Consider the following 101,586-nt stretch of genomic DNA (forward strand, 5'->3'; position numbering starts at 1 on the left):
CAACCCCACAGACAGGTCCTAAAGCTAGTGGAGGGAAAGCTCAGGGGAGAATGTTCTGGCCTGCATCCATCACCAGGTTAGGTGTTGCCCTGGCAAAAAAGTGACAACTCGCTCCCACTCCCAGGTGTCAAAGAAAATGATTATGCAAATAAGAGGCTGGGCGCAGGGACCTGTCTCTGGCTGTACCGGAGCTGGTTGCCTGGCGTGCTTTCTGGGTGAACGGGGACGGTGGGATACATGGAGCGACTCCGAATCCACATTCTCTGCTTCCAGTGGTGAGTTTGGCGCAGGTTGTAAGTGACAGGAATCCAGCTGGAAGTAACTTGGTCAAAAAGAGTGATTCATTACAGATAACTGGAGTGATGAACAACTGTTACCGCTAAGGTTCTCTGGTTACAAGCAACAGAAACTGACCTGGGCGGCACACCCAGCTGAGTGTCTGACTCTTGGTTTCGGCTCAGGTCGTGATCTCAGGATCATGAGATCGAGCCCAGTGCTGGGCTCCGAGCTCAGTGACGAGTCTCCTGAGGTTTCTCTCTCCCTCTCCCTCCCCCTCGCCACGCTTACACCTGCGCTCTGTCTCTAAAGTGAATAAATAAATCTTAAAAAAAAAATCTTAAAAAAAGAAACTATCTTATGGGAAAAGAATTTACTGGAAGGCATATTAGTTTCCTGTGGCTGCCATAATGAAATGCCACAAACCTGACGGCTTAAGACAATAGAAGTTTATTCTCTGACAGTTCTGGAGGTCAGAAATCCAAAATCAAGGTGTCAGCAGGGCCAGACTCCCTCCGGAGGCTCCAGGCATGAGTCTTCTTGCCTCTTCTAGCTTTTGGTGGCTGCCAGTGTCCTTGGCTTATGGCCGTGTCCCTCCATTCTCTGCCTCGGTCATGACATCACCTTGTCCTCTGTGCGTGCCAGTCTCCCTGCGCTTCTCTCGCAGAAGGACCCAACTGATGGACTGATGGCACAAAGGCCCATCCAGCTGACCCAAGCTGATCTCATCTCAAGACCCTTAATGTCATCACATCTACAAAAAGACTTTTTTTCCAAATAAGGTTACATTTATGGGTTCCAGAGACTAGGATGTGGACATACATATCTTTGGGACCACCATTCAGCCCACTACAGAAGGGTATCAGTGAAATTCACCCAGTCGAAGGAAAAGCTGACTGACCAGGCTTCAAGACATGTAGGAATGAGGGGAGCTCTGGGGCCCTCAGTGGTGAGACTCACGAATCTTCTGTTAAGGACATTGCCAGCTAAATGCTCAGCCCTCCATCACCTTCCTCCCCTGTGTCATTCCGCTCACCGTTCCAGTCCCAGCGGAGAGGTTGATTTGCCTAGCTCTGGTCCCGTGCCTCTCCCTTGCTGGAGATGGAGGACAGGGCACCTGGATTAACATTTGCTGGGATGAAGAATGGTAGTTACCCAAAGAAAAGGTCATGCGGCGTCACCAACATAAAGAGGAATGTTGTCAGGCAAACTAGCAGATGTCCACTGCATTCTGGCTCTTTGCCCCCCAGCACACTTTACACTAACTCCTTCCCACACACACAGTTTTAAAAAATGTTTCTAACATCAGGAACCTATCCTATATGTAACCCAAAGCACACTTTGTGCTCTCCAGGCCCTATTAATGTGATTTAATCAACGTAGTGGGTCGGTCTGATATCTTGTGGAATAGGACAATTAAAGTCTTTCCGGTGCAGATCTGCGAACGAAGCTATCCTTGAGTCGAATAGTAAAGGAAAACTGTTATCCCTTACAACTAAGAGCAGAATGTTTCCAGTGGTTTCTGGAATAGAAAATGAAACCAATAGATGCATATGAGCTCCAGGGACTGTACCGAGGACCGCATATCTAATGCAGCAGCTGTAATGGGCATTGCCACTTGATTAAAATAGCTCACTGACATTTTCCAAGACCCAGCTAATTTTGCACCAGCCAAAGAGGGGAAACTAACGGTGTTTGGATGGGAGTCATCACCCTCCAGGGTCTTCGGTCGTCTCCACAGCCTCCCCGAAGGTGTGGTACTGATCTTTTGGAGAAGGCAGGAGAAACGTTCACATTACACTTGGGTGGGAGTATGGCAGAGACCTTCCCCGAGGGCAAGTAGTGTATCCTCTATTCAAGGGGCTTTAGATCAATAAAGGAACTCAAGCCTAGGCCTTAGGTGATGATCGGTTTTTGGTTTTTTTGCTTTGCTTTGTTTTGCTTTGTTTCTTATGTTTTATTGGTGGTGCAGTTAAGTCAGACTGGTGGTCAGCTCTATCTTTTCCGGGCCCTCCAGCAGAGGTCCTGCCTCATTCGGAACCTCCTGAATATTAGGGTGACCATTTTCGCTTAATTTCTGAGGCACCTAAATGCCAATGCCTGGCCTCCCACGCCTCCGCTTTCTTCCTTTCCCGGGGAGATCAGGGAGCCCTTCACCAAGCACGCCTGATTCAGACTTTCCTCAAAAGCAAAGGTGAAGTTTCTGGGTTCAGTGAGGGCCGTAGAGATATTTATGGGAAGGAGGCACAAAATAAATGCAATCCAGCGTTCCTGTCTTCAGAAATCCTTGAATCCCTTCCTCTATATGATGCCAAGGGATTTAGGGCCTTTAAATTTCATTTCACGTGGGCCAACATTTGGTCCAGGTTTGCTTTAGCCAATCCATCAATGGTCAGAACCCAGGCAGCTGCTGGAGCTGGCACAGAGAACGCAGGATCCCTGATCCACTCATCCACATCGAGGAGATCAGTCTGGTCCAATGGTCCATGCCCCTTCCTTCACCAAGCCCCGCAAAAATCCATCCCCACAGATACCCCCCAGATTTCTGCTGGTACCAATGAACAGTTTCCGTAGTTCTGTATGGGTCCAAGATTCTTTCCCACTCAGTCTGTTTTTCACCCTCCAGGCCAAAACCCATCCCCACCCTCCAGCTAGCGGCCTTGAGGGGTGGCCGGAGCAGGCAGGACCTTGGGAGCCTTCTCTATCGGGAAGATGGTGACTGCTTCCACCCAGTGTTGGAGACAGCCTCGGGTGTCTCCCACATCCCCTTGCGCAGCCGTTCCACTGGCCAGAAGCCGCACAGGAGCGTAGCAGGCCTGTCGGCTCAGCAACCTGCACAATGAGCTGTCAACTTTGGGTTTTGGAGATCTCAGCCCCGCAGCAAGTCGTGAGGTTCTTTCACGGTGGTCACAGAAACGCTCTACATTTCATTCTGTGTCTCCCCCCAGCACACGCGTGCACACACACACACACGATCACAGTGGGGCTTGCTTTGTTGACTTTCCCTTTACATTACTCTACGCAGCTGGAACACAACATTCCGTCCCCCAGCCTGGGCATTCCTCATCGCCTTAAAACCGAACTGTGTCAGAAGCTGCCCTTTCTCTGACAGCCACATTCTCGGGGGTCAGGCGATACCAGGTAATACAGGAACCGGCCCTCTGCTGCTGCACCCCGTGGGCTGCTGTCCAGGGCCACGCACGACAGCAACCTCACTGGCCCCAGGAAAGCCCAATCGTTTTTACTACCCCACACCTCCTGCAGGATGTGCAGTAGAACTCCATTCCACTTCCAATTTCTCTCTGAGTTAGGAGCCTTTGGTTACAAACCAGAGAATCCAACTCTGGAAAACTTCAGCAAAAAATGGCTGCATGGGATAGATACTAGATTGGATCAAAGTCAATTACACAACCAGGTTTTGAGAAAGATAGGAATGAGGATGGAGGTACTTAGAGCCCCTGCATCACCTTGCGAGGGGCCTGCCATTCAAATGCCTGAGTGACAACAGTCTGCTCTAGCTAGACATTCCCAGAGAACTGAGTCAGCTGGACTAGTTTGGGTCATGTGCCCACTCCATGGCTGGGGGCAGGATGGAGGAACTCCCAGACGGTCTCCCCAGGACACAGACGGTGGCATAATTTCCTGAAGAGAAAGTGGGTGCTTTCATCAAAATGAGGGAAAGGGATCCTGGATGGGCAAAACCAACAAATATCTATCATAATACCACCGAGGGGGAAGGGTAGCTAGGCGGCTTGGCTTTGGCAACAACAGAAACCAGGAATCAGACAGACAGACAGACATTGGCTGAATCTGCATCCCATGGCAGACAACATCTACCTATCTTGTGGCGCCTCCACCAGAGAACTCCTTCCCAGTTCCAGGCTGACAAATGCATCAGGGGAGCTGACTGGCCCAGTTCCAGATGAGGTTGCTGGATCACTCCACTGTGGCCAAGGGTTGGGTCTATGAGAACATGGCAGCCACCATGTGAACTCCTGGCTGGCGTGGTGTAGAAACCAAGCAGTTTCTAGAAGAGGAAGGGAGTGCTGAACAGTTCCCATAGTCATCTCCCTTGCAGCCTTGCTCTCTTGGGCCTCAGTTTCATCTTCTGTAAAATGGAGAGATGATGTCCAGAGGTGTTCAGGGGTAACTGGGGCACTGGGCCTGGAGGGTACATGGGACAGCTCCGGTCATTCGGGGCTCTGGGATGTGATGTCCGTGGTGGTTTCTCCCTGTTGGCAGTGACCTTGGGGTGCAGACTTCCCTGGTGAGACATCATGGTCCTCAGGGAGGATCCAAATTTAAGATCTCCCCCCTTCCCAGCCCCACAATATAGACCAAAAAATGGAGACCCAGGGAGGTCCAAGGTCATACCTGAGTTTCTCTGTGAAGAGAAGAGCTTTTTCGCTTAAATAAGACTAAGTAGAGTGTTCATATTGGAGAATGGGGGTGGAAGGGAATCTGGTTGCCTCCTGAGCTACGTCTTGAGGCTCCCAAGAGTGAAGATGACCTATCAACTAATAATAGCAACACCCTTTTTTTTTTTTAAAAAGATTTTATTTATTTATTTGAGAGAGAGAGACAGTGAGAGAGGGAACACAAGCAAGGGGAGTGTGAGAGGGAGAAGCAGGCTTCCTGCCGAGCAGGGAGCCTGATGTGGGGCTCGATCCCAGGACCCTGGGATCATTTAACCACCACCGTTTACACGGCTGTGGCACTCCACAGTTTGCAGTGTGATTTCACGCCCATTTCCTCACATACTTCTCACAGTAGCAATGATGAAATAGAATGATCATTTTTTGGACAGCTGAGGAAACTGTGGCCCACAGCGGGATGACCAGAAAGCAGCGCTTCAGGGATTCAAGCTCAAGCCTCCTACTACAGGGCCGTACTCACGGGACACCGCATCCGCTGTTCCCACTCTGTTTGGCAAACTGAACTCCCCAGGCGCCACTGAAGGCAGTGGCTTTGAAGTGGGGGTCCTATTATGAAATTCCCCTCATGCTCTGGACATGGCCTCAGGTGCTGGCTCCTTGGGATGGTCCTTGATGGCTACCAGACCTCCTATTCCAGGCCAGCCAGGCCCTGAGCCTGAGTGTGGAAAGAATTCTCCAGGAAATTTAGTTGAGAAGCTAACCTTGTAAGGCAGGAGCTTTTGAGATGAAAGGGACAGTGTCTTTCAGAATCTTTTCTGCTAGAAAAGAAGAGAAGGACAAGGGCAGATGCAGACTGGTGATTAACCTATTCAAAAGGAGTGGGTTCAGATCCTTCAGGAAATTCATGAGTTCAAGAGTGGGAACTGCACACACCTTGCTCCCAGAGTCAGGCCTGGATTCCAACATTGGCCCTGCCACTTGTCAGGTGCCCGACCCTGGACTGGATCTTAGAGCTCCAAGAAGCATGTCTCAGGGTCGACCTCCGTCCTCCACTCGGGCTGGTATCCAAAGCCCTCCCCTGCCCCCATCCTGTCCTACCTTCTCGGACGGGTAAGGAAACCTTCAGTCACAAGAGACAGAAACCCAACACTGGATCCAGAGGTTCAACTCAGGTCCCCAGGTCTCCTTCCCCTGTTGCCCTCTCGGCTGTACATTCCTGTGTTCCCTTCGTTCTCAGGCAGGGAGTAACTACAATTATTTGAATCAAATGGGAGAACATGAGTGATACGACATGGCATGTGGGGTCAAGGAAAGACTAGGGGCCCTGAGGCCAGATGGACTTGTGCTCGAATCCCTGCTACTTACAAGCTGTGTGATCTTGGTTGGGTTTGCGTCTCTGAGCCCATTTCTTCACTTGTCTTGATATAAAGACACCTACGCCTCAGAGTGCTGATGCCAAGTTCAAGTGAAGTAACGTACGTGAAAGTGCCTGGCATCGTAAACGCTAGAAGGAAAACTGGAAATGCACAGGAAGGAAAGAGAAACCAGCAGAGCTGGCTTGGGAATGGTAAAGCAACTCTGAGCAGAGGAGAGGAAGTAGTCCGCATGTGCAGATCACAAACCAGATTCACGCCTGCACTTGAGGCCACAGTTGGGGTCTCAGCATGAATAGCAGGGTCGACAAGTCTGTGTTGGAGTCCAGACTGGACACGGCCCGGCCTCGGGCCTCTGCTGCGCTGTGTGCAAGGCAGCATGCTGGCTCAGAGCGCGCACCCCTTACGTGGCCCCGGGCAGGGTGGTTTCCCTCTGATGCTCCTGTCTCATCAGGAATGACGGCTGGACCCCTTCCCGTAGACCACAGGGCTCCGTGCTCATCTTCACTCACCCCTCCCATCTCACGGCCACCTACTCTCTCCTTCGTGTGCTGTGTTCCAGGCACGGAGGCCGTCCTTCTGACAGATCAAACTTCTGTCCTCGCCTCAGGGCCTTTGCTCCTGCTGTGCCTTCAGCCTGGAATGTACACCGTCCACTTGTCCCGCCTGGCTAGCTCCTTCGTGTCATTCAGGTCTCACCTCCAAAGCCAGCTCTTCGGAGTCCTGCCTGGATCGCTATATAAAGCTGCGTCTCCCTGCGCATGTGTGCACGCATGTGTGTGCCCCCAAACACGCACGCGCACACACACACATGGTGCACGCGTACATATTGCTCACGATCTCACTCCTGGATTGTGACAGCGACAAATCTAAACCGACTGCTGTGTGTTGTCTCGCACCAGTGACTCAAATGTTGCCGGCGCCGCTGCCGCGGAGGGTTGGCAACCGCTGGGAAAGCTCCACACAAAGGAAACCTCGAGTCTCTTCACTCCGCATAGCTCACGCTTGGAAAGTGAACAGTGAAACCTTGTACAAAGTACTTCGTGTTTGGATGTAGATGAGCTTTGGCTCAGCATCAGGTGTTAATAAACAAGTTTCTCACCAACAGAAACGTCCAGTGGCGTTTGAATGCGGCGCCGAGCTGTCCCAGGATGCACTGCGGGCCGACTGGCACCCCTGCCTCTGCCCATGAAATGCCGACCGGACCCCGCGATCACGGTCACCACACAACCACTCTGACACACTTCCAGAACTCTCCCCAGCGGGCCGTACTGCACACTATTAGAACCACGTGTCTCCGGAAAGGGTGTAGTGCCAGATACTTCAGAGTCCATGCAAAAAGACGGAACCACCTAAAAGGCTCTGCCGCGTATCTGGCATGTCGTAAGGGCTTAGGAAACGTGCATTTACTTCATCTCCCCTGCCCGCCCTCTGAGCAGCAGGGGACACCTGCCATCGACGCGGGCACAGGGGAGGAAGACACGCTATTTCAGGGAGTGGGGTCAGTAAATGAGACCACAAGAGACACACATCACCCCCACTCCCCAAAAGGCTGACAGAACAGCATGACAGTTATGCAAATAGCCTGTGGGACTATTACATTAAACACTGAAGAGCAGTTTGACTCGAGAGACTCACACTTAATTGTTGGTGTAACTCTATTCCTTCCCTGCTCTGGAGTAAGCTTTGAGAGAACCCAGGGTCGGGCAAGGGAAGTCTTTCTGGGTAAGGACGGGCCATACGAGGGCAGCTTCCCTCTGAACGCTGGGCTGCACCTGGCCCGGCTTCCTGCAACGACAGACCCGGATGAAGGATGCCGAGACGACCCTGCCTGCGCCCAGACTCTCACACCAGACCCTCTGCCTAGGCTGGTCACTCTCTCACTTCTTGCCCTTTCTTGACCCGGCCATGTCTTGCTCATTTTTAAGTTCAGGATGTATTACGTCCTCCAGAAGAGCTTTGTGGGACGCCCCGGCAGAACTGACGGTCGCCCCCTCCTCCTGCATCCACACTCGCTGTACTTCCGTCTACTGTGGTATGTCCACGTGCGTGCGGCTGCTCGACCGACTCCCCATCAGGTCTGCAAGAACTGCGTCTGGTTCATCTTTATACCCCTGACAACAGCTCAGCACCTGGCACACAGCAGGCGTCCAACGAGTCTTCTCCCTACCCTACCCCCTTCTCCCCCAGCTTTGGATTCTAGAGTACACACACCGTAAAGTCAACATCACAGAGGTTCACAATACCCTTATCCAGGCTACAGATGGAGGATCTCATTTTTAAAAAGAAGAGTCTTGTGTTCCAAAGGACAGTTTATTTAAGACAAAGGTGGCAATGTGTAGGAAGTAGGGAGAACAACAATTCTAACATAAAAGCACACAGGAAGCACCTCAAATTAAAAAAGGGGGGAATGCAGGGAGGAAGCTAGGTCTCATACATATACAAACTGCTGACCTCGACTGATTATTTACATCCAAACTTTATAAAATAGCATTTCAAGTCAGCACTTAAGCCAGTGTTATTAGTTTTTATTACAAAAAGTTAAAGCTACAAACTTCACATTTTTAAGTTGTACATCAGCAACAGCATTTAAGCTTTTTCCAAGTTGGTTCGAGTGCAAGCTGGTGGAAGAGATTTTGTTTTCTCCAAACACAGAAAAGAACATGGAGTCTCAATATAATGAATACAATGCCGATGAAAACACAGTGTATGAGAAAGGGATGGGGTGGGGGCCGAGGAGCAGCGATCTGCAGAGGCAACGTGGTATGCTGGGAAGGGCACTGGAATCAGAATCAGAAGCCCTGCATTTGAATCCGAGCTCTGCCGTATTTTAGCTGCATGACCTTGAGCAACAGACTTCACCTCTCTGAGCCTCGGTTTCCTTATGTGTAAAATGAGGACCATAATACCTAGATCGCCCAGATTTAATAGATATAGGGCTGCTCGGATGATCTATGGAGTGAGCTTTGGTGTTTTGTATCTTTCAGGGAATTTGTCCATTTTATTTACGTGGTTGAATATATTAGCATAAAGTTGTTCATGACATTGTTCTTAGCCTTTTAATATCTGTAGGAGCTATAACGATGTCTCTTCTCTCATTTCTGATATGGGTAAGAGCTACTGAAATTTAAGTGGTATAATAAATCTCTGGCATCTGGCAGGTGCTAAATAATTGTTTCCTGGATCAGAATAGGAGGTTCGAGGAGCCCAGGAGTCAAGGCTATTGCTCTTAAGTTGCTTCAGGGTATTGGTCCTAACTACCTACCTACCTACCGACCTAGCCAGCCAGCCTGTCCAACATTCATTCATCCATCTATCCTTCCAGTTGGTGGTTGGGAGAAGGGACAAAGGAAAAAGAAAAATAGAAATCTGCTTCAAAATTACTCATGAGAAAGCAATCAAGGTATCCTCAGAGAATTTGAGATTTTTTAAAGATACAATTAGGTGTGGGTCATTGTTTCTTAAAAAGAGGGAAGAGGTGAGGGCCACAGAGTTCCCCGGGAGCTCAAGCCACAGATGCTGAAGCTCAGGGCTCAAGGAAAGCACGCTGACCTATCCTGTAGTGCTCACGGGGAACAACTAGGACTTGCCCCTCTGCCTGTCCAGCACTAGGAAACAAACACACTGTGTCAGGAGATGGACCTGGTCCAAAAACACTGACTTCTGGCCAGAGGCTCTGTCCAGCTAGACTGGGGAGCAGTGTTCCGTGCTGGGCCAGCATGGTGGGTACACACATGCCTGGAACAGAATAGAATAAACTCAGGATCAAGATTCATGACCCAAGAATATTTATGGGGAAAAAGTGAAACCTTCTTTTACTTGGGTCTAGCTTAGGAAGGAAGAAATGGGCACTTCTCCTCCTGTCTGGCCAAGTGTGAAGTCCTTTCTAAAATGGAAGAGGCTGAGGCAGGCCTGTTCGCGGGCACAGCAGATGGTGAGGGGGAATGCACGCTCCACGCTGAGGTTGGTGAGACTAACTTGGCTGTCAGACTGGACTACTAACTCAGCCGTTTTCCAACCTAGAACTGCCAGTGGGAGTTATTCTGTGCAAGAAAAGGTAGTCACTTCATTTTAAAGACTTGTGATTTTCCTTTTCCCTGTAAATACTGGTCCCACATGGTGATGCCAGGAATCCTGATTCTGCACTTATTGGCCATATTGCCTTGGGAAATACATTGCCTTTTTCTCTCTGAACCTAACTCCTTCATCTATGAAGTGGAGATAATATACTTAACTTACGGAGTTACTGTGAAGTTTGGATCTGACATCTATAAAAAGCCCACCTACCTCAGTGCCTGGCATACACTAAGTGGTCAACAAATGCTAGCTGCCATTGATTCTTCTAGTAGGATCCTCTAAGTGTCCTCTGTTCTCTGTATCTGCCACATAACTGCCTAACTGGACAAACCCTGCAGACCAACCACTGCCTTACATTTTTAAAAACTGGCTTGAATTGCAAAGAACAGAATCTGGCCAGAGAAAAGGAACATTCCCTGCCATTCCATTGATTCCCAGGTTTGGGAAGCAAAAGCAATTATGGAGTCAAATTACACTATCTTTAGGTGCAACTTAGAGCTCCCCCACCTGAGGGGAAGACATTTGCCTTTCCTGTCTCCTCTTTGCTGTGTGACTACACACCATGTGGCCTCGAGCCAGTGCTGCAGAGGGATGGCTTAGTGCTGTGCTTTGTGAAGCCCTCTGATCTGCCTGAGGCCCGAGATCGCCTGCATGCTGCTGTCTGCTGTCCGGCAGGGGCTGCAGAGTCACGGACTGGCCAAGCCTGACCCACCTGGCTCCCCCTGCAGGTCCCATCCTAGCCAGTCATCCACTGACAAGACCAAGCACGAGCAAGTTTCCCTTGGTAGTGTTCCCTGGGACAACTTAACCCAAACGGACACAGGTTTCTCCCCTTGGGGAAGGGAACATTCAATCAGTGGCCCAGGAGCGAGGAGCTCTGGTCTCGTCCCAGCTCTTACTTCAATTTGCTTTGTGATTTGGTCACCCTGTCACTTCCCCTCTCCGGGCCTCAGTCAGGCCAGACGATGCCTGTGGTCCCTTCTAGCTCTGGGTTTCTGCAGGCCTGGACAGAGCCTCCTGGGGAACAGACCTCAGTCTGGTATTCATGTATCCTTTCCAGACCCCTCAGCAGTAAAATAAAAAAGAAAAGTCACATAATGGAATGTGGTCACAAAAGCAATGCCCTCTACCCCCGTCTGTAAGGAACGCGGAGCAAAACGCCCCTGTGCGATGTCCGCGTGAACAGTGAGAACTCCGAACACACTCTCCCTTCTGCGGACTGCACACAGCCCCGTGTGTGTGGAGATGTCCTGGCAAGCTCGTCCCCGCAATGGGTCGCGTCTCCTCTTAAGGCACTGGGCAGTATCTGTGCTGGGACTCTCGGCGGTTGGGAGAGTGCAGATGGATGGAAGGCATTGAAGCCACACGGGGCGGTTTGCAAAGAGGGTGCCAGGCTTCTCCTGGGACTCAAGAAGTAAACAAACTCTCAAGGCTTTCCCTCGGACGTGGTCCACAGCTCCAGAAGCCAGAGATGACCCACACAAGGCTGAAACCATGGGGAAGACCCGGCCCAAACCTCATTTTTAAATGCAGCCCTGCAGAAGGGTGAGGGTGGGTCGTGGGAGCTGAGGGAGCCCAATAGTCCCCTGGCGTGCCCTGCCCTCTGCCCTCCAGTACCGTAATCTTACAGAAAAGAGGCCAACTGTTTCCACCTGTACCTGTACAGAGATGCCACCACACTCGGTGGGGATCCAGTTATAATTTATATATATGTGCATATTTATATATCTTTAAAAAGTCTTCCAGAAAGAACAATCGAAAGCCATTGGGAGAAGAAAGACAAGACAACATGTAACACTTTCCCAGCTATCACTCACCCTGGAGTCTCTGTTCCTGGGGTTTAAAACTCTGAGTTTAAAAGCGCCGATACAAATCCTTTGAAATAATAAAACAGACCAATTTAAATACATACGCAAGACAGCACGCTGATGGCAGGCAGCCCTTCCCACTGGCGCACTTCCTGAGTTCACGAAGGTGAAGGTGCTGTGGAGAAACGACCGGGCTGAAGTGCCGGCGAGCAGCCCGAGTTCACCGAAGGCCTGGCGGGCGGGCGGGCGGGCGTGCGCTCGGGGCCGGGCCGCCCTCAAAAGTTTTGTTGCCGCCGCTTCTTAGCCTCAATGGCATCCAGGATTGGCTGCCTCTTGGACTGGTACTTCTGCCGGATCTCTTCAATCTCTTGCTCCATCATGGGGTCGAGGGCCAGGAGCCTTTTCTGAAGGTCCTCCACTGTCCAACTCTTAAGCTAGAAGAAGTGGAAAGTACGGTCATGACAAAGCCCAGGTCAGTGCAGAACTGCCAAGAAACCCAACCTGTTTGAGCACCCAGAAGGGAAGGGTCTTTCCAGAGTCTGGGGTGGCGGTGGTTGGAAAGTGACAATTCATCCATGAACGGCATGCCCCAAGCTCTTCGGAGATAATTTATCCCTGGACAAGTTCTAAGCGCTAATCTCTTTGATTGACTCTGCCTTGACCAAGAACTTAACCAATAACACTTTCATCTCTCCTACCTTTTCAGCGAATTACATATTGATGCATTGTTAGGGCATTAAAGTAACAGCCACTTGGTGTATGCAAAATAACGCTTGCCCCTAGTTCTTGTCCTACCCATGAGATGAGCCTCTGGATGGTGACCGTGTCTCTATCTGGATCCCACATCAGGGAAAGTGGATGCGAACTGGGGATCAGATGCTGCTCCCCCGCCCCGCAGTGTCTTAGGCACTGCCACAGTGGTCACCATTAACATGCACCGGGGCTAATCATACACCAGGCACCCCTCGGAGCGCTTCATACACAAGTGTCTCGAGAACAGAGACACAAGCCTTGGGCGGGGAGTGGGAGGGATAGTTGGAAACCTCTGCGATTAAGTTTGCATCATCCAGGGGGAACGAAAGGACTTGATGTATAAACTAATAATAAAAGCCAGCACTTATATAGTGCTTCCTATGCGCCAGACATTCCGTGCTCTATATACATCCATTCATTTCATCCTTGCAACCCTATGATTTGCATATATTATCCCCATGTTACAGATGAACAAGCCAAGGGAGAAGGCAGGCAAGTCCAGTGTCTCATGGCTAGTAAGTGGCAGAATCAATATTCAGACCCAGGCGGTGAGGCTCCAGAGTTCATGCTCTTAACTGGTATCACAGAAGAGCAGTCTAGCAAAGCCCAGGTTTGAGAACCCACTCCATCTGTAGTTAAAACACGGCTCTGCCTCTTACAAATGCTTGGAGACTCTGGCAAGTGGCCTGTCCCTCCAGGCTATGGAAATGGGACAGCCATGCCTCATTGTGCTTATCAAAGAATTAAGGAGATCACGGCTGTTGAGACGCTGGCACAGTGCCTGGTGCACCCTGTGCCTGGAGACGGCGGTGCGTGTCACAGCCTCTCTTCACCAGAGCCCAGGAGCGTGCTCACGCTTGCCTTGTGTCCGCAGCCGTGGGGCCAGAGGTTCCACTGCCGTGCATACGGAGTGTCACTGAACCCAAGCGAGGCCGGTCCTGGCTGGCAGGGGTGGGAATGAAAGCCCTCCGCCCCCCCCCCGCCCCCCGGTTGTCCACAGCAGGTGGTGATTAATTCAGTGAGCTTACAACCCATCTAAGAGGTGCAGTGTTCCAAGAACTCAAAGGCTCACTCTAGTCTTTGGAGAGATTTATGGAATCACCGTGTCCCCCAGCCCCTTCCTGAGGCCTCAACAGGGAAGTGGTGTAGGAAGGGAGTGAAGGAGCCTTTTTCTGTCTGCCCTTCCTTTCCAGGGTGGGGTGCGACTGAGTGGGAAGACCTACAGTGCCTCCCTGGAAATGGTTTAGTGCCCTGTCGCCCCAGGAATTTGCCTTGGCCTGCTGCAGGGCAGTGGTCTGAGAAGCAAGAAAAGCCTCACAGTTCAGGACGAAAGGCTCTTTGTGACATGGGGATGCAGAGCTGAGAGCGGGGGGGGGGGGGGGGGGNGGGGATGCTGGAAAGCCATGCTCGTAAAACCGCATTTCATTTCCAGCCTGTGGTTTCAGACCAGCTGGAGGGTGTTCTGGGCCCAGGGACTCTCCAAAGAGCAATGCTCACCTCATTTTTAGCCTTTTCAGTTCCTTCTCCAAAAAGAACCCGCCCCAAATCTAATACCCAGTGTTACTGGTAGTTGGGGTGTTAATCTTTAGGATCCCAGATGGTTCGTCTGTACTGGCTGTGCAACCCTGGACAAGTGACTTCACCTCTGAGCCTCAGTGTCCTCCTCTGGAGAAGAGACCCCAGTTCCGCCATTCTCGGGCTCTCATGAGGACCAGGTGGTTAATGCGGGTGACGTTCTCAGCACAGAGCGTCACACTGTACGCGTTTCACAGACAGTAAGCATTCCATAAATTGTAGTGTCACCACAGTTATTAATAACCACTATTGTTGCTGTTATTAATACTATTGTTGTTGTTATTTTGAAAAGTCTCTAATGAATCTCCCATAAACAAATTGTTCCTGTAATCTCTGATCTGAGCCAGAATCAAACAAGTAAAAAAGAAAATATTCCACTCTCTTTCGGGCTAACAATGCCTACGGGTCGGCATTTTCCCACATCTGTTAACTTATTTATAGTTTAACAGATATTTTTCACCCATCCATCCGTTAAATATGCACTGAACACCTCCCATGGGCCAGGCACTGCCCAAGGCACACAGGATAAAAAAAAACCCAAACCAAAAATCACCGCCCTTGTGAGGCTTACATTTTAGTGAGGCGAGACAGACACCTGAGAATGAACTCGATAAATCAGAAGATTACTCTTACATGAGAGGGTGACAGGGGAAAGGAAAGAAAAACCACAGTGAAGGAAGGGGGGCTGGGGATCGGAAGACTGGGCTTCATCGTCCATCAGGACAAAGCGTCAACTACAGGACGAAGACATCAAGGTGAGGGGAGCGGCCCTGGCTTTCTGGCTTGTTTGGCAGCTTCGGACAAGCCCCTCCCGCCCCCCAGGCCTCTGTTTCCCCATGTGTAAGACGGGGCTGCCGAGATGACCTCAGGTCTTGTTAGACTCAGCGTCTCTCTGTAGGACCCTCCGACGGTGAGCATCAGAATCACCGGTTAAAGGCTGAAAGTCCTGAGCAACTCGATCACACACTCGGGGAGATGAGGATTCTGCTGGCGAAAGAAGCTACTCGAGTGTTCCTGTAATTCCTCAAGTCTGATGAGCTTGATTCTACATCATCCTCCTTCTTGTTCTCCTCACAGCAAAACTCTCACGAAGTAATTCCTGCCTGTCTCCGGTCGAGGCTTCTAGGTATCCAGTTTCTATGCCGCCCTCTGCCCTTGATCTCATCTGGAGGGAACAAGCGCCCCTGCTTGATCTCCGCCACCTTCAGACTAATTTAGCTGCCCTGAGGCTCTGGGCTTAAGTTACACCTGCCCCATTAGAACACAGCCTGCCTGTCACCACTAATGCCTCAGTCACACTCCAGATATGGATTTTTCTGAAAACAAGCTCAGAGAACGGTTCCGTGGCGCCGAAAGCAGCATCTCACCTTCCTGGTCCTTGGTGACTTAAATAAATTTCGAACGGATGTCTTGCAGTGGAGTAACGGGTCCTCCGGCTTTGCTAGCAGCTCTCTGACGGAGCAAACTCTCCCTGGCCGCGCAGGGAGCTCGCGCTGCTCACAGCAGCTGCAGGGAGGACCTCATGTGCCCCCTGGCATTGACACATCCTCTCTGCGCTGTGACTCCCACACGCACGGCTCCAGAGCAGCGCTCTCCTCTCAACGCCAGGCTCGCACATCCCGGGGCAGATCTACCTCACATGTTGGCCCCAGGTCAGCCCATGGAAATCCGGCATCTTAACCCGACCAAAACAAAACTCTCGAGTCCCGCCCCTCCCTCACCCCCCAACTGTTCTCCTCATGTCCCGGTCTTCCCCATCTTAGGAGTGGTACCACCATCCTGCCAGGTGCACAGAATATTCCTGATTCTTCCTTCCCCTCCCCACCCCCGGCCCACATCCCGTCCTTCGATCTCATCTCTAAAACGCGGGTGTAACTCAAATCCAACCCCTCGGTCCAGGCCACTAGCATCTCACAGCGACAAGCATAATTAAAAATACAGAAATGAACACATCCCCCTATGTTTCCTGCTGCACTCAGACTAAAATCCAACAATGCACCAGGCCACAAAGGCCCTCCATCTCTGGACCAATGTCCCCTCGAACTTTTATCACCTACCACTCTCCCCTTGCTCAGGACCCTCTAGCCACCCTTTACTTCAAATCCTCAAACAAGCCACACTTTTTCTGGCCCCGAGGGCTACACGGTGACTGGCCTTCTGTCTGGATGGCTTGTTCCCAGTTTTTCCTTATCCTTTAGGCCTTAGCTCACAGGCCAAGTCCTCAGAGAATCTGAACAAGCCTTCCCTGAGCATCTTCTCTAGAAAGATTGCCTCCCCTCCATGCCTCGTTCTCTATCTCAGCCCCTAGTTTACTTCCTTCAAAATGATCGTGGCACCTTGTCATCAATCACTCTTATTTCTTTTCTTTTACTTGTTGTGTCTCTTAATAGAATGAAAGTTCTATGAGGGCAGTGACTTTGACTTGTTCACTACACTACACATTATACTGGTTGATGGAATGAATAAATTGCCTTTCATTTCCAGTCCAATAATAATGGAAGCCACTGGAACCAAGGAGCAAGCTTCCCGAGCGACACCACGTGCAACAGGGCTCTGGGTGAGGTGCTGAAAGGACCAGGGAGTGAGTCCTGCCCTCAAAGAGCTTCTATTCCTCTCAACATTCTTTTGAAATCGAAGGAAGTCTCTGCTCCCTTGATTCCCATTTCTGTGTTTGATACTGACTGATAAGAAGCAGGTCTCTAGCCCTGGCTTAGTCATCTCTTAAAAGCATGTCCACTTTAATTTTTTATTCTGACAAAAAAGAACTACTACTTTGGGAAGAAGGAGATGATCAAAAGACGACAACATGATCCTTCTGGACAAGACAAAATGCCAAGCCCAGAGCCACAGGCTCCTTCATGAAGGTGGGTTACGCTGAAGAGAAGAGATCAAGCACAGGGATTTTCTGCTCTCTTCCTGAGAGAGGTCACAGAAGGGAGGAGAAACTAAAATTAGCCTCTTAACCATGGTTATTTAGAATCCCCTGACCACTTGGATGCAAATCAACACACCAGGCTTGCGTAAATGGACTTGGATGGGCTCTGAATCGGACCGTGCTGGTGCCACGTGGCCATGCACACTCGCTACTGTCTAATGAACACCATCACCTTCTGCCCGTCTGCCATCTGGCCATGGATGGCTGAGGGTGCAGAGCCCCAACATCTGTGCAGGTAAGACTGCTCTTCAAGGATGTGCTCTCCGGAAATGTGCTGTATCCTCAGGCTGGACTTCAGCCTCACCCTGTTTCGGCCGGACACAATGCTGTCTTACTACTGGACTCTGCACTTAGACATGGAGGCAACATGGTCATTACTTGAGCATATCCCATGCGTTCAGCATGGAGCTAAGCAGGTGTCTGCACAAACTAATCCATCTGATATCATTCTTGTCCTCCTTTTACAAATGAGGTCAACGAGGATAAGAGTGGGCAAGCAATTTGCCCAAAGTGATACAGCAAGGAACTGGAAAAGACTGTTAACCACCACCCCCAAGGGTTTCTGGAAACTGGCCCGTGTTAGTGAAAAACATGGGAAGACCGGAAGAATTACAAATTTAGCTGACATTAAATACATCAGATGGCCCTCGATTTCAAAAATGCCACTGTGAACGATGATTGGTGACTTCAGGCAAGTCACCTGACCTCTCTGGGATTGGGTTTCATTATCTGTAAAATGGGGAGGACACGGTCTACTTCGCTGCCTTTCCTCAAGTAAAACTATGCGAGGGCCTACTATGTGCCGGGCACTGCTGCTGAGGGGCCAATTCAAGTCTGCCAAACATGACTCAAATTGAATCAACCAACTTTCCCGGCAGCTCTACTGGGCCAGGAACACAGTGGGCAACATGAATGTAAAAGGCAGCCTGTGCTGGAGAAGCGGCGAGGTTCCCAGGCAAGAGCGCAGGCTCCGGGTCACATGGACCTGGGTCCTGTGGGAGCTCGGCCCTTGGGAGTGACCGCCTTAAATCCTTTACTGGGAAATGGGGAAAATGTGTAAGTAACATAAACAGTAGCCCTGTTGCTGTAAGAACGGAGCCTGGTGAGTTCACAATATGGTTCAGGACACATACCACGCACACAGAGGGCCTCTACTGAACTCTGTGTGAGAAACCCCAAATGGATGAATCTGGCTTGTTTCCTCGGGGCCAGACCACAGCGAAATCTTCAGATCCCCAGCATTATGAACACATGAATATATGAATACAGAAGGCTGATGGAAACTGGTTTCTTCTCAAATAGCCTTAGCAACTCTGAATCACACTGTGTCAAGCAGCCCAGAGATCCAGCTGAAGTTTCATTACAAGTGATAACTCCCGGGAAGGAGAGTGACAATCAAGCTGTCTTGCAAGAGCAGAGTCAGGCTGACACATTAAATGTCTAACAGAGCTTCATGCTACGCCGGCAACAAGCTCCAGAGTGAACAAACGGGTCTGGCCCGTATCCAAGGTACAGGGTTCAAAGTTCTGCTCCTCTGCTAGAAGCTCTCACCTCAGAAGGCTATCATACAAATAGTGTCGTGCAATGTTCCCCAAATACCATCCGAGAGACTTGCCAAAGTGTTTAAGGACAAGCTTCGATTCTGTACCCACGACACTTGCACGCTCATAATTCTGCATCCAGAATTACAAGCAGGATTTCTCAAACACATCATCCCTTCTGGACAGGCGAGTCAGGCTGATGCCGTGTCACAAGTGATGTTTTTATGGTGGCCCAGAATGAGGAAAGAACACGCCTTTGGAATTTAGCAAGGCTACAAGGAAGCCTGAGAGAGTTGAATGACGCCACCAACATGCCATTCCATACCTTCAACGCCGGCCACTAGGTCAGCAAGAGTGCAATTGAGAAAATGTACCAGCGTCAGTCAGAAGCATCTAGGGCACTGATTTAGTTCTATCAGAGCTACTTACCTTTCTTGATGTGAATCTGTCTCTATCTAGGTGTGGATTCTAGACCGGGGAGAGGGGACTCCCATCAGATTCTCAGGGGATGCAGTTACCTCTGGGCAGATGAGTGAGAAGGTAGTCAAGCCAGCAGGCTGACAATCCTTAACAGCTTGTGTGGGTGAAGTCAGTACGAGGCAATTCAATTGCAACACATCTTGCTGCTTAAATCAATCTTGTGAAAATTTTAATGGGAAATTTCCTCTGATTCAAATTACAGTCATGCCAAATTACGCTTCCATCGGCCCCTTGTAAAATCTTCCTAATGCAAAAGCTAGTACTAATCATGACTTCAATCGCACTTTGAGTTTATGATTACTTCAGATCAATCCATGGAACTGTTCTCAGAATTCCAAACAAAGAAAACGGGGTTGCACGTTTCAGGTATTTACCTAGAAGACGGGAATGAAACACAGACCTTAAGCCTGAGTGAAACAAAGAAATTTGGCTCCAGGCAGCCTCCCGATGTAATGACACAAACTCTGAGGTGGGTGGGGGGAGGCTGCCTCCAGGAGCCCCCCTCCCCCAGCGGCGCAGTGCACACCACATGTGCACGTGTGGATGAGGGATGTGATCTGATAAATGGTATACACAAAAGGACAAAAAGCAAAACTGCTTTTTTTTAATAATGGGGTTTCACTACAATACAACGTTCATTACTTGCATATTGCTAGTTTTTCGTGATTTATCAAAAACCATCCTTCAATTTACAGGACAGAATTAATTTCTGAGGTAGGGCTTTTGCATGCTTAGAATTTACTCCAACTCTGTTCTGGCATGAACTTCCACGACTCACTCTGAAAACCACAATGCTCCTGGTTTTGTTGTTGTTTTGTTTTTGTTCTGTGAGTTTTATAACAGTCTTTGGCCAAAGGTAAAAAAAATTTTGGCCAGACCCAGATTTCTTCCCTACCATCATGCCTCTGGCTTTCCACAGCAAGAGCCCATAAGGAACCTTCATACCCGAACACTGAAGAATAATGGATCTTAAGAGGCACTGCATGGCTGCTACCTAGCAGGGTATCCTTAACTATAAAGAGGGGGGGAGCACCTGTTCGTTGTCAGACACGTGTGCCAGGCCTGGCTAGGGCAGGAGTAGGGATGGTAGACGTGGGGGTGAGTAAAGGTGTGTATGGGGCAGGAAGTATAGAGCAGGATCCCTGTACACTAGACGTGGAGCTAAACGAGGCAGGTAAGTCATGAAAACAAGCTAAGCCATGGCCTTACTACGTGACTCGTGACTGCTGTCATCAGAGCTACTTTTAATTGAGTGCTGTGTGCTCAGCACTTCACATGCAATATTTCATATAACCCTCAAAACAGCCCACAAAACAAGGAATAGTCTCCCCCTTTACTGAGGCAGGAACTGAGGCTTAGAGAAATACAGGAATTTGCTCATGGCCCCAAAGCCAGTAAGGTAAGTGGTGGGGTTAGGCTATGAGCCCTAGCACGTCTGACTGCAAAGCCCGAACCAACCTCGTGTCGAGGCGGCATGTGCTACAGGAGTTGAGAGAAGGAGAATCCTCACGGTCAGTCTCTGAGGGAAAGACCTTGCCCTTTTTAAATATACATTTATACATTTATAATGCAAAGAAGGAGCACTCACTCTAATTCAGAACAAAGTCTGAATTATAGACTATTTTTAAATGACAGCAAATCTTGTTATTTCAAGTATCTATTACACCTGAGATACAGGAGAGACTAATAAAATGAGGTTAAGTAAACGAGAGGACTTAGGAGTTCATCTGTCAATATTACCAATAGCTACTCAAAGTTCCTTCAGGCGCCCATATTGTTCACACCTCCATGCACCTGCTGAATATAATCCTGTCTTCAGTTTAGGGAATGCTATTCAACCTTCCAGTCCAGCCCAAGCTCTAACTCTTCCTTCTTTCCTTTCCCTGAAGTGGGAGCTATTTAAGAGCATGAACTACATCTAATATGTGTTCAGAGAGGCCAGCAGAAAAGACGTCTCAATAAATATCTAATAAAGAAACATATTCCTAATCTTTATTTGAAAATGATATTGACTTTTTATTCTGTTCCCTCAAGAAGCTTTGGAGATATGTAATCAATAAATAAACCTGAAAGTATAATATACATTTGTTAAATACAATTACATCAATCACTCCAAACTGACCCATGCACGTCAAAATCAAAACGAACAGCATATCCAGCGTCATGACTGCAATAAAGCTACAAGGAAAAATGGACATAAAAATTCACTCTGGTCCTGGTTGCTTATGATAGCTCTTTAAGAAAAACTCTGTTTTAAGAGCAGCTCTACACTGGCTTATAAATTTCACACTGAAGGAAGCTAAACTGTGAGAGGAAAACTTTCAGGAGGTTAGTGAACACCTAGTCTAGAATAACGACAGATGTCTAGAGAAGGTGGAGTAAGAGAACAGAGTGTGGTGCTGAGAGCACTACAGGGAGACAGCCAACCTGTCATCACTCTCGCGAGGATATTAATCTTTCAGAAGATACGAAAACCTAAAACACAAACTGCGCCAGGCTGCTGATTGAATGTAGCTTAATAATTCAGGAAAAGAGCTAGCTCCTCGCCTAAGAGTCCCTGCAAGCCGGGCCTCGGGACACTTTCTTGGGCTGGAAATTCCCAAGATAACAAACAGGCCAGGCCTTTTCCTCTCATCTTGCCAAATAGAGAAGCCCAAAGAATCCCAAGCAAAATGAAAGTTAAAATACAAATTGATCTCACTTCGTTTAATAAAGGCAGTCTCGAAAGGTATCTCAGACTAAAGAAGGTCCAATTTAAATACACCGAAAGAACAGAATGTTTACAGAAAACTGGTTGAGAGGCATCAAAGCTCTCTAAGATACTTTGCAGGCCTCGATTTTTACAATTTGGGCTTTCTGATGTGGGAAACCTTGTCAGTGAATAGCGCTTAACTTCTGGAAAGTATATAAAACCCCTGCAAGCCCTACTGCTGGGTACTCCCATGTAATGAAGTGTCAGAGATTTACAACCTAAATACTCAAGATGAAATATTCTCTCAATATTCTTAGAGAAAAAAAAGAATTCTGCAACAAGAGCAGACTAGTTCTACCTGCAAAGCATGTCCCAATCCTTCTGTAATGACCATTGAGTCTTGGGGACCTGAGCCCCCTGCAGTGTCAGAAACATAAATACGGTCAGAGCAGTAGCGTGTGTGTGTGTGTGCGCATGCGCGCACACACAAGACTTTCAATTCTGCCAAACCACACAACTGCTAAATAGGAATTTGTATCATTTTTTCTTTTATTTTTCTGATTTAAGACTGTCTACAAAAGATGGCTTTATTCCTTATTCTATAAAAGCATTAATATGTATATGTTCTTGGTATTTTGAGATGGCCCTTTATTCTTTTCAACAAGTATTTAATTGGGTGTGGCTAATCAAATGTGCTTTAATTTATGCCACGATAATACTTTCCGCATGTGTAAAAATTCACAAACCAGAAAAAATTCTTTGTAAAGACCATGCGTCCTAGTTTTTTGGTTCAGAAAGGACGGCCACCATATTCCTAGTATTAGCTCATCTAAGCTTGGAGTTAAAAACACTAAGCGTTTTTAAGAAAACAACACTTAGCTCTTCTGGTACAAAACTTCCTTTAAAATTTGTATCCTGAATGTTTTCTATAATGAGTCAGCATCATGAAGAAAGAAACTGCCTCCAGCCTGAGGTCTGACACAAAACTTTCAATCTATCATGACCAAGAGGGGGGAGAACAGTGATAATATCACGATGTGTGTGGAATACGCCATGATGAATATGAGATTTATATGTGTCTATAAACCTATTCTTTGTAAGTTCTAATTTTCATAAACCCTTGTCCCCTCATGAAGTGTCTGAATAGCACAAGCATATGGGTAGTACTGCTTTTGATGTGATGGTATTTCTCTTAAAAAGAACAGGAAGAATGTATCAGTTATCAGTGTACTGCCTCTCAGCTCTGAATGTGATAAATGCTCTGAGGTGAACGATGGCACTTTAAGCACTTCTCCTTTGAAGTACGTGTGACATTAAGTTTTCTCAGCAGAGAGGCTGGAGGGCCAGTGCTGGGAGGAAGAGGCCCTCCTCAGTCTCCAGCACAGGGGCTGGTAGTATGGATGTGAGGACAGTTGGTGAAGTATGGCCCAGTGACAGCCCAGAACCTGGCTTCTCTGAGCCCTTGAAGCCTTGGCTTGGAAATAACCTTTCGGCAGCCGTGTGGACATGGGCACCAGAGCCCCAACTTGGCTCCCAGGCTCTGAAGGCCTCCTGCCCCCCACCAGCACCCAGACCTCCTTTGCTCACCTATGTGTCTGGCAGCTGATCAGCTCCTCCTCACCCGTACTGCAGAGGGGGGTCTGTGGCTGGTCCAGAAGCCCTGGGCCAGCTCTGGTCTGGCCAAACCTGCAAACTCCCCTGCTGTGCCACAGGCTAAACTCCGCTTTCTCCACTGAGGCGGGAATGTCTGGTAGTTTGTCCTCCCTTGGGCGCACTCGCTCAGCCCTAGGGAACCACACAGAGTTTCCCTAGATCTTACAGTTACTCTTTTATCGGAGGCAATGATTCCCTGTATTAAACTGCCTCCGTTTAACTTACTTTGTGGTTTCTGTCTCCCAACTGGCCCCAGACTGCCGCAGGGAGGAAGGGCAGAAATGAGTACACATGAGCACATGCCTGCCCACTAATGGAAAAACTTCCAAAATGCCAAACCCCAAATAAAAATTTTAATGTAAAAAATGCCCAGACAACCTCAAATCCAGAATAGTCTAGTGTATTTACAGCCCAAGTGCAGAATTAAAATACTCTGACTTGCTCCCACAGAAAACTGTACTGACCACACTGTGTCAACGGACAGACACACTGCGGTACAGCCACACAAGGATGGCAATCGAAGGGAGCCAGTGCATATACAGCGACAACATGGATGGATCTCGCAGCACCAGTAGCAGCAGCAGCATGCTAAACGGACGGGCCAAACACAAAAGGCGATATTCTGCATGAGTCCATTCACGTGGCATCGTAGGAAAGGAGACATCGGGACAAGAACCGGACCATGAGGGAAATTTTCAAGGTGATGGAAACGTTCTAGACCTACATCATGGTGGTGTTTATACAACTGCATCCGTCTGTCAAAACTCATCAAACTGCTCATGGTATGTATATGAAACCTCAATAAACCTGACTTTACAAAACAAAAAACTACGTATCAAAAACTGTGGAAGGTATTTAAAGTAATACTTAAAGGGACTTTTATAGCCTTATATGCAGATATTAGAAGAGAGAGATGCCTGACAATTGACAAACTTAACTGTCCAACTAAAGAAGGAAAAACACCCAGAATAAACCCAAAGAAAGCAGATAAAGGTAAGAACATAAATTCATGAATTCTAAAGCCAATGCCCAATGGCAAGGATCAATAAAACCAAAAGGGGGTTCTTTCAAATGACCAAAAAAAAAAAAAAAAGAAAAGAAAAGAAAACCTCTGATGGATGGTCTGGTTTTTAAAAAAGAAGAAGAAACAAATACTGGGAATGAAAAGCAAGTTGGAATTACAGATACTGCAAATTTTAACATCTAAAACTTTACGCCAAAAAATTTTTAAACTTAGATGAAATCAAGATTTCTAGGGGGGAAAAAGAAAAAAAAAAAGCAACTAGATGAATAAAACCATAAAGACCGTGGACTAAGAAATCTGGGCCACGAGGGCAAAGGCGGAGGGGCCGACCGCTCAGCACGTACACGGAAATGAAAGAGCCGCAGAAGATGAAACAACCTCCGCCAACAGGTGTAACCGTGACATCTCTGCGCAAAGGTGCTTCCCTGTAAGCAGGACAAGCATGTTCCTTCCCAGAACTTGCAGTTCTGGCCGCAAGGCAAGCATGGAGATGCTTCCCAGACCCTCTCCTAGGAAAGAAGGGGAGCCCTCCAGGGGCCAGAGATACTATTTGTATGCCTACATCCCTTCCTCGGAATGCTAGCACTGCTCTTCCCCTTGAGCCGAGAAAGCCTGAAGGAAGGCAGGCCAGGGGGGCCAGCAGCGCTGCCGGAGCTGCCCAGCAGACAGCGCGGGATTTAGGACCTCGCCACGTAATGACGACAGGAACGATAACTGTAACAGTAATTTAAGCCAGCGCTTGAAAACATATTTACTGAGCATTATTAATTGGCCACTACATTAAGCACTCTTCCCATATTATAATCTCATTTGATCGTAATTAAATCTACAGCTATAATTATTCACCCGTTCTGAAGACAGGGAATTTGAGGTTTGCAGAATTCCATAATCTGACGTGACCCAGTCAGCAAGGGGCAGGGACCAAAACTGAATCCGGTTCTGTCGGACCCTAGTCTGAACTCTTAATGGAGCATCACCCAATAGCTATTACTGGTTAGGTGCTTTTCCCGTCATAGCCTGGATTAGAGAGAGAATAAAGCACGAAGCTACCATCAAAGCAACACTGAATACAGAGAATACCCAAGATGTCCTTTCTTGCCTTGGTAACAATGTTAGCATAAGACTGGCAAGGTTTACTAAAGTCAAGTCACCATAATACTGAGTGGTTAAAAGCAAGAGACTTTCTTGCTTTCTCTACCTGTAAACTGGAAGAACCAGATAACCCCAACTGATTGTAAAAGTCTCTGTGAGAAACAGTCAAAATAAACACATGAGTAGAAGTTCCTTGGGGACAAATCTTGGGCAAAATTAAAAAAACACAGTATCTTCAGGCAGAGCTCTGGAGCAGTCGTCTGGACTACTTCGCAACCGTGGAATCCCTGCTCCTCTAAGAAATGGCCAGACCTGGTCAATTAAACATTGGATGTGCCTCTTGGTGGAGACACGGCAGGACTGTCACACGTGCCCGGGAAGGACCCATCATTTTCGGACTGAGACAGTGTCGGAACAGCTTACTGAGATGTGCTGGCTCCAAGACGTAGACCACTTGTCACCTGTGCTCCTAGTGAAGCCACGGGGAGGCGAGCTCAGGGCCAAAGGTGCTGAGAGATTGTGCACGGATCTCAGGATCCAATCCTGATCTTCCAACCTAAGCCACCGACATCTCAATTTTCTTTTCACTGTTCATACTACCACTACCAAAACTCGCAAAATCCACGGTCTGCACTCTGGCTCACCATGTGGTTGAGATAAAAATCATCCTATATTTTAACAGCAGAGAATAAATGGCCATGAAGGAGGAGCTTTAAAGAAACAAGCTGCCAAGCGGCCACAGATCAAGCAGCCTCAGAGCCAAACAAAGGAAATGAAAAACAGTGTCAAGCTCACACCGGCTAATACCACTGAAGCAGCCTCCTGGGGTCACAAATCACCAGCATTTAGGTCTTGCGCTCAGTGCCGTTTCAATAACTTGAGTTTAAAACTGAGCTCAAATCAGCTAGCGCGATTCACCAGTAGAACCTGGCTGCTGTGACTTGAGACAAAGACGACATTCATTTGCCATGTGCTTTCTCAGAAAGCATATCTAAACAGCAGGTCTCCCTGGCAATGCTGGATACATACGTCTTTTTCAGACTGCTGTTCTTGGCTGGTTTTCTGAAAGTAAAAAGTACAAGATCTCATTATATTCCCAAGTACAAATGAATTCAGCCTTAACATATTTTAAACCCAGTTTTACAGGAAAAATGAGAAATTTGAAACAAAAATAGTATAACCTGTCAAGAATGATTTAGGATAGTCCTCTTACCAGAAACTGTTCGGTATGATTACCCAGTAAAGACCCAGTAACATGCAACTGGTGTTTACCCTGGCCAGCTCTGGGACATCCACACAGCACTGCAGAGTTGGAGGCCACAATATAGTTATGGTCTCCATTCAACTTTCCTCCAGCACAAGATTATCAAAAGAAACTCACCAAAAAAAAAAAAAAAGAAAGAAAGAAAAGATTAAAAAGCAAACAGGTATGGAGATACTCCAGAACAGAAAGGCAAGAGTCTGAGGGCACAGGGTCTCAGGTTTCAAATGCTGCCTGAATTCACACACTCAACAGACCAAACAACAAAAACATGAAGCCTCAACTCCTACACCTGTCACTGACAGCAAGAAACCCAGGCTTCATAAGGGAGAATAACCTAAAAGCAACCTAATTCTAACCCAAAAGTTCCAAATACCAAATGCCAAATAAAAGGAGAATGATTACGTCAACAAAATAATACAATGTGAGGGACTATATCATGCAATCATCAAAAGTGATGATTTTATAAGTGTTTTTAATGATAGGAGAAAAAGTTTAAGATATGTTAAGAGAAAACAACATCAAGATACCATATTATGCATCTAGTATGATCTCAGCTATGAAGAACAACATACAAGTATAAAAACCCGGAAGCAGCTAGGTTAGAATGTAAACTGACTCTTGCTGGGGGTTGTGGGAACACAGGAGAAATTTTCTTCCCCAAGCTTTTCTTCAATTTCTAAACTTTCTGTAATAGGCATGTATTCTTTTTACGCTACGAGGGGGAAAAAAAGAGCACCGCAGCATCTCAGGAGGGCAAAGCAACACTGAAACAGATGACGAAAAATAACACTGAGTGCTTCCTGCTGGCCCAGTACCGTCCTAAGTGCTTTGTATGTGTTATCTCACGTGATGCTCACAGCAGTCCTACCACAGACACAGGTGTGACTTATCCCCATTTCTGACAGGTAGGGAAACTGAGTTAGCCGGTGACATAACAGGTGCAAAGATTCGGGATACGAAGCCTGAATGAATGACTCTGGCGGTTTCAACCACTCTGTATCCTGCCTGTCAGCCACAATCGCAGGGTCTGCCTCCCTGCCTGCAACCTGAACCTAAAATTAAGCATCGATGATAAAATCTACTTTAAAAGAAATAATAATTTAGGAGAATATGACTACAAACGAGCAATCTGCCCAGTTACTAAGATACTCAAGTAAAATTTTAAACTACTGAAAGCCCCTCTAATGAAAGCTCTAAAGAGAATCCATGTGATAGAGTGACCCATCACTGTAGGGAAAATATACCAGCACAACAAATCCAGCCCACGGCTAAACGCCACAGTACAAGAGAAAGCTGGGGCCATCTGTCAAAGACAGACTTCTGATATCTAGTCATCAGACTGCCAAGGGGAAAAAAGCATTTGAAAGATACAATTAGTAGGACTTGAACAAAGAGGATCTGAATTTGCCCTTTCCTCCAAAAAACTCCTCAGCAACAAGAGGCACTGACCACTGGAGGCTAGAGAATAGAAAGAAATGTAGGAGAAACTTAAGTATTGTACTTGATGCCAAATTATATAAGCTGCAACCAGCTTAGGAGGACCCCTGACTCTTTTCTCAGTCCAACACTGAAGGCCTTGTGGTTAGAAATAATCAATTTTGCTTGGCAAAAGAGCATCAAGACATAGAAGTACTCTGGATCAGATTCTGTAGAATCAGCCTATTTCAAATGCATTAAAGTGAATGCCAAAACCAATATGGTGTTCTGTTCACAGCTCCTTTCTAGAAGTTTTAACAGCAGAAAAATACTGAAACTCACAGTTTTAAATGGAAAATTTCTACCTATAAAACCAGACACTTTTAGATACTAGAAGCCATCAAGATTTGGTAATTCCAGATTCACCATGTATATTAAAAATTGTTGGTTGTTAGGAAAACTGGCTAGCTGATTAGAAAAATATGAAGGTGGATTGCTACCTTACTCTTTACATCAACACAGACTGCAAACAATAAATAGGGAAAAAGAAAAAAAGTATACATTCTAAAACAAAATAAAGGTTAACATTTTTATAATCTTGGGATGTGAGAAACTTCTAAACATGGCATAAAATTTCAGAAGCCACAAAGGAAAAGCTGCTAAATCAAAATACACAAAATTTTAAATATCTGAACAGTTAGATACCATCAAGTTTTTTAAAAACTGGGAAAATCCGGATTTTGTGCATGCACCCTAATGTTTATAGCAGCATTATCAACAATAGCCAAGTTATGGAAAGACCCCAAGTGTCCATCGACTGATGAATGAAGAGGCAGTATGTGCATGTGTATACACACACACACACACACACACACATACGTATACACACATACACGTATATATATATATATACACACACATATATACAGATATATATACACATACACAATGGAATATTACTAAGCCATCGAAAAACTGAAATCTTGCCATTTGCAGCCATGTGGATGGAACTAGAGTGTACTACGCTATGCAAAATAAGTCAGTCAGAGAAAGACAAATACCATATGATTTCACTCCGATGTGGAATTTAAGAAACAAAACAAATGAACATGGAGGAAGAAAAGAGAGGCAAACCAAGAAACTGATTCTTAACTACAGAGAACAAACTGAAGGCTCCTGGAGGGGAAGTGGCAGGTGGGGTTGGGGGAAAAAGAAGACAGCGATTAAGGAGCACGTGTCATGAGCACTGGCTGCCGTACGGAAGTGGTGATGAATCCCTAAATTTTATACCTGAAACTAATATTACACTATATGGTAGCTAACTGGAATTTAAATAAAAATTTGGAGAAAGAAATAAAAAATAAAAACTGGGAAAATATCTTTACCACGTATATTAAAAGGCCTATAACCTTACTTTGAAATTGATAAGGAAAATAAGAATTCTATTAATAATTACACAAATAACATAAACTGGCACTTCAGACACCAAAAACACAGGGAAATCTGATAATATGTATCATAATTTCAAATTTATAAATGGTTTGGTCCAAGCATTCTACTTGCAGAAATTAATTCTAAGGCCATGCATATCATGCAAAGATGCTTATTAAAGCAATGTTTAATATGAGAAAGCTGGAGACCGCCTAAATGTCTGTGATTTGGGCATTAGTTAAATCAGAGGTCACAAAAGCAAATGTTTTCAGGGGATGGCACAGGAAATAAAGATAGCTCAACAGGCCAGTTATGAAACAGCAAGCAGGAAGTGGCACGCTCTGTGGTGAACTGGAGCGCTCCCACCCACTTCACGGATTCAAATGGCAAACACGTGTGTGCCTGGCCAGACCGGCGCTCCCTTGCCCAGGCCCCCAGCCGGCCAGGGCTGGATGTGTAATCACGGTCAGGGGGCAAGTACTGCCACCTGGGACTACTCTGAGCACAGCTGGGGAGGCTCCCCTTCCTGGAAGGGTGCCTGTCGCACCGGAGCAGCTCCGAGAGGTCACTGAGACGGCCTCACTGCCGTCAGAAAGCTGACAAGGCATCTGCTCGCACGCTGAGCTCTCCTCGGGACTACGAGTCATCCAGCCTTGTCCCACAGGCCCGGGAGCGCAGAGAAGGGAAGGGGAAGGACGGGGCAGGACACGGAGGGGGGCGGCAGTCAGGGAGTAAAGACCAGGCCTTCTGTGAGGTCTTCATTTTCCACAGGAACAAAACAGATGGAAGGAGAGGTGGTGAGTGAACAGGGGCGAACACGAGCAGCACATACCTTCTTATATAAGGTACAGAAATCCCCACCTAGCGATCTCTCACCAGGAACTCAAGCACTGCTTCTGAAAATGCTCCCACAAAGTGCTGAATTCAGGGCACCACTGTCAGACACTCCTTCAGCAACAAACCTCTGGGTAGCGGCTGCCATCATCGGCCACCCTGGCACAGAGAAGAATCGCCACAGATAATGTAATGGGTGACATATGGTCTTTTAGCACAAGCTATGGACTCAGGCCAGGAACCAGTTTAAATAAATGCTAGAATGGGCACAGTTTATCATGCCAGCCGCACTTCACAAGGGGCAAACATCCCCGAGGATCTGGAGCGGTACATCTCTTCACAGCGTGTGAGGTGTGTGAGGGCTGACTTTGTGCTGGGTCCTGCCGTATCTGGGAATAAGAGCCCCCGTGAGAGGACGGCAGATTTCCTGACTTCATGTGAAACACCACTCCCTGAAGATTCTTTCGACTCCAAAAGAGACACATCAAACGGAGAAGAGATTAGCAGTTGCCAAGAGTTAGGAAATGCAGCGTGGACGGTGTGCCTCTCGAAGCCCACGGGAGTGCTCCCTGTGGTGATGGACGTGTGCTTTATCTTGATGGATCAATGTCAATATCCTGGTTGCAGCTGTGCACTATAATTTTGTGAGACGTTACCAGGGCAGAAACTGGGTAAAGAGTACAGAAGACCTGTACATATTATTTCTTATAACTGTATGTGAACCTACAATTATCTCAAAATTTGAAAAGTTTAGTTACAAAAAGGAATATAAATAAGATTTTTAAAAAGATACATCCATGCCTGAAGGCTACAAAATCCTAGAATAGTATTTAATGTGTATAGGATTTTCCTAAATAAAGAGCAATGGAGAGGACTGGTGGATCTGTAAAGGGGATCTAAGTTCGCCCCTCTCCTCCAGCAGCTGGCCACCTTCTGCTCCTACATCATGTGCAATATGCAAACCAGTATTTAAAGAGGAGCGCTTGCAGGTGTGAGCTCCCAGGTACGGCTCTCTGTGTCTCTCTGGTCTCTCTGTGAGTCTCTCTTTTTCTCTGATCCTCTCTCTCTTTCAGACACACACACACACACTCGAGCTATTTTATGTTAACAACAGCAGCATCAGAATTAAAACCGTTTTGAGAAAGAACATCAGTGTGGGAACGTTCTAGGTGTTACAGCTTCCCGGCAGGCACAGCAGGGAAGCAATCTGATCAGAGAACACGCAAAAGGTCTGTTTGAATCAGTGTGTTTGATATTTAAACCCTGTGACTACTGAAGTCACAACAGAATTAGGCAAATCTTAGGTATGAAATAAACACTTCAAAGCAAACAAGGAAGTGGGAGCGGGTAGGGCAGGGCCCGCAACAAAACCATAAAGTAAGCTGGGGCCTGGCCCCCACCCGTTTTGGGCAGCCCACACCATTACCTTTAACTCTTGCCCTGGCAGTTCATCTCTCCCATCTAAGTATTACACGTCTGAGTAAGATTTACTGAATGCCCGCTGTGTGTCAGGTACTCTGCAAAGCCCTTTAAAAGCATTTTCTAATTTAATCTTCTCAATAACCCAGACGTAAATAGGATTAGTATCTTCCTTGTAGGGTAAGTGACTTGCCTAGGGTTCCGTATCCCATGAACAGTGAAGTCAGCACTGAACCCAGGTCTACCTGGCTCTAGGTCAGGATGTTACACTGCCTCCTACGGTCACTTTGCTCATTTGGTCTCGGGGCATCCGAAGCACCTCCCTGCGTTTTAAAAGGAAACCACCTGTGGAGGCTGAGCATCTTTTGTAGGTTTCACAGAGGCTTTCTCTTCCAGGCTTAAATAACCCCCGTGACAGGTGTGCATTATCTCCATTTTAAAGATTACCAAACAAAGACTGAGAGAGTTTGAGGACCCTTAAAAGACTTTCAATCTCACCTTTATTTAGCAGATGAAGAAACAAGAGCCCCAGAAAGATTAGGTGGCTCGCTTAAGGACACAAAGCCAGTTTCTGTCCGAGCTCAGATCTGACTCTCAATGCATGGCTCCCTTTAACTACATCTAAGCTGTTGCTCTGAAAGGAACCAACATATAAATAATAGAGGAGGACTGCCAGGCACTTTGCTAAATGCCTTTCATGCCTGATCCAACTCTAATCTAGGGGATTCCCAACACTGCAGCTCCTATCAGTGTTTTCTACCCACCTTACCGAGGAAGCAGCAAAAAATTTCAATTGCACATCAACCCAATTTATAAGCTAATTAACATGTTCCTATACACACAAATGAATGGATGTTGCAAAAAAATATATATATGAAAAGATTTGGAAAGCTTTTCAAATAACACACCACGGTTTCAAACAAAATAATCAAAGAACACCCTGAGAGCACCTGTGTGCCAGGCTAGTGCTGGGCACGTCAGAGAAAGAAAATGTGGAGCCTCTGAATTAGACAAATGCTCACCACCAGTGCAAACACAACACTTCTCACATAAGTTGTGTTATGCTGAGAAAGATAATGGTCTTGTCATCAGAAAATCTGGATTTAAAAAACCTAGCGCCATCACTTAATGACCTAGAGTCTCTGAGCCTCACTGTCAAGTGCGTGGGAATAAAATCAACTGTGTGAGGATTCTGTGAGAGGCAAAGGGGGGAAACATTTACCGGGACTGACTACACAACATGCCTTCATTAACTGCCACAATCATTTTCTCCTTAAATTCTACAACTTTAAGAAAGCAAGTAGCCCTGCCAACAAAATTTAAAGTATGACAAAACAGGAGGTATTAGTCAACGGGCACAAAGCTTCAGGTAGACAAGATGACTGTCGACTGTCCTAGTGATCTGCTTGACCGCATCGTGCCCGCAGTTAGCAACTCTGTATGGTACACCTACACATTTGCCAAGAAGGCAGACCTTATGTTACGTATTCTTATCACAAGAGCAAAAATAATAAAGAGAGTGGGAGGAAAAGAAAGACGAGGTGATGAGCAACCAACACGAAGATGACTAGGAATATTCAATATCTACCACTAAGGTAAGAAAAGTAAATTACAGAAAAGCTCAAATTGAAGAGATGACAGAGTCTGAGAGAGGAGAAAGTGGGGACTAGGTGCCTGAATGAGACCGACAGGCTCAATGCGACAGAGATAGGACCCTCGGAGAGAATATCGAATGTTTGCCAGGAGTAAGACTCCTTCACAATAGACACCTTTGTTTTCACAGAGGTTATATTTGGTCAAACTGAAAGTGTTCTGAAAATAATAATGCCTTTTTGGTTAGCATGGCATTTCCTGAACAACAGCATAATTACTGCATAACCCATAGTTACAAAGTAAATAGCAACAGTAGAAGGCAAAAATTGTTCCAACAACCAACAAGAACTATTTACATAAATAATGAAATGCAAAGCTTGTCAATCTGCAGGACGTTCTGAATAAGCATGAAAAAAACCACTTGAGTCGACTGTAAATACTCCTCTAATATCACAAAATTCCCAGTAATACACACTAAAGCTGAAACCATTCTTCCTCGTCACTGTAGTCCCCATCACACATTATCTGAAAGATGATTCTTTTACTGCTTTGTAGCTTTAACCAAGTACCTAGTATGTGCCTGGAGCCCACGGTTTGTCTTGTTTTGTTCTTTTCAGGTAAGAAAGCACCCAAGGATTAACAGAGACAGGAAGCAACCTGGGGATTTGGGTTCTCCGCCTCACTCTGGCATCAAGTAGGAGAGCTGCCTTTTAATGTCTCTGGACTTCAGATCCTCAAACTATGAAAGGCAGAAGAAACCTCACCTTGCCTCCTTCACAGGAGCACTGTAAGCATCACCAAACTATGTACCCTTAACTATATTAAATGCTATATTGACCTAATGTGATGATAACATTACCGTCATCAGCAAACACAATCATATCACAAGTCTGGGCTTCTCCTGTGTTCGGATTATTTGTTACTGCTCAAAGATAGACATAGATACAGATAGATAGATAGATACATTTTTTTAATAAAGTAAAAAGTGAATACCGATAAGTGTACTTATTAAGTATTATTAAGTATACTTAACATAATGTGAACCCAAAACAAACATAAAGTCTTATAATTCTCTGCTAGAATTCTATCATACTTCTAAAAATAAACTTGATTCAAATGACTCCAAACTACATTCCGTTTAATCCTTCCTCTAACCCAGGGGGAAAAGCAGGACAGGTGGTATTACACTTTTTACAGACCACCAATCTGAAAACTCAACAGAGGAGTGATCCATCCCCGGTCCCGGCTGAGGCCAGGGCCATTCGCCCATCTTCTGGAACGAGTGAACGTTCACTCTCCTCGCTTCCCACAACGCCCAACTTTCGGGACGATGAATATTTCATCACGCATGGGACGCCGCCGCCGCCTCTCGGGACGGCGAGGGAGCTCCACACAGGAGGCCCCCTGCGCGGGAAGTCGGAGGGGGGCGTCTATTGGCAGCAAGCGTGTGCTGCATCAGAAACGGTGTGAGCGACACGATCTGGAAATTGCCAGTGTGCTAACAATTTAGGAGACGAGGGTGGGTACAGAGAAAAACCGCACGGACTAGAGATATAAGGGAAAGCACGCACGCGGGAAGCTCTGAACGCGAGAGCCCTGCCCGCTGTGGGTGAGCCATTTCCAACGGGGCACGGGGCAGCCTTACGTCAGTCTCTTTGGGGACACGCTCTCTTGGGGAATCCATGTCTGGTTTTAAAATGAAAGTCCGTGTGGAATCACTAGGGAGAGGGGTTGCCTGAAGTCTAGTCCTCCGACATTGTTTCGGGAAGGGGGCGGGGCAGGAGGAGGAAGCTAACGTCCGACAAGCGCCTTCTGCGGGAGGTAGTTTGCACGCACTACCGCACTTAACTCTCAGAGACACACGAAATCCCCCCGACCTGACCTGCGCTAGCAACACCTCACGTGGCAGATGAGGAAACGGAGGCACGGACAGGAAGAGACACGAGCCCAAAACTACAGCCAGTGAGTGCCGCCGTCGGGACCGGAACCGTGAAGGTCGCCCGCGGTGACGTTCAGTACCCGGCAGACTGCCTCGACCCAGCGGTCACCGAGGTACCGGCACACACCGGCATCGCAGGTGTTCTCACAAACGGACCCCACTGCAACCCCTAAGACCTTCTACACAGCTGTGAATTAGACCATTTTCCTGCCTAAGAACTGGGATGTACAGAATGACCAGAAAGCCCAAGGAGCTGTGGCTTTCTCAGGAGCACGTCGATGAACGACTACCGGCCGTGCCTCCTGTGTGAGTCCTCTTCTCCAGACTTCTCCCTCCCGACACTGTCACCTCACGACCTCAAGCACAACAGCGTCGACCCCCAACAGTAAGGTGAAGAAAGGAAAAGAGATACGCCCTCCACTCAGCGTCACTGCTGCCGGGAGTAAACATGTCATCAAAGACAAAAGCTGCTGCATTCTGTCCTGTTTCCGGTGAGTGGTGGAGCACAGGGATTTGTAAGTAAATGTGCTCCTGTCCGGAGAGGGAATGAGGTAAGGAATATATCTCAGGGAACCAGAAAATTCCACATCATGTTTTTTCCTCTAAAGGCACGAGGCTACATGAGCAAATAGTACTTTCAGAATCCTAAAAGAGATCTTTTCTTGAGATGGGGGTGAGAAAATCGGCATAAATCTCCTTGTCTTCGCAACACGGCATGTCCCAGGAATACAGATGACTGAAGCGTCAAGAGTCCACGTGAGAGCAAGATGGGAGAAGAAGCTGAGAAGGAAGACTGGAAAAGTATCTCTGAAGCTCAAAGGAAGAAGAGTGAACAGAGATACGTCTAGGTGAACGAGAGCACAATTCCAAGCCATGGCTGAGGCGTCAGCAATAAGAAAAATAATTTACATTCACCTCAGCTGAAAACTTCAAGCTCTTGCTTTCTAGACTAGCAACTAATTTACATTAAAAATATTTTTTAGTCTTTGGAACATTCTAACTGATGAAGAATAAATAATACTAAACCTTTTCTTTTTCTTTTCTGACTTCAAATTTTTAGCAAAATTAAAGGAACTAAACCAAACCTGGCTTCGGTTGTAATGAGATTAATACTTCAGAAATTTCAGGTTCTGACTACAGCAATTAGGAAATCCAGTCCTCCAGGAACCTCTTCACCTGTTAATACCAATCCAGGAACATTCTGATACCTCTGGCATCTAACAGTGTTTGCCAGGAGACTGATACCTCACCTTCTGTTATACAGGTGTTATGACTACATTAGTGTCTAATTAGTTTATTTAAACAGCACCAGACTATGGCAGAGAGATACCTCTGAATAAATCTACTTGTTACTAATAAAACAGAAAGCAAGAAACAATATTAACTACAAAAAGAAAAAAGCTATAAAGGCTTGAAGTATGTAACTTGCTTCTCAAAACTGAACGGCTAAAACACAAGCCTTACAAAAGTGACAATTAGAGAAAGCTTAATTCTCTGTTTACGAATAGGTTTATGAAGTGATCAACTTTAAAATTACTACAAACAACTTAAATGTCTGTCAACAGAGGACTGGCTGAATAAGCTACGGTTCACCCGCACAACAGAATATAAGCATCAGAAAAAAAGGAATGAGGACTATCTCTATACAATGCTATGGAGTAATTTCTAGGTCATATGGTTAAGTGAAAACAGAAAGGTAGATGGAAGTGTGTAAACTGCTTATTTAAGAATGGGAGTACAAATATACATGTATTTGTAAACAGATATAATCAAAATATAAAAACAAAAAAGGGAAAAAACAGTAGAGGGCTTAGGAATGGAAGCTAAGTCAAATTCTGTTTTGCAGATTTACCTTTGGAACTGAATAGTTTATATACTTATAAACTGAAGAAATAAAAAGCAATATCTAAAAATAGAAAACAAAACAACAAATCTATCTGCATATTGTGTCTGTGACATAACAACATAGAAATTATTGTAAGCGACTTTAACAGAGTGATTTTGACTGCATCTCAGCTGGGATATGGCCTAAGGACTAACAGAACTGCAGTACAAATATTAAACTGTTTTCAGTAATTACTGTTGGTGGAAGTGTTGGTATTGTGATTCTGAGGATGGCATGTGTATTGTGGGACATAAAGCAGATGAACAGTTACACTGTTGCTGCTGGGAAGTGAGACTTTAGCAACTTTAGCATGAAGGAATGAATTACAGATGTAGGATCAGTGTGGTCATAAGTATAAGCCCTGTGGTATTGAACCTGTACTAGAAACAGCATAAGAACTCATGAGTTTGTAATAAACATACTTTCTGGTTTTATCCACTGAGAAGGCCTAGAAAAAAATGACCTAACTGCAATGAACATACCTTGTACCCAGACTATGGTCTCTAAATACCATTTCCCACTAAAAGGAAGCAAAAAGTTCCCTCAAAAAATGGCCGTTTCCAAGAACTAAACAAAACAAACAAACAAAAGAGTAGAATGGTGGTTGCCAGGGGCTGGGGGTTTGGGGAGAAGGAAAGATGTTGGTCAAGGGTAAAAACTTCTAGTAATAAGATGAATAAATTCTGGTGATCTAATGTATGGCATGGTGACTATAATTAACAATATTGTATCACATACTTGAAAGATGTTAAGGGAACAGATCTTAAAACCTATCAATACACACACACCACAAAGGTAATTACATGTGGGTATAAAAGTATTAACTAACCTGACTGTGGTAATCATTTCACAATATATACATATATTAAATCATCACGCTGTACACCTTCAACTTACATATGTTCTCTGCTAATAACATTTCAGTAAAGCTTTAAAAATGTGGCTATTTCCAGGTTTGGAGCAGGAAATGTACAACATGAGCCTGGGACATCTCGTCACACTAGAAAGAAAGGAAGCCATGAGAAAAACTACCGGGGAGTATATATATATACATCGCTAAGCCAGATTTTTTTAAAAGAAAAGAACAAACTACTGGGATCACATCAAGATGGAAGAATTTGAACATAAAAAAAAAAAATAACTTCAAGGCTTGAAACACCAAATATTTTAAATCCATATCATTATTTTTCCCATATAAATTATAGCTGAGATTATATAATTAATGAAGCACTTCACTACAGAAATATTTCAGTTGGCAAATGGCAAAGGAATGATCAAATGTCACCACTTTGCAGCCCCGGATGAAATACTGCACCCAGGCAATGGCCCTCAGTGGCTGATACAAGAGAAGCAGCGAGACGAGCCTGTACCCAGGTATTCTGAACCTCCTGACGGAAGTACACATGCCACCCATGAAATTTCCTGGCCAAAAGGAACTGATTTTAGTCTGAGCAATCCAAGAGCAGCCTGCAGACCCCTGGGAAGCCCTACACACCCTCTTAAGGAACCTGTGAGATCCAACTCTTTTCATACCAATAGAGAGACATTATTTGCCTTTTCTACCGTGTTGGCATTTGCACTGACGATACCAAAGCAACAGTGAGTAAAACTGCCAGCCGCTCAGTGTGCATCACGCGGCCCCAGATGGCACCAGTAGCCACCACATCCCTCGTGACCACAGGCTGCAGGTAAAAATCCAACCAACCACCAGCCAAGCAAAGAGCAATTCCCTGAAGAATGTCCTTGAGAAAGGAGTAAAAAGTATTAATTTTCTTTAAGTTCAACCTTTGAGTATATGTCTTTTTAATATTATCTGTGATGAAATGGGAAGCTTGCATAAAGCACTTCTGCTGTGCACGGAGACAGGACGGTGGTCTCGAAGCAAAGTACTTGTGAAATAAGCGATGATCTAAACCAGCTGCTTCTATCGTGGAACACCATGTTTACTAGAAAGAATGACAAACTGGTTATTCCGATTTGGGCGCTTGGAAGCCCCTTTCTCAAAAATGAGCAAAGTGAGGCTTGTCACCTCAGGGGAAACAACAGAGTGTTTGTTGCCAATGATAAAATTCAAACTTTTAGACATTAGGTTCTATCCTCCCAGTGGAGGCCAGGAAATTTGACGATGTGCACTATGCACTAATCTTTGAAAACTCATTTCAAAACAAATGGGCCATAAATTCAGACAAAATGCTTGGGGAGTCCTTTTGTTTCTATAAAATGGCAGATAAAGTTTCAAGTTCCCAGAAAACATCAAGATACATTAATTTAAACATGAGTAAATAAAGCATCTCTCCTACCATATAGATCATGATTTTAAATTACAAATAAAATAGTAGTAATTCCCAGCTCCCACCAAATGTCTAATATCTCAAGTGTATAAACAAAAGCAAAAAGCCCAACTTCTTAAACAACAAGAAATCAACTATGTCCTGACAGCTTCATAAAGCTTCTTTGTAAAAACCCACAGAAATCTCTACTTCACAATCACATTTGGAGCTCTGATCAAGGATAGAAGGGTTAAGATAAAGTTTCATGAAATCATAGGCTGTTGTCATCCTCCCGGGGAAACCTCAGGGCTAAAATTTATCCCTCCCTACCACAAAGAACCATCTGAATGGCTTTAACTACCCAGGGAATCCAGACAATGAATCTTGTTCAGGTTCTGTTACTTTTATCAAATTAATTTTGAACTGGCAGTTCGATGGTTTTATATCCTAATGGGTCCATTATCACACAACTTCAGAGAGGTATTAGCTTAGCTCTTTGGGCTGTATTAGGAATCTATTTTTAATTTCTCTGATACACTCAGGAAAAAATCTAAAAGAGTACTAAATACTTCCCAAAAAAGAAGGGCGCAGTGGGCATGATTTACTTCATCAAAGAGCTGGCCTTCAGTCCCACGCCTCTCTGCTCACACACCCACATCCTTTGGGCCCGAAATACAATCTCTCAGTGCTTCCTGGCTTCCTGGCATCCCACATTCCTCCAGGCCTCCACACACACACGCTGCCCTGTCTCTGTCTAGAAGGCCCTTTCTCTGCTCTAGCTCAAGAATTCCTACTGTCTTTCAAAAAACACTTCAAATAAGACTTCCCGATGCCTTCCCTGGGGTTCCTGCTGGGGTTCTTGCTCCCTCTTCTGGGCTCCTACAGCAATTTTTATATGCACTTTATAAACAGAACTGACCACAGTAGCCTAGAGAAGATGGTTCAGAGGATGGACTCTGGGGCCAAACTGCTTTGGTTCAAATCCCTGCTGTGCCACTTCCTATCTGTACAACTGTAGTCCATTACTTACTCCTTCGAACCTCAGTTTGCTTATCTGTAAAATGGCAGCAATGTTACCTGCCTCCTGGGATGGTTATAAGGACTGACCTAATACACATCAAGGACTTAGTCCAATGCCTGGTACATCATAAGTTCTCAATAAATGTAAGCTATTACTAGCACAGTGTATCAAAGTTATTTAATTATCTGTCTTTTCTGCTCCACTAGCAACTCTCTCAGGGTAGGTATTTGTTGAAATTAATTCAGAGACTGGGTCAGTGTTTCACCAAAAATAGTGTGCTAACTTAAAGCCAGGCAACTGCTAGGTGTTAGGAATACAAAGATGAGTTAAATTAAGTCCTGGCTGTCAAGGTTCTTGCAATCTTGCCTATTCACACAAAATAGACAGAGAGGACTTCAATGAATAGAGACTGAGTTCACGTGGGGGCCCACTACTATCAATTCTATTGACAGAATGATTCATAAGAAATCTGGACATAACTTCATTTGAATAAATAGGAAACTTACTCTGAAAGCTAATATACCAAGAGCTAATAAATCAATAATACTTGCAAAGTTATTAAGACTGAAAAGTACTAGACTAGCTAACTCTGCAGAAGCTCTGCCTAACTCTATTTAGACCAAAATTAAGAAAACCGATGTGGAATTTTTTAAACACCTCATTGTGTTTTTTAAAAAATTTTAAGCAAGTAATACATTCCCGTTGTAAAAACTGAAGTTCTCCTCAAAGTAATGACTCATCAAATAATTTCATATGCTGTGTTTTATCTCTGCAGTCGCATATGCACACATATACAGAAATATGTAGCGTGTTTTGTGGTTATCAGAAAATTTACACAAATGGTATCACAGTTTGCATTACTTTGCATTTTATTATTACACAGATTCCTATATATACACGGGTATGTTTCTTGACACTGTTCTCTACACACTAATCTGTGTTCTAGTCTTGTGCCAATTACCATGATGCTTTCATTGCTGTGGTTTTGTACGTTTTGACATCTGGTGGTGTACGTCCAACCTCATTGTTCTTGTTCAAAACATCTTGGATACTTTACATTTCCACATAGGAAGTAACGATGGCACAATGTCTTGACACCTAGGTATCTATGTTTTCAAGTGTAGGGATGTCAAATCATAAATAATAATATTCTCTACGGCTCTAACATTCCCGTCTTTAATAACACTCTTTCTGCTTTGCTCTCAAAGTATTTTGGGACCTTCCCCCTTTTCAACTTGATCGACTCTGCCAAATGTCAGGTCCTTTCCAAGAACCAACATTTAGTTTTACTAATCGACTTTGTTGTTTGCTTCCTAATTCACTAAATTCTGCGTTTATCTTTATCCTATTTTGTCTTAGTTACAATCTTTCTTGTATTCTAAAAAGAAAATCATTTAAGGCTATAAATCTCCCTCTGAGTATCATTTTTGCTGCATCCCATAGGTTTAATTTACAGAGATCTGAATTCTGTAGGGTACTTGTAATTCATTTCTAAATAGTTTACAATTTCTATTTTATCTTGAAAACAAATACTTGAAGATGTACGCTTACATTTCCAAGTGGAACAAAGTGGTTTTAGCTACTTAATTGTTAATTTCTACTTTTCTTATGCTACAGTCAGTGAATGTGACCTGTGTGATTTCTGTATGAGATTTCTTTCTCAACACTTTAAAACAGATTTTGTGAATATTCCATATAGGTTTTAAAAGTGTCATGGATACTTGAAAAGTGTTCCTATCTTCTGTTTTATCAGTCTTGTTAATTGTGATAACTCTTGGTTTTTTTATCTAACTGAAATGTCCATTTTTGAGAGAACACTAAGCATTCCTCTACGACTGCCGTTTTCTCTTTGCTGCTTGTATTTCTAGCAATTTGGGAGAAGTCCACATGCTTACAAAAGTTCACAACTTAGGTCTTCAGGCCAAGTACACCTTCCAGCAATATAAAATGTATCTTTCACATGTGAGAGTCCTTTGTCTTGGATTCAGTTTTATCTGATATTAATATTGTTTCACCCACTTCCTTTTAGGGAGGATTTTGCCCAGTGGGTCTTTTTCCATTCTTCCATTTTAAACTTTTCAGTGATACTTTATTTTAGTTATATGTCTTACAAACAAGATTTAGCTGGATTTTGACTATTATTTTGATCTCAAGGTGATTTTTTAATGTTTTATTTATTTGAGAGAGAGAAAGCGAGCATCAACAGGGGAGAGGGGTAAAGGGAGACGGAGAAGCAGACTCCCCACTGAGCAGGGAGCCCAATGTGGGGCTCAATCCCAGGACCCTGGGATCACAACCTGAGCCGGAGGCAGATGCTTAACCAACTGAGCCACCCAAGGGCCCCTCAAGGGGATTTTACTGTGCTTACACATACTGTGATCACCAAAGCATTTACATTTGGGCTGCTGTCCATTGGGTCACTCTGCTCCAGCCAGGATGGGCTTCATTCTCTTCTGACACAAGCCCACCACGTCCTGCTTCAGGACCTTTGCAGGTGTTGACCCTCTTCATTCAGGTCTTAGCTGAACGTCCCCTCGCTCTGCAAGGCATACTATTTCATACTATCTCTTTTCTGTGGCTTTTTTTTCTTTAAACAGCCATTATTACCTGAGCAGATAGACTAGCTGACCTAATGTCTGTTCCCCTCAGCACTGTGAGCTCCAGGGCAGGGCGGCCTCATCTATTGCATTGACCCCCCTGGCATTAGACTGAAAGATTACAGTGTGTTTCTGGAGGATTCATGAGCCAAACTGGATTTAAGTTTACAGCCTTTCACGGCTTTATGACCAGCAAAGTGGGAGCGTCCGAATTCTCCTAGCAGCAACATCTGCAATGCAATTTGAGGATTCTGAAGCTTTCTGTCACAATGATGACATCTGATACCCAGAAGTTATTTCACCTTGCCTAGATACTCACTGAACTGAGAAAATCTGTCCTTACGAATATGCCGAAGACAAATATGTGGGCAACAGAGAGCAGCAAAAATGATTCAAATCTCACGCATTGATTAATAACTGAGTGAATGACCAGCTGACAGCAACAGGTGATGCTGAACAAGTAAACGAATGCACACGTGATAAAGCAAATGCGAAGCGGGGCTCTATCGTGGCTTCAGTGACTCATCAGCTAACTAGCCTCAGGTGAGTTATTCTGGTCCTCAGTACGAACTGTGGCATTCCTGCTACTGTACAACAGCAGACATTATGTTATGGAAGAAGGATGTCATTACCTTGAGGCCAGTGAGTAGGAGAATGGAAAGTCAGGCCTAGAAAGGCCTCCCAGAATCCAGTTATGACGCCCAATCTGAGTTCTTTTATAAACAACAACAGAACCATGACAGAATTTAGGAGTGTGAAAGTTAAAAATCCCTAAAGAGAACATTCTTTTCCAAAAATATTCAGAAAAGAAATGCAGACTCCTTAGCTTACTTTTCCCCCCAATTTTTTATTGACTCTACTCATTAAATCTCTGTGAACATTAACAAGTGTCTGTGGTTAAGGGAGAATGTTCCACTGCAGAGGAAGGAAAAACACACCCAGTTTTTCATAAGAAACTTTGGAACAATTTAATATTCAACCTCAGGCAAAATTCAGAGTAATCTTCTCAGAGAGCCTAAAATTAGGATAATGGTTAGCAAAACAGCAAAGACGCTATAAACCAGCATGAACCGCCCTCCAGTCTAACTCCTAAAGTCACGATCCCAAATAAACGACAAAAGACAGTGTCCCCTCATTCGATGAGTATTTCTTTTACCCTTAACAACTCCAAGCTCGACAAAAAGAAGAATGGCAAGTGAATCAAGGATTTTTAAAGCAAAGAAGATGCCACTCATCAGGAGCCCCAGAACTGCTCAAACGTCAGTCAAAACGTCGTCTCAAACTCACGAGGCCCTCAGCCCGGAAGCAGCTGCCAGCATGGCCAGGGGCTTGCACTGCACAAGAAAATGCGCTGGCACTTTTGGTGAAGTGACAGAAGTGGGTGTGCGATGTGGCAAATAACCGCTCCAGCAGACACGACAGCTGCTACTTACAAACTCATAGTCTCCATCCTGCGGCACTTTCCAGTCTGAGGAGTTCCTCAGGGGACCAGGTACACTCTGGCCGAAGCTGTTGATCTGATTTTCCTTTTCTTTTTGTTCAAAGTATTCAAGGAAAGATGGTTTGGCAGGCTGCATGGTCTCATCCCTTCCTGAAAACCAAGAACAATAAAAGGTGAAAAACAGTATCTTCGATTTCAGAGACATTTAATAAATATGTCCATCTCCAGATGGGCTTCAGCCTCTGTGTCAGTGGCTTTTCTTTAGATAAGGACTCCTACGAGAATCTAGTGAAAACCACAGGAAAATGCACAAATGCTCACTCCAAATGCTTCTCGTGGAATTTCAGGGGCTTTATGGGCCCCCTAAAATACATGCAAATATTTCCCCAGGGCTCCCTTTTTCTGGGTGGAGAGATTTGGGTGAGGTAACAACTCTGAGTAAGCTGCAAATAGTACTTTGTGGGTCTCCTATAGCAAAAAGTTCCCACGGTATTTAGACTGAAAATAGAGAAGCAAGCAAAGATATTTACTTATTGTCTATGTATACAACATTTTCTATAGCTAATGGAGTAGGCAAGGGGGATAATACAGTAGGGTGACTTCCCTTTGATAATCTCATGATCTGATTGGACTAACAGGAAAAATATGCATAAAAATGCAAATATAAGTAAATCATATTCCATCCACTCCAGGAAATACCATGTAACGTTTAAAACCCTATTTACAAATGGCTTACAATTAGGCTAGAAGTTGAAGATAGAATACAGTATAGTATAGAGATTATAATCTCAACTGTGTAAAATCATATACATAGGGAAAAAAAAGAGTGGAGGAAAATATACCAAAATGTTAACAGGATTTGTCTCTCATAGTAGATCTCAAGTTCTCACTTGAGATCTTGCAAGCCAGGGTGGCAGGGAAGACTGGCAGGGGGTGCTTATCCCTGAGCAAAGAATCAGTAGTTATTAGCAGCAGTTGGCAAACGGAGCAGAATACAGCAGTTATTGGTTGGTAACTGGTGGCGAAAACAATAATTTTACCTGGCACACCTTAACACCCCAGCTAGCTGAACATACCTACTTCACAGAAGTTCTGATTAGTATTCTAATACTGGGAAGTATGGAAGTTTTTTCCAGTGCTTTCCATGAACACGTGGGTTTATACTGCCCTTTTCCCCAGTAATCAGGAAAAAAGAGCAGAAGGTGCAGAGCCCTAAGAAGTGGGTGGAGAGGGGTCTAGAAGATAAAGACCAGGACGAGTGTCTCTCCAGACATCCTTGTTCCATGCACTCTTATCTCCCGACGTCTGCCTGGTCCAGCTTCAAGCCGGCACCCTGACTGCCTCTCAGACGTTTGTCATCTCACTTTGACCACCGCCAAGTTCAAGAGCAGCCAATCCCAGATTTGCCCACTTCCAGATGCTTCCAAAAGCCTACTTCACTGTTGCCTCCTCACTTGTTAGTGATGAAACAGAGTGTTTACTAAGACCAGTCAATGAGTATGTGCTGAATGTGTATTGTTTTGTTCGTTCTAGGTGCAATATTAAGAGCTTTTCACACTTCATTTTTAAGTTAAATTTAAGGTATTATTTTACAATCTAGTTCTGAAGGAACTACACCAAAATAAAACTTGTCCAAGTGGAGGTGTTTTGGATTTGCTGACAAGTCCTTTTGTTCAGTCCCCTCCTCTGGGCCCAGAAACAACCCGGCAGCAAGCCTATATACAGTCCTACACATACAGCAAGAGTATTTAGCGAGCCTTCTGGAAGCATACAACGGCGACAGTAGACAGCGCTCTTTCATAAGGAATCTCCCGCTGGACAGGCCAACTGGCCAAACAGAACAGAAAGTCCTGAAACAAAACAGAGAGCCCAAATGGCTTTCTAAACAGCTAGTTAGTTACTTAGAAAAAGACTGAATTGGATCCACACCTTGCACTTTAAACCAGGAAAACTCCACATGGGTAAGAGCTCTGATTCTAAGAACAGTAACCATAAATACCATAAGAGAACTTGTGTGGATGCACTCGAAACCTGGGTGTGGTTTCTGACTATGACAGAAACCCAGATGCAATGAAAAATGGATAAATAAAAGCCTTTTGTGTGAAGAAAACACCATACATTTTTAAAAATTAAGTAAGCACACATATAAGCCAAGACAAAAGACAAATGGCGAACTGGACGAAAATATTTGCAACCAGTACCATAAATGTTTTTAAAGAAAATAAATTTTTTAAACAATTTTCTTTAAAAAAATTTAAGAGTTCCTGGTATTAGGCAGATAAGTGCCCACACACACACACACACACACACACACACACGTGCGCACGCATGCACACACACAAAATTCCTGAAATCTACCAAAAGAAGACCAAAAAAAGGTAGAAAGATGGGCTAAAGACCTGAAAAGATAGTACAGTTGACCCCTGAACAAAGCAGGGGTTAGGGCATCGACCCCCATGCAGTTGAAATTCACGTATACCTTCTAACTCCCCCAAAATTTAACTATTAATAGCCTACTGTTGACTGAAGCCTGATAACATAAACAGTCGATGAACACACATTTTGTATGTTGTATTATATACTGTATTCTTATAATAAAGGAAGCTAGAGAAAAGAAAAAATTAAGAAAATCATAAGGAAAAGAAAATACACTTACAGTACTATACTGTATTTATCGAAAAAATCTGCTTATAAGTGGACCCGCAGAGTTCAAACCCGTGTTGTTCGACTGTATACACGCAAAGGTATCCGATTAGTCCTTAAACATGAAAAAAAAAATGCTTGGGTTCACACACAGTAAGAGAAACTCAAACCAAAACTATTGAGAGATGGGATTTCTTACATTTCAAAAGGGCAGAAATTCAAAAGGTTGACCACACCCTACCTGTTGGTAAGGCTGTGGGGACATGGGCACACTCATCCTTCGCTGAACTGGCGTGCAAAACAGTACAAGCTCTACAAAGGGGATCTGGCAGGAGCTGAATATCAAAGTATGAAACGGGAAGGTACAAAAGAATCCAGGTGTGTGGTATTTGAACTGGAGGTATGAACATGAGCTCATAATTTAAAAAAGAAAATTCCAAGCGTCTTTCATTAAAAAGCCTTAAAGCAATAACGCCCCATTATCAATGAGCACACCTGGTGCTCAGAAGTTGGTTTACAAATACTATCCCCCACTCAAAGGAACTAAGGCTTCTTAAGGGAAATAGCTGACTTCAAGACTGGGGCAGGAAAAGTACAAAGTGGGCCTGGAACATCTTTTATGCCATCAAAAGCAAGCAAGTACTCAAAAACTAATGGGTATATATCAATAGGAAACAGGAGCCACCCTGAGGGGCTCCCACTGGTAAATTCTGGGACACTTTCCGCACCAAAAAGATCTCACCGAATAAAAAGAATCTATGAGCTCGGAGTAATAATCGAACAGTGAAGGGGTTTGGGAGAGAAGGGTATTGTCAGGAGATTATACCACTTGACAACTGTATTATCAGAACAAAAGAGAATAGTCTCTTTTTAAAGAAATACACACAGATTATCTCCTTTCTTAGAAAATACACGATGTGTGAAAGCAAGCTGCACATACTACACACCAACCTCTCATTACTTCTGTCACTTCATATTTATTTATCCATTCATCTTTATATATGCGGAGAAATGCCTGAATTGAGTTCATCAATAAAAATGGCGACTCTGGATAGAAATAACAGGTAATTTAAAATATGTTCTCCTGTGGAATTGTTACAAAAACCACAAAGACATTATTTTCTTAAAGCATCACATCCAACAATAAAAATCGTACAACTGGGATTCTATATTTCTATGATGTTTCATTTGTTCCTTTCAGTTGCAATACAGGCGGATCTTAGAAATTCAAGTCTCTAAACCAGGGATGAGACATTAAAGATAACCTTTCTGTGGCCAAATTCTAAACCAAATCATAAAAAACAAAGGAATGTTTGTTAAGCCAGAGTATAATCATTTGTCTAACTTCTAAAACTGTTTAGATGAGGAAACGAAACACCTGCTTCCTTTATATTTGAGTTTTTTCTTTTATTTCATGACAACAGCCCTTCCGAGGTCACTTGAAACTTTCTAATATTTTTGAAGGTAAATCACCAACTATTATTTGTCTCTTTCAATAGCTAAGGGTCGGAAGTAAGAAACTATCTAAAACATCTTTGCTTTCATCTTTTGATATTAATACCAGGGACTTGATTAGAGCTGATATTTATTAGAGACCAAAGCTCCAAAAACTAGACAGAATTTTGTAAAAAGAGAGTTTTGATCTAATCACACATTCAAATATGAGCTGGAAGTAAAATTCACACATGTATACAAAGTGTCATTAGAGTCAAATGATTAAATGCTCTCATGTAACAGATTACAAAAAAGCTAAAGTTCATTTTGGAAACAACACTAAAAAATCCCTATCCCACGGTTCTAAGATCTAGATTTTGGTCTGACTATAAGATCCTGGGAAAACCATTGGTTCCGACCTACAAAAAGAGGCCACTGGACCATTACTTCCTATGTCCCTTTGCAGCTCTGAAAATTTCATAATTCTGTGAATTGGCAGTAGCTTATGAAAACATATTTATGCTCAGTTACCAATAACCACTGAAAAACGGTTCTTACCTCCAGAGGGATCATGACACTTGATAACCTCTAATCTAAACTATGCCACAGGGGCACCTGGTGGCTCAGTCCATTGAGCATCTGACTCTTAGCTTCAGCTCAGGTCATGATCTCAGGGTCCTGGGCTCAAGCCCCGCGTCGAGCCCCACGTTGGGCTTCTGTACTCAGCACAGAGTCTGCTTGTCCCTCTCCCTCTACTCCTCCCCTTGCTTACACGTGCTCTCTTTCTTTCGAATAAGTAAAAAAAACCTTTAATAAATAAATAAAATATGCCACAACTGAGATGTGTATGGGCATAAACCAAAGACCAGACCAAAGCAAAACAGTTAGGACTTAACAAAATACTTGTGACAAGACTATCTCTGACTCTTTGAGTTTTGTTGTTGTTGTTAGTGGGGTTATTTTAGAAGGAGTGAAGGAGCAGGGAAGTCTTTCTTAAAACAGATGGAAGAGGTGACCACATTTTTCTTGGCTCAAATTGTAATAAAGATATCACCTAGAGATGCTGGTCATAAAAATGTTTTATATAACTAAAGCTGAAGACATGAATGAATCCACTGGTAGGAGAAGCCAACTCAACTGGCAAGAATCAGCAAGCATTAAAAAAAAAAAAAGGTCTATTTGTGATTCCTGTGTTTAGTGATTCCAGAAATTAACTGCCTATATCACAATATTCTTTCTTTATGTGTTAGAGTGCTTCTTGGATTAAGTTTATACAGAGCAGTAAGTGCTCCTGCTGTGACCAACATTTTCTTAGAAACACTGTAATTAAGTTATAGCACCTGTTCTCACTCTGATTTTATAGACTAAGAATTCTCAATAACCATAACTGCATTAGTGTAATGATTAACATCTCAGATAAAATGTTTGCAAAAAATGGCCATGATCGGGGCGCCAGGGTGGCTCAGTCGTTGGGCGACTGCCTTCGGCTCAGGGCGTGATCCCAGAGTCCTGGGATCAAGCCCCACATCAGGCTCCTGCGCTGGGAGCCTGCTTCTTCCCCTCCCACTCCCCTTGCTTGTGTTCCCTCTCTCGCTGGCTGTCTCTCTCTCTGTCAAATAAATAAATAAAATCTTTAAAAAAAAAAATGGCCATGATCGTTTCTGCCCAGTATCCTTGGTATCCTTGCCCATTATTAGCGCCCTCCCACAAGGACTCTGCGCTTGGCCATGGAACTCACTTTGGCCACTGAAACAACAGCAAAAACCCTGTAAGCAGGGACTTGAGAAGTGCTTGCCCATCCTACTGCCATGTAAATAAACCTGAGTGAGACTGACGGATGGCAAAAAACCATGTAGCGTGAGGCCCCAGTCAACAGACTATCCTAGTTGAGGTCGTCATGCATCAGCCAACACCGGCCGCCATCACGGCAGCTGACACTAAGCTTGGGAAGGCAGCTACGTTCATCACTATACCACCAGTGCTGCATAGTAAGACCACTAGGTTTGAAGTGGTTTGTTATGAAGTAGAAACTAACTGAGATGGTTAGTTTCTCTCTCTCCAACCCCCACCACACACACCACTCTGCATCTATAAAGAATTCTGTTCTTTGAGAACTCAAGTTCAAAGTCAACTACGGTTTACTGAATACTTTCTAAGTTTCAGGCTTTTTACTAGGAATTTCCGCATGATGCTCCCATCCAAACTTCATGAACACCATATAAATGAAGGACTGAGGGAGGAGGACCTGCACTTATTAGGCACCCAAGTACTAGACGATGCACCACATCACTTAACCCTCAAATCTTTAGAGATTTGTGTTATTATTTCTACCTTATAGATGAGAAATCTGCCTAAGATTATGTAGCTAGTTACCAACAAGGACAGGACGTGAACACTGATCATCAGATTTTAGGTTTGGTGAGCTGCATCTCATACTGCAAATTCTCTGAAATCAAAATGAAAACTCCTGACATGTCAGAACTGCCACTAAGTTGAGTGTAGAAAGAGTGGGGGAATGGAATTTTCCCAGGAACCTTATCTTCGAACTTTTCTTTTGGCACTCCTGGGCTAGATGATCAAGTGTGCTGGACAACAGCCTGTCCGTATTGAAAAGCATGAGAGAATCAGTCCAAGGTGATTAAAGGCAATGCTATCCCCAGGGCTTTGGCTGGCTGGTGGGCTTTTTGTTTCCATGTGAGCTAGGGTATTTTTTCAGATGTATCCCAGGAAATGAAGACGTTCAGCTAAATGATAAGGCCAGAAACCTGAAGCCATAGGGAGAATGGACTAAGCAGAAAAGTCAAACTTTCCAAACAGCCATCTCTTGCTCTGAGTCTTTTATCTAGTACAGGAAATGCATGAATTCCTATACTATGACTAACCCATTTTTCTTTGCAAGCAGCATACAGCAAGCTCAATGGACAATCTGTCTAAGCTCACAGGCCAGGGATGAAGTCATAAGCAACTGTATCCTATATTCACTTTTCTTTGAAAAATGCTATATAAAAACAGAAGGACCCAACAACCCAATGTCCATCAGCTGAAGAATGGAAAAATAAAATATGGTAATAGCCACACAATGGAATATTATTCCACAATGAAAAGGAATGAAGTACTCACACGTACTACAACATGGGTGAACCCTGAAAGTATTACGCTAAGTGAAAAGAGCCAGAAAGTAGATTAGGAGTCGCCTAGGCCTGGGGGGTGAGTGGGTGGGATGGCAAGTCACTGCTAACAGATACGGAGTTTCTTCTGGTGGCGACCAGAATTCTCTAAAATTAGAGTGTCGGCAGAACAGGGTATTATCCGCACAATGGAATTATTGAACCACAAAAAGGAATGAAGTCCTAACAGATGCCACAACATGGATAAACCCTGAAAACATTAAGTGGAAGAAGCTAAACACAAAGGCCACATTTTGATTCCAGAATAGGCAAACCCACAGAGACAGAAAGCAGACGAGTGGTTGCCTGGGGAGAGGGGGGCGGGTAACAAGAAGTGACTGCTAATAGGACTATGGGTTTTTGGGGGGCATGAAGAAAATGCCTGGAATTCAACAGTGGCTATGACCATACAACCCTGTTAATACACTAAAACCCCACAGAACTGTATTACTTTAAAATGGTGAATTTTATGACAGGTGAATTATAGCTCTCTTTTTTGTGAATTATATCTCAATTTAAAAATACACTTTTAAAAATTAGATTGTGGTGATGCAGGATGCCTGCGTGGCTCAGTCAGTTAAGTGGCTGCCTTCGGCTCAAGTCATGATCCCAGAGTCCTGGGATCGAGTCCCGCATTGGGCTTCTTGCTCAGTGGGGAGCCTGCTTCTCCCTCTGCCTGTTCTGCCTGCCGCTCCCCCTACTTGTGCTCTCTCTGACAAATAAATAAAATGTAAAAATAAAAAAAGTTAAAAAAAAAAAAAGACTGTGGTGATGGTTGTACAACTCTGTAAACATACTAAAATCCACTGAACTGTATACTTTAAATGAGTCAATTATATGGTATGTGAGTTATAGATCAATAACTCAATTTTTAAAAAAGAAGAACCTCTTTCCTCTACAATCTACTTTGGTTTCTGGATTCATACGAGTTATGACACAATGCTAGGGTAGTCATAACTGGGAAAGAGCCTGACCAAAGACTGAAGCCCGTCTTTTCCTTCGGAATGACCACTTCCTAGACGTACAACTTTATGTCCTTTCATGTTTATGTTCATTTTTATAAGACTGTCACTAAGTAAGCCATAATGGTCACTACTCTGTCCTCAATTTCCACAGTAAGAACTCTTTTCTACCTTAATTTTGTTTAAAATTAGAGAAGTAGGCAGGGCCTATATTTTCTTCTGTTTCATATATGAATATTTGGAAGAAAAAACTTGAATAATCCCTCACACGTTTTCTTCTGGCTTGGAATAACATGCCTTATCAGAGGGTTGTTTGTTTTGATTTTTAATCTAACCTTTATTAGACTTTGTTTTTTGTGTGGTTTTTGTTTTTGTTACGGGGCACCCAAGTGCTTTCCACATAATAACTCATTTCATTACACAAGTTATTATCCAAGTTTCTATGTCTGGTCATAAATATTCCTTTGAATGTTCTTTGAAACCACTAAGAACTGCTGGAATCACAAGTTATAGGATTCCCTGGAGGCCAACTAGAATAACTCTCCAGTTAACCAACTTTGGCAACTGCCTCTATGTAAATCGACGTGACATCTGGGCAGTGGTACTTACTTCTTTAAGTCTGGTGAGCACCCGCATATCTATTCAAACAGATCTAAATCCAAATTTCAAGGCTTACTAACTAGAGCAATGGAGGTAGCACATCTAAAAAGATATAGAAGGTCGACAATTGAAAACGATCCATACCTTGGTTATTGCAAACATTTCCTAATTGGTCTTTCCTTTTCTGGCCTTTTCAAACTCCACATCATCCCACTGACTCTCCTAAAAAACCACCATGTTCTACCACTTTTCTGATCAAAATGTCTTTATATTACCCTATGACCGAAAGAATCAAGTTGAAACTTAGTATGGCATTCAAGGTCCTTCGATACCCAGTCAAAACCCACTTCAGCCAAACTGAATATTCAATATATACGTTTATGTTTCTGACTTTGCACCTACTAAAATAGCCTCCCCCTGGCTTTCTGCACATCCAATCCTTGCCTTCTTTCTCACAAAACCTTTAATACTTGTCTGTACCACTGACCCAGCACTTGGTCTAATGTTATATTACCTTCATATGTAGAGATCCTATATTCTCAACTAAGTTATATCAACGTCAAACAGCACTATGTGCAGCATCCACGGTAATGTCCCAGACATATAAGGAATTACAAAGAACAGTTACAGTACAAAGGCACTCTGTAAATATTAGGTAACGGTAGTGACAAATGTCACCTTAAACCCATAAATTCCTGGTCAGCAGCCAATGCCTCATTTGGTTTTTGTACACTACACAGTAATGACACAAGTGACTACCTAATCAATACTTTTTGGTTGGTGTTAGATATTTACTATTAACAAATACTGATTCCAACTAGATATTTTTTACAGCATAGACACTTAAGGGAATAGCCTACTTTCTCTATGTAGAGCCATTTAAGTTGATCAAAATGTATCTCCATTCCTTTGCTGAACCAGAGTACGCAGGTCAGAACAGCTCAGAGCACCAGACAAATACATTCCCCTCACCAGTCACGACTGATTTATCTGCCTCTGAGGCATCAGAGCCAAAGCGTATCTTCTAGGACTCATTCTCCCTGTTCTTCATCACTTTCGTGCTACCGCTCTCCCTTGGAAAATACAGTCCCCCCACGGCTATTCTTGGCTCTCCTTCTACCAATTTAACTACAATGCAGCACCTTATCTTCCCAAAAATATAGGCCTTGAGCCCTTCACCCAAGTCACACTGAGATCTGGTACTTTCATATCCTAATATGTGGTCTGGCAGGGTGTTTCGAATGAATTTTCAGGCACCACGTGTCTGTGCTTTTTGGCTCATCCCAGAAAATCAAGAATGTTAATGGTTTCCAAACATAAAATTGAGCCCAACATCTGGACACAATTAGAAAAACTGCACAAACAATTAGGATTTAGTTTCCACTCTGGCAGGATGACCTTGAATTATTTGTGCAATTGTGAGATAAGCCTAAGGACCAAAAGCCTGCTCTTCTACTGTAAATCCCACCCCAGCAGAAAGCTTCTGATAAACGCAGCGAACCACAGCGATTATCTTTAGGGAAGAGAAAAAAATCCATTCAGTAATAAATGCCACAGTATTGAGATAACAGTTTGAAACTTAACAAAGGAAGGCTCAGGGGCGCCTGGGTGGCACAGCAGTTCAGCGTCTGCCTTTGGCCCAGGGCGTGATCCCGGAGTCCTGGGATCGAGTCCCACATCAGGCTCCTCCACTATGAGCCTGCTTCTTCCTCTCCCACTCCCCCTGCTTGTGTTCCTTCTCTAACTGGCTGTCTCTATCTCTGTCAAATAAATAAATAAAATCTTAAAAAAAAAAACAAAAACAAAGGAAGGCTCAGGTGGATCCAAAGTCTGGCCTTCTTTAAAATCTGCCATCTTGTATTTTGAGCTATTTAACAGATTCTCAAAGCACCTATAGCTTATTGCCAAGGAATGTGAAACACAGACACACACACAGCCACTCTCTCCCTCTCATCGCAGTACATTTTAAAAACATTACTAAAACTGACAGGGAATCTTCCTTTAGTTCAACCATTTTCTTTTTATTTTTTTAAAGATTTTATTTATTTATTTGACAGAGAGAGAGAGAACAAGCAGGGGGAGTGGCAGGCAGAGGGAGAAGCAGGCTTCCCACTGAGCAAGGAGCCCAATGCGGGACTCCCTCCTAGGACCCTGGGATGATGACCTGAGCCAAAGGCAGATGCTTAACCGACTGAGCCACCCAGGCGCCCGAGTTCAACCATTTTTATGCCAGTTGCACAGGCAAAGAGGTGGCACTTACAAAACACCATTAATACTAAGAATGATAACATAAAAAAACATAACAAGCAGGAGAATAGGAATTAGGATGAGAAAAGCAGCCTTGGTTGAAGGAATATTTAGGTCCAATTAAAAAGTCACTGTCGTTCATTAAGAGACTCATGAAATTATATTACTTACCATTTTTAAGCATTTACAGGCTCAGTATTTTACATATATTATCTCATATCATCTTAACAGCACTACAAAGTAGGAACTTTTATGCCCCATTTTTCCAGACTAGGAAACTGAGGCTCAAAGAAAAGGAAGTAACTTGCCAAGGTGGAACGAAGTTTATTATAAGATTCTGAGCGAGTTTCAAAGCAAAGACACTAACTCCAAAAATTAATGTTCTTTCCACAAGCCCTTTTTCTTTCTCCTACCCTTACTAAGAGATACATTTCTAACAAAACGAAATGTTTTCAGTTTTAGCTTTGATATGTAAAACTATACCAATGCCTGTGAAACTCAGACACTGCTGTGAGTGGCAAAGACACACACGGACACTTAATATTCTCCAACAATAGTTTTAAATATCCTGAAGGCATCAGAAATTGGATATGGCTATTGTGGTAACAGAAGTGTTAAAGTACCTGCAGTGCTTTATGTACTATTTACCATCCTCACAAAATGCTATCACCAGAGTCAGGGAGAATGAAATAGGGAACACACAAGGGAGGCAACGTTTTAACAATCCCCTCCAAACAAATGCAGGTGTCAAGAAAATAGGCTTTGAGTCAAGAATTTCCATCTTCTGCAGCTCTGAAATTAATATCTGATGGATGGTGTTGAAATACAATCATTTCAACAAGAGCCTGGGGCTTTGGTTTTTACATAAGGAAACTTATGGCAACAATGGGGCCTTCATGAGACTTAGGAATTTCTGGGGGACTACAAATACGCAGTGTTTTCACCACATAATACTATCACAGGAATTTGCCCAAACCGTGCTCTTGAGTTGTCCTAACCTAAGTAGGCCACATGCTTTAAAATTCTATTTCTAAGAGATGAATGTGGCCATTGCTCTAGAATAAAAATTGGAAATTTCTCAATGTGTGCAAGTTTTAAATAGAAATCACCCACTTACTCCCTTTCACAGAGTCTAATTTGAAAGGCTTAAGTCAGAACCTGGGCAACTGGAAGACGGAAAGAATTTTTTTTTAAGATTTTATTTATTTTGACAGAAAGAGAGAGCACACACGTGCGCGCACAAGCAGAGGGAAGGGCAAAGGGAGAGGAAGAAGGAGGCTCCCCATGGAGCAAGGAGCCCAATGTGGGACTCAATCCCAGGACCCTGGGATCATGACCTGAGCCTAAGGCAGACACTTAACCAACTGAGCCACCTAGGTGTCCCTGGAAGACGGAAAGATTGATGGCACGGACTCAAGCCTTTTTTTTTTTTTTTNTTTTATTTATTTATTTGACAGAGATAGAGACAGCCAGCGAGAGAGGGAACACAAGCAGGGGGAGTAGGAGAGGAAGAAGCAGGCTCACAGCAGAGGAGCCTGATGTGGGGCTCGATCCCATAACGCCGGGATCACGCCCTGAGCCAAAGGCAGATGCCCAACCGCTGTGCCACCCAGGCGCCCCAGACTCAAGCCTTTTAAACAAGAATGCCCACTACCACCTCTACTATTCAACACTGTGCTGGAGGTCTTAGTAAGAAAGAAAAATATATAAGGATCAAAAGAAAGAAGTAAGAGTGACTTCTGTATAGTCAATGTGGAAACAGATTAGGTGAAAATTAGAGGCTGCCATTATTAAGATTTTCTTTGATACATAAGTAACATTACCCAAGTCAGCTCTACACCAGAATTTTAAGTTTTGTTTTAAAAACTTCATTTAATTCCTTGGTTAGCCATTTTAGCTGATGATGGTTGCAAAACTATATCCACAGTACCGTGCTGCAGAAAGAAAGCATCAGTTCTGGTGAAGGTCTACTGAGAAATCCGGGAAGAGAGAGGAAAAGTTTAAACTATTTTGAGACGTTTTGGCAGACTTCAGTCTTATTTGAACTTCGCCAAGTATGAGGTATCCAATTTCCTACCTAAATAAAATAAAGACACTGTCCTAGTGTTACTGTGCTTACTTAAAATAGATTTTAAAATAAATAAACGACAGTCTTGATGGAGAATAAGGCCTACCACAGAAAGGGGATTTGTGAACGCAGTTGGGGGTTGGGGGGAGAGAGAGAGAGAGAGAGAGAGAGAGGGGCAGGCACACACCTTTCCAACCATGATCTGTTACAGAGCTCCCTCTGCTGGTCCAGAGAAAGACAACAATCCTAACACTGACCTAGAACAACCTCTCCTGTCACTTCAGATCTTGGGGCAAAGTTCTTCTACAGCCCTTACCAAAAAACAAAACAAAACAAAACACAACACACAGGGGTGCCTGGGTGGCTCAGTCAGTTAAGCGTCTGCCTTTGGCTCAGGTTGTGATCCCAGGGTCCTGGGATTGAGCCCCGCATCAGGCTCCCTGCTTAGCAGGGAGCCTGCTTCTCCCTCTCCTCCCTGCTTGTGCTCTCTGTCGCTATCTCTGTCTCTCTCTCTCAAATAAATAAAATCTTAAAACAAAAGAAAACAAAACAAAAAAAAAAACAACCTTACATACACAAATAGAAGAAATCTTCCAAAATCCCCAAAATGGTATTTTATCCAAACACAAGTTTTCAAAGTAGTACAGGCCATGGTTTTCCACGGTTCCTACAGATGTTCCTGAGGTCTCCTGTAAGACAGGCGGATCTCACCCCACTCTGATCCCCTCCCTCCAGCTGCAACTGGATTCTTTACTGTAGGTTCAGATATACACAACCAAAACATTCTTCCTCAGACGGAACACACCATTAAGCCTATCGCCAGAGGCAGGCCCCCTTGGAGAACCATCTATCCTTTGCTTCTGGAACTCCTGGGGAAACTTGTGGAGTGACTAGTTATTCAAACAACCAGCAAGGAGAGGTACATTACTGCAGGCTGAGGCTCACCAACTGTGATCTGGAACATAAGCCTCGACCACTTAATAAAGAGGCTCTGCCGAAGTGGAATACAACATAGTAAGTTTTGAAATCAAACCTATCTGGCTGGAAGCCTCGGCTCTTCTATCACTCACTATGTGATCACGAGCAAGTTACCTAATCTCTTTGCAATTTCGTTTCTGCTGCTATAAAATGGGAGGTGGCTGTATTCACCACACAGCATGGAAGTAATGATTAATATGCAAAATGCCTGCAAAGGATTAAACACAATGCCTGATATATATTAAGGGCCTAATCAATAATGATTATTATTAACAGTTATAATGCCTATCCTCCTGAGCAGAATAAGCAAATAATTTATATATAATACATAGTTGGTTCTAGAAAAAAGGAAAAGATATCTCTGGAATCTCCTCAGAAGCTAGCACCCATCTGAATCATGAATTTTGAGTTCTGTATTAGGTCTAATGCCCATTAACGTAAGGGTGGACTTCCAAAACAAACTCGAAGTTCAGTCGAATGAAAGGACCATTGACTCCAGACTTCAGATTACCAGCACTGGCACTTACTAGCCATGTGACCATGAGCAAATAGCAATTTATCAAGTCTTCCCTGGTACAGAAAGTATAGACACATCCTCACTATAGACAGCTCAAGGACTGAATGAGTGGAAGCACTGGAGGCCCCCCTCCTGCTCTAAACACACAAAAATTCAAAGCTTAACAAAACAGAAACATTGTAGTGCTCAAAACTACAACAGGAAACTGCAAATGGCAAAAGCAACAAAGGAACCCACAGCACTGAAGTGAATGGCCCACTGGGAAAACCAAACCATAGAGACTAGTTTTAAGCCTGAAGTGGGAACAGGAACTGGGATAAAGACAGGAGCCAAGACATGTTTATAAAAAGGAAGCTAGAAGTCACTTCCCAGCACAAAGATAGAAGCCAGGACAAACTCTATCCACAACCTCAAGGACATGGCTTAGGAATGGCTTCTGCCCATGTGAAGGGTGGAAAGAGTCAACTTCTAGAAATGTAATTCCTTTGGCTGTACCACAAGCACACTACAGAAATGAGAACTAATCTAAGACTCCACTGGAATGAAATACCCCTTACGCCCCCACAAGGATACCTATGCAACTCAAGAAACATAAGAGACCTCCAAAGAAGATACTTCCCACTGAAGATAAGCCCACAAACAAAAATCACACACAAAAAATCTAACAGCATGAGAGAGAGAAGACACAATAAACAGCACAAATTAGACCCAAAAAACTCAAGAGAACAGACTGATCTAAAAAATACTTTATGAGCACCTAGGTGGCCTAGTTGGTTAAGTGTCCAACTCTTGGTTTTGGCTCAGGTCATGATCTCGAGGTTGTGGATTGAGCCCCACATGGTGGGGGGGGGCAGGGCTTGCTGAACTGAGCGTGGAGCCTTCTTGGGATTCTCTCTCTCCTACCCCTTGCTCAAGCTCGCGTTCCCTCTCTCTCAAAAAAAATTAATTTAAAAAAATACCTTAAAATAAAGACATTTATAATATTCAAAGAGATAAAGGAATAACATTTGTAAGACAAGACTAGAACATTACAAAAGAAGAAAAATCGGATTTAAAAATAACTAATTAAAACTTCTAGGAAGTGGGGTGGCTCAGTCAGTTAAGCGTCTGCCTTCAACTCAGGTCATGATCCCAGGGTTCTGGAATTGAGCCCCAAGTCAGGCTCCCTACTCAGTGGGGACTCTGCTTCTCCCTCTGCCCCTTCCCTGCTTATGCTTGTTCTCTCTCTCAAATAAATAAAATCTTAAAGAAAAAAAAAAAAAAACTTCTAGGAAGCAAAAGATTTTTCCACAAAATAAACTCAATGTCTGGGTCAAACCGTTGATTCAATATGGCTAAAAAAGGAATGACAGAGTTAGAAGATAAATCCAGAGAAAACACCCAGAGAGTAGCACAGAGACTTTTTAAAACATGGGAAATAAAAAGGAGAAGAGGGTATAAAGGGAGATACCAAGGCTCTGATAGCTGCTATTACCCTCGTGGAATGTAAAGCGGTACAAGCTTCAGAGGACAATACAGCAGCATCATAATGTGACAAATACACAGGAAACCATTCAAATACTTCTGAAAACTATGCCTAGGAAATACTAAAAAGAAGCAACATTTATACGTAAGATGTTCCCTGCAGAGTTCTTTATGATAGTGAAAAATTAGGAACAACCAAAATGTCCAGCAACAGATAAATGATTAAAAAACATTGTTAAGTGTGATAAATATAAAAAGGGGCTTTGCAGCAACATGGAAAATGCATACACTTATTAAGTGGAAAATAATCAGAAAACAGAATATCTAGGCAAATTATTACTGTATAGGAATCATTTAGGCACATGGTCAAAAACAGGTATTATTTGGGCGCCTGGGTGGCTCAGTCAGTTAAGCGTCTGCCTTCAGCTCAGGTCATGATCCCAGGACCCTCATCAGGCTCCTTGCTCAGCAGGGAGTCTGCTTCTCCCTCTGCCCTTCCCCCCTGCTCGTGCTCACGCATGCGCTCTCTCTCGCAAAAATAAAATCTTAAAAAAAAAAAAATAGGCATAATTTACTGGAGAGGGTAAACTACTTTCTTTTTTAACAGTTTATTCATATTACTATAATACTGTTGGTATAGTAATTTTTAATATAGTAAATGAGACTAGGAGCAAATGAAATATCTAACTTTTCAAAGACAAGGAATAAACTTCTAGAAAGATCTGTAAAATATAGTCAATTGTTAAAAAGCATTATCAAAAATTTCATATAAGTTTCTGACCTAGATGTCCTCCACAAATTATGTATGTGAGCCTTCCAATTTTCTTGTTACAGTTTCTTTAAAATTAGAAACTAAAATGAGGTTCTCTGAAACTAACGCAAACAACTATAGGGATAGGTCTTTTTTTGTTGAGTTTATCGAGGGTAACAGTTGTAATTTTAATTTTCAAGGATTAAACATTTCACAAGTCAAAGACAACACTAGATGAAAGCCTACTTATTTTCACAGATTTCAACTTCTAGAAACTTCAGTTCTCTATTAGTCCTGAGTTATACAATCTTTATAAACGTGGACTATTTGAGCTGTAAGGGAAAAGGAAAGTACGTAAGTTTAATAATTCTTTAATTTTACTGATTAAGGCACAGAGGCCCGTACAAGGAAAGTGACTTCTCCAAAACAACACAGAGAGATAGCATCTGAGCCAAGCTTAGTCAAATAGCCTCCTTTAAATGTTTAAAATGAATTCTGAAGAAATGGTATGATGTCTGAGATGTGCTTTAAATTAACTGAGCTTATTTTCTTTGAGCGAGGCTGAAATATGATGGACGGTGAGTTAATCAGGTTTGAAACTGGGTGACAGGTCCACTGGGGTCACTCATGATATTATTCTGTGCAATTACGTACGTTTTAATTTCCCATGATGAAAAGTTTAAATAACTCCTAAAACAGTAAGTGGTAAAGATCTCAAAATAAGTGGCAGATCTGTCAAACCTGTAGCCCAAAAACTGAATTAAAAGACCTGTAGCAGATGACTGGTGAACTGGGTTTATTTAGTGTCACTCTGCTGTGATTGCTGAGGATTTTAAGCAGTTTTTCATCATGACTATAATAAAAGATGCATGTTTCTCATTAGACATGCTAAACTCTCCAAGCTCAGATACTGAACAAACAACCCACTGCATTCATTAGCACTTTAAATACATTTGGAAAATTTCATTTGGAACAAAATTAATTCTTTAAATAAAAAGGGCAGATTTTCCATAACTTGTGCATGCACAACAGATGTTATGGGCCGGCCTCGTTACACTACGCGGTGATTAGAATCATCTGTATGATTAAAGCCCTTAAAACAAGTAGAAGATAGAGCCCTCAGAGTCAATGAACAGACTAGAGGTCAGCACCTCTCCTTACTGCAAAACAAACCTTCCTAACAAATCGCACTGGCTACTTAAAAAAAAAAAAAAAGAAAAACTAAATTTAGTACATAGCACTCACTTGATAATTTATGTAACACCAAACACATTTCTAGGGTGCTTCGATCTGGAGTGCAGGGGATGAAATGATGAAACATACCTAACAACACTGAATGAGATAAGAATTTAAAGGGACTAGCGGGTGACTGTTTTTATAAACTCTTACAAATTTCCATTTTTAAGGCCCCCCCTTCATGCTCACGCCCTCTCTTTCTGTGAAATTAATAAATCTTTAAAAAATAAAATAAAATATATATAATCCTACTACTAATAACTACTTTCAATAAATGATTTATTTACCTCTAGCCTTTTTGGGGTTTATTTTTTCAGTCTTTTTTCTCTATGCACATTAACGCATTATAATTTATCTTCTTACTTTTGTAAAACCAGAGTATCCTATGATTTTGCTTCCTTCTTTTTTCACTTAACATAAGTATTTGCCTAACACACTAAGTATTCCCCCAAAACAGGATTTCTAATGTTTTTGTATGCATAATAGTCCCTCTTATGGTTGTATCATAATTTATTTGACCAACCCTCTGCTAGTAAACATTTAAATTAATCCAGATTTTTTTTTACAATTATAAATATGATGTTTGGAAAAATTCTTGAATATAATTTGTCTCGGTTTTCAATTATTTTCTTGGACCTGATTCCTAGAAGTGGAATGTACTGGGTCCAAGATTTGAACCTTTTAAACTCTTGATGCATACTACCTTCCAAAAAAGTTACACCAATTTACACATCCATCAACAGTTCTTCTACTCTTCTATCACCTGTATCCTTCTGACCAGAATCCAAACACAGATGATGAGCTTTGGCCCCCAACGAGAAGAAAGGGAAAAGAAAAACTTTTCTCTTCATAAACAAAGGGTTGATTATAAACACACAGACCTGAAAGGTGAAAAGCAGAGGGGGCTGCCTGGGGCCCCTGGCCTAGACCTGTTCATTCCAGTCATGAAAAACCAACTGCAGTCCCCCTGCACTGATCTACCCTTCTCTTGCCCGCTGGGACTCTGGGTACATTGCTCCCTCTGCTGGAACACCTCCACCCACTGTACTCATTGCCAACCTTCCTGCCTTTTCCTCCAGGAATTCTTCCGTAATCCCCAATGCAGATTGAATACTCTTGCACTCTGCTTTGACAAGCCCCTAGACTACCTCTATTTTAGAACTTGTTTCACGCACTGAAGTGTAACTAACGGTCTGCCCGCCACACAAGACAGTGAGTTCCTTTGGGGCAAGGACTCTTTCTTCAACACCTGGCAAAGTCCCTGGGAAACAGCACTGAAAAAAAAATTCATGGAATGGGGCGCCTGGGTGGCACAGTCATTAAGCATCTGCCTTCGGCTCAGGGTGTGATCCCAGAGTTCTTGGATCGAGCCCCACAAGAGGCTTCTCCACTGGGAGCCTGCTTCTTCCTCTCCCACTCCCCCTGCTTGTGTTCCCTCTCTCGCTGGCTGTCTCTCTCTGTCAAATAAATAAATAAAATCTTTAAAAAAAAAATTCATGGAATGAATTCATCACAAAGCAGAGGGTCTAGAGCAGGGCTTAGAGAACTTTTTCTGTCTGTAAAGACCCAGAGAACAAACACTTCAGGCTTTGGGGGCCATACGGACTCTGTCACAACCGCTCACTTTGCCTCTGTGGCGCAAAAGCAGTCACAGACAATATGTAAATGAATGCACATGGCTATGCTCTGATAAAACTTTATTGCCAAAACCAAGTGGCGGGCCGGATTTGGCCTGTGAACCATAGTTTGTCACTCTCTGGTTTAAAGGAAGTACCTTTAAACTTTAAAAAGGGAAAAAAAAAAGATAACAGATCATAAAGACTTAACCCTACATGAGGCTCAGGCTACAATGTGCGTCCAGAACTCAATTATCATTTGTATCCCAAATTCCTTTCCTCTGTGAGTTGGTCTGTCATGCACAGAGTAAGGGAAGGGAAACAACAGAAGATCATAGGAGAGGACAGTAGCCTGAGATGGGAGCTGAGCCCCAGTGTCAAGCCGCAGACACAGGGCAAAAAGGATGAGCAGGATAAGAAGCGAAGGAGAGATTCAACTAGAAGGGATCTGATAGGACTTTCAAAGCTGTACAGTCATCCTGACTACTGACTGTCAGAAAACGGAACACAGACTGAAGATATCTACAGTAAATAGCTCAGAATCTCATCACACATTGAATTATGCATCAAAACAATACCTGTGCTTGCCTCCACGGATCAAAGAAAAGGAGGGGAAATGACCGATGAGAGGTGGCCATTCTGGTTCAAAAGAAGGTCCTTCCTCATTGCTGACACTTTCTTGCCTCTGCCGTCTCAGGCCAGCTCTCCCCTCCCGCACCCCCCACCCCTGCACAATCAGAAAATGACTCCAGCCTGTGGAGTGGACTATGTGAGCCGGTTTTCCCTGGAATGCGTGGGGGTTGTCAGAGGAGGGAGTATATTTAAGCAGAGCCTTACTTTTCATGGTCCCTTCCTCTTCCTCATCCTCCGCGTTGATCACCATGGTGCCCAGCTGTGACGGCAATGTGTCCCCGTGCTCGATCATAGTGCCGGCTCCATCACTCACGGTGCTGGCTACCCGGACGGTGCCCATCTCATCACCCGCTGCTCGAACCATCGTGCCGGAGTCCATCTCATCCTCCTCCTGTGAGGGGACCAAGCTTCAAATCAGGCCTGACTGGATCGAAAGGTCTGAGTCTTTGGAATTACTATTATTCATCTCGGTGCAAGCATTTCTGGATTTGACACTGACTGGGGTTCTAGACCCACACCCCTTAGAACTGACAGCAGTCTTAACCACAGAAGATCACAAAGTCAGCCAGGCAAGAGCAGCATATCTAACCCAGGAGAACCGTCTCCCTTTCCCCTTCCTCTCTCCTTCATAAGAGTTTTATAACAGAGGGGCGCCTGGCTAGCTCAGTCAGAGAAGCCTGTGACTCTTGATCTCGGGGTTGTGAGTTTGAGCCCCACGTTGGGTGTAGAGATTACTTAAATAAGTATTTTTAAAAAAGAGTTTTACAACATAGATCTAAGGAGCTGAGGTGAACACCCTTGGAATCTCAGGCTTGTGAGGGAGTTTGTGAGTGTAAAATTCTACATTTTAGCGTGGATCCTTGATTCCCCAAAAGGGCATGAAAAAAGCATTCGCTTTTCTGAATAAAAAAAATGAGAAAAAAGGTGAATTTGAGGGGCCACAGAGTAAAATTTGCAAGTGTCTTAGAAGGCACTGTGAGAAGAACAGAGCCTCAGCAAGCCCTTAGCAGGGTCCAGGACAGGACGTAATCACGCAAGAGGCGTCTTCAGCTCCAGGCCGCTCTGTTATCCCCCGCTCATGTCACCCGACCTGACAATCACGCAATAACTCGCATGAATGTGTGAGGCCCACAGCAAGGTCTGACACTCACGGAGTTCTCCTCGTCGTCCTGGTCCACCTCCCGCTGCTGGGCTTCCTGGCGTTTCAGCTTCACATCCATGGCCTCGTTAATTAAGTCCCGCAGTATCGACACTCCCTTGGCACTCTTGACAAATGGGTGCTTCAATGAGAAAGTAGACAACATTGGAGATGGTTTCGATGGCACCGGTGCCCACACAGTGCCTGGCACCCCGGAGGTACCTGATAACATCTGCTCAATCCACGAACCTCATCTTTCTCTTCCTGTTTTGGGTGAGAGCTGTGAAACCACACTCATTTTATAGCTCTCACCAGACGCACATTCAGGCTTCGCCCATCTTTTTCAGCCTGGCTGCAGAAGTCTCCTCTGTTTCTCTCTGCCAAATCTTGAGACTCTCAACGGGGTGGTACCGCCCCCTAGAGGAAGTTTTCTAAACATGCTGGGAGCTCGTGGTTGTCACAGTGTTTGGAGAACACAGAAGGCATGTGAGGGGAGGCAGGGACACCCACAAGCCTTAGAAGTGTGGAGCGGTCCTGCACAACCATGAACCGTGGCACATTCTGCACATCGTTCAAATGTCACAGAGGATATATACACTTGAGTAAATAATCCTCCAAATTTTTTTCAAGACTTAAGCAAAAAGTCCAGTGATTTAGAAGATTGATTCTGGAGGGTAATGCTTAAATGTCATAAAGACATTGTTTAAATATCACTGAATAATGTACTCATCCTGCTTGTTCTTCCTATACAACGTGCTACCTGGCATTTCCAGCTACTAATTTAAGCAAAAAAAGGATTTTGGTAAAAAAGCATAGTTATCACAGAAATACTAAACCTGGTCACAAATATGTAAGAGACATAAATACCAATATCAATCAGCAAAAACACTTGAAACACAGGGATAGTGTGGAATTTCATTTACAAAAAATGCTTGAATTTTTTAATATTAATCCCACCATACATTTTGGTTATTTGTGTTGGCAGTACAGTAAGAAATCCACACTGTGGAAGTTACATATGGAAATTCTTTTTGGGTCTTCCCAACTTATTCTGACATTGGCCCCCAGTGTTTCTCTTTGCAACCTGTTCTCTATTCCCCAGCACCCACCAGAGGATATGGTCTCTAAGGTCTTTGTAAGTATTCAAGAGACTGGAAGTATGCCTCAGCATGTGGTGGGACTGCAAAAGAAACTTCTTTTCCATAAAACTTTATCAATACCCCCTCCTGGCAGGAAAAGAATCTGTCAATACACTTAGAAATAAGACCCAGCTCATTTGCAAGAATATCGTATTTTCCTTGTTCTCTCTTCACTTGGAAAATCTGTAAGATCATTTCCCTCCTCTTATCACGTACAAATGAGCCTGGTCTGTTATTATTTAACATCACTGTTACGCTAGTGTCCACCCATTCACTCTCCTGTATTGCTTCAATGGAATGGTTTCTGTTCTTATTGCTCTTACCTCTAAACTCATTTATGGCTCTAGGTACAGGTATGTAACTACCTCGCTATGTCTGCGTGTTGAGTCAAGCTGAAGCCTATTTCTATACTGACACACATTTTTTTTATAAATCTTTATGCCATCATTATATCATACACATTATACTCTTTTTAAATTATGGGCATAAACAGATTTTATTATCTATGAATTTCAATCCAGAAGAGCAGTGAGAGTATTAAGAAACATACATATTGTTTAAAAGGAAGGGCACTGGGTCTGACATAGCTGAAAACCATTGCCTAGCCCAGTAACAGCTGTGGATTTGTCAAATCCACAACATACTACTTTCAATACGTGTGAAACATTATTTAAAGTTATACATACGATATCACTTAATCTTCACGACATGTGAGGCAGATACTTGGTCTCTATTTTACAGATAAGAGAACTAAAGCAACAGAGAAGTTATGTTATTTGCCCAAGGTCACAAAGCTAGTAAACGGAGAGCCAGGATTCAAACCTGAGCAGTGTGGCTTCTGAATGCCACCTCCCAACCACTGAGCAGACTGCCTGCAAATCCGTCCCATCCTTCCAGGCCCATGCACCGAGGTTACCTGCTCGGGGAGAATGGTCTCAGTTCCACCAGCCCAAAGTGGCCTCCTCCCATCGTGAGCGACAAGAGCACCTACCATTAATCTTAGTTCCTTTTCAGAACTGTGGGCACTCCTGCTTTGGAACCAAGAAGACCTAGGTTCTAGTCTCAGCTCTGCTGTTTCTCAGCTGAGTGACTCTAAATGACTTAACCTTTCTAAGCTTCCATTTTTTCACCTATACAACTGAAATAATACCCATCCCTCCCAGGGCCTCTGTGATGATTAAATGGCACCCAGCACAGAGCAGGGCTCACTAAATGTCAGTTGCCAGTCTCTGATCCCACAGAGACCTCCACTTTCTTGCATTTTGTCTTGTTCAATGATTTAACACTCTTTTCTACTCAGGTTCAAAGCTCCCTAGCGGCAGGGAGTGTGTTATACTTCTTTACTGTCTCCGTGCAGGTGGGTCGACAGCATCTTTCGGCCAGTATGTGAATGAAACAGAGGCAGGCAGCACCTCGGGGACAGTCATACCTGTAGGAGTTGAGTGGCTGTGGCTCTCTGCTCAGGGCTTTTTACAAGACACTGCTTCACAAAATCCATGAAGTTAACGGACCACAGTTCTGGCTTTCGAAATGTGGGGGGAGGGTTGGTGGGAATCATGAAGATCGCCTAGTTAAAAAAAATTGGGGGGGGGTAAAATAAAAGTGATGCACTAATAAAAATATGACTAGAGATACCTTCGAAGTTTAAAAAAAAATTATTTTCCTCTTATCCACTGAGAAGCCCACCCAAATGCCAACAAAAGTCTAAGTGTCTCAAAGTAGGAAGTATGACAATTAGAGAAGTTGACACAGTTCTCTCTCTCTCTTTCACATGTATTCTTGTCCCCTCAACCTCACAATATCTAGCAGGTTTATTTTAGTTTTTGCTAACCACAGTACACTGCCTTTCAAAGTGAAAAGGCAAGACTGAGAGCATCAACAGCCTGAAGATCATCTCAGCCCCATACTTGCCAATGTCCCTCCCCCATTAAAGTCACCATCGCCACTACATGTGACCAGTGACAGCAAGGAGATCATAAACCTGAAAGTCCCTCAATTCATAAGAGATTCGTTAATGTCCAGGCCAAACCAATTTAACGTATTTGAAAAAAAAAAACCAAAACAGAACACCACACTGCAGTTAAATTCTACTATTTCAAAAAATTAAAACCATTATTTACTGTCCAATAAAAGAAGAGGCAGAATTAAAATTAAAAAAACTCTAATAAGCAGCTTAAATTATATTTTTTAAATCTATTAGTAAATACTCTCACCCTTCCCCACTTCTGCTCCCAAAAAAGAGGGGAGCTTATCTTTGAGCACATGAACACTTTTTAAAAAATGGTTAAGTCTTTTAATAGAACTAATTAATCAGAGAAGAGGAGGAGCTCGATTGAGAGGTTTGGAGGACTATGGAGCCACTGAGGAAGGCAGGGTCGAGGCCTTTTAACAGTGCTGTGATGAGGGATCTGGGGTGGGTACAGCTTACAGACCCCTTAGGGTTTCACACTGACAGCTTTGGTGGAGACTGGACCTCTGGGCCCTTACTATTCTAGAAATCCCTGAAGGCTGCAAAGTACAGAGCCTCCAGACGAGGAGAGTCTGGGGATCTACAAAGCAGAACTTGCCAGTGTAAATACCTCTGAGGGCAAGGCAGGAAAAAGATAACAAACAAATCGGGCTGGGTGTTAGTGATGAGTTCAAATAAATAGTTTGCTTTCCTCTTAATACTACCATGAGAAAGACAGTAGAGAAAACACTGTGGTAAGTGACAAGGGATACTTGGTGATTAGGGAATCTTGGAAACTGATAAAGTGGAAAGCCTGTGCCCTGTATAAAGGAGGGGACCACCACTCAGCTCCAGTTAATGTTATGTTAAAATGTGAGCATCTAAACTATTAAAAAATATACCTTGCACAAGCCAAACCAAGCATTTCTGTGATCCATGTCCTGTACACAATCTCTGGAAAGGAGGTGGTGGATCACACTTGAATTGATTAATGACTACCACTAGTGGAGTCTAGACTGACACTTATCAATTATATACAATTGATTCGTTTACTGTTCGGTACCTAAATCAAGTAAGTCACCAACTTTCTAAGAATGACCAGGAGCTAACCACCCTACTGGTTTCCTTACCCTCATTGGATGGATATCGGCATATGGCGGCTTTCCCTCAGCCATTTCTATGGCAGTTATTCCCAACGACCAGATGTCTGCCACACAGTTGTATCCAATTTCCTGAATCACTTCTGGAGCCATCCAAAATGGTGTTCCTATCACTGTGTTTCTTTTGGCCATGGTATCCTAAAACAGAGAAGGGTAGAGATCAACACTAAGTATTAAAACCATTGAGAAAAAGAGACTTTTCCAACAATAAGAAACATCTTATACTTGGGATACATACAAAAACCATACTCAAGGCATGATTGAGTAGGTCACAAAAGAAATTCAAATGACCTAGAAACATAAAAGATTCTCAATTCTTAAAACACACACATTAAAAAACCCACAAAAAATAACAAACACCAAAATGAGGTTGACAAAAATTTGAAAGGTTAATAACAACTAGTGCTAATAACAGCACAGAAAGTCAGGCACTGATATAGTTACTAGAGTATAAATTGGTTTAAGTTTTTGTGGGCGATCTGGCAATATTTATAAACCTAAATGTCCATATCCTTTAATCCAAATCTTTTGCTAGAACTGTGTCCTATACACAGGTACCCTAGGATGTATGCACAAGTATTGGAGAATATTTGGAGGAGAGGCAGAAAAAAGACAAAGGAAACAACTCAAATGACCATCTAAAGGGGGTAAATTAAATAAATATCCACCACATTTTTTAAAAGATTTATTTAGGGGTGCCCGGGTGGCTCAGATGGTTAAGCATCTGGCTCTTGATTTTGGCTCAAGTCATGATCTCAGGCTCTGGGGATCAAGCCCTGCATCCTGCTTCCCACTTGGCAGGAAGTCTGCTTCTCTCCCTCCCTGACTGCCCCCCCCCACCGCCCCACCCCTGATCGCACATGCACTCTCTCATTACTTTTTAAAAAAGATTCATTTATTTATTTTAGAGAGAGAGTGCACATGCAAGCGGGGAGGAGGGGCAGAGGCAAAGGGAGGGAGAGAGAAAGAACCTCAAGCAGACTCCCTCCTGAGCATGAGACCCAACGTAGGGCTCGATCCCACAACCCTGATCTCAGGACCTAAGCTGAAATCAAGAGTTAGACCCACTGAGCCACCCAAGCATCCCATCTACCATATATTTTTTAAAAAGGAGATAGATACATTTTCCTGGCATGGAAAAATGTACAAGATTTACTGTAACGAGAAAATTAGTTTGCAAAATTATATATATAATTATATTGTGTATATTATATATATATGACAAAACAGCAAACAATAATAAATATTGTTATATGGATAGTGAAAGAAAAATCTCAATACACACTGAACTAAACAATAGTTACGTCTAGAAGGCAGAATCACGAAGGACTCTGACATTCCATTGCATATACTTCTGTAACATTGATGGTTTACATGAGTATTTAGTACATGTGCTATCAGAAAATTAAAAAAATAAAAATCATATGTGTGTCTATGTACACATATAATTTTTGTTTTTATCATATACATATATTCTATAAAATACAGTGTATTCATAAGAAAGTCTTAGTTTGGGTCTTAAAGAAAAATATATGAATCTAGCACACATTATTTGCCTACTTTCCCAGAACAGTGTGGCCTTAATGACAGAGAACCTTTCTAGAGCTCCTGTATTTTAGGAAGAAAAGGATTTTAAACAGAACCAAATATGCCACAGGACTTGCCATCATCATCACTCCTGCTCCTTCTGAAATGCCTGTGGCTTCAGTTAGGCTATGCCAGTCAGGAGCAAATGACAGGTAGTATTTTTAAGTCGATCTCACTTTGTCAGTCCTATGTAAAAAACTAGGACAGGAACTAACTTATCGCTTAGTCATTTCCTTTGCTCTGAAACTTAAATTTGCAGTTTTCAAATGGGGCTACTCAAAGTTGTTTTCAAGAATTATATCCTTGAAAAACTCATTATTTAGAAAGGAGTATTTGGGGGGCGCCTGGGTGGCACGGCGGTTAGGCGTCTGCCTTCGGCTCAGGGCGTGATCCCAGCGTTGCGGGATCGAGTCCCACATCAGGCTCCTCTGCTTTGAGCCTGCTTCTTCCTCTCCCACTCCCCCTGCTTGTGTTCCCTCTCTCGCTGGCTGTCTCTATCTCTGTCAAATAAATAAATAAAAAATCTTAAAAANNAAAAAAAAAAAAAAGAAAGGAGTATTTGGATATCTAGAAATTTTTTGAAAACTGAGAGTAATGAGTGGATACTAACCCAGCTTGATCTGTATGACAAAGTTATATTAGTGCAGTAGCATAACTAGGGAAAATATTAAATCCAGAAACAGACAATGGCTACGTATGTGTATTTATATGTGTGCATACACACACACACATACATATAGATTGAAGATATGATTAAAATGTCATTCCAAATTACCAAGCAAAGGACAAAAAAAAGTGCTGGGCATCTGGCTAGTGATTTATAAAATTCTGTACTTAATTTCCTAACTTACACTTTCCACCAAAGGAAGTTCAAATAGGTTGAAAATTTAAATACAAGAACAAAATCCAGAAAGTACTAAAAGGAAGTATAGATGAACAGTTATATAACGTTGGAGCAGAAAAAGACTTGTAAAGGTGACATCAAAGGCAGAAACCATAACATAAATGGGAGGTGGATTTCCCTATGTAAAATTTGGAACCTTCAGTATTTAAAGAAAAACCATAATCAAAGTAAAAAGATAACTAGCAAACTATGAAAAGATGTTTCAACATATATAACAAAGGATTAACAATTATAATATATAATTTTTTAAAGTTTTGGTTTATCTTCTTCAGCAAATAGATATTTTTTTAAAAGGTCCAACACAATTAGGAAAATTATTTATTTATTTTAAGTAGGCTGCGCACCCATTGTGGGTCTTGAACTCATGACCCTGAGATTAAGGGTCACAGTCTCTACTAACTGAGCCAGCCAGATGCCCCCAAAAATGGATTTATATACATTTATATACTACAGTTGGAAGCATCATTGTTCCCTAGAAGCACTTTATATGTTAACAACAAAATCTTTTGAAAGGCCCAGTAATCACAATATGGAATAAGTTCCTGATTTTCTTTTCTAAAATCAAAGCAATTTTTGTGCCATTGCAATACCTATTAAGCTTCCTAACATAATCCAGGCAGATTTAAAAACAAAAACCAGAAAACAAACAAAAAACTCTACCTAATACCAGCTCTAAACAAACAAAAAATATTTTTCCTACCGCCCAAGAAAACTGTTTGATATATAATACAGTTGGGAATTTTAGTACGTATCTGTCCAGAGCTGTTTCTATTTTTCTACGTATATGTCATATACACTTAGGTATTTTTCAAAATCGGGTAATTCTGTATTTCCTGTTTTGAAAACATGGTTTTTGTCATTGCCATACACTGATGAGGTAGGAGGCGAATCAAAAGACTGTATCCTGGAACCAGACAAGGAGAGAGTTTTCAGTCAAGTAACTGCCAACTGCTACCTGGTTGAGAAGGTGTTATGTCTTATTCAAGGAAAGCAGTTTGGATCGAATTTTTCTTCCTTTTGCAAATACGATGAATAGAATTTAAACTTCTACTCTGTCACTTTTTCTTTTAGCTTTTATTTTTATCAAAGTTAAACCATGGGACCTAAACCCCAGGAAAGGATCTCAAACTACCAGCTCTTCCGTAACTTACGGGCACCTTTTTACAAGTACAATGAAATCGAGTATTTTACTGAAAAAAACAACTTAAACGAAAGGAAATCCTTCTCCGGACAGAGCTGAAAGTTACCAACAGAAGTAACGTTTTTACTTACTGTAAGTTGACCTGCTACCCCAAAATCTGCAAGTTTTGCATGTCCTTCTGTATTTAGCAAAATATTTCCTGCCTTGATATCTCGGTGTATTTTTCTCATAAAATGAAGGTATTCCAGTCCCTTAAGTGTTGATTGTAATATTGTAGCTATCTCATCTTCTGTTAACTAAAACAGAATGAAAAATTAAAATTCTATCACTTTACATAATTTTACATTCAAAAAAGGGAAAAAAAATCATATCCAAGCTCCCTTCTTAGAATATAAGATCTTATTCAACCTGTGACAGCATTTGAGAATTTATACCATCACTCCACTAACCCCTTCTAAAGTTACATCTCCTGTCCCATCTCTTCCCAAACATCAGATTCATGTACCCCCCTACACAATATCAACTGAATACCTAACAAGCATCATAAGCAGAACACGTCAAAATCAAATTCTTTATTTCTACTGCCACCCCACCCCTCTCTGTACCACCCACCCAACCTACTCTATTCTTCCCACAGTCTTCTCTCTTAGGGATAGACAGTTTCAGATGACCTGGCCAAAAACCTTGAGGTCATCTCTGGCTCTTCCCTATCTTCAAAATATATCCAAATATATCCTCTGTACAGTCACTAATCACCCTGGTCCAAGCCACCAGCATGTCCTGCCTGAACTATCCTAATAATTTCCTAACTAGTCTTGCTGCTTCTGCCCTTGACCCTGGACAATGTATTTTCCACATGGCAGTGTGCCATAACGAACCTTCAAAATGCAAGCCAGAGCTGCTCAAAACCCTCCACGGGCTTCCTAAGCCACCCAAAATTAAAGCCAGTCCTTACCAGAGTCTTACAAGATCTGGTTCCCAGCTGCCTTCGTCCTCTACTACTTTCTACCTTGCTCATCCTGTTTCAGCCTCGTAGCCTTCCTTGCTGTTCCCCAAACACTCAAAGCACACTTCCATTTCCGGACCTTTTCATTTCATGTTCTCTGCCTACAGTGCTCTTCATCCAGAAAGTCAGAGAGACCTTCCTCAGTTCCCTCCATTCCTAGATCATTCCCTACCCCTTTATCCTACCTTGTTGGTAAACACAGTATTATCCCCATCTGACATATTGCACGTTATTTGTATGCCTATTATGTGTTATCTTCCCTATTAGGAACGTAAGCCCCATTTTAAAATGTCTTTGGGTGGCATCTGGGTGGCTAAGTTGGGTAACGGCATCCAACTCTTGGTTTCAGCTTGGGTCATGATCTCAGGGTGGTGAGATCGAGTTCCACGTTAGGCTCCATACTCAGTGGGGAATCTGCTTGAAGATTCTCTCCCTCTGCCCCTCCCTCCACTCTTGCATGCATGCATGCTCTCTCTCTCTCTCTCTCTCTCTCGGATAAATACATAAACCTTCTAACTTATTAAAAATAAATAAATAATATGATGTCTTTGGTTTGTTTACTATTGTATCCCTAGCACCAAGAAAGCCATCTGGCACATAGCAGGTCCTGAAAAAATAGTTGTTGAATGATAATGAATAAATGAGAGCAAGAATGCTGATCGACACAGAGTATCTGCTCAGTCCCACGCTGACTTTGTGCAGGCCCAACTCCAGTGCTGAACAGATGCAATCCATCAACAAACTCTCAGTCTCCCTTTTGACAACTCACATTTAGGAGAGAGTATGCTGTGTGCAAAAAACATGGGTTTCAAGATTAGAAGGACCTGGTTTTTACCCTTAGCTCTATGCTCTAGCTGTGTGACCTAAGTGAGTTATCGAACTTCTCTTGGCCTCAGTTTCTCAATCTATAAAATAGGACTACCACCTTTCTTCAAGAATGTCATGAAAATCAAATGATGTCAGGCATAGAAGAAGACACGTGGCTTAATAACTACTATGCTACCAGTCAACAAATAGTTAATAACCATCAGTTATGAGCCAGACACTCTAATAAAATTTAAAATAGGTAATTATGAAGCATTTATTCTATAATAGGCACTATTTTTGTCATCTCATTAAATCCTTATAAAAATCACATGAAATAAGTAATTATCATCACCATTTTAAAGAAAATGAAGCAGAGGACAAACAAGTAATTTGTGCTAACAAATGACAGTGCTCTCACTGCAGTCCAAGCAAACACTATTGGCAAGGTTACAAGCTAGAGTCTGGGTACCTTCTGTGGCCTAAGAGAAGAAAGTTCATGTGACTTACTTACTGATGCCTTATTCTAACCAGTTAAGCTAATCGGTTAAGGAAGCACTGCCCAACAGAAATACAATGTGAATCACAAATACAACTTTTAATTTTCCAGTAGCCACATTAAAAAAAAAAAAAAGCAAAATTAATTTATTTTTTTAGTAATCTCTATACCTAACGTGGGGCTCGAACTCCTGACCCCAAGATCAAGAGTTGCATGCTCCTCCCAACTGAGCCAGACAGGCTCCCCAAAATTAATTTCAATAATATATTATTACCATATTTATCCAAAATATTATCATTTCAACATGTGGTCGATATATAAAAAATGTAAAGTTTTCTTTAATCCTTTTCTTTTTGTAGTAATTCTTCAAAATTATTTTATACTTATAGTACATCTCAATTTAGACTAGCCACATTTATTTATTTTTTTTTTTTTAAAGATTTTTATTTATTCGACAGAGATAGCCAGCCAGCGAGAGAGGGAACACAAGCAGGGGGAGTGGGAGAGGAAGAAGCAGGCTCATAGCAGAGGAGCCTGATGTGGGGCTCGATCCCATAACGCCGGGATCACGCCCTGAGCCGAAGGCAGACGCCTAACCGCTGTGCCACCCAGGCGCCCCTAGACTAGCCACATTTAAAGTCCTTGATGACCACGCATAGCTAGAGGCTATCATGCTGGACAAGACAGAATTAAAACATTTTACAAAATAATGTCCACTTAATTGCTAAAAATTACATAAATACAATAAACTAATACTAAACATCAAATGCACCATCAACTTGGATTGTTTCAAAATACCTGAAATAAAATAACTTAATGCTGCATATAAGGAGGACTGGAACCCAACTTTTTTTTCTTTTTTAAGGAGGCTCCATGCCCAGCACAGAGCACAACGCCGGGCTTGAACTCACAACCCTGAGATCAAGACCTGAGCTGAGATTAAGAGTTGGACACTCAACCAACCGAGCCACCCAGATGCCCCTGGGGCCCAATTTTTAATTCAATAAATTATTTAAGCTCTGGGACTTCTTTAAATATATCTTATGGTAGGATATAATTCCTAGCTAAAGAACTTGCTATTTGATTAGAAAGACATACTAACTCTGAGTAATGTAAATTAAGAAAATGATATAGTCATCTAGATAACCCAAAAGTTACAACTGAGTTTTATTTTTTTTTTAATTATTAAATTCCAGTATAGTTAACATACAGTGTTATATTAGTTTCAGTGCTCACCGTTAAGTGTACTCTCAATCCCCATATTTCACCCATCCCCCAACTATCTCCCCTCCGGTAACCATCTGTTTGTTCCCTATAGTTAAGAGTCTATTTTTTTGGTTTGTTTCTTTTCTTTTCCCTTTGTTCATTTGCTTTGTTTTTTAAATTACACATACGAATGAAATCATATGATATTTGCCTTTATCTGACTGGCTTATTTTGCTTAGTATTATACTCTTTAGATCCATCCATATTGTTGCAAATGACAAGATTTCATTCTTTTTTATGGCTGAATAATATATATAAATACGCGCACACACACACACACACACACACACACACACATATACACCCCACATCTTCTTTATCCATTCATCCACCAACAGACACTTGGGCTGCTTCCGTGATTTGGCTACTGTAAATAATGCTGCAACAAACACAGGCATAAATGTATCCTTTAGCATCAGCTTTTGTATTCTTTCAGAAAATACCCAGTAGGGTGATTACTGGATCCTAGGGTAGTTCTATTTTTAATTTTTTGAGGATACAACTGAGTTTTAAAATATTCTCACCTTACAATTTATAGAGTGTCTCACAAAGTACAAAGTTCACATATTTAATTCTCACAATTCTGCAAATATTTAATATAGGTATTATTCCTGTTTTTCTCATTAAAACAAAACAAACAAAGAAACTAAAGGCTAAGATGTCTCCAGCTTCTACTTTTATCCATTCACAGTCCACACAGAAGCCACAGTTTATCTTCTAAAATGTACATCATCAGATGGCTCCTCACTTGCTTAGAACGGGGCAATGGCTTCCTATTGTGGTTGGAATAAAAGGCAAACTCGTTACCGTAGCCAACAATACCAACAGAATCCAGGCCTGCTCCCCTGTCTCACCTCATCTCCTGCAGGTCCTCTCACTTCTCCCCTCTACTCACAGTGGCCTTCTTTGTGCCAAACCTGTTCTAGCCTCAGGATCTTTGCACTGCTTATTGCCCTACCTAGAATGTTCTTTTAGAAGTCATAGCTCCATCTTGTCATTCAAGATTTACTTTAAATGCCACCTCTCTGAGTGGCCTTTCTCAGCCATCCACTCTCAAGTAGATCACCGAGTGCTCTCCGCCAGTCCATTCCTTCAAAGAAATTATCACTATCTGGTATTTCTTTTCTAGTTACCATCAGTTGGCTTTTTGGTTACCCCACTAGAAAATGTATGAGCACGAGCAGGATCGTTGTCTTCTTTACTACTGTATCCCTAGGGCTCAGAACAGTATTCTAGAAATACTGAATGAGCAACTGAACCTAAGTTAGAACCCTTGACTCCTAGCTTTTATCCCAGGGATCCCAGTAAGGGCAAATAATCTTTCACAGAGATTATTCTCTGATTAATAGAACGTAGAAGAAGATAATCTGTGAGCATGCTGGGTAGGAGGAGAAAACCAAATCTAAATTTAAACATTTAAAATTCATTGCTTCACCAAGATTTGACAGTCATTGTTTTCTTTCCCAACACATGCTAAATATCACTGGATTGGGCTGGTGTCAAAAACATCACTTTTAGGAGCCATCAGAAAGCAGAGGGGGAAAGAATCATGGAAAACGGGAAATCTGACAGTCATCTCTCTGGATATGGCAGTAGGAGAGTGCCCACAAATAGAAGGCCAAAGACTAGTCCAGCCGCATTGTTCTAGAAGGTAAACTTACCGTTTTATTTCTTAATCGAATGATATCAGACACAGAACCAGCCCCACAGTACTCCATAACGATCCACAAGTCTGTGTTCTTAAAATAACTGCCATAATATTTGACTACGTGAGGGCTAAAGAGAAAGCAGTAATACGAATTAGTGCAACAACCTTCAATACATGAAAATTTCTCTGTTCAAAAGACCAATTATTCATATTTAAGGTGAAAATAGGCACCCTCTTGATAAAAGTGTAAATAACGAATCATAATAATAATTTTCTAAATAATAAATAACCAAAGTGAGAAAATGTATGGGTCCTTTAACCTGCATTTCTAGGTCTACAGAACATCCCAGGAAAAGAACTACAGCTATTCAAAAAGAAACAGTTACCATCACAGTACTGTTTTAACAATGAAAACTTAGATACCATCTAAGTGTTCAACATTAGGGAGTTTATTTAAGAAATAATGATATAGACATATAATGGGATAACAATGAATCCATGGAAAATATTATAGAAGAATATTTGATAACATGAGAAGATATCTTGCTTAAAAAAAAAAAAGAAAGAAAGAAAGAAGGGGGAAAAAAGTACAGGTTACATAATTGTAAGCATGGTAAAACTCCAAAAAGAGATATGGAAGGGTATGTATACCAAATAGCATTTAACAATGATTATCTCTCCAAAGGGTAAAGTGATTTTTTTTTTTTTTTTTGACAGAAAGAGGGACAGCCAGCAAGAGAGGGAACACAAGCAGGGGGAGTGAGAGAGGAAGAAGCAGGCTCCCAGCAGAGGAGTCCGATGTGGGACTGGATTTCAGAACGCCGGGATCATGCCCTGAGCCAAAGGCAGACACTTAATGACTGAGCCACCCAGGCGGCCCTATTTTCTTTTTACTTACATTTTTCCAAGAAGTCATATGTACTTTGTAATAAGAAAAAACAAAATCACACTACAATCTATTATAAAGAAAAAATATTCAGGGGGCTCCTGGGTGGCTCAGTCAGTTGAGTATCCGGCTCTTGACTTTGGCTCAGGTCATGATCTCAGGGTCCTAGGATCAAGCCGTGTCAGGTTCCCTGCTCAGCAGGGAGTCTGCTTGTCTCCCTGTCCTTCTGTCCCTCCCCACTGCTCGTGTGCACCTGTGCTCTCTCCCTCTCTCTAAAATAAATAATCTTTAAAAAAATTTTTAAAAAGAAAAAATATTCAGTATCAGACCTGGAATTTTGGTCTCAAGCTTGAAGAGAGATACCAAATGAGATTTCAGAGAAAAGTCAAACATCCTATTAAAATGAAATAATCTGCCCACTGAGAGCTACCAGCTTTAATTGGTTAGATTGTTATCAGGGCTAAATAACGTTGCATAATAACTGAAGATGCTAAAAACCTACTCGGCTTCATTAATGCTCAGAATTTCAAATGCCCCTTCACCCTTGGGAAAAATGCCAATGACAAGGACAGCAGGAAACACACACAGACGATTAATGAAGACATGGATGAATAAGTCTCTGAAGGTACAGATTACCACATCTGCTCTCCCTGCCTTAAATTCCTATAGTATTTACTGCCTTTACGAGGCAAGTAATTTCAGCTACTCAGTGCTGGAATATGTTCTATATTGTATCATCAGCCAGATTTTCCTGTATATATATAGGCCTGTCCTGTCCAATTTGTCTGTAAACTCCCAGAGGTCAAGAACTCTGCCCTGTATTTCTCTGTACGCCTTCCCATGCTTAGCACAGAGTAGGCTCTTGGAAATAACGCTTCTTTAATTAGAGATATTTGCATACTCTGTTTGAAACACAGCTCTTATGTAGCATATCTGAAGTGGCAAAGTCCCTTGGGGCGCCTGGGTGGCTCAGTCAGTTAAGCATCAGACTCTTGATTTCAGCTAGGGTCATGATCTTGGGGTCGTGAGATCGGGCCCTACATCGGTCTCCATGCTCAACGGGGATTCTACTTGAGATTCTCTTTCCCTCTCCCTCTACCCCTCCCCGCATTCTCACTCGCTCACTCTCTCTCACTAAAATAAATAGATAGATAGGTAGATAAATCTTTAAAAGAAAAAGAAAAAGAAGTAGTGACAAAGTCCCAGTGTGCCGACTGGAAGAGCTTCCATACTGTATCTCATAGCGGGGGAAAAGGAAAGCTACCTAACTCTGGTCAATCTGGTCAAGAAATATGAGGGTTTTGTCTAGTAAAGGGTAACCACGAAAATATAAAGAATAAAAGAAAGGGAGGGAGGGAGAAGAGAAATAACTGCATTCACAAGCCTGTGAGATCTAAGGGCTCCTTAGACACATTTCCTGGTAGGCAGCCCCGTCTGTCCCAATGCTGAAGCTTTACAAATAGGAGGTACACGCTGATCTGGTGACCAGAAGAGCTTCAGGGGAATGCAAGCAGCCTCTGGTGCAAGACGTTCTCATTCTCCTTTCAACTCTCTAGAGCTGGCGTTGCCCCTAAATGTGTGTATCTCTCAAATTTAAACAGTAGTAGGGAAGCCTGCTCCATCACGGCGACCAACTCATGTTGTGACGGAATTTCAGGGCAAACCACGTGCTTTTCTGCGGTCGCCTGGTGGCCTGACTTCCTGCTTACAGCATTTGACAAATCTTAGTTCCTCAAAAATAAAATTCTTAACTACTCTGAGCTTGAAGAATTCTTTTTTAAATGTAGGAAGGAACGGTAATACATAAAAAAGCATTCTCTTTTTTAGATCTATCTGATATTCTAACGTTTCTAGAGCTAAAAGTATTTGGATTATCTCTTCTTAGCTATCTATGCAGAAATGTTTTCTCAATAGGAAGTAAAAGAGATCATTATCAGAAGAGAAAAAAAAAAGCACCACCACCTTCTGCCTCTGTGCCTCCTCTTCCTAGTTGTGAAAGGGGCTCACTGGAAAAAAAAAATCTATACAGAAATAGAAACTATAAAAGTCTAGCTACTAAAACACATATTTTCTTCATCAAATTTTTTCTGAAAAGAACATGAGTAGTGATTCCACCTCAACTCTCTCTTCCACCAAATCTCTAAGTAAATGCATCTGTACATGTTAAACTCTAAATAACCACAGCTAATCCAAAACTATGTTCTCTCCAGAGTAACACCGCATGCCTTTACCTGTCACATTGTTGCATTATAGAGATTTCTTTGATTATCTCCTGCAGGTCTGATTCCACAGGAACTTGCTTAATAGCGACAATCTGACCAGTCTCTTTGTGAATTGCTTTGTATACACTGCCATAGGACCTGTAATAGGGGGAAAGAGAACATTTATAAAGGCAAAGCAAGTCGAGATAAAAAGGAGTAAAAAAAAAAAAAAAAAAAGCAACTCGTGGTTCTAATTTATATCCCTAGATGCCTAATACATTGAAAACTGAAAATAGCTAAAGTACTTTGGGAAAAAAACTTGTTAACTTCACACTTAACCTTTACTGAATGTATTCCTACAAAATAACCACTATTATAGTAGCTACCACGCACTGCATGTCTGATGTCTGCTAGAAACCGTGCATCATCCCAATTCATCCTTACAAAGAAAGAAAAACAGCAAATAAGGGGCGCCTGGGTGGCAGAGCGGTTGAGCGTCTGCCTTTGGCTCAGGGCGTGATCCCGGCGTTATGGGATCGAGCCCTACGTCAGGCTCCTCCGCTATGAGCCTGCTTCTTCCTCTCCCACTCCCCCTACTTGTGTTCCCTCTCTCGCTGGCTGTCTCTATCTCCGTCAAATAAATAAATAAAATCTTTTAAAAAAAACACACACACAAATAAGAGGTCATTATCCCTATTTTACAGGAAAATGTGTAAAGGCTCAGAGGTTACAGGACTTGCCCAATGTCACAGAGACGAAAATTAAGTAGTCAGGCCAGGACGTGAATCCAGGTGTGTCTGAACACAAAGCTTATGTTCCCCCCCCATCTACCTGCGCTAGAATGCTGAAATGGAGGTCTACGTGTTCTTGTGCTCACTCCAGACCACGAGGTTCTTCTGTCCCTGCTTCTCTTATTTGCAATAGTACTTAAAACATCATGGAAACTAATTAAAAATCTAAGCCCCTTCAAATGCTAGTATCAGGTGAACACAGCACATGGAAAGCCTTTAGCTCCATCTTCCCTTACGAGATTATCAAAATTTTTAAAAAAAGCTTATATGTCCATTCAGTTGGGTGCCTAAAAGAGCAGGAAATTTAGAATCGAAAGACCATGGATCTGAGCCCTACCCTCATGACATATTAACCATCATTTACATACATATTAACCTTCTTGTGCCTCAATTTTCTCACCTGGAAAATGATAATACAAACTACAAGACAGTTGTGATGGTCAAATGAGATACCATCATCACCCCACACTGATGACATATTCAGTGGAAACCTTGACGGTTGTCAGTGAAAACATAACGAGTACGCCGGCTTTCCTGTTTCCCAAACCCACCTACTTCTTCATACTGTCCTGGTGAAAAAACATCAGCAGAACAGCACCACCTGATATTTCAAAGTAGCTGAGTGTTCTAGCTGCCAAAATAATGCTCCAGAACCATTTCACTGTGAAAGTAACATAAAACTAAAAAAAAAAAAAAAAAAAAGCAAAACACATAAAATTTTCCATCCCATCAGAATCCCTTCTGTTGGCAAAACTAGTATAATGATCCTTGAAAGTTAGTAATTTTTTTTTCCCCAGTGAAAGGCAACTGCTGGCCATGTGTGGAAGGCCTGCCTGCCTGGTGCCCCTTCTTCCTTATGAAGATAAACCTCTGATTTGTTGAGGTAGCAAAGGCTTGGTTCTAAGGGATAAAAACATGGTGGTCCAGGCAGTCAGCATTCCTATCCCTTCTGCCAGACTCAACTAGTAGTAAGCATAGGGCCTAGCTCTGGCCAATGAAATTTGAGGGGAATTCTGCTGAAGGGATTCTGAGAGAGGCTTTCTTCTCTGATGAGAAACACACAAGAAGGCCCATTTTTACCTGTCACTTCCTTTCCCACTTTGGCTACTGTTACGTAAGGCATGATGCGTGAAACTAATGCAGCCATCCTGAGATAGAAAATTACACAACTGCTAAACCATTATCAAGCCAATTAACCGTTGTGGAATCTTTCACCCCAGCTTTGTTATTACTTAGTTATTAAATGCCCTTATTGGTTAGCCATTGCTAGTTGGGCATTCTTTTACTTTCCAGTTATTCCACATACTAGATCCCATATGTGTGAAGATGTCTGTATCTCATGTTCTTTCTGAAACCCATTGTGCTGGATATAGAGTTCTTGGACAATAGCTTTCCCTCAGCACCTTTTCTGCAGTTTTCCAGCTTCTACTGTTGCTGAGAAGTCGGCTATCATCAGATTACCATCTTTCATTGGTAACCTCTCTTTCGGTAGCATTCAGGATTTCCTCTTTATCCTTAACATTCTATAATTTTACTGTAACATAACTAGGAGTTGATTTCTTTGGCATTTCATAAGCTTCTTTCACCTGAAGGCACATGTTTTTCTTCAAGTCTGGAAATTCGCAGCATTCTTTTTCCTCTCTTCTACTATCCTTTCCTTTCTTTTACTATCTCCCTCTAGAATTCCTACTGGACCCATATTGCACCTCCTCAATCCATGCCATCCTCCTGATTTCTAACACCGCATTTCTCTGTCCTCGTTTTGTGATCAGTCTCATTTCTATCTTTCAATTCACAAATTCTTTCAGCTTGTCTAGTTCATTGTTTTTCCAACTTATTGGGCTTCCAGAACTTCAATCATTGTCAAGATGCCCAACTTTAATTTTTCCTGGAGCCCATCTGTTCATGTTCGTAACCTGCTGTTCTTCTTTTAAGGATGTTATTCCCTCCTTTCATCTTTTTGAAAATTGTAGACAAACATGTTAAATCTCTCTCGAGATTGCTCCATTCTTTCTATTTCAAATTCTCCCATTTGTTCTGCTCATTATCCCATGGCAATAGATTCCTTGTATGGGTTTCCTTTTATCTTGAATGATTTCCCTCTATACAATGCTAACTGCCACGAGCATTTCATGATGTCATGATGGTTTCATGATTCCCTCAGCCCATCATCTAGACTGTACAATTTAAACTTGGTCTTCTGTTAGGAGTTGGGGGTTTCTGCCTCTCTAGATCCCATACCTGAATGTAGTCCAGCCCCAGTTCCTATTGCCAAACCAGTACCTCCACGTTTTCCACCAGGCCACAGGCATATGATACTTTCTAGCTGTGATCAAGCAAATTTATCTCAGCTTCAGTTCATAGATGGGGATCCTCATCCATCCCACAACTTCGTGCAGGAAGCTCACCTGCCATCTCCTGACAAGGACAGGGCAAGCCTTACTCTCCTCTTACTACTACATATTTTTTCCATCCCTGGTCCATAGCTGGCCATGTGTCCTTTTATTTAAAAATTTAATTTCCGGGGTGCCTGGGTGGCTCAGACAGTTAAGTGTCTGCCTTTGGCTCAGATCATGATCCCAGGGTCCTGGGATCTGGGATCGAGCCTCATGTCAGGTTCTCTGCTCAGTGGAGAGCCTGCTTCTCCCTTTCCCTCTCTCTCTGCCTGCCGCTCCCCCGTTTGTGCTCTCTCTGTCAAATAAATAAATAAAATCTTTTAAAAAAATAAAAATAATAACTTAATTTTCATTCATTAGTTTTATCTATTTGAAATGGAAAGAGTATGCTGCACATACTCAGCGATCTCAACCAGAACACTCTCCATGCCTCTCTATGCTATCTTGAGAGCAAGGAATGTTCCAAAAGCTCGTATGAACAATTAAGATTCATGATTCCATAGACTGCACTTACAGTAATCTGGAGAATTTAGAAGGCTTCAGCAACTGTGCTCACTTTTAGGCAAATCCCATAAGATCTGATTCCCTACAACAAAAACTACAGTGACTCAATGAATTCTGACTGGCAGAGAATAAAAATGGTGGGGAAGCAGGGGTTCCACACAAGCCACACAAGGCAAGGATCAATTTGGAAAAACAGAAATAACATAGTATCTGAAGCCAAATTAAGTAGATACAAGTCTTAACAACACCACTCACTAGCAACAAAACCAGGGGCAAGATGTATTTTTATGATCCTATGATAAAAACTTTAGTGAGTCAAGGTGTAAAACTTTAAGTATAATAGAAGGAAAAAGGTGCTAGGCACTCATTCAAAACACTTTCCAAGCATGGTCCACTCGTCCTGGTCTGGAATGTTGGCTCTACTCTGCCACAGATCCACAGGATTTCCTCCATACATAGAACAACCGTGGCCTCCAGAGAATCCAACACAGTCCATCGGCCAGAGTTCATTTCATAAGACACAAGTCAGTGAGTGTTCATAGTCTATTCATTTTCCGGAACAGTTCAAGGATGGCACGGCAGTTTGTGTTTAGACAGTTAAATGGAGTTAAGGTCTTCCTTCAGGATTCTGTTAGTTAAATGAAGCTTGTTCTGGTTCATTCAGCCGTGATAACAGAAATCCAAGCATCTGTGGTATCACGTAAAACAACAGTATGGTGATAACACAAGGAGAAAGATCTTAAGCTTAACTTAGATTTTCTTGCTGGTTTTATCTTTGTAAGGAAATTTCCAAGTTCCTCGATGAAGACATGCATAGGTCTAAAAGACAATTTAAAACAATCTTAATTAGCTCAGTTTCCCCTTCCTATATTATCAGAATATATTCCTGATATATTTTGTCTGTAGTTTTCTTTTGGTGTTCCCCAAACCCAATCAACCCAAACAGTGCTCCCTTTAGGAATGCCTAAATGTACTGAAGATTTAAGATCTAACTTTGACTTGACATGATAAGGTCTGAAAAATGCTTCAGCTGGTAGGCTTAAAAATAAAAGAATCATAGTTGCCACTTACTGAGCACTCACTATGTGACAGGCGCTGACTCAGTACTTTACCCCTATTATCTCGGGTAATACTTGACATAACCCAAACGAGGGTGATACTAATATCTGCGTTTTGTAGCTGAGGTTTATGAAGCTTCAAAATATTAAGCAATTTGCTCGTTTATTGTGACTAATAAACAGTAGAGCAAGGGTTTTAACGAAGTCTGACTTCAGAGTCTATGCCGGGACTACCGTAACCCATTTCTATTAAAAATGAAAGAAACAAGTTAGTTACATATTCAATTATGCCTATCGTGCTTTATCTTATTCAAAGGATGACCTGTGAGCTCTGTTAGATTAAGGGCATTAGACTCACTTCCTTGAGGAAAATAGCAAGGAGACCAAGCTAAAGCTGAAAAGGACCGATAGGAGATGTGGAGGGACTGTCATTTTCCCATACCTTTAAGGATGCCAAGTCAACTTGCAGTCTTCAGAATCATCTTGTACTTGTCTTCTAACAGCACAGCTGGTGTCCTCTTTTACTTCCCTTCTCTGCTTGATGTCTTGCTTGATTCCAAAGAGTATTTTTCCAACTTACAAAAAGATGACTAATGTTTTTTACATGGAGGCAATCCATGAAAACCTATGCCATGTAATCCAGGATCGGGTTTAACACTATTCCTCACCTATATTAGACATAAATAACACTAAACCCCCAAATAATCTAATGACGTGTAAGACTTGATTTCAAGGAGCACACGGCACTTAAACAATAGAAATTTTTAGAAGTTAATATTTCAGGTCTTCTCTTAAACTAGAAGTACTCTCAAGAGACTAAATAAACACACACACACACACCTGCTTATTAATGCAGAAACTATCACTGAATGATACACAAAAAACCACTATTACTAAATACCATTTCAGCAGTATTTTATAGACTCACTCACAAATCTGGGTTTCAAGAAGTACACTGGTTCCTGACCTGGGATTTTCAATCTCTTAGAAGTTGTAAAGGTAGTGACAGTCCTTGATTTATTTACTATATTTCACAAAGCTGCACAAACTAAAACGCTGAATTCCATTTTATGGAACAACTGTTATTGCATATTGATCAGCAACTAAGAACAGCAAATAAAAATGTATGACTAATAAAAATTTTTTAATGAAGTATAGACTAGTTAGTATTGTTACATACATAAAATCATGTACATTATGGATTCTACAAGAGAGAAAATAGATGCCCTCGGTGTTGAAGAGACCAGGCATCACTAAATCTGTCTATAACGGTGATGGGGGGGAAAGAGGGAAAGGGCATTTCAAGCTGTAAATTTCCCACCCACCCCACTCAGAGGAGTGCCATGTGCAACATTCCTCTTCCTTCCCCTTAGGTTTGTGAATTATTGACATGAGAAAGGTTCAGCTCCTTCTAGTGTTGGGGGAAGAAAAAGATGGGACGTACTGGTCTACCTATATTTTCGGTACACTTACCCTTCTCCAAGTTTCTCTAAGACATCAAACACTTCTTCTGGTTGTTTAGTTAAACTATCCTCATCCAGCTTTTTCAGCTGCCTGTGAATGAAGAAATAAAAACATAAAATACGTTTTACTTGCGAGCAACTAGACCACAAAATACATTATTTATATTACAATTAGCATCTTAGGAATTGTTCTACCAAGTCTTTACTAGTAAACAACAACAAAGGCAAGCTAAGAGACATTTTTTTTAAGTTTTTTATTTACTTAAGTAATCTCTACACCTATTGTGGGGCTTGAATTCATGACCCTGAGATCAAGTGTCACACATACTTCCGACTGAGCCAGCCAGGCGCCTCAATCTGAGAGACTTAAGGGCTGTCTATGGCAGTATTACACATGTCCTGGGTCCCTCTGGTAAGCATAATCAGGACCAGAGGGTGGAGAACTCCCAAGAGTCGGACTTCAATTCAACAGGAATAAGAAATTTTCCAAGGCACCTGGGTGGCTCAGTCGGTTAAGTGTCTGCCTTCGGCTCAGGTCATGATCTCAGAGTTCTGGGATCACCTCACACCAGGCTCTCTGCTCAGCCAGGAGTCAGCTTCTCCCTCTCCCTCTGTCCTTCCCCCTGCTTGTGCTCTCCCGCACACGCACTCTCTCTCTCAAATAAATAAAATTTTTTTAAAAAAAGAAATTTTCTAATAACAAAAGTTGTTCTGAAATGCTTTAGACTGCCTTAAGAAGTCCCTAGCTCCCCATCACTAGAGAATTTAAACAGAAAATGAATCATCGTTTGGCTGAAATGCTACAGAGTGGATTCAAGCTTTGGTAGAACCTTTAAAATCCATTTAAATCTTGAGATTCCGTGAATTAAAATGGCATAACTATCTCTTCAGAAGAGATGTTTAATGCAAGGTTAACTATGAATTAACATCATCTCAGACTGGAGGCCAAGGAAGACATAGAGACTCTTGCTATCCCTTAGCAAGATTTTGGTAATTCGGCCAGAACGGGGATTCTATAGGTATCACAGAAACAGAAAGTGGAAGGTGTACACTTAGTTTAGACATGATCAAAAGCGACAAATAACTATGCAGCTAGGAATTTCAAACAGACTCAGAAAGACTCTCCCATGAGCGGCCATGTACCTCCAACAAGTCCCCAAAGTCAAAGATACATGGTGGCTTATACTTCCCCGTTTATTCAGATTTGTCTGACTATGCTAGACATAGTAAATAACAAACAGGGAAGGTTATAAATTAACAATACTTTTTTTTAACTGAGATGTCTGAAAATTATTAATGGGCTTAAAGAAGGAGCTTGCCAAGAAATATCTCCGTGTGTGTGTGTGTGTGTGGGTGGGTGGGTGGATGTGTGTATCTTCCACACAATGGGTTCCTGAAGCTACAAAGGGACAACAACAAAAAAAGAGAGCTCAGAAAATGGTGAAATTATGGAAGTAGTAACACTGGAGACTTATTTGTAGAGGAAAGGTTTAAACTAGTTGGACAATACCAATTTTTACAAAAGAAGACTTGAATTACATACACACACACACACACACACACACACACACACACACACGTACCTTCCTGGAGGAAACAGCAAAACCAGAAGAAAAGACAGAAAGAAACCTCTGAACACATCGAGTGTATCCACCCGTAAATGCTGATCTCTAAAGGACAATCCCGTGTAATTCTATAAATGTCAGAGACAACACACTAAAGAAATGGAGAAATCCTCCAAGTCAGTAATTGCCACAACTGGAAAATTAACAAAATGACCAAAGTGACCTTTGAAAGTCAAAAGGTCCTAAACATTAAATTCCAGTGACATCATAAAAACTAGCTTCAAACCAAAGGGCTGAAGTGAAACTCCTCTTAAACTTCAGAAGTGAAATGTCTATGAACTCAGACGTTAGAAAGAACATCTCCTGAATCGGGAGGGGGGGTTTTGTGAAGTGCTGAATTCATAACTGTATAAACAATGGACAATACCTCATTTCTCAAGTATAATTAAACAGCTTATACAAAGAAAGATCAAAATGTGCTCCTTTGAAGTGCTGACTTTGTGGTTTACAAAAAGCAAAACTCACTATTTCAACTACTCTGAGACCACAACGTAACAAAGGAAACTGTGCCTGGCATGAGAAACAGCTGCAAGCCCCTGATAATCCTCTGACAGACAAACTGTATACACCTGCTCAGAGACTTCTCTCAAACAATCTACTTGTGTTTTTTGTTTGTGTGGGGTTTTTTTTAAGATTTTTTATTGTATTTTTTTTAAAGATTTTATTTATTTATTTGACAGAGATAGAGACAGCCGGTGAGAGAGGGAACACAAGCAGGGGGAGTGGGAGAGGAAGAAGCAGGCTCATAGCAGAGGAGCCTGATGTGGGGCTCGATCCCAGAACGCTGGGATCACGCCCTGAGCTGAAGGCAGACGCTTAACCGCTGTGCCACCCAGGCGCCCCTTTTTAAGATTTTTTAATTTATTCTGGCACCTGGGCGGCTCAGTGAGTTGAGCATCTGCCTTCGGCTCAGGTCATGATCCCAGGGTCCTGGGATCAAGTCCCACATCAGGCTCCCCACTCAGTGGGGAGTCTGCCTCTCTCTCTTTCTCTCCCCCCTCTCAAAAAAACAAAATCTTTAAAAAAAGAGAGAGAAAAAGACAGATTATTTATTTATTTATTTATTTTGGGGGGGGGGCAAGAGAGAGCACAAGAGCAGGGGGAAGGAGCCCTACGTGGGGCTGGATCCCAGGCATGACCTGAGCCAAAGGCAGACGGCTTAACCGACTGAGCCATCCAGGTGCCCCAGTTTTTTGTTTGCTTTTGATCCAGGCTTAATAGATCTTTATCTCTCTGCTGCCTGATAACCCAGAGGTGGTCAATAAGTATTTCCTACATGGATCAATGAATGTAACGAATGGGAATCCTAAACTTTCATCAGCAATCCTTGTGAGTTTCCAAAAGAACAGAATTCTACCCTAAAAAGGATTACCAGATTATCAACAAATAAGATTTCTATGGAAAACCTTTTGATAAGTGACTCTCAAAGATACTTTATACCGTAACTCTTCATGGAAGAAGCACAAAACAGCCTGACTGATGATTCAGCTCTCAGCTGGGACTTCCCTGGGTCCTAGGTAGTTTCACTGCTTGCTCATAAAAGAAGAGGCCTGGCCAACACGGTCTCCATGGACCAAACACGGGCGATGCTCCTCTCCTAAGTCAGACGGCCACGTGGATAGACAAGCATCCCAGAAATGCCCTCTACGTCATCATCCACCACACTATTATTACCTAACGCCAGCTCACTTTTAAAAAATCATAATCTCCTACGTAAGCCATTAACTTTAATCTCTCCTCACTCCGTCATACACAAATGTCAAGCTCACGAACACAAAGAGCATTTCCTGCATTGAGACTGCCAACCCTCGCTGGAACTGAATCTCTGAAAAAGGGTGTTTATGAAGTAGTTACTCACAGCTTTGGCTAATTCTCAAGCCTTTTTCTCCCATCTTAGAACTCTTCTAAGATTCATTTTATTTATGCATACCTATCCCGTCTTTCCATTCAGAATTTCATATGGTTACAACAAACGTGTAAGATAAATTGATGACTTTTTTTAACGATAATAAAATGAATACGTTGCCCCCTCCCAAATTCCTATGTTGAAGTCCTAAGTCCCAGGACCTCAGAATGTGACTTTATTTGGAGACAGGGCCTTTAAAGAGGTAATTAAGGTAAAACCAGGTCATATAGGTGGGCCCTAATTCAATATGACTTGTGTCCTTATAGGAGATAAGAACACAGAGAAGTACAGAGGGAAGACCATGTGAAGACATAGAAAGGAGAGAGCCATATACAAGCCAAGGAGAGAAGCCTCAAAGAAACAACTCTGCTGACACCCTGATCTTAGACTTCGAGCCTCCAGAAAACTGGGAGAAAACACATTTGTTGTTTAAATTACCCAGTCTGTGAAACTGACAGGTCAGTCCTAATAAATGCAAGTAATAAAGTTAATCGGACGCAGATTAGGTACTTCACTAGTTATGATGAGCAGGAAACTACCAGTCATTCAAGAGTTCAGCCCTGCAATGTTCTTCTCTTGCACATTTAATAAATTTCTTAAAATCCAAAAGGTGCAGGAATGAGTGTGCCAAAAAGCAAAAATGTTCACGCTTTTGCCCAAGATCATATAACACGAGGCAAGGGTGGAAACAAAACTCAGATTCCTAATCCTCTTTTCAATTAAACCAAGACCTCGGATAAGCAACGAATATATTTCAGGAAGAAATATAACCAGTGTACATTTATAACTGGATCACTATGGTGCTGCAGCAAATACTTGCTAACATACACAGGCCCTGTGAAACAGGGGTACTTCCAGAGAGGCACCAGGGGAAGCAGTTAAGACCATGGACTTTGGACCAGATCACCTGGTTTAAAATCCCAGCTCTGCCACTTAAGTAACTGTGGAACCTCCCGCAAATCACTTAAAACTCTTTGTGCCTCAGTTTTATCACCTGTGAAATATACAGAGATAACCACCTCATAGGATTGTTGTGACGCTCGGAAGAGTCATAATAAACTGAACCACGTGAAATTACCATTTTTATAGGTCAATTACATGTGGTTCACCAGGAGACAGGGAAAGCACTGAGAACGGTCCCTGGCACCCAGTTAAGTGCCATATGTGTAAGAATCATTATCATTTTCGTCTCAGCACACTACAGTAGGGTGAACTATGAGTCCATGCCACCCAGCTATTTGCCTCCTGCAATGTTTGTGCACTTCAAACAAACCCCAAGTGCGCAGCCCAGGCTACCAATCCCTTCCCTTCACCTCTCCTTTGCCCCACACTCCCACACACTGAACACTTCCTACTTTAGTGCTCATTCTGCTGCAGGAAGTCAGAGGTCTCTGTAAAATAGAAGCTAACTACGCTGCACCTCATGGAAGCACAGCTCCCTTGATCTCGGCTCTCTATTTTTCTCCAGATGTGGCAGAGTGCCACAAGACCGTGATGTCCACAGAGCAAATCAATGATATAACTAAAACCAACGCAGGAGTTCAGCCTTTCTAGGATCAGCCAGCTCTCTGATCTTGACTTAAAACAATTCCAGGTAGCAGCAGGATCTGGAGCTGATGTAAAACAATAGAGGCCTGAAAAGGGCTCTCAGTCTGGTCAGGTCGTGACCCAGACCTACAGCAAAGAAGGAAATACATAGGACTGTATCTCAACTCTTCTGGGCCTCAATTTGCCCTTCTTGAAAATATCCTCTTATTTCCTTCTCCACCTCCCAATGTCAGGTTTGAAAAGCTGAGGAGGATATAAGGAAAACTAGGAAGGCGGGGGGGGGGGGGGTGGGGGGGGGGGGATCAGGAATGAAAGATGTCATACTCATCCTAGAGTGGGGACACTACCCGGGAAAATCTTCCTAAATGCTATCCTGCACGAAGCCCTCCCTTGCTGGACCTTCAACCTTTCTTGGCACGCCTTCAGCCTGAGGCGCAGAGCTTTTCCCCTCAACAGATCCTCCCCACTGCACCCCTCAAGTGGGAGTGACCCCCTCCCTTAGAAAGTCCACCCAGCCTTCCTCTGCTTGTTCCTGACCCATACCCCTCTCGGTTCTCATCCTGCTTCAGCAACCCCCCTACCTCAATGAATCGTTCCTAGCATGGCCTCCCCTAAGCGCCCCCGCCCTCAGCAGGTGCTCTCCCTAACTTGTCCCCACGTCCCTCAGCGGCTGCTCCCTTCAGCAGTGCCCCCTTCCGCCAGGATGTCCCCCCACAGCAAGTGCTCTCCCCAACCAGCCCCACGTTTATCCCCCTTGGCGCGTGCTCCCGTCTGCCGGACCCCCTCCCGACAGAAGATTCCCCCACTCAGCAGGTGCTAGGATCGCCTCGCCCCGCAGGTCCATCCCTCCGGGGGCGCACCCGGTGCCTCCCCTCCGCCAGTTCCCGCCTTTCCCTCTTCCCACCCCCTGCCTCTCAGCCAGCGGCCCCTCACCGGCGCGGCGGGTTCCTCAGCTGCACCGTCTCCATGGCGCTGCCGGCAGCCGCCCAGACCCGCTCACTGCTCCATCCTCCCCCGGGACCTCCCCGAGCCCGCCCCGCAGACCCTCCCACACTTCCGCTTTCCGCCCCCACCGGAAGCGGCGCGCCGAGCGCGAGCGGGGCGGGGCGGCGAGGACCCAGCCGGGACCACGTGGTGCGGGGCTTGAGTCACGTGGCGCGCGGGGCGCGGTCCCGGAACCCCGACTGTCCGTCCGGCTCGAGGCAGTTGGCGGTGCAGTCTCGCTGCGGCGCGCTTCGCCCGGGATACTGGGACTCGGGTCACGAAGCCATCTCCACCTCGGCCTGGCCCTCATTCCTCGGACCGAGATCCTGGGGCTTCTGGCGAAGCGCCGTCGATTCTTAAGCAGCCAAGTTCTACGGGATTTCTGGGAAGCGCTGCTCCAGGGACTCCTGGAGGTATTTGTGGGTCCCTACCGATCCTAGCCGGTTGGATTCTCGTTCCAGGAGGAGGCCGGACCGCTCTTGGATGTCGCAGAGCATCAGGCTGCAAATTGCTCATCCTCTTTTCTTAAGGGCCTCTCACCTTTGAGCCAGTTTGCGGACATAAAGATAGCTAACCGTGATTAAGCGCTTGCCATGTGCTTACTTACCTATATTACTTCATTTAATCCTCCTATGAATTCTATAACGTTATCCCCAGTTGTATGTATTATTTGATGCACAGTGCTTACCACGTTCTCAGTGTTTTACTAGAATTAACTCATTTAATACTTCTAATAACCCCATAAGGTAAGCGTTAGTATTACTCTCTTTTTATAAGGCCAGAGAGGTGAAGATCACATAGCTAAAAATAGAGATTTGGGGATTTAGATAAAGGTCAGTCTCATTCCAAAGCCTGCACCACCAAACTGCTTCAACCATTGATTTATACCTTCTGTTTGGGCGTGAGAGGCAGGGCTCTCTCTCCACTCAGAGCTCTAGTTCCAGCTATCGCAGTCTGTAAACCTTCAGTGCCACCACCATCAGTGAGTGTTAAGAAAAGCATATTTCACCCAATTCACCCATGGGGTAAGTTACATGAGAAAACTAAACTGTTTTTAATGGTCCTGCTTTTCCCAAAGATATGCCACCATGAAATTAACACCTGAGCAACCACCTTTCAGGGCCACCCAGGTATGGCACCCCATGTGCTAAAATAGGGGTAACTGATCCATTCCCCTTACACAAGAGGAACACATTTACAGAGAATCGGTGTGCCAGGCACAATCCTAGGCTGTCTCTTAATCCTCAGACAACCCTAAGCAGTAGAAGTTGTTATCCCCATTTTACATGCAAGGAAGCTGTGAGACTCAGAGGTACACAGCTAGTGAGAGAAAAGTTTTTAACCCAAGATTGGCTGGATTCCCCAGAATCCATGTTTTATTTGCCGCTTTGCCCTACTAGAAATCTGTACAAATAGCAGTAGGAGCCCTGAGGTAGTAAAGATCACAAGTTCTTACAAAGTTCAGGAAGCCATCACAGGTCCCTATTGCAAAAAGTCAGCCCTCTATCCTCTGAAATCCCCTGGTACTTTTCCTGTACTTCTCCTAAAGCACACTCACTTTTGACCTTATGTTCAGGCCCTGCTGCCCACACATGCATCCCTATAAATGAGTAAGTACTCAGAAAACGTTTTTTAAAATAAATGTCAGTTTGCCAGTACACAATGGCAAACATCCCTCCTTTATCCCCTTCCTGGGATTTTTCCAAAAGATAGACTGGACATTAGCATTGCTCTCTGTTTCAGCAGAATATCCAGTACAGCACTGCCCCATCGAAATTTCTGTGATGGTGAAAATGCTCTATATATGTGTTGTCCAAACCCATTGCCAGAGACACACATGGCTATTGAGCACTTTAAATGTGGCTAGTATGACTGACAAACTGAATTTTAAATTGTATTTAACATAACATTTAAATAACAAACCTCAGGCGCCTGGATGTCTCAGTCAGTTAAACAGTTGCCTTTGGCTCAGGTCATGATCCCAGGGTCCCAGGTCTGGCTCCCTGCTCAGCATGGAGTCTGCTTCTCCCTCTGCCCCTGCCCCCAATTTGTTCTTGTTCTCTCTCTCTCTCAAATAAATATCTTTAAAAATAAATAAATAGATAACAGACCTCAGCAAACCATAATATAATAGCTTAAGAGAAAGAACCAGTGGGGCACCTGGGTGGTTCAGTCAGTTGAGCATTCAACTTGTGATTTTGTCTCAGGTCATGATCTCAGGCTTGTGAGATCCTGTCTGGCTCCATGCCCAGTGAGGAGTCTGCTTGAGATTCTTTCTCCCTTCCCCCCTGCCCCTCTCCATGTGCATGCACACTTTGTTTCTCTCTCTTTCTCTCTCACTCTAAAACAAATAAATCTTTTTTAAAAAAAAGAGAACCAATGAGCAAGGTTACTCCTACTTCATCCCATGCTTACTGAGCTCCACGTGCCTGGCACTGTACTAGGCTCTAACTATGTGACAGTACTCAAGACATAGATTAAGTTCTAGCTTTTATGCAATTTACAGTGTAGAAGTCATAGTTGCTAGACTAGTAATTAGTGATAAATTACATAAAACTATAAGAGGAGAACCTAACCAAGGCTAGTAGGATCAGGAAAACTCCAAGAAAATCAGAGCAGTCATTCATTCATTCAACAAATACATATCTAGTATCTGCTGTGGGCCAAGCATAGTGCTAGGTGCAAGGCAGTGAGCAAAATAAAGTTTCTGTCCCTGTGGATCTTACATTTAAGTGGGAAAGGCGATAAAACAACAAAAAACCACATAGACGAGAAAACAACATGTGACCGAAATGAGAGACTAAGTCACACTAATATTTTTTAAAAGAGTATTTAAGGCAGAGGGAACAGCAAAGGCAGAGGCTTGTGTTCTAAGAGCAGCTAGAAGTTAGCGTGTTTGGAGTGGAATGAATAAGGAAAAGTAGGAGATGAGGTAGGAGCTGTGGCCAGGGTCACATTGATATGGGCAATGTAAAGATGCAAAAAATTGCAAGAAGTTAGTTCAGTGTACCAGTTGACTATCGAATGTAAAAAACCACCCCAAAGCCCAATGGTTTCAAAATAATCATTTTCCAGTGTTTGGTTATTACAAATAAAACAAACGTTTGTGTACACGTTTGTATGGACATACATATAGGCATGCCTACATTTCATTGCTACTGGGTCAGCACTCAGGTGAGACATAGCTGGGTCATATAGAAGACACATGGTTAATGTACCGAGAAACTGTTTTTCAAGGTGGCCATACTGTTTTACGTTTCCACCAACAGGGTATGGGAATTTCAATAGCTGTATATCATCTACACTTGGTATGATCAGTCTTTGCAATTTTAGACAATCTAATAGGTGTGTAGTGGTATCTCACTGTGTTTCTTTCTTTCTTTTTTTAAGATTTTATTTATTTGAGAGAGAGAGAGCACAAGCAGGAGCGGGGAGGGGCAGAGGGAGAGGGAGAAGCAGACTCCCTGCTAAGCACGGAGCCCGATGTGGGGCTCGAGTACAAACTGAGCTGAAGGCGATGCTTAGCCTACTGAGCCTCCCAGGTGCCCCTCTCATTGTGCTTCTGATTTGTATTTCTCTAATGACTAATGATGTTGAGTGTCTTTTCAGGTGCTTGTCGTCTGTGTATTTTCTGAAGTATCTGTTCAAGTCTTTTGTCCTTCTTAAAATTGCATTATTTTCTTATTATTGAGTTTTTGGAGTTTTTTATATTCTGGGTGCATGTCCTTTATCAGATATGTGATTTACAGACATTTTCTGGGGCTTGTATTTTCATTCTCTTCAGTCTCATTTAAAGAACAGAAATTTTAATTTTTAAGTATAGTTTCTCCACTTTTTTATGAGTCATACTTCTTTTTTTTTTTTAAAGATTTTATTTATTTATTTGACAGAGACAGCCAGCGAGAGAGGGAACACAAGCAGGGGGAGTGGGAGAGGAAGAAGCAGGCTCCTAGCGAAGGAGCCTGATGTGGGGCTCGATCAGAACGCTGGGATTACGCCCTGAGCTGAAGGCAGACGCTTAATGACTGCGCCACCCAGGCGCCCCATGAGTCATACTTCTGATGTCATACCTAAAAAGTCTTGGGGGACGAGACCAACCCTGCAAGCTCACTTCCCAGGTTCCCATGTCTGTTCTGGCCAGTTTCAGCCAGCACTAGAAGGAGACAGAGGGCAGAACTAAGAGAGAAGCCAGTCTTTCTCTGTCTTCTTTGCTTCTGATCAGGTATCCAACAGTAACTTTGTCTTCAGCTCCTCCTAGAGTGTCCTAACTTGGCTTCAGCTTCTACTCTACTGCAGCTTCTGAACTCTGTAAATATCACTGATGAAGGAGCAGAGGCAAACTGAGGGCAAAGCACAGGCTAACACTCTGTAACCCCCCAACCCCCTCGTGGGATGTGTGACATTACTGAGGCACTCCTGGCTGCCCTAGAACAAAAGAAAGGAAAAAAATGGTTAACTGATGGAGATGACAGTCATGCAGGATGCAGGACACAAGTCTCCTTCAGTTTGCAACTGTCTTAGTGATTTGTAAGAAAAAAGCAATTTCCAGAAACCTATAGACTGAATTTCCTGGAGCCCTAACATCACCCTCGCCTCCATAGGATAGAAAATCTTTTTTTTTTTTTTTTAAGGTTTTATTTACTTATTTGAGAGAGACACAGCAAGAGAGGGAACATCAGCAGGGGGAGTGCGAGAGGGAGAAGTGGGTTTCCCGCTGAGCAGGGAGCCCAACTTGGGGCTTGATCCCAGGACCCTGGGATCATGACCTGAGCCGAAGGCAGACATTTAACGACTGAGCCACCCAGGCACCCCAGGATAGAAAATCTTTAATCAGTCACTCCTCATAACCCCAGTGCTGCTCTTTCTACCCCTAGGTCCTGTCTCCGTGCTTTAATAAAACCCACCTTTTTGCACCAAAGATGTCTCAAGAATTCTTTCTTGGCCATTGGCTCCAAACCCCAACAGTCCAAGCCACATCATCATCATTTCCTTTTTATATTCAAGTCCTGGGCATAGTAGTCATTCCCTGCTGCTGCGGGCCTTTGGCTCCCTCACTGTTCCCTGCTGGCATCTTGGCTCCTCTGTCACCTATGAAACCAGTTCCTTGAATTAACTTATTTTGAATCCCTTCCATAAATCGTCTTACTTAGAGTGTGATTTCAGATTAGATCATGATTAGTACACCTGAACTGAAAAGCATCCAGAACTGTAAATTGACAAATTATGATGCTGTCTATACTTCTTTCCCCAAGACTAATTGGTTCATTATTAGGAGTCAGCATATAAAAGTATTGATTGTGCTTGGCTCAGTTAAATGAAATGTAAGATTGTCCTGATTCTAACATATCTATACTCACCAGTGTCTCTCAACAAACAAAGGCAAAGATATTATTTAAAGAAACTACCAATTAACCCTAAAAAGGAGTGTTTAAACAAAAAAACTTAATGTCCAATAATAATGTCTGTGCATATTATCTCATTCAGGAGACTACAGCTGTAATATCTATTCCTTCCCCCATTAAAGCTGAATACATATTAAATATGGCTTTGATGAGATGGTTAACTCAGAGAGATTAAATCTTAATAAATATCAAGTTACTTCCTGCCCAAAAAATAGAACCCAAATGTCCATTAGCTGATAAATGTATAAATAAAATGGACATCCAAAATATATACAATGGAATATTATTCAGCAATAAAAAGGAATGAAGTTCTGATACCTGCTACACCATGGATGACCCTGGAAAACAAAGAAGCCAATCACAAAGGATCGTGTATCATATGATTCCATTTCCATGAAAAGTCCAAAATAGGCAAATCTATCAGAAGGTAGATTAGCGGTTGCTTTGGGCTTGAGCTTGGGGATGGGGGGGATGGGGTAGGTGAATTGGGCATGATGACTAAAAGATGTAGGGTTTCATTTTGGGGTGATGACCATATTTTAAAATTGATTGTGGTGATGATTTGTACAACTCTGAATATGATAAAAACCACTGAACTGTATACAACTTTAAGTGGGTGAATATGCTAGTGAATTATTTCTCAATAAAGTTTTTAAAAAGTCACCTCCTGGGGCGCCTGGGTGGCACAGCGGTTAGGCGTCTGCCTTCGGCTCAGGGCGTGATCCCGGCGTTATGGGATTGAGCCCCACATCGGGCTCTTCTGCTATGAGCCTGCTTCTTCCTCTCCCACTCCCCCTGCTTGTGTTCCCTCTCTCGCTGGCTGTCTCTATCTCTGTTGAATAAATAAAATCTTTTAAAAAAAATAAAATAAAAATAAAAAAATAAAAAGTCACCTCCTAGAAGACTCCCTCTCTGCCCCAACTCCCCAATATCTCCCTCCCCTAAATTCTTTCAGTTCTGCTTTTATCAGCCCTGCATTTATGGGAAGCATTGTGGGAAGGGATTACCATTTATCAGTTGCTGTGTAAGAAACCATTCTCAAAACTTAGTGGCATAAAACAACAGTATTTTTCCTGTCTCTCTCATAAATCTCCAATTTCAGCAGGGAAGGCTCATCTCTTTTCCATGGTGTCGGTCAGGGTCAGTCACCATTTGGATGGATTCTTAACCAAAATGCCTCACTCACATGGCTGACAAGTTGGTGCTGACGACTGGCTGGGAGCTCACTTGGCGCTGAGGGTAGGGGGGACATCTCTGTTTTGGATTGGTTTTTTTGAGTCTCACAGCATAAAGGCTAGGTCCTGAAGGATATTTGTGAGGGAGAGCCAGGAGGAAGCTGGAGTGCCCTTTAATGGCATAGTCTTGGAAGGTAAATAATGTCATTTCCACTGTTGAGGGGGCCCCAAAGTCCTGTGCAGTTTCAAAGAGAGCTAAAAATAGACTCTTATCTCTTGATGGGGGAGTGGCCAAGCTCTGGAAGAGGGCAGAGGACTGGAATTAT

General features: G+C 43.1%; 1 protein-coding gene across 4 annotated transcripts; it reads right to left on the reverse strand.

Annotated features, from left to right (window-relative positions):
• Nucleotides 1-8,319: 8,319 nt before the first annotated feature.
• Nucleotides 8,320-94,759, reverse strand: STK4 (serine/threonine kinase 4). 4 transcript variants are annotated; one of them, XM_034640973.1, is made up of 13 exons: nucleotides 94,633-94,681; nucleotides 88,631-88,711; nucleotides 87,600-87,732; nucleotides 86,481-86,918; nucleotides 82,439-82,567; nucleotides 79,335-79,449; nucleotides 74,230-74,394; nucleotides 70,437-70,604; nucleotides 68,788-68,925; nucleotides 66,233-66,361; nucleotides 65,286-65,472; nucleotides 44,758-44,915; nucleotides 8,320-12,344 (listed from the first exon to the last, which is right to left on the reverse strand). In XM_034640973.1, the coding sequence occupies exons 5-13, from the start codon at nucleotides 82,453-82,455 to the stop codon at nucleotides 12,186-12,188; spliced, it is 1,236 nt and encodes a 411-aa protein (XP_034496864.1). In that variant the 5' UTR covers nucleotides 82,456-82,567; nucleotides 86,481-86,918; nucleotides 87,600-87,732; nucleotides 88,631-88,711; nucleotides 94,633-94,681; the 3' UTR covers nucleotides 8,320-12,185. The 4 variants fall into 4 exon arrangements, with proteins under 4 accessions (XP_034496864.1, XP_002917418.1, XP_034496865.1 ...); XM_002917372.4 differs by lacking the exons at nucleotides 86,481-86,918; nucleotides 87,600-87,732 and having other exon boundaries at nucleotides 94,633-94,759; XM_034640974.1 differs by lacking the exons at nucleotides 88,631-88,711; nucleotides 94,633-94,681 and having other exon boundaries at nucleotides 87,600-87,747.
• Nucleotides 94,760-101,586: the final 6,827 nt, after the last annotated feature.

Source organism: Ailuropoda melanoleuca, chromosome 13, assembly GCF_002007445.2.
Source record: "Ailuropoda melanoleuca isolate Jingjing chromosome 13, ASM200744v2, whole genome shotgun sequence".
Taxonomy (NCBI): domain Eukaryota; kingdom Metazoa; phylum Chordata; class Mammalia; order Carnivora; family Ursidae; genus Ailuropoda; species Ailuropoda melanoleuca.

Excerpts from the sequence above, each read along its gene's own strand:
- STK4 (XM_002917372.4), bottom strand. The coding sequence starts at position 94,667 with ATGGAGACGGTGCAGCTGAGGAACCCGCCGCGCCG. Across the intron at positions 88,712-94,632 it reads CTGAGGAACCCGCCGCGCCG|GCAGCTGAAAAAGCTGGATG; the intron begins GTGAGGGGCCGC and ends CTTCATTCACAG. Across the intron at positions 70,605-74,229 it reads GGGTAGCAGGTCAACTTACA|GATACCATGGCCAAAAGAAA; the intron begins GTAAGTAAAAAC and ends TCTCTGTTTTAG.